Here is a 144,179-nt window from a genome sequence, read left to right on the forward strand (position 1 = left end):
CGTTGATTATTCCAGGCAATAGACGGAATTTTTGCATCGTAGAATTTATAGGCCCATTGTAGCAACCAAAAGCCGGAAAATCTATTATTCTAGTCCCAATTCTAGTCTACTTAATGAAATAATTAGTTACCTGTAAAAAATGAAATACATATGGCCATGTATGGCCGTATATAGTTCATATATGGATCATATATGGCTATAATGGGCATACCAGCTTTTTTAATACAGTCATGCATGGCTATATATGAATCATATAAGGCAATACATGGTTTTGTATGACTATGTATGACCATGTATGCCCGTGATCAATTAAACATATATGACCGTATATAGTCTATGTGTGGGCATATATGGTCATACATGGTATTGTATGACTATGTATGCCCGTAATTAATTAAACATATATGGCCGTATATGACCGTACATAGTCCATGTATGGACATGTATGACTATACATAGTTGTATTGTTAAGTAATATTCCGGACAGTAGTGGATACAGTCTAGAGAGCATACAGTACTGTCTGAAATTTTTCTTCTACAGAAAGTACTCAGCATTATTCCAGAGAGTTACCATTACTGTATTACCTTTTTCCGTGTATGATATACATTTTTTAAGATGGGATTCCGTTAAACTATGTTGAATATAATTTATACTATATTTTTATCCCGTGCAAAATGAAACATATATGGCTATGCATGGCCATATGTAGTTAATAGATGAATCATATATGGCCATACATGGTTATGTATGGTTATATATGATCATGTATGTTCATAATTAATGAATTATTTATGGCCGTGTATAGTTTATACGTGGACATGTATGAACTATACATAAAAATTTTGTTTAAATGTGTTGCGTAAAACTAATGAATTCTGAATTTTAGGTGATTTTATGCCAAATATAATTAAGGCCAACCTTTCAAGCTCTGTAAATCAAGTATTATTGATCGTACCACTTGGCTCTCATAAACTTTTTTGTAGCGAATCTCATGCCCTACAAAAACTTTATACTGCCTCTTTTCAAAAAAATTTTTTTACCACTAAAAAATTAAGTTGAAACCTGAAAAAAAATTTTCCCATGTTAATAATAATTTTAAAAATGCCATCTGCCAGCCAGAATGGAAGGTAGATTTTTCAAAAAATTTCAGTACCTCTCTGACTTGTCGGTAAATCGCGCTTAGATTGAAAAGGAGGCGGTTCTTGTACTTTTTTACTAAGGTTGAAGCCGATTATTGGAAGTCAATTTTCAATCCGAGATTTTTAATCTGCGCTTTAAACATTGTTAGCATTCTTATATATTTATATATAAATGTACGAGCATTACCAATTTGATCGCATATTATTAAAATCTCGGATTAACAAACTAGTTTCGAGTAAACGGGGTTAGAAACGAAAATATACATATGTAACAAAATATGTATTGACGAAAACTTGCATAATTCATCGAAAATTCAAGATTCATAAATTCATTAAAATTATCAATAAAAACGGCGCTAACCAATATTTAGATATTTAGAAGTGGAAAATTAAATATTAAGCTCAAAGATTTTTCATGGAATTGGGGATTCTATTCATGATAGATTAATAAACAAATAGGTAAATACCAGTTATAATTTATATTTATCTCTAACTTTCTAATACTCAGCTGCGATTTATGATATCGCCGCGGTTTTAGTCGCAACTTGCAGGGCATTTGGTATTCTTCGAAAGTACTCATAGTTACTTAATTGTAATTCCAGCTGTTTCACTTGTGTCCGTTGCAGAAGTCATTTTTCCTATGAAATTGACCTTCATTGGCTTGCAGAACGTAAACCAATGAAAGTACACTGAAAATTTTACAGGAAATTTCGTAAGAAATTTTATTCCCTGTAAAAAAAAGTCCTATGAGTCAAGTCGTAAAGTCCATAGCAGAGGTCGGCAAAAATAAAAATTGCATTTTTCATTTTTAATTATTCATGATTACTTTATTTTATTCGACTACGATTATGAATTTTTTGTTTATTATCAATTATTCCAAATCAAAATTTGGATTTTCAAAAAAATCAATAATTAGTCAAAAATGGATTAGTAATTTTGGAAAAAATAAGTACTTTCCAATAATGGAAATTGCAATTTTTAAAAAAATCAGTAATTGACATAAAATATAATAACCGTTTTCAAAAAAATCAGTAATAAGTTAAAAATGGATTAGTAATTTTCGAACAAATGAATAATATTCAATAATGGAAAGTACAATTTTTAAAAAAATCAGTAATTGATACAAAATATAATAACGATTTTTTTAAAAATCAGTAATAAGTTAAAAATGGATTAGTGATTTTCAAAAAAATGAATAATTTTCAATAATGGAAATTGCAATTTTTGAAAAAATTAGTAATAAGTTCGAAATACATTGGTAGTTTTCGAAAATATAAGTATTTTTAAATAATTAAAATTGCCATTTAAAAAAATCTCAGTAATAGATTCAAAATTAATAACTCAATAACTTTCCAAAAAGTAAGTTTTTTTCGAAAATTGACATTCTCCTTAAACCAACCAAAAATTGGTAGTTTAAAATAAAAAGAGAATGTTCTCGATAGTACGTGTAACTTTTTATAAGTAAAATTCCATTTTCTTAAAAGGTCAATTTTTGCTTCGTAATATAAAAATTAAGTAAATCAAGTAAAAATCAGAAATACTGGGATGAACATCTCGATGATTTAAAATTCGCGTACAATACCTCAGTACACACTGCTTTGGGTGTATCTCCATTCTATTTAAGCCACGGACGTGACGCACGACTGATTAATGACACTGATCCTCTTGAAAATCTAGACGTATCTGACGTTACCGTTTGGCAAGCCCGAATGGACCTTGCAGTTGAACTGAGACATTTCGTTGAGCAAAATATGTTGAAAGCTCGGGAACGCACGTGTAAACAACACGAACAAAAATTTTCTGATATTCCTATAGATTTTAAAATCGGTGATCCAGTTTATTATTTAAATAAAAAACTAAGCAAAAAAGTTGATGGTTACAGTGCTAAATTAGCACCAAAATATTCGGGACCCGCGATTGTCTCTAAAATTTTAAGTCCTTTAGTAGTTGAACTACAAGATAATGCCGGTAACGATATTGGCACATATTATTACAACGACTTAAAAATTCCTAGACGGTCTCGAAGACGTGACTGATTATTTTCGATATATTGCAGATCATTCATCATGAAAGTTAAATTGTTTAGCTACTCAGATACTGAAGCCTTACTTCATGAGTCTGGGGATGAGGTATTTGATCTTGAAATACCGTCAACTCATTCTACTACACCACCATCTGCTCCATTATCATCCTCATTAAACACCATGTCAGAATTACCAAATGCTACTGAGACAATACCGTCAACTTCGTCACCGGCTATACCGGTCATTACAACAACAGCTGCAGCATCACCAACGTGGTCTACTGGGTCGGCATCATTAGCTGGGTCCTGAACTTCGTTGCCGCCATGGCAAACTACCCCTGGCATAGAATTTGGTCGGCCATCATCTGTATTATATGCACCAAGTACAACAACACCCACATCAGTAATGTTCGAGCCACTTACTAAATTTATGAAAGACGAATTTAGTAAGCTGCATGCTCGAATTGATCGTGCTATCAGCCAACGTCTTACGGCGATGTCATCGGCATCGGGGGTCTCAAAATTCGATACCCAGTGGATGGACCGTATTGATGAGAGACTTGAGGATCTACAAATAGTGGTACAAATCAACACCGATCAGGTCGCGGAGCTGAAAACACAACTTGATTCTTTAAGATCACCGTCAACTGCCCAAGAACCAGGTACTACTGCTCTCCTCACGGCTTAACTTCAACAGTTATCGGAACAAGTCCAGCGAAGCCAGCAGATGATATCCGAAATTAAGCTGCCAACTCCGGAGGTATTCATGCAAAAGTTTCAGGCCGTTATCTTAAAAATACCATCCAGCACTACTACAGTTACTTGTCAGGTGACACAAACATCAGTTATAACGTCTACCCCAGTCAAGGTAGAATATGATATTGGCATTACTCCGAATGATAAATCGGTGCTTCCGTTACTGGCTCAGCAATCGTCAGCTTGCGGTCCAAATCCTGGATTCAAGATTCGTGATGGCGCCTATCAACGCTCATCGTCAAAAGATGCCTGATTTCCACCTTCATCACTGCTTGCGAGACGAATGGCCCGTCAAGAGTTAACTGAGAAGGAAGTGACAACACTACGAGCTTCGGGTGCCTTTCCTAAAGATATTAAAACGAAGATCCAGATGGTAACGTTCGCCAATTCGTTACCGTACTCACAGACAACCCCAGCTCCAAAATATGATGTCCCACTGCAACCTAAAGAATCATATAAACAATTTCTGTCTGGTATAACTTCTGTTGCAACATCAACTTCTACAGCAGCCGCCACGGATATATCACAACAGGTCGTCGTCCACAACGGTCTCCATTTTATGGACTATGTCACCTTCTGCAAGGCTGTTGAGAAGATCTGCGTCACCGTCAAGCCTCGGGTATGTCATACCGAGCTCAGAGAGTCCTGGACACAAACGGTAACGACTCAAGCTCAGTCGTTGTACATTACCAACGCTTGTCAAAACTGCCGGCAACGCGATCATAAAATTGCCGAATGTAGATTACCATGGCGGCCTGACATGTGTCATGTCTGTTATCAGGACCAAGTCACTACGGCAACGTGTTTCCGTCCTCACGACAAACAGTACAAGGACTATCTTCGGGGACGTTGTCAAGGCTGTGGCATTCCAAGCCAATTATTTGACCCACACTGCAACTCTTGTAACCGCAGATATCCGGGTTACAAAGACTGGATCGCGACGAAATACAGTCCAGAAGAAGTGGAGCAGTTTCACCGTAGTCACCTGCGCGCTATCAAGAAACTGGAATGAAATTTTTGTTTTGTCTACCTTACGTCACCGATTTAGATCGTAAATCTAAATAAACACATACATTTAATCTCATGCTCATCTCATTGATTCATTTTATTATTGTTGCCAATTGTAATAATTTTCAATTACAGCTTCGACTCCTCTAGTAGTTGGTAGCAGAAAAATTATTATTCTTTCTTTCCAGCCCAGAGGCTGTGGGAAACAAATATTTAAAATTGGAATTTGAGTCACAATACTCCTAACGGCTTGCGATCGTTTTCAAGATTTTTTTTACTAGCAATCTACTTGCACAGCTGGCGATTGACTCGCACTTTAAAAATTCAAATTTATACTGGCAATTGTCTTGCACTACTGGTGATTGAATCGCAAAATTTTGAAAACTTGCTATCTGGCAAGAATTTTTCAATTGAAAATCTTTTTTTTATGCTGGCAAGTAATTTGCAATTTTGGGCAATTTATTCGCACCGCTGTGAATAATTTAATGTACATATTTTTTTTTTTTTGTATATAATATTGTATAATTATCACCGTCGGACAACCTAGACGGAAATCTAAAAAGGTAACCTTGGCTTGGTGGGGGAGATTGAGACAAGACGAATTGTCTTCGTCGTCCTCAGCCTTGCGGTTTCCTCTTTTATCCGTCTCGTTGCCGTTTGAATTTTTGTATGTCATAGTGCCGTGGTCACATGACAAGTTTTCACGTCGACGCATGACCGTGGGGTAAGTGGGGGCAGAGCAAGTTCACGGCCGAGGACCCTGCGGCATCGATAGACACTTCGATCTTGGATCTAGTAGCGTTTAGATGTACCTCAATGTTCTGCATTAATTAGTGTTAGCTGGCAATTTTACTTGCGCCATATCAGTTTGTTACTATTCAGTTTTATTACTGTACTTTATATTTAACTGGCAACGTAGCTTGCAATTTCATTGTTTATCACATATTATTTAATTAGTATAAAATACGTTTAATTCATTAAGTTTATTATTACGTTACCGCTGATACACCTGTAGTATCAGTACTATTAATTATAAAGAATAAAATCAGTGCAATAATCAACGCTGTCCACGTGGCCATCGATTATTATTCGGACCACATCTATTGTAATCTTCGGAAACGTTTATTGTCAGTAATTGAAGTTATTATAATTAGCAAATGAATTTGCATATTTTCCTTATAAACTCCCTATTCTATCTATTACCTTTTATTCATATTTTAATATACTGGTAAAATTATTTAATGAGATACAACATTTATGAATTAAGATATATAAGATAATTGAATTAACTATAAGAAATGATTTATAAATAATAAGCCGTGAGGTAAGTTAATGAATTTTTATATACGTTGCCGAGTTTGAATAAGTGTGGGTCCTTGCTTTGCAAGAACCTTAGCCCATTGCTCTGTCCAAATAAAATAAAATTTGTTAGAGGCCAGCCTGAGCCAGGGTTCAACCCGCGAATTCTGGTGGCTGCTGGTAAAAATCGCGAAAACGAAAAGCGGTTTGTCTCAGTATATATATAAATATATATTGGTTATATATATATATATATTGGTTATATATATATATAACCAATTTTGTCATCACGATTACGCCTACAATTCCTATCGGATCCTAATTAAATTTTCTACACTTATTCTATATGTAATTACCACAATCAAGTTGGAAGATGGGCTGAATCGGTCAAAGAGTTTAGAAGTTATGGCTATTTGATATTTTAACGATTTTTCGAAAAAATCAGTTTTTAATCACTCATACAGTCCATATAACTTTAAAACTAAAACTCATAAATATTTTCTGTAAAAAGTATTTCAAAGCTTGACTAATAAGCTTTAATTTATGACCTTAAGCTTTATATTTTGATTATATGTTGAAAATATCGTTTTCATTCCACATAACTTATGATTAGAGCCAGGAAGTTTGCCCTGCTAAAAATAGCGCTAAAAAAATTTTCATAACGACAATTTTGATTGGCTCATTTAATTCTTAAATTAAATCGAATTCGAAAGAAAACAAAAGAACGATCTACAATAAAAACAATTTTAAATATTAGTGAAATATTCATAAGAGATAACTTAAAATTCTTTCTGTCAAATATAAAATATAAGAAAAACCAATTTATTTTTTATAGAAAGAAAACTAGAAAAATTACGATAGAATATAAATATCGGCAAGGAATAAAAATCGAAGAACAGGATTTTTTTAAATAAAAAAAAAACTGACTAGGTCTAAGTTTTAAAGCTCGAGCTCTTAGTACTGTTTGAAAAAAAAACATCGTCTTGGTTTAAGTTTGACGGCTTTACTACTTGGTACTCCATCTTGTTTGATCAACTACTCCGATTTCTTTTACATTAAAAAGAAAAAAACCAGTTGACTTGGTTTCAGTTTGACAGCTTGACATCTTAGTAGTCCAGCTTGTTTGTTAAACTTCTCCAATTCGTTTTTACTGTTTTTTTTTATAAAAAAAAACAGCTGCCTCGGTCCAAGTTTAAAAGCTCGACCAGTTGGTACTACAGCTTGTTCGTCCAACTACTCCAATTTTTTTTTCATGCTTCAAAAAAAAAAAAAACATCGTCTCGGTTCAAGCTTGCATTTACATTAAAAAAAAAAAAACAGTTGACTCAGTCTAAGTTCGATAGCATAACCTCTTGGTACTCCGGCTTGCTCGATAAACAACTCCAATTTTTTTTGCTGTTAAAAAAAAAAAGAGCTGATTTCGTTCGAGTCTGATTCCTCGGCTTCGTGGTACTCCAGTTTCTTCGTTACTCTACTCCAATTGTTTTGCCTTAAAAAAAAAAAAAAAAAAAAAAAAAAAAAAAAAAAAAAAACAGCAGCTGACTCGGCTCAAGCTTAGGAGCTCGACTTCTTAGTACTAGAGCTTTCTCGATCAACTACACCAATTTTTTTTTGCTTTTTAAAAAAAAATCAAACCAGTTGACTCGGTCTAAGTTTGACCGCTTGACATCTTGGTAGTCTAGCTTGTTTGTTAAACTGCTCCATTTTTTTTGCTATTTTTTGTTATAAAAAAAAAAAAAGCTGACTCGGTCCAAGTTTAAAAGCTCGACCTCTTGGTACTACAGCTTGTTCTTCCAACTACTCCAATTTTTTTTATTTATTTTATAGGAAAAACCAGTGGACTCGATCCAAGTATGACAGTTCAACCTCTTGGTACTCCAGCTTGTACGATCAAATACTCCAATTTTTTTTGCTTTAAAAAAAAAAAAAACCAATCGACTCAGTATAAGTCAGATAGCTCGACCTCTTAGTACTCCAGCTTGTTCGACCAACTACTCCAATATTTTTTACTTTTTTAAAAAAAAAAAAAAAAAAGCTTAAAATATCGAACTATTCGAATGACCAACCGTGAGTGCCAAGTGCTTGAGCTGTCTCACGTGGACCAAGTTAGCTTTTTTTTATTCAAAGAAAAAAAAAACAAAAACAATTGGAGTAATTTAATGACCAAGCTGGAGTACTTAGTGTTCAACATTTTCGAGTTTGACAACTAAATCTTTTTAGTATCAAAAGAATTTGTTGTTTAATAGAAATAAAATAATTTTGTACATCTTGGAGTATTCAGTACTTCAACTTGAGTTACGCCTTTTCTTCTAATTTATTTTATTATTATTTAGGATAAAAAACTTGACTTCTCCATCCTAGACAACTAGATGACAGTGATCTTGTTTAGATTATTCAATTACTCCTATTTTTATTGTTTTTCTTTTTTTCCGTAAAAAAATAACTGGCCCTGCTTATCTTAGTCAGCTAGAGTACTTGGTATTTTAGCCTTGATGGCCAAATGACCAGGAATTTTTTCAGCTCCCTTTTTTTAAATTTAAATTTCAAAAATAACAATATAAATTGTAGTCATTTAAAAAATTTTAGCATTCAATTAATCAGTGCAATTAAAAAAAAAAAAAAGTTAACAAATGAACGATTATCTCATTAAAATATTTTTGTTTGTCACTTATTTCATTCAGTAAGTTATTGAAAAATTCTTAAAATCAAGTACATTACAAATAATTTTGTTCAATCAGCTCTGATTTTAATTTAATAACTAAACTGTCTCGTCAGATTTGATTAGTGTTCGTCACTGTTCGCTAATAAGTTTTATCTATTCAAATAATGCCCAGATTGCTGCCAACGTTTCAACAAAAATGGCAACGCATCTTTCAAAAACTGCAATTGCCACCTGGAGTGTATGAACCTAGTGATAATAGCATTTATTGTACTTTCTGTAAAGTTAACATAACATTCGTTACGAAGCGTGACATTGATCGTCATCATGAAAATAGCAGGCATGTGAGTAATGCAAATCTTCGTACTGAACCTCCGCACGCAGACCAAGATGCAGTTGAAGCATGCCCTGTTCGTAAGAGCACTTTTAATTACGAGCTAAGCGAAGCACTCATGGCTGCTGATATACCACCAGAAAAACTCAATAATACGCTGTTCCGGGAATTTCTGCAAAAGTATACGCTGCAAATGATACCTGATCCATCAACGTTGCGTAAAACGTATGTCAACACCGTATATGAAATGCGTTTGGAAAATATTCGAGAAGAAATTGCAGATCATCCGATTTATATATCTGTTGATGAAACAACTGACTCACAGGGACGTTTCATCGCACACGCGATAATTGCTCCATTGATTGCTGGTAACATAAGTACGCCAAGATTAATTAAATGCAGCGAAATACCGAGAGCTGATGCTGACAACATTGTGTTATTTATCGGATGCTCTTTGTATAAATTATGGCCTGGTGGAAACCAGAATAATCATGTTCTTCTGTTCCTTTCTGATGGAGCTCCGTACATGGTTGCTGCAGGAAACCTACTTCGAAGAAATTACGAAAAAATGATTCACATCACTTACCTCGCCCACGGTTTTCACAGAGTTGCTGAGGAAATTCGGAATTCCTACGAAGACGTTAATCGCGTTATCACCAATACAAAATTGGTTTTTTTAACGTCACCAGAAAGAAAAAGATTATTTAAAGAGATGCTGCCTCATATTCCGCTTCCTCCACAACCAATAATCACTCGCTGGGGCGAGTGGCTAAAAGCCGCCTCATATTATAGTGAAAATTTCCATTAAATCCAACGAGTAATGAATGCAGTAATTCCTGAATCTGCTGTTGTGCGTTGTGTTCAATCTCTTTGGAAAAGACGTAACCTTTATCGAGATTTTGATTTTATCCATCGAAAATTTTCAATTATCCATCACGTGATCACTAGATTAGAGACCAGAGGTATGGAACTAGAAGAATCAATCAATATTGTAGTGAATGCAGCTAGACAAATTATGATTGACATCGAAATTCCTGACTTTGTATGCCAAAAAATGGAAAATGTTTTAGTTAGAAATAATGGTTTCACTCAGACTTTATTGAATATTTTCCTATGGATGAAAGGTGACCAACGATCAGTTATTCCTGCGACATGGAATGATAATGATGTGCAGTGTATGAGTCATGCTCCTATTACAACATGTGATACGGAAAGATCATTCTCGGACTTTAAAACTGTTTTTGAAGTCAAGCGTCATGGGTTTACACTCGATAACTTGGAAAAACACATGTTTATTTATTTTAATAGCAGATAGAAAAATAATTGATTACTTTTTCCTATAAGTTCAATTAAATTCATGTAGAAATTGCAGCTGAGAAATAGGTTTTTTCAAATTTATTAATGTTAATAATGTAACAATAATAAAGAATGTTAACATGAATTTTTCGGTTTTTAATTAGCAAATTGGTCTCACTAAGTTATCGTTATCTGAGTTACGGTATGGCTAACGCTCTTTAATCTGTTTCATATGATCCAGCGAACTATTTCTTTGATTTTTCATCTACTCAATCCATAAAAAATTCTTGAGTTAATCTATCAAACCCACCTGGATTTCGTTCGTTAAACTGTCACCACTATAGTTCTTCTATCCAACCTTTCAAGTTCTACTCTGCTAAACATCCTGTTTACCGACATAGATATCATTTATAAGACTACTCTTTTCATTGTCTTCCTATATGACCTTCCAATTATTCTACGCTCTATCCCACGAACTAGTCTGAATATTATCACATGAATAATACTTCCTACTTCTTTTTATTAGAGCTCGAAAGTATCCTATTCTTTATCCTACTAACTTGGCTCAATGTTGTCCTTTTGCTTAACGTCAAAAATATTATACCATAAATCCCAGTCATTAGCCTTGACATTGTCCTTCAAATTGTCTTTCCAAATGTTCTTTCAGTTGAGCTTTAAGATATTTATAAGGTCAAGTAAAAGGACTATTTAAAGAATAACAGCGAGACGAGCTAACAGGATAAACAATAGAATAATTTTAAGGTCAACTGAAATAAACTGGAAAAAAAAAATTCCTTTTGCTCATACTGCTAACGAGTCTGAATATTTGCGTTCAGATAGTCCTTCCTATTGTCCTTTAATCCAACGGGAAAACTTATAACCGGGCAGCGTTGGTACGACGTGAGAGTGTGGCTCTCTCGCTGTCCTTGTTGGTTTTGGTCTTTCTCTCTCTCTCTCGTTACAGTCCGATTGCTGAGTTCGGCTGAGTTAGGTGCTAGACCACAGGGGATGATCTCGCGCAGCAGGTGACCCTAAATTGGTCCTTTGCGCATAATTAGGTAGGGGTCATCAGAGGTTGGGACCTAAGGGGATTCGAATTGAATCGACACTCAAGTGGAAGCGCTGACACCGACAGCAGCATCATTAGCTATTCGATTCACTCATTGAAAATTTTCTAGTTTAAAATATCTTTGTTCTTTTGTATAAACTGGTTAATAAAAACCAAAAATTTAAGTGATAAGTGAGAGTGTCCAGCATCAAGTTCCAGTCCGATAGCAGTATCAAGTCTCATATCAACAGTCAGGATCCAGAAGAGGAGGTCCACGATGCAGCGGCGTCCAGTTCCGTCGGTACGTCGAACACAATAAACCAGATAAGATTTATGATAAAATTATTATTTTATATCTCTCTCTTCAACGTAATATTTTACGCTAAATAATTGCTGATTTTATTACCCCGTGTCCATTAAATAATTTCGTATAAATATATTTATTTGTTGTCGCTGGACATTTATTATTTTATAAGTAAAGGGGAAATTTTGTACATATCTGGGGATTTGGTTAAATAAAATTAATTGTATATAATAATTAAATTAAGTCTGAAAGAAATTACTTTTCATCACCAGTGTCTTTAGAATAAGTTAAATTTCAGCCGCGTGTCCGGTCAAGACGAGTCGACCCATCCCTGAGATCTATTTCCCGCGTTCAGAACCAGCAATATAATAATTAAAATTCATATTTATAATTAATAATTAATTATTTAATCGGGGAATTTTGTAACTGTGGTTCGTGGCTACTGGACACGAAGTAGCCAAAGGTCACCGTTATATTTGGCGCCCAACTCGGTTTCCTCGTTTTGGAAAATTCTAGACCTGGTGATAAAGAAAAATTAAATTTGGAAATTTTGGAAAATTAAATTAATTAAATATTTTACCGTTGAAGAGAGAAATACTGGTATTATAAATCGTAAATTGGATTGATACTCTGATAAATTATACATATATTGGTTGCCCAAAATTATTTAAACTGAATTTTTTATAAAATAATTATAACATTAAATCATAACTGGCTAAATAGCGCGTAAAATTCTAAAATTTTAAAATATAAAATATCGAGTGAAAAATAAAATTAAAATTGAAATCGTGGTAGTGAAAAAATCGATAAATTCCGGTGGTCTCGTGAAGACCAAGACAAGGTCATCGTCTTACGCGTTGGTCGTACACGTTACTCGTAGTATATACAATAGGTACGACACGAAGCTTAGAGAAATAAACACAATAAAATCACTTGTTGTTTCTTTGTAAATTTTCTCTGGAAAAGAAACTAAAATAAGCTAAGTAAAATAAAATAAATTAGTAAATAAAATTTATACACTTTCAAGACTAACAGTGACAGTAAAATTTTTGTTATAATAAAATTAATTGAATTAAAATCGTGAAAGAAAATTCATTAGTAAAATCACAAGTTAAATTTTCAATAAAACAAAGACAAATAATTTTAATTACTTTGGTTTAAAATAAACCACTGTTTGAATTATTAAAATAAGTTTAAGTAAAATTCATTAAGTGAATGAGTCATTGCAATATAATTGTTTGATAAAAATAATATTATATTCAAATTTTAAAATAATTTACTCACTAGACTTAAGTCTAAGTAAATCTTTCAATCAAATAAATTAAACTAAATAGCTAAAATCCTTATCGTTTAAAATAGAATTCAGGGCTTAAAGTTTTAAGCGTCGGAAAAATTATCAGTTAATAAATAAAATAAAATAGTAGCTTAAAATTTTAGCCATTGTCTAAAAATTTTCTTTATAATAATTTTAAACAAATTAAAATTTAATAGATTTGGGGTTTATTACTTAAACTATTATAATTAATTTGGATAAAGAAAAGTTAATTTACAAAGACTGTCATTGTTAGGGATTACTGAGTCATAACTGTCGTCACCTTGTAATTAAAATAAATTCTTAATGCAGTAACAAATATTAAATTTTAATTTTAATAAGTGACAAAAGAAATATTTAACTTATTTGGATTTACTACCGGTAATTAAATTTTATCTTTAAGTATTATTGGGGCTCGTAAGCTGCTTGTCTTACCTGCCAATATAAATCAAAATTAAGTCCCAATATTCATATTATGAATAACACTCGACCACTGACGCATCAAAATTCAAAGCGTTCGGTCCAACAATCGGGTAGGCGGGAAAGTGAAGAGATAATCTTCGAAGGAATTAGTTCCTCAAACGGCAGGAATCAGAACAGGGTAGTGCATTCACCACCCTCGACTACCTGTACGATAACGTCAAGCACTACGGTTTTGTCAGCGAACTCGACGATGTCAAATCCTAGTTCATTACCCGTCATACCAAATCTGACCGTGACTGCAGACACCCCACAACAGGTTAGACCGCCAGTAAGGCGCAGCTTGGGGAACACGGTAGCAACTTCTACGTCTATGGTCACGACAATGACCACCACTATACCAATCACTACCGCGACTCTACCCAGTACCGTCGTTACTACACCTATTACTGTTACAACTTCGTCTGGGTCAATTCAAACGAGCGACCCACAGGCCGTTAATACAAATGAACAATCAAATTTTAATTCGACAAATATTAATGATAATTTACGGGCGTCTTTGGGTGAAGTACCCATAGAAAACCCCCCACCGGTACTTTCTCAACAAATTCAGCCTAATACGGGATCCGTTTTTCTTCCTGGCACCGTTCCAGTTCCCGGACAGGCTGATCAAGCGACAACTCAAGCTGTCCTGGCTCAGATTTTAAATTGTCTACAAAATCTGACCTTAGCTATGAACGCGCAACCGGTGAACAATCCGCAAGTGCCTGTACAGACAATTACACAAACTGTTCGCGAGATAACTCACAGTTTTGGCGACGGGGAGTGTAGTACAGGTCACTTGAATCATGAAAATAGGGCTGCTACGACCTCAGCCCTCCCGGTAAATTTACAATCAAGTACCAGTGGAATAAATAATGTTTACAACAATACGGCCGGTCTCAGTAATAATAATTATAATAATAATTTAAATAATAATTTAAACAATAATAGTAATAATTACTCCATTATTAATCCTAGCGTAATTCAAAATAATAATTTAAGTAATAATCCACCAATAAATAATTACAACAATAATTCTGAAATATTACGGGATAATTTATTCGCTGGAAATACTAATAATTTCAATGGGAATTACGCCGGATATCGGAATAATAATGGCCAAGAAAATCTCCAAGAATATTATGAGCAACCTGGAGCAAATAATTTGGTAATACCTAATGCTGCGGCGGTTTCGCTACGTAAATGGCGCGACATCAGGGAAATTGTCAGAGCGTGGCCAGTACGTTATCCACAGGGCAATTTATCAGCCAATAGTTTCTTGGCTTCATTTGAAGCCATGGCGTTTCGCGAGGGTTGGCTTATAACGGATTATGTAAAAATTCTTGGATATATTTTTACTGGAAAAGTTACTAAGTGGTACGACGTGTACAGCAGACATTGGTCTGATTATGAACATTTTAAACGGGAATTTTTAAGAGCATTCGGCTCACAAAAGACGGACACTCAGTTGTTGATGGAACTTGGTCAGTTACGACCAGAATCCGGTGAATCATCAATAGATTTTACATTTAGAGTTCAACAAAAATATAGTGAGATGCGTAATCCACCTCCTGAATCAGAACAGGTTACGTGTATTCGTAATCACTTGCCTAGGAATCTTTCCACCTTAATATTCTCTAGGTCAGTAAATACTTATGATGACCTCTTATCGGTATTACATGAGGCCACCGCGCTACTAGAAGAAAATAAACGCGCGTCTGAGCCATCCGATAAGTCGCATGCCAAAACAAAAGAAAAATCGCGATTCTCAGCAGTGCATTCGTTCCCGCGTACTCCAATTTTGGTTGATATGATGAATGATAAACAACCACTCGTTATCGAGGAAATTAGAGAAGGTGATGACGGCAAATTAATTGTTTGTGCATCGACAGCTACTGTCCAAACTCCTGAAAATAATTTCTCATCAGATAGATCTCCAAATAATCGAGTACGTTATTTTTATAACGCGAATAATAATGGCAACTCGAATGTCATATCGCGTACGTTTAGTGAAGTTACTGCTAGTCGTAATTTCGACCAATACTTTTGTTTTAACTGCGGGCAAAATGGTCATACATTTGAACAGTGCATTAATAACAGAGTAGATGTCTGTAATTTCTGTTTTAAAATAGGACATGTCAGACAAAATTGTTTTAGAGTCATGCAGTCAAATAAGAATTCGAATAATAATAATTTTAATAATAATAATAATAATTATAACTTGAATCGTGGGCAACCAAATGTAAATAATTTTAATAGGGGAAACCCGAACCCAATTGTAAATAATTTTAAAAGAAATGATAATCGAAATAATCGTGGTAACCGTTCGAATCGTTTTGTTCGTAATAATAACGTTAATAATAATTATGATAATGTCAATAATGTAAACAATCCAAATTGCGTCGAAATACAACCGACCAGTGCTGGCAATATTAGTCGTACTGATCGTTCAAAAAACTAGCTTCGCCCTCCTATTCCCCGAGGAAAAAGGGCGCGAAAGCTAGAGAATCGTTAAAACAAATAAGAAGGGGAAATCGGAGCCCTAGTAGCTATCGTTCACATCAGTCCTGGTTAAATAAACCAAATAAATTAAAAATAATTAAGCTAAATAATGTAACAAATAATAACTCGGAACCAGACGGCGGCTTAGAGCGTACTGTCGGTCCAGTTGTAAATATCAATGTTGAAAATTTAAAAAATTTAAGTTCGGAACCAGACGGCGGCTTGGTGCGTACTGTCGGTCAGAACGAACAATTCAATTCAGTTAAGGTAATAAATTTTAATTCGGTACCTGACGGCGGCTTAGAGCGTACTGTCGGTCCGGTGGACCAAATCATTAATGAAGGTCTAGTAGATAGAGGTTTAATAGTGAGACCTGACGGCGGCTTAGAGCGTACTGTCGGTCCAGATGAAGAATCGGATTATGAAATTAGAAAAGATTTATTTTCGAGACCTGATGGCGGCTCAGAGCGTACTATCGGTCCAGTCGTGTTAACCAGTGGTGAACGAATAGGTGACGTTATATTAGAGAATCAAGTATTAAACTTGACTAGCTCCGTTTTAAATAATAATGATAATAAATTTGAGACTGAGGTCAATTTATTTGACCTATGCAGTCCAGTTATAGAGAAAAATAATTTATCTCACGTCGTAGAAAATGAAATTTGGTATGATGCTATCGATGAAATTAGTAGTGGTAGTAATTTAGAAAATTTGGATGTCGAAGAAAATCCATTCGCGCAGTTTTGCGATTTATATGATAATGTGAACGGTTTATCAATATTTAATAATTTATCTGTTTTAAATAATAACGTATCTAGTTTTAATAATTTATTGGTTTTAAATAATAATTTATCGGTTTTAAAAAATGACAAAATTAATCCATCCATTTTAAATTCTGACGAAATTAATCACTGGGAAGGCTTGAGGGAAGAAGCACCGCCCATGGTTAATTTACCAATGTCTAATAATTTATTTGAAGAAATTTGTGCCGGTCTTGATCGTTCTGTTCTTTCGGTTGAAAATGATCCGAACGGAATACATCAAAAAATCTTAGCGACTTTAGAGGCTAGCGATTGTATTGTGTCAATTGGTTCAGACGAATCGGAAGAACCAAGTTCCGTAGACGTCCCCGGTATGCCATACCTATGTGGTCTGGAGCCACTTGAGAGTGATGAGGAGACTGAAGAAGAGTGGGAGGAAGAATTTGACCCAGGACTAGAACCTGAAGGTCCAGCTGTTAGTCATAGCTCTCCATCACCGTGTTCTTCGCCTTCGCGCGCGTCGTATCTTCCTGAGATACTCAGAGATAAAACATTACCCTCACGTATCACCAATCGTATTGCATCTCGGACCAAATTTTACACGGGTACTGGTCCTGTTCCACCAATGATTACAGCTCGTATACCGGTGTCCATCTGGATATTCGGGGTGCAAGTGAACGGTATTATTGATACGGGAAGTGAGAGGTCCTACATCAATCGGCGAGTGTATGACCAAATACGTGGGCTTAGCTCTGGTCAATTACAACAGGATGATACGAACCGTCGGGGAGTTCTTCTCGCGAATCATACCCAATGTAAAACTATTGGGGGAGCTCCATTCATCATTCAAATCGGTACAATAGCAGGAGAGCAGTATTTGAGTGTCCTCGAGGACCTGAGCTATTCAGTAGTCCTAGGTATGGCTTTGCTCTTTAGTTTGGGATATTAATCGATTGCGCTACGAAAACTTGGCAATTTAAAGACACTAACGAAAATCATCCATTTGAATTAATAAATTGTCGCGATAAACGAACTAGTTGTCAAACGTTGACTTCGGATCAACAAAAAGATTTTGATGTATTTTTAGAATCGGAAATGTCTAAATTCGCGGAGTTACCGAACCAAGGCCTAACTGACCTCGTGCAGCATACGATCGTCTTACAACCGGGAATTAAACCCATTTAAATCCGTCCGTATCGGCGTAGTCCTGTTATTGCGGTGGAATTAAATAAACAAATAGACGAACTGCTCGAGAAAGGCTATATTAGGCCTAGTAACAGTTTCTGGTCGTGTTCTCCGGTAATGGTGACCAAAGCCTCGGTTGGTTGGCGTTTTTGCGTCGACTATCGACCAATCAACAAATATACTATTTTACCTGCGCACCCCCTTCCTAATATGCTACGTATTTTAAGTGCTCTTCATAACGCGAAGTATATTACCACCATGGATCTCAAGGAAGCGTTTCATCAGGTTTTAATGGCACCAGAGTCCATTCCTTACACTGCCTTCTCTGTCGAAGGTAGGGGGCAATTTGAATGGATTCGCATGCCTTATGGTCTCGCGGGAGCACCATCAACGTTTCAAAAGGCCATGGATAAGCTTCGCGAAAGGTTTATCGAGCGAATACATAAGAGAAACCTACCGAGTTCTTGGACTGAAAAAGTCTTCGCGTACCTGGACGATTGGGTAATTATAAGTGAGAATTACGATGAGCATAAAGCCATTTTGTCTCTTGTTTTTGAAATCTTTCGTGAGACTGGATTATTAATTAATCCAAGTAAATGCAAATTCGCGCGATCTGAGGTAAAATTTCTTGGCTTCATTGTAGATAGCGAGGGTCTACGACCTGACCCTGAGAAAATAGCACCCATCGCGAATTTCCCTCGTCCAACGTCTCGTAAGCAAGTACGCAGTTTCTGCGGGCTTGTAAACTGGTACCATAGGCATTTACAAAATGTCGCGAAGGTCCAAGGACCCCTGAATAAATTGTGTAGCGTTAATACTGAATGAAAATGGGGAGATGAGGAAGAGAAGGCTTTCCAGGATCTTAAACAAGCTCTGGTCAACGCTAAGCCTTTGGCTGTACCACAGCCAGATCTTCCGTACTATCTATATACTGACGCGAGTGATACAGGGTTAGGCGCATTCTTGGTTCAAAAAGAACCACATACCGGAAAAGAGTTCCTTATAATATGCTTAAGTAGACCGTTACGAGGTGCCGAAACACGATATACTACGACCGAGAAAGAGTGTTTGGCGGTTGTATGGGCCGTAAGAAAATTAAGATGTTATCTGGAAGGGTTACCGTTTGTTGTAGTTACCGATCATGCTTCATTGAAATGGCTCCATACTTTAAAGAATCCGAACGGTAGGCTCGCCCGCTGGGCCATGGAACTCTTGGCCCACCAAATTACGATCGAACATCGTCGTGGAACCGAGAATGAAGGCCCGGATGCCTTATCGCGCTTATACGAGGACCAGGAGCCGGTAGAGTGGTCCGAAGTCCTCGATGAAATTAAGAATAAGGGTGTAGATCTAGTACATATTCAAGTTCGCTCATGGTACGATATAAAGGAAGCTAACGTTATAAAATATCCTGAGAATTTTGTTGATTGGCGTATAAATAGTGAAGATAAACTAGAGTATTATAAACCTGATTACTTAAAAGAGTATATTGACGATCAAGACGCATGGAAATTGGTTTTAACAGAGAATGAGATCCCCGATATTTTAAAGAAAAACCACGATGTACCGGATGCGGGTCATTTGGGTCGCGATAAGATGTATCATCGGATACGCACACGCTACTACTGGCCTGGTATGTATCGCGATGTCGGCGAGTATGTTGAGATCTGTGAAACTTGTAAAAAGGTCAAATATAAACAGACCTCGTCTCAAGCGCCGATGCGCACGCGACAGCCTATCGAACCTTGGGCCATAGTCGCGGCCGATGTGACTGGCCCATTTCCGCGATCTAAAGCCGGTTATCAATACCTTTTAATTGTACAAGACCTATACACGCGCTTCATTGAGGTCTTTAGACTTCGTAAGCAGACGGGATTAAATGTTAAAGAGAGTTTACGTCGTGTTTTCTCACGCTGGGGATACCCTCTGTTTTTAATCACAGATAACAGCAAAGAATTTATTAACCAAGAGATTAAAGATTACTTAAAAGAAACGGGAGTAAAGTCAGTACCAACCGCGATCGCGCATCCTCAGAGTAACCCGGTTGAAAGAATTAACCGTACTCTTAAACCAATGATTCGAGCATTTATTTCGAAAGACCAGACGTCGTGGGATGAGCACTTAGGCGAATTCCAACTTGCTTATAATAGTAGTTATCATGCCTCACTGCACATGTCGCCATACTACTTGGTTCATGGCAAAGAACCACGGCTGTCGGGTAAAATTACTGAACTCGAAATAGATGATTTGGATATCGATGACACTGCATGGCGTACTCGGGTTAATCGCCTTGATCAATTACGGCATAAAATTGAAGAAGTAATGAGAAAAGAAAGTGAAAAACAAGCCGTATATCACGATAAGGGACTTAAAGAGCCACCCAAACTGCAAGTGGGTGATCCAGTATATTACCCAAATCGAAAATTGAGTAAGAAAGCCGACCAATATTCGTCTAGTTTGGCTAGTAAATTCTTAGGACCAGCCATTGTTAACAAAATCTTTAGTCCTTTGGTCGTTGAGTTAAAATCAGAGACTGGGAAAATTTTGGGCAATCATTATGTACCCGATTTAAAATTGCCTAGGCGCAGCCAAAGGCTGATGAAGACCGTTTAACTTTCCTTCAGCTTCCGAGCCCCAATCTCAAGTCTGGCGACGGGGAGTATAACCGGGCAGCGTTGGTTTACGACGTGAGAGTGCGGCTCTCTCGCTGTCTCAGTCTTGATTTGGTCTTTCTCTATCTTTCTCATCGCAGCCTGATTGCCGAGTTTGGCTGAGCTAGGCGTTAGACCACAAGGGATGATTCCACGCAGCAGGTGACCGTAAATCGGTCATGTGCGCATAATTAGGTAGGGGTCATCGGAGGTTGGGGCCTAAGACGACTAGATAAAAGAGACGATTCAAGTGCAGGCGAGGAATTCAATTCAAGCGACACTCAAGTTCAAGTGTTCGGCTAGATAGATCGACACTCAAGTCGAAGCGCTGACACCGACAGCCTCATCGTTAGTTAGTCGATTAGTTCGTTGGAAGAATCCTTTTTTATATTTGTTCTTTCATATAAACTGGTTTATAAAACCAAATTTAAGTGAAGTGATTTGCCACAGTGTCAAGCACCAAGTCCATCAACAGCCCAGGAACTGGAAAGGAAGTCACACTAGGATTCGCCATGCAGCGACGCCCGATTCCTGCAGTACGTCCTACTCAATAAAATCCAGATAAGATTTATAATAAATTTATTACTATTTATCTCTCTTCAACGCGATCTAGCGTAAATAATTATTAGATTTTATTTTTCCCGTGTTCATTAAGCTTGGTGCGTTAAATAAATTTATTTCATTGTCGCTGAACACTTATTTATTTCTAAAGGAATTAAATTAATAAGCAAAGGGAAATTTTGTATATATTGGGAATTTGGTTAAATAAAATTTGTTATATAATAATTGAATTAAGCCTAAAAATTACTTTCATCACCAGTGTCTTTAGAATAAGTTAAATTTCAGCCGCGTGTCCGGTCAAGACGAGTCGACCCATCTCTGAGATCTATTTCCCGTATTTCAGAACCAGCGATATAATAATTATAATTTATATTTATAATTAATAATCAATTATTTAATCGGGAAATTATTTAACTGTGGTTCATGGCTACTGGACACGAAGTAGCCAAGGTCACCGTTATAATATATATATATATATATATATATATATATATATATATATATATATATATATATATATCGGTGAGGGTCGGGCAATGCGGGGTACCCCCGAAATTTTATAAAAAAAAAAATTTTGTCCTAAATGCTCTTTAAATATTCAAAAATCACTTTTGTAAATGTAACTGAGCATTATTTTCAATTTTTTTCGTTAACATTACTAAAAAATCTAGTGTCAATTGAAAAATGTTAATGATTCTTGTTTCATGATGAAAACTATGAAAATTTTCTTTATTTCTTTGTATCGAATAATCATGTCAAATATTATTTTTCTTCATATTAATGACTTCCAAAATCCATAAATTTTTTGTTCTTACAGGGGATACCCCATTTTGCCCGTTGACATGGAAATTTTTTTTTTCAATGGTAATCGACAATTTTTGCTATTTACTTTGATTATCATTAGAAAAAAAATACATTTAGCGTATTAGAGTCCTTGAAAACTTAGTATGTCCTTAAGTACTCCGTTTTGCTCGGCTCTTCCCTAGATATATGCTTTTCATCAGACAAGCATACATACGTAAAGCATTTCTATACATTCTTCAACTCTTATATTTGTCTACGTATAGTTGAATATTATTAAAAATTTCTCCACAATCCATAATTAAATTAAAAATATATACCTCATCGACATACATTTTACATCCATGTTCACTTATATATTTAAATATATATCGACATACATATTCGTATGTATGTTGACCTGTATGTTTTCATCTAGGTTGACATATATGCAGATTGGGGTGCGTCATTTCGGAACGAGATTTTTTTTCTCAATCTTATCAGAAAAAAATCATAGTTCACTACAAAAAAAAAAAAAAAAAATTTTCGGAAGAAAAAAAAACCCATGTTGATTACAGACCTAGGTCATTAAAAAATTCAATTTCTCATTTATATAACACAGGAAAAATTTTTTTTAAGCTTTGACTATATTCAACTCGTTAGCAGATCAATAGATCTAATAAACTAATGCATATTTTTGTAGTCAATTCAACTCTGTACAAAAAAGGTCTCGTATTATTTTTTGGTAAATTCATATGTTCAAATTTATTAAAGCTCGAACTAAAGTTATCGCCTTTTATCGACTTTTCAAAAAATGTTGAACAATATTTTTTCTTGACAATTTTATTCTCTACAAGTTATTTTCAGTCAAGTTTTTTCAAATCCTGTATTGTTATCTAGTTATTTTCATTTTAATGTGAAGTTTTTAATAAAGTAGTATTCCGATGGATTTCAAAAGCTTGACATCAAAATAAAAATAACTAGAAAACTACATGGAATTCGAAAAAACTTGATGAGAAAAAATTTGTAGGGAATAACATCGGCAAAAATAAAATCCAACGACTGTTTGTGATAGGTCTAAAAAATTCGCTCGAAAAGTAGAAACCCGACCAGAACTTTTGATAAGGACCTGACGAGACCCTTATCAGGTTAACCTTATTTCAAATAAGATCCCAATTAGGATATCCTGAAGAAGAACTAATGTAAATGTAACGCTTAAGACTCATGAGATCCTTATCCGAATCTTCTCATTGAATCCTCACCAGCATTACCTTATCAGATCCTTACCAGGATATCTTCATCAAATCCTTATCAGGGTTGCCTTATTTGTAATTATTCAAAAAAAATATTAAATTGCGAAAAAAAAAATATGAAAATTTTGATTCGATCGGGAATGTTATATATTGTATTGAGAGCATTAACGAGAGGAAGTAAACATGTTTTTTATTGATGAAAAAATCCCGCTGACTGCTGGAGCTCGAACCTGCGTTCTTCCGATTCAAAGTTCTTGATGCTATCCACTGCGCTGACATACATATGTGATCTTGCAAATATAAATGTATCCATTATGATGTTAAAGAATAACTGATGAAGTAGTAAAAAATCCGTGCTGCAATGATTGACGTGATTTTCATATAATATTCTTTTGTATTTTGTTTCATTTTTAGCCACTAAATTAAACATTTAAAGAAATTGGGTAATTTTTTGAAATGTATCGAACAGAATTTACAAGATGCATTTTAATTTTGACAAAGCAATAGATTGAAAAATTTAAATTTCTTGGATAAAAAATTTAAATTGAAAAAAAATTTCTTCCCTAATTATATTAAGAATTATAAATAATGATTAAAAAAAAAAAATTATTTCTCAATAAATAATTTAAATGGTGGATAAATGAAAAAAAAAACAATTATAAAAAATTAAAAAACTCTTTTGAGAACAATTTTTTTTTAAATTATTATTTTACTGAAACAATAAATGACGAAAAAAATTTTTGAAAATTATTCAATCTGTCTATTTGTTTATAACTACACGGAAAGAAAATTATGGGAAGTATTCCTATGTATTATGTGAATGGTTCCCATAATGGTATAGGAATTGTACCCATACTAGTATGGGGATGGTTCCTATATATTATGGGAACCATCCCTATGATAGTATGGGAAAAGTTCCTATACCACTCTGGGAACCATTTCCATAATGGTATGGGAATAGTTCCTATACCATTATGGAAACCATTGCTATTATTTCATAAATTGTTTTTTTTTCGCAAAATAGTGTAGAAATTTCCCTCCTGGTATGGAAAGATTCAAATGAAGCTTTTTTGAAAGTTCGAGATTTTTTCCAAATTTGAGATTTTATCGAAATTTAAATTTTTATTTCCAAAATTTAATTTTCTTGAATATTCTGTAGAGGAGAGTGGGGTCAATTGAACCACGGGGCAATTGAACCAGTAAGCTTAAAAAATCGAAAAAAATATCAAAATAAGTCGTCCTCATGGAATTATATTTCAATACACTAAACCTCAGTCTGACCAAAATTTTGAACCAATATGATGATTTACTTTTAAAAAATTCAAGTTTTTGTGTTTTTAGGCATCTGAACTTTGTTTTTCAGCTCTTGACAAATTGTTTAATAATTTTTTAATTTTCAAATGTAATCTTAAAAACTTTTTTGTGATAGCTTCTTACATATATTAGTCATAAATTTCAAACTTTACTTCTTGTAAAATAGTTCTTGAATATTTTTTTTTTAAACTAATTATTTCAATAAAATCATATGGGGTCAATTGAACCAGTACTCTCGGGGACGTTTGAACCACACGAATCACACTGTGAGCATCAGACATGCGCGCGCATCTTGACAGAATGTGAAAACAAGCTAAACTAACCAAGAAAAAAAATAATTATATTGACAGAAGTTTTTAAAGTGATTGTTTTAACATATAATGTTATATAAAATAATAAATATTATTAGAAGTGTTGTAATTTTAGTTTTAAGCTGTAATGAATAGTAAATTATTCATTAAAGTCATTCGTTTGTGGTTCTAATACTCTTGGTTCAATTGTCTCCGACTAGTGGTTCAATTGCCCCCGCAAAGGGGACGATTGAACCATTTGATGCAGTTGTACAATTTCGTATTTATTGAAAATTTTTATCATTTGTCAAGTTATGTGCTTACGAGAAATGATAGTCTATATAATGAATTTTAATTTCGTCGAAAAAAAAATATCTTTTTGCTTTTATTCATATAAAAAAAATATGTCAAAGTATTTTTGGTTCAATTGACCCCACTCTCCCCTACTGACAAAAAATTTCTGTTAAAAATTTTAACGTTTTTGGCCAAATACGAATTTTTTTTCCTTCTTTGAATTTTCGTTTTTATGTTTAATAATATTTCTGTGTCGTGTAGAAGTGATTTCCACACTTTTGTTTCAATTAATATTTTCAGAATAGTATAGGAACCATTCCCATAATATTATAAGAACCATTTCCATAATGGTATGGGTATTATTTCCATAATTGTAGGAACTATTCCAATAATTATGGCTAACATTCCTAGAATTATAAGAACTGCTCCCATAATTTATGGTCGACATTCCTAAACTGGTATAGGATGAAATTCCACAAAATTATGGGAACCATTCCCATAATTTTCTTTCCGTTTAATTTTTAAACAATGAATGAAAAAATTTTTTTAGCCAAGCTACTGAACGCAATATATTAATACAAAAGCAACCAAAATTTAAGATTCAACAAAAAAAAACTTTTTTGTAACATTTGCTGGATATTTCAATTTTTGATTACTTTGAAAATTCATTATAAACAAATGAAAATACTTTTATAAGCTTTTAGAACGGAATCTTGTTCATTATTTATATGACAAGAGCTCCACAAAAGAAAAAAAATTTATAGACACATTTTTAACCCTTTTCAAAAGATTTTTCAAAAACTCGTCTCCAAAAAATTTCTTTATTAACAATTAAATAACTTAAACAGTAAATAAGAAAAATTTTTTCGACATTTTAAGAGTTATTTTATCACTTTCATTCAATGGTATAAATATTCAGTCAAGACAACTGAAAATTAAGCTGTAAAACTTTCATTAACTGCCGTCATTTTTAAACAAAAGATACTAAATAAATAGTAAACAAAACATAATTGATTCAGTAACTTAATATTTTTTTTATGAATATTGCCCATAAATAAAACTTTTATACGTCCATGATTTAATGTACTTTTGTTCTTGCAAATTTTTAAAACTAAAAATTTTTTAAGTTCAAGAATTAATCTAATTTGGTCTGCCTGTAACACAATTGTTTTTTAGAATAACAAATCGTAAACAGCTTAAAATTTTTGTAAAAGATCAAAAATAGATCAAATATTCCAATTAGACTAAGTCAGATCAAATTTTCCAGTCCGGGTAGATCAAAAACAGATTAAAATTTTTATAGAAGTTTAATAACAGACCAAGTAGTCCAAATACAGTCCATCAGTTAGACCAAAATCTGATCAAATTTTTCGACCCGAGTAGTTGCTGTCTTGCGATCGTCATCATTACAAATTTGTATTGCAAGTATTATCATCCCTAATGAAAATGATCATAAAGTTCAAAAACTCAAAAATATTCGACTAAGATAAAAAAAAAATTTCTCCATCTTGTGAAGATTAGAAATTATTTGGATATATGTATTAGGGTGTCCGTTATTTACCAAATTAGATTTTTTTACTTGGCCATGATATAAACCATTTATTTGTGATTAAAAAATAATAATAAAAAAAAAAAAGTTTATTCTAATGCCGTTTAACCCTGCCTAAGTAATGATACATTCTCATATTAGTACAATGAGAAAAATTTTATTACTTGCTTCAAAATAAGTGCACAGCAATGACTAATACATCTTTTATAGGAAATTTCCCGCTCTTCAGAAAAGGGTTCGTATATTTTTTTTGTGAATCTAACTGTTTAAGAGATATTGAAGGTCAAAGTTTGATTTGTTAAAAAAAATTAGCGTTTTTGTTTAAAATTTAATAATTCTCCAACACCTAGACATAAAATTAAGCGCTATAAATTTTTTTGTAGGAAATTTATCGCTCTTCAAAAAAGGTCTCCTACACTTTTCTTGTAAGTCCAAAAATTTAAATGACATCGAAGCTCAAAGTTGATAGATTTAAAGAATAATGTTTTTCGATTAAAATTCTATAACTCTTCAGCAAACGGATATTTACTCGGATTCTTGACAATTATTTGTCGGAAATTTGCCGCTCTACAAAAAAGGAGTCTTTGATTTTTTTGATGAACTGAACCGTTTAAAAGATATTTAAACCTTAAGTTAAAGGCATTTTTTTATCATCAGAGCAAAATTTTGAGTAAGTTTGTAAAACTTTTCTTTCAACTTAAAGTTTAAATATCTATTAAACGGTTGAGTTCACCAAAAAAATCAAAGAGACTTTTTTTGTAGAACAGTCAACTTCCAATAAAAAACCGTTGAAAGCCTGAGTAAATATCTATCAGCTGAAGAGTTATAGAATTTTAATCGAAAAACATTATTTTTTAAATTTATCGACTTTGAGCTTCGATACTACTTAAATGGTTGGATTTGCAAAAAAAGTGTAGGAACTCTTTTTTGAAGAGCAATAAATTTCCTACAAGAAAATTTCTAGCGCTCAATTACATGTCAAGGATTTAGAGAGTTATCGAATTTCGAACATAAACGCCAATTTTTTTAAACAAATCAAACTTTGATCTTCAATATCTCTTAAACAGTTTGATTCACGAAAAACACATATGAGTCCTTTTTTTAAGAGCGGGAACTTTCCTACAGAATTATGCATTAGCTGTGCATTTATTTTTAAGCAAGTAATAAAATTTTTCTAATTGTACTAAAGTGAGAATGCATCATTACTAAGGAAGGGTTAAACGGCATTAAAATAAACTTTTTTATTTTCTTTTATTATTTTTGGATCATAAATAAATGATTTATATCATGGACAAGTAAAAAAATCTAATTTGGTAAATAATGAACACTAAACTGTTTCAAATTAGGGGTCTATTTTTATTTTTTTGATAAACATTGAAAAATCGAAAGGGTATGTTAAAATATGGAGACAGTTAAAATTTGAGCTCTTAATATTGATATTTAGAGGTGGCTATTGATAATTTTCTATTTTTCATTTAGTAACATGGTAAAAAATACATAACTTCTGAAAAAATCAAGATACAAAAAACCTCTCCTTAAACATTCTGTAGCGAATTTACTGATTTACAAAAAAAATCTTTTATGATTTTTGCATAAATTCAACCATTCACAAGATATCCGACGTCAAAGTTTGATAGAATTCAAAGAACTTGTTTTTGCTCGTTTTGAATTTTATATCATGTCAACTAATGAGAAATCAGAAATTCTCGATATTTTTTTTTTATAGGAAATTGAATGCTCTACAAAAAAAGCTTCTTATCATTTTTTTATAAATCCATCTGTTCAAAAATTATTGGAGCTTGAAGTCAAGTTAGAGTAAATTTCGAGATCTTTTTACTCTTCCGGTGAAACTATCGGACTAATCATAAAATCATTGAATCTTTTTTGTAGGCAATTTTATTTCCTACAAATTACCTCTTACAAATTTTTTTTAAAATTTGGCATTCTCTTCTAGTTATTTCCGTTTTAATATCGAGCTCTTAAAATCGATCAGAACACTTTTTTTAGGAGCTTGGCATTAAAATGGAAATAACTAGAAGAGAATACAGAATGTAAAAAAAATTTATCAGAAGTAATTTGTAAGAAATAAAATTGCCGACAAAAAAGATTCTATGACATTTTATGATTAGTCCGATAGTTTGACCGGAAAAGTAAAAATATCTCCAACTTTACTTCGAGCTCTAATAACTTTCGAACAGATGGATTCATCAAAAAATGATAAAAGACTTTTCTTGTAGAGCATTCAATTTCCTATAAAAAAACTATATCGGAAATTACTGAATTCTCATTAGTTGATATGGTATAAAATTCAGAACGAGCAAAAACAAGTTCTTTGAATTTTATTAAACTTTGACGTCGGATATCTTGTGAATGGTTGAATTTATGCAAAAATCATAAAAGACCTTTTTTGTAGATCAGTAAATTTGCTAGAAAAAGTTTTAGAAAAGATTTTTTGTATCTTGATTTTTTCGGAAGTTATGTATTTTTTACCATGTTACTAAATGAAAAATCGAAAATTATCAATAGCCACCGCTAAGTATTAATATTAAGAGCTCAAATTTTAACTGTCATCATATTTTAACATACCCTTTCGATTTTTCAATGCTTATCAAAAAAATAAAAGTAGTCCCCTAATTTGAAACATTCTAATGAGCACCCTAATATATATATGGAAATATATATAAAAGGGGGGGAGCAAAATGGGCCCCCCAAAATTTTTAGCATGAAAAGTGTTTGGGATGAGGGGAGGAGCAAAATGGGACATAGAGGCAAAATAGTCCTCTCTAAGTTTTTAACATAAACAGTGATGGGGGGGGGGGGAATAGGCTGGCTAGACTTAAAAAACTACGAATATTTTTAGCCAAACAAATTCCTAAATTTTTTGAATTAATTGAATAGTAATTCAACAGAAAAGTTTAAATTAAGTTATTCCATGGTCCAAATCTTCACTTTCAACTTTTTTATCCTAACCACATAGCAAAGAGTTTTTAACCATAAAACGAGCGAGAAACATTAATAGAGTTTTGTTGGGGGTCCGTTTTACCTAACTTCTCAGGATTTTTTAACTTTGATAGACACAGCAAATTAACACCAAAAACTCAGCAGAAGGAAAAAAAACATGCTAAAAATTTCACATTATAGAAATTTCTTGGGGGGGGGGGGATCATTTTGCCCCACATTTTTGAATTTTTTTTTTTAATAAAAAAGTAAAACGAGTAAAGAAAACGGATTTGAAAATTTTTTTCTTAAGGCGCCCATTTACCCCCCCCCCCCCCACCCTTACTCCTACGTATTTATATATTTATATATATTAGGGTAATACAAAAAATAAGAAACTTTTATTGTTTTCTCGCAAATATATTTAAAAGTTTCATTTAGCCAAGTAAAGACGCCTATGAAAATTAGAGCTCTTAATATTAATATTAGAAAATCCGCATTGCACTTTTCTATTTTCATGAAAATAACATGGAAAAAATTTTTTTTGAGTCTTCTGATTTTTGTAAGTAGCTAACAATGAGTCATAGGAATAATCGGCAGGCATACTTTTGTAAGTAATTAAATGCTCTATGAAAATAGTTTTTATCATTTTTTGATAAATATATTTTGTCAAAAGTTATTTAAAGTTGAACACGAACTAAAGGGTAATAAAAATATTACTGTGCTGCATAGGCATACTTACTTGACCTTTCTCTCCGTGTATTTTGAATTGATCAAAAAATATAATTTTTTATATAATTCAGATATTAACTTTAACACAAAACGATATATGTTGGAATATATATTTCATATACGTAGCACATATTTTTATATTTGTGGGACATATAATTCATAGATGTTTGCATATATTTTGCGCATATAAATACTTCGATGCATGTAAGCAAACCAAGTTTTAAGGCGATGCCACAATGAGAAGTACCTAGATCCCTATTTCAAGCCTGGCCACCCTTCGGAAATGTACTGGACAGTATAAGGAAGTGGCACACCGAGTCTCAAGGCGATCCTACGGAGGCAAGGACCTAGACCCATTTTTCAAGTCCGGCCACTCTAGGGCAATCTAGTAGACCCTAAAAGGGATAGGCACACCAAGTTTCAAAGCGATCCTACGGAAGCAAGGACCTAGACCCCTTTTTCAAGCCCAGCCACTCAAGGGCAATGTAGTAGACCTTAAGGGGGGTACGCATACCGAGTTTCGAGGCAATCCTACGGAGGCAAGGATCTAGACCCATTTTTCAAGCTCGGTCACTCAAGGGCAATGTAGTAGACCCTAAGGGGGGGAGGAACACCAAATTTCAAGGCGATCCTACAGAGGCACGTTTGTTAATGATCTTCCTTATTCACTAGTAAATCAAATTATATAATTAATTTCCGATCGCAGCGCCATCTCTTTATTAGAACATTTTTTATCCTCCAGGCAATACAGTTTTTATTTTTTTTAGTTATTTTTTTCCTCGCTAGATTGCCCTGCCGTCAAATTATTGAAGACGACATTTTTTAACCGGGACAATGAACCACCGGGATTTTGCCACACCGGGACTTTGGCATACATCCAATTATTCGTTCAAAATCTTTCAATGTATTTTTATAAATATAAGCTGTCCACTATGTTGATGACATATGATAATGTAGAAATTTTTTTTTTACATTCCGATATCGATGATTGGAAATTTTTACATTTAACATCCCTAATAGCCAGACATTGCTCTACAAGTGTTGTAGAGCAACACTTTCAGCTAACTTAAGGAGAAAGTTTCTGGCAAACCTTGGCTGTATAATATTTTCCTTTAAGTTGGCTTCAGAATACGGCAGTAGCTTGAATGTAACGCCAGAAAAACTTGCTGTCAATTTGAAGTGAAACTTTCAATCAACTTAACGTCATTGTCTGACGTTAATACTGATAATCAAATTAAATAGAAAGTTGCAGACAATTTACTGTCTACTTAAAGGTAACTGCCTGCTCTCTAACACTTACCTTTAAAATACGGCAGTAGCTTGTAGTTAACTTATGGTTAGGGTGGCTATCAGGGATCGATGTATCGAATTCCTAGTGCATCGATAGTTCAAGCATCGATAAATATTATGTATCCCTAGCGAGTATAGATTGACATGCACCATGGCTTCAATTATAATCAGAAAATTAAGTCATTACTGCGCTTGCGCGTTAGTGTAAATTCATAGACTTTATCATCAGTGATGCCAGAACGTGGGATTTTTTCCCCCCTCCTGCCATTACACTCCATACTATTCCACCACAGGAAGGGGTAAAAAAATCCCACGTTCTTGCATCACTGTTCACCATAGCCAAGTAGTAATAGATCATTTTTTTGTGGAGTTAACTTCATTAATACATCCAATTATTTTTTTAAATAATATTGTTGGAAATAAAAATTTATATTCAAAGATTTAAAAAAAAATAGTTACTTGTGGCTTAATAAATAAGCAGGGAAACATTTTTAAGTAGGTAAGCAATACTTTATTTTTGTAAAGGTTAGATTGTTTTGCAACCTATACATACCCGCTTGGCATGATTGTCAGAAAGTCATTTTATTGGTATCATAAAGTTATCTAGAAAATTACGTTATGATTCTGATATTAAAAAGATATCTTTCTGACATTAATGCCGAGCGGGTATACAATTATTAGTTGAATCGACCATCGATATAGTTGCTACGGAAATACGTATTGCTGCATTAACATTACATACTGTTATTTAAAATCCGGATTGCTAAGTTACCTATTTAGATTGCTATGAGAATAGACTGCGAAATTGCTATAATAGCAGTCTGTAAAGAAATCGTTAAAACAGCAATACTAAGTATGGGAAATATTACGAAATAGTATGGCTATATTAACAATACTTTTGTTGGCAATCCCTCGCGGACTTGGAATTACTGTAAAATCACAGTGAATTCACTTTCACCGTAATTTTACGGTGTATTTACGGTGATTTCATCGTGAATTCACAGTGATTTTGTGCCATTTTGTCATTGTGATTTAGTAGTGATTTCACTGTGATTTTACTGTGAGTTAACAGTAAATTAATGGTGATTTCACCATGATTCCACGGTCAATTAATGGTGATTTTACCATGATTCCACAGTAAATTAATGGTGATTTTATAGACCCTGATTAAACAAAACGATTTGTGACGATTAAAAACGATTAAAAATTAAATCATCATTAATCGTCATGGATTTTCAGATTTAATCGTCCCAAATCATCAAAAGACGATTTATTATTTTACTATTAAAAACGAGTAATGACGATTAAAATTTCAAATCGTCTTTAATCTTCATTCGAAAAATTTAATCGTTTTTAATCATCAATTGACGATTTATGATGATTTAAAACGATTAAAACAGTTTTAATCGTCACAAATCGTTTTGTTTAATCAGGGGAATTAGATATAATCATATATAACGCTGAGAAAAAATCACAGATGATTATATAAAATTATATATAGTTATATACAATTATATATACTTATATCTAGTTATATATAATCATATACACTACTGGAAAAAATTAAAGGATAAAAAAAAAATTCCAAATTTTTGGGTGATTTTCAACAGGCCGTAACTTTGAGAGAAATGGTCATACAAGAAATAAAAAAAAAGGAAATTGTACCTCTAAATGTCTACTTTTTGGATTAGAACTTTAAAATTTTGCAGCGTCAGCGGTTTTTGAGGAGACAGTTGAACCAAGCAATTTAATCATGATACAAAAAATTTTTTTTAAAGATTCAGAAAATTAAAATTTTCTTGCACCTAGTAAATAATTATCTTAAATCAAAATTATTTTTTCCTCAAGTCAGCAAATTTTTATACCTAATTAAAAAAAATTTGTACTCCTTTAAAGAGTTTTTTTTTTAAATATGAGAGATGTTTTTTTTAAGAAACATGGGTTAGTTTTTTAAAGCAATATTACATTTGTTTATTACATTATGAGGAAAATCGATCAGTACGTGTTTTTTTTTAAATCGACAATATGTACTCAAAAGTTTAAATTTCAATAGAAGCGTGGTTCAAAAAAATTTTTAAATATTTTTTACTCTGAAAAGATATCTGAAAATGAACATTTTTTGTCTCTATGAAAATTTTATTTAAATCACTTTTCGCGAAGTTACAGGCGTTTGAAAAAAAAAAATATACATTTTTCCAAATTCGATATTTCGAAAACGGTTGGGGGAAAAAATTTGACAAAAATCATGAAGACCTCTTTCAACCTATGCTAAAAGATAAAAAAGTTACAAAGAAATCCGAGGTTCAAAAGCTAAATGTTGTCCGATTTGGCGTGGAACGCCCTATATGTATGTAGGAGAGGGAAATCACCGGTGCTATAAGCAGTAGTGGAAGTAATTCAGTGTTCGCTACGAGATCGCGCCCATCATTTGTAGTGTCCCTGGTAAGAAACTTATTTCAGAACTCTTAAATTCTAAACTTGAGAATATTCTGGCCCGGGTACTCTTCCGTTATTTGACAGAGTGATAAGTACCTTTTTTGATGATAATATAGTACATCCTATATTACAAAATGACAAAAATATTTAGGTTCAATGTTTCCATGAATAATTTTTCTTAGAAAATAAACTTGGACTTTCAAAAAAAAATGAGTTAAATAAAAAGTATTGAGTCTCTACTGTACAAAAATTCACAATATATTTAATTGATTGCATAGGAATTTAATTGTATATAGTTCTATATAATTATATATAGTTATATATAATTATGTAGGGCCATTTTTTATATGTAATTATACATAAGATGCCCGATGAAAAATAATTTTGTCTCATTATATATGACTATATATAATCAGATCTGAAAATTGGCCAGATCTGATCATCTACAATCTTATATAAGTATATATAAGTATAGATATCATTCATGAACAAATATAGCTATTTATAAAATCTCAATTAAAATATAAATTATTAATTAAATAATTTAATTGAGATTTATTGTTTTTATTATTATAATACTTGGTAATATTTAAATAAGAAACAAATACATAAATTATTGATTGAACCGCTATTTTACTAAAAGTCACCCACTCAATTTATATCCCACGTCGATGCTGCTTAGCTTTGGTTATTGCTGGATTATAGTCTGATCCTCTAGCCTGCTATCTACTTAAAAATATGAAAAATTCATGGCATTACTTAACTAAAATGATCAAATTGTTATATCCTACGTAAATAATGCATCTAATAATAAATTTGGTTTCGAACATAAATTACAATACAATCCATTACATAGACATTACGGTGCGTCATTTTGGAGCAACATTTTTTTTTTAAGTGCATGTGGAAAAAAGTCGTTGTTAGACACAAAAACGGATTTGTCGCGCAAGAAAAAAAATTCTATGTAAATTACAGTTCTAGCTCATCGAAAAATTCGATTTTCCATTTAAATAACACGGGATAATTTTTAACTTCCTGCTAAGTAAATTGAAAATTTTAGAAAATTCGGGAAGTTATTGGTTTCGGCTAAATTTTTCGAAAATGTAATTTCTATCAGATCTTGACGTTTTGAGGTTCTAGGAAGCTATTTTGATTAATTTCAAGATGATGTCCGAGTGTATGTATGTGTGTGTGTACGTATGTACGTACGTATGTAAATATTCTGTAACTTTTGAACGGACCAACCGATTTTGATCTCCACGGTGGTATTCAGCGCAGCATATTAATTCCTACTAACTGTGAAAAATTGAGCTTGATCGGTAGGGCTCATTTTGAGATATTCCAAAAATAAAATTTATTTAAAAATGTTTTTTTTTGGATAACTTTTAATGTGCTCGTGGGTTGATTCCAAAATCTTATCAACTCTAAAACTTTATAAGCAACGCCGAATGCCACCCCAACCATCAAAATTGGTTCATTCGTTAAGAGAAACCATTAACGGAAAGCAAGAAAAAACATTTCTTTTTGGTTTTCTTGAAATATCTCAACATGACTAGATAAATCAATTTCAAAATCTTATCAGCTTCAGAACACAATAAAACGCGTCGATTACCACTTCAACCGTCTTGATTGGTTAATTCGTTCAAGAGATGTCGTTGATGAAAGAAATAGTAAAAAAGTTTTTTTTTTCGGAAACAACGGCATACAAATGTATTTTCCAGCTCGAAGATATATTCACAACAACTTTTTCGAGCTCAAGGAACTTGAAAACAGCGGGGTTTTCGAGCTGGCCCACAGAGTCAACCGATGGACCGATTTTTTTTAAGATTTGTGTATTTTAACTCGTTAACACATCAATCGATCGAATAGACTAATACACATTTTTTTTTTAAATTGAACATTCTACAAAAAAGTTTTTTAATCATTTTTTAATAAATCTATCTGTTCAAAAGTTATTAAAGCTCGAAGTCAAGTTATGGTAAATTTCGAGATCTTTTTATTTTTCCGGTGAAGCTATCAGACTTATTGCAAAATGTTATAGAATCTTTTTTGTTGATAATTTTATTTTCTAAAAATTATTACGAGTAAAGTTTATTTAAGTTCTGCATTGTTTTCTAGCTATTTTCATTTTAACTTCAAGCTCTTAATAAAGGAGTGATCTGATTAATTTAAAAAAATCGACATTAAAATGAAAATAATTAGAAAACAATGCGAAATTTAAAATACCTTTACTGAAAATAATTTGTACAGAATAAAATTGTCAACAAAAAAAGACCCTATAACATTTTGTGACAAGTCTGATAGTTTCGCCGGAAAAGTAAAAAAGATATGGAAATTTGCTATAACTTGAATTTGAGCTCTAATAACTTTTGAACAGATGGATTTATCAAAAAATAATAAGAAACCTTATATTTAGAGCGTTAAATCCCAGGTGAAAATATTTAGCCAAAAAAGGGCCGAAACAGCTTAATTTGAGCAAACTCACGCCGTTACTATAAAATTATATTGAAAGAGGCCGAAAGTTGGCCGAAAACACGCCGAAAAATTTATTTTTCCCTCCGTTTTCTTATCTTGTGGTATTATTAAAAAAATTGCGGCTTAAAAATTTGAATTTGTATAAAAGTTACAATGACGTTTGTAAGATGTCACCACGATTGTGACGTTCCGTCATTTTGCAGTCTGGTGGTAATATGGAACGAACCTTAAAGGGCAATGAATAATATTTGCCTGTTAAAAATCAATTTATTTGCTCATCGTAGGATCCGAACCAAGCTTGGTGAGTATTTGAATTCAAGGACGAAAGTGTTATCCACTCGACTACAGGCACTGGTTAAATTTTATATTATTTGACTGCCTAAAATTCTAAAGAATCTTAAATTAGGAATAGTCATTAAGTGAAAACTGTATTTTTGGAGGGATGATGATTTTTTTGTAGTCTCGGAGACTAAAAATCTCACCTATGAAAAAAATTTCAGACTGATAAAAACATTAATATTTGAAATTCTAGGATATCCTTTGGTAGATGTGACCATTAATAGTAGTTTCGTTACTTATCGGAGGGTGGTAATTTTTTGTTGACTCTACAATCGAGGAGAATCTTAATACTCTTGCAGTATTTTTTTTTTCTTTTAAACTAAAAGTCATAGACCATTTCTGTAAAAGATATCTTAAAGCTTGTTTGATGAGCTTCAATTTTTTAACTTAAACTTTATGTTTCGACTATTTCTTCCAATTATTTGATAGTCTTGAAAGTTTGGATAGAATAAAAAAATTAGGAAGAAATGGTTTTCATTCCGAATAACTCATGTATTTTCCATTATAATCTAGCTCTGTCAGTTATATTTCGTTGTAAAAGATATAATCTGTGATCCTTATAAATATTTTATATTTTCAAAGTCTATATATATACATATACATCAGTATCATATACCTCTTTAACCTTTCTCGTATTTTAACTTATTAATTAGAGAAAAATATCAATTATAACTGGTATTTACCTATTTGTTTATTAATCTATCATGAACACAATCACCAATTTTATGAAAAATCTTTGAGTTCAATATTTAATCCTTCATTTCTAAATATCTAAATATTAGTTAGCGCCGTTTTTGATAAACTTAATGAATTTATAAATCTTGATTTTTTAAAGAATTATGTAAGTTTTCATCAATACATATTTTGTTACATCTGTATATTTTCATTTCTAACCCTGTTTACTTGAAACTAGTTTGTCAATCCGAGATCGTAGAAATACGCGATTAAATTAGTATTGCTCGTACATTTATATCCAAATATATAAAAATACTAACAATATTTAAAGTGCAGATTGAAAATCTCGGATTGAAAAATTGACCTCTAAAAAATGGCTTCAACCATAGCAAAAAAGTACAAGGGCCGCCTTCGTTTTAAACAAAGCGCGAGCTACCGAAAAGTCAGAGAGGTGCTGAAAATTTTCGAAAAATCTACCTTCCATTCTGGCTGCCAGATGGCATTTTTTTTACTTGTGGAATAGTTGTAGTAGTTACTTATATGTTAGTAGTTACTTATATGCCGAAAAAAAAAATTATCGGATTCCATACGTGGTTTCAGTTGATTTTCTATATAGTAACTGTAACCAAATTTTTAGTACTGTTTTTTTTCCGTATAAAATTTGTTAATGGCCCTCACTGTTCGGATTGATCAACTTGCCCTATTTTTTTTTCTCTTCAAACAGTAACTAAAAATTTTCAAACAAAAAAAATTTTTTTTTGGTCCTCATTCCCACGTATAGAATAATAAGTAGTTCAAATTATACTATTATAAAAAGATTAGAAGATTTTCTATTTATTGTTCAGCTCGATGAGTGCCATTTTAAATTTCGATATAAATCAATTTTAAAAGTAAAAGGGGTTTCTCACCAGGCTATACTATGCACACAGTCACATTATCTATCCCTCTCGTTACACACACCCAGCAATGTACACGGACGGAACGTAATGGTTTAGAAAATCAAGTTCTTGTAGGTCGTCGATAATTCCATCCCATATTCAGTATTCCTAGCTCCCTTATATCTCTACCTCAAACTACCATTCATCCTTGATTTTTTCTGACCTCTTTACCTTCAATCCCTCCCAAGATTTTATCATTAACTGATTATTTTTTTTTTTTCTACTCAGTTGAAAACTAATTTTCATTAGTTAATTTTACAAATATTTATGTACTTAATTATAGCTATTATAATTATTAGATTAACAACCATTAAATATCGTCACTGGCTGGAAGTAAGAACTATCATTATCACCTTTGACTTGGAATTATCTTACGTAAACAGACTTACTCATACAGAGTAGTGTCTTGTGAATTCAAGATAAAGTCACATCTTATCACAATCCCAGGTTTCTGGAGCTTATATACTTTACTATATATATATATATTCAATTTTAGCTTCAATTCATTTAACATGCTTTTTTGTATTATCATTTCTGAGACATTAAGCATATTGGTTCTTGACAAGGCTTCAACATCAAAGTCACTTTATATTTACATCTTTCGTTCTAATTGTCAGACATACAATTTATAGGTACTCAGAAAGAAAAAGTAACTTCCCGTGAAAAATGATTCATACATGGCCATTTATGGCCGTATATGGCTCATAAATGGGCATATATGACAATGTATAGACATTCAGATTTTATATAAAAAATTTGAGCTGACTATTACAATTACTTATAAACAGGATGTTGTAGTGTAAAAAAAATAGGAAATTTTTTTGACATCAATAAAAGCATACTGATGATTATATTTTGCTTTTTCGAAAGTGATTACATTCTTTCAATCTTACGTAGCACAACTAAACTTCATTGTAACTGTCGGTTGCATAGCCTAGTCGTCAAAGTGTCAGTCTCTTGTACGGACGGTCCCGGGTTCGAATCCTAGTGAAGCGGGTGCGGTCATTAGTAAGTCTAGCGTTTTTCTCTGAATTAAAAATTTTCAATTCGATTAGGAATTCAATTATTCGCATATCTGATAATCTCTGCGTCGCCGGATTGAAAAAAAAAAAAATAATTTTTTTTAATTTAGTTAAAATTTCTATACATAGTCATATCAAGTCACATATAGCCGTATCAAGCTATGTATGGTCATACATGGCCATATTTGGCCAATTTACATGCATGATCATGTATGGTCATTTATGGCCATGTCTGGCCAATTTTAATACATGACAATGTATGATTCATTTTTCACGGGTTGGTTCAAGTAAATTATTTTCTTCAAAATATTAATCTTGTTTCAAAACATCGAATCTATTCAATTAAAAAAAAAATTCAATCTTGAATAAATAAATTATTACTCTTCAATGGAGAATAAAAATTTTTTTATTAAAAATTTTAATCTTGAAAGAAGCGGTTTTTGTTTTCAAACAAAATGTATATTTATTTCTCCCAAGAATTTTTTTCTCTTGGTTTGAGGACGATAATATTGACTCAGGATAATACTGACTTAGTTTGAGTATGGCGAATTTTTGAAATCAGGATATTCTTTACTCATTCAGAAATATACAAATATATTTTTTAAAATGATTAATCAGTTTATTACTACAATATATATTATAACGCAAAAATTGTACACACTATACGCTAAATTTTGCGCTACAACTTCGTTCTCTATTGTAACAGGGTAATTTTCAACCTTGCCAAATTTGGCCCCTTTATTAATTGATCTTAATAAGGGCGCCACTGGAAGATAAGACTCGGCCTTCCAGAACCGGAGATGTTAAATTTAGAAAATTCAGGGTCGTTGAATTTTACAAGAGTGAGAAAGGATGAGGAATTAAATTTATTACACAATATTTTCATTAATATAATTAGCAATTTTATTTATCACAAAACAATTTTACCCACCGGATTTTACTTCACTTATAATTATTTTATTAACTAACGGAGTCGACCGGACTTTATTACATTGATTAATATGTCCCCTGGACTTTATGAATTAAAATATTTAATTGGCCACCGGCCTGATCCCCTGGATCTATTTAACACTGAGTCCCCTGGACTTATACAATTTTGGCAACCTGCTTGATCCCCTGGATCTATTTAACACTGAGTCCCCGGGACTTATTTATAATGGCCACCGGCCTGATCCCCTGGATCAATATTAAAACAAAATCGGCAACTTACCAGATCCCCTGGATCTAATTATTTCAAAATAATTGATTAAAAATTCCCTTGGAATCATTTTTTATCGCACACACACACACACACGCGCGTTAATTAATCTATTTACTGTCCACTGGATTTAACTCACACACACACAATTTAATTTTCTTCTAAAACTTTCCTTAAAATTTAATTTTAGTTATTCCTTAATCTTCTCTTTTGTATAACCGTTTACTTTAATTCATAAAAATTTTCCAGTATTAATTTTCCATCAAGTGATAGACTTTACTGACTCGAGCGACCGACGCTATCTCTCTCTGCTTCGCGCGTCTCAGTCTATCTCTCTCTATTTCGTGTCTTTCTTTCTTCGCATTCAATTTTAATTTCCTTTAACAATTTACGGACATCAACTTATTACTCGCAATTTTAATTAATTACAATCTCAATCTTTATCCCGATTTTTCAGCACTTGATTTTCAGTCTTATAAATTTTATCTTACTAAATTACCGATTAATTTATCATATAACAATGACTTAATAACTATTATAATTTCTGGCCTCTTGCTGAGAAATTTTACTCCTTAATTTATAATTAATGATTAATAAATTCTGGCCTCGCTGCCGAGAATTACTTTACCAAACACGTGGTTAATTATTATTTTATTTCTTTACAATAAATTCTGGCTTCCCCCACCGAGAATTTATTCTATCGGAGACGCTGGTTTATTAATACTTCCGATGGTTTTATACTTGATATTAATTAGTTTATTAATTCTGGCTTACCTGCCGAGAATTGATTTACGTACAGCACTACGATATTAACACTCAACTTTGCATTTGTTTACCGGATGATACCATTGGCGTCTATCTAGCTTCCCTTGGTCTTTCCTTGGTTTCCGGCCTTCTGGATAAGGCTCACGGCAGATGGACGTCCGTTAGGCTTGTCGGCTCGACCGACTCTCCCCGATTTTGCTGCTGTCCTGTTGTTATATCTTTTCAGCTCGGCCATTTCGGAAACTTTCTGAAAATGGTCTCCCCACTTAATTTTGGGACAGAAGTCCGAGCTTCTTCAAATAGCGCATCCGGCGACAAGTCGAAAAACTCAAACGAGTACTTATTTGGGGTTTCGGCTCGGGTATCTGACGAGCCGTGGGAAACCACGATTTTCCTTGATGATAAATTAAATTTTACCCCGTTACACTATCTTTAACCTCCAGTCTCAATACTATGAGGGCGCCAGATAATTTTTTATCACTGGAACCACCAAACCAGTAAATCATGATAATTAGATAAATTTTTGATCTGTGGAATTATCTCAAAACCACGTATGAATAAAACCGGAAAATTTCTGATCAGTAGAATTATCACCAAAACCACGCATACATAAGACTAAAGCTAAAACTTAACAAAATGCTCAGAACTTATAAGCAAAAACAAAACGGAGACTGGAAACTAAAAACAGAGTTACGGTATGCCATGCTGTCGCGCAGTGTGTAGGTTTATGGTGAGAGGGAGTGGTCCGGGTTATATCATTCCAAATTCATGTAGATTATTAGAAGATTTGCAATTTTTATTTAACAACTAATCCCAAAATCTCTATTTAACAATTAACAAAATACTGTAGCATCATACAAATAATTTTACTTTATAACAAAATACCGAATCCAAATATAATAATAAAATTAATCTTAACAGAAGTAAATTGACATCTCAGCGATGTGTTTCGAGACCTTAATAATAAATAAATAAATTAAATTAAGTAACTGGAGCCAGCTGATACTTGATTAGTATTCAGTGAACTAGACCAATAATGGAGGATCCGATACTCTAGAACATTTTCTTTAATAAAATCGAAAAACTAACATACATGGGTCTCATATTGATATTAATTAGGTAATAATTAGTTTAATAACTGAACATATTTCTTATAATTATTTTTATAAAATCATATTAACAATAAATCGTGAACTTGACTCTAGACTGTAACAATATTCTCAAAATTCTCTTAGATCTTACAACTTTTCTTTAATTAAAACGGTAGCATAATACCTCAAGACTCGGACTCAAACTCAATTAATTATTAATAATTACAATAATTAGTTCATACCTGATTACTGATGGATAAAATATCAAGCAACGTCTTACACTATTTTAAATAATACTTCTGTAACAATAATCTGAATCGGTAGCTTTCCGCAATGCCATGAACTGTAACGTCATTTCTAGACACGTCTGCTCCCATCCCTACTCCCCAAACTAAAACATTATCGCCATTTTTACCAACTCTATACTTCACTCCATAACTCCAACTCATTATGAAAGACTCAACAGGCAATAATTAAGGCGCATTTTATTGAGCATGGATATCCTAATGTAGTTGCTCTCCTGGACTTGGCTTCGGTTGAGATCGCAGACCAGATTCCTAAATTTAAATGACCAGCGGTTACCCTCAGCAGCACACTGGTCAAAACTGTCCACTGAGGCCTACCAACTAAACCCAAAACTCCAACCAAACTCTAATCTCAAGCCATATCCCATAATAATTTTCCATAAATCTGATCCTAATTCTTTACTCTAATTTTTCCTATCAACAGCTGTATCTGTAGCCAGACGTTACTCTATATTTCATTCTCAAACTATAACTTAAATCAAAAATCTGTATCAAAATCGTTAATTACTGCAAACTAAACTATAAGTCTTGAGTTACCATGCTCGAAAATACAATATAATCAATTGGTGCTTGTGACGTTAACCTTAATTCAAGCCTCGTACCAAAAAATAACGTCACAATATATATATATATATATATATATATATATACCGGCCTTACTGGTAAAAAATCTTAAAGCCAATTTTCTCTCAAATTTCATGGTTTTTTTTTATTTTACTCGCAAACCACTAACTATAGTACGAAATTGTACAATACTTTTTTATAGAGAATTTTATTTCCACCAAAAAAGGTTATTTAGTCCATTACCGTAGAGCTAGTAATTTCCGAGATAAATTTAATTAAATATCTCAAAATTTGAGATATCGCTATTTTATCCGTAATTTTAGTACTTTTTTATAAAACTATGTAATAAGTTGAAGTGAGTGAAGTTGTTTTCTGGTTAAACTCATTTATAAAATTGCCATGATCGAAATAATAGAGTCATTGTAATATTTGTAAATTTCACAGTCAAGTCAGTAAAATTTATACAGTCACGTACGTCGAGTCAGTTTCATTAGCCATTTTATTTATTGTTCATATTCATTTCATTAATTGTCAAAGCGACTTCGTTTAAATAAATGCCATGGTTATTAACGTACTATATCATATTAATTAATTGTCTAGCCTTATAAACCTTCCTCATAAGTTTAGTATAAGATCTCTCTCTTAATTTTAATACTGCGTGGTTCAGAACGGGGTTACTTTCGTCCTGAGATTCACTGAACATAGCTGGACAGGTACGTAAGACACCTTTAAGTTTTACACCTGTGTTGGCCCTTATTTTATCAAGACCACAATCAATTGATAAAATAAGTGGACCCATTACAATAAAATTTTGTGCTTTAATTAGATGAACAATTTCATTGAGAATTCATCACGAGTTTTAGATTTTGGACATAAATTGTGTTTGTAAGTTTATTTGTTGATTTGCAATACTAAATGCCCATAAAAAGGGTGATTCAAAAGTATTCAAAAGCATTCAAAAGTGTTTGGGGCATTCCACGCCAAATCGTACAGTTTTAAATTTTAGTTTTTAATTTTCATAATTTTTTGATATATTTCAGTACACATCAAAAAACTCATCATTCCAAATTTTAAGATTTTTTGGATCATAGGTTCAAAAAATACAGAATTTTCAAAAAAAAAAAAAAAAAACACTTTTCTCATGGTTTTCTGCTTATAACTTTTTGAAAAATGGTTTAAATAAAAAGACTCAAAGATTAAAAAAGTTTCGTTTTTCCGTGTACTTTCAGATAAATAAACCAATAATTTTTCGGAAAAGTTTTTCCGCGCTTTTTTCGAGTTTTACAACTTAAAGTCATTTTCTAAAAATCATGCATATTTGGAATTTCCCAAAATTTGTGACAACAAACTACTGTCTATTTCACAACTTTTCGGGTCGTTCTGGTCGTGGGACTTCCGTGTCTACTATTTTTTGTTTGATTTTTAAAAATTAAAAAAATTTTTTTTTCCTATCAAAAATCATTAATTGCTATTTTTGTCATTATATATTATTTTTTACACCGTTTTTCAGTATGTTCTTAGAATTCTATGCAATCAAAAGATTTTTTAAATAGCTAGTTAAATTTGTTTACTTTTAAAATCGTATTTTTTAGCAAACAAAATTTACCCTTGCAACCTTCAACCCACTATGGAAAAAATCTGGAATCATAGTCAGAATGTAAACATTCTAGATCAAGTATGTTTCCAGATTGGTTTTGTGCCCTTTCCCCAGAGTGAAATCAAAGTGATTTCAAACTTGATACAGAGTAGATCAAAGTGTTTTCAGAATAAACCTAAAGTGAATCCAGAATGAAATCAAAGTGTTTCCAAAATGGGCTCAAAATGAGTGCAGGATAAAATGAGAGTGTTTTCAGAAATGGTCCAGAGTCAACGAAATTTAATTATTAAGGAATGAAAAAAATTTCGTACGTTCTGAACACATGAATGAATAATAATCTACAGAAAAAAACTTTTTACCCTAATTTTTTAAATAACTATGCGTTGGTGGTTAGTTAATTGTTTCTTGTTGAAAGTTTACATAAAAACCTTGATTATTACTAAACTAAAAATCCCGGATTTTTTTTACTTCTTGGATCTATTCTTAAAAGAGTCTAGAAAAGATAACCGTTAGAAAAATTAAAAAATTTCGATTTTCTACTTCTTTATTAAAAATCTAAAGTATTGAAAAATAAAAACCGTAAGTAAAGCAATCAAAAAAATTTAATTTCTTTATTTTTCTGATCATTTTGTTTTTTTATTGCTAAAAGCTACATAACAATAATTTTAAAAAAATTTTGACTTGCATTGTTTGAATAATTGTTATAAACAAATGCATTGTTAATAAGAATTTAATTAAATTTTTTTTTGGGAACAAATGCTTAATGAAATAATGATTTTCAAAAAAAAAATCGTTTCTTAAAAAAATTTTCTTATTGCTAAACAGCGCATTTGCTAATTAACAATTTTTTTTTTTACTCAATATTAATATTAAGGAACCATAATTTTTTTTTAAATCATCATTTATCATGTTATCTTATACAGAAAAAAAAATTTTTTATTAATTTATTATTGGTTTTTTAAGCAAACAATTTTTAATGAACAAATAAATTTTTATTCAATAATGCCAATAATAACAATTAATTGTTTTACAATATGAAAAAAAAAAAAAAATGTTTTTCATTTTCAAAAATTAAAAAAAAAAAATAGCCATAGAGGCCCCACGACCGGAATCACCTGAAGAGATGTGGAATAGTTAGTAGTTTGTTGTTGCAAAGTTTCACAAAATCAAAATATGCATGATTTTCAGAAAACGACTTTAGAGTTTCAAAACTCGAAAATAACGTGGAAAAATTTTTCCAAAAAATTATTCGTATTTTTTTTTTTCTAAAAGTACATGGAAAAATGAAATTTTTTTATTATTTGATTTTTTTCATTTCAACCATTTTTTAAAAAGTTCTAAGTAAAAACCATGAAAATAGCGGTTTTTTTGAAAGTTTATAACGTATACCGTGCTAAAATTCCTCGACGGAGACGCGGAACAGTCCGATATCGTATGTGGCTACCCACGTGATAAATAAATGATAAGAAAAATAATAATAAATGATGATAAATACTGAGATCAAATTATAATAAAATAATAAATTTAAATAATTGTTAAATTATAACTAATAAATAATTAGTGTACCTGAACCAGCTCCTCAGGCTGGGTTAGTGCACGCAGGCGCCAGACCGTTTATCCAAAACGGACAAAAATTATTCAGGGGGAAGTGACGAGGGAAAATCCAAGCAAGCGGTTGGAACAAAGCGAATAAACACTCGAGACACCCAATAGAAATTAAATAAATAATAGAAAAATTGTAAATAAATAATAGATAATTACAAACAAATAATAAATATGAGGAAAAATAAGATGAACCAGTAGGAAAAGATCAAGAGGAAAATAAATATTAAATTTTCCCCGACAGCTGTTGGTTTTCAGAGTTTTAATAATTTAAACAACAGTAAAATAATAATTTTTCACAATACTTAATTTTGTTAAATCATTAACAACAATACTTGGCTATATTGCCAAAAATACACTTTACAATCGTTGTAGTTTTACCACTGGGGGTTAATTCATCAGACAATAATCGCAGTATCAAAACCAAGTATTCATACTCAACTCAAGAAATAATACTATAACAAAAAAAAAAACTATTTATACCCAATTTAATAAAAACTTATATAATTTGATTTTATTGATACTATCAATTTTAATATTAAATAAAATCATTTATTATTCCAGTTGAATTTTTCCTTAAATCATAAATAATAATAATATTTTTATTTTATTTCAATTTATCTCTCAACACTTGTGAGAGAGAGAAAGATACATAATTTTTTTTCTCACTCACACAAAAATAATATATTTTTCTCTGTTAAAATAATTGATAATCTTAATAAAAATTCAATAATAAGTTTGACCGCTGGGGTACATAAATAAATCAAAAGAAAAAAAAATAAAATTACTTGATTGTTTTAAATAATAATAAATATAAATAATACCGAATAATATCTCACAGATATTCTGAGTAAATAATAATTTCAATGAGTTGGGAATTTTTCACCCAAGCGATGATGTCAGTACTTGAGGAATTTGCTCAAGTACTGTATGTGCACTAGAGATATATATATCTATAGATATATGTATACCTATCAGCAACGTTTAGCAAACGTTGTATATAGATAGTTATATGTATATAACTATCTAGGAATTTGCAACCATATAAAAAAAAAGGAAATATCCAATGATAATTAACAATAATTATTCATAATATATATCATGCGGCGACCAACAACTACCGGGGGAGGTTATCACGTGAAAATATAAACGGTGAAAGAAATCCAAAGTACTTACTCGTAAATATCTCCAAATGATTAGATCCAAAATGATATCGGTTATTCACCCAGTGAATAATTACTGCGATTATCAACAACTTTAATTTTTATCAAAAAAATAATAAAACGCAATTATACACAATTTTACTCGGAGGACCACGTCCGTGCACAATAACTGCCCGTATCATTCTGCCTTAATTACTCGATCCTCCACCTGTTAGTCGTCGTCCACGTGGCGTGCTCGTCGCCCTTATTTATTATTGTGATTATTTTTCCTGGCCCTGGGCCTAGTTTCAAATTAGAATATAAATTATAAAGATAATTTTTCGACACCTGAATGATATATGAATAATTATTTATCTGTATGAACTATTTATTCATACTATATGCATATTTTTATTTTATCTAATAAATTAAATAATAATTATTTTTAAATCATAAAATTCATGTCGAGAATATAGCCTAGGTATCGATTTTTCCCCTACCCGGCGGTCAATATTTTTCCCAAAACATCACTCTTCATTCTAAACTAGAAATTGCAATATTATTTTACGATTAGAGACGATTCATGACGATTAAAAATTTCGAATCGTCATAAATAGTCTTGAATCTTCATTTGAAACCAGAAATTGCAAAATTAGCTTACGATTTAAGACGATTCATGACGATTAAAAGTTTCAAATCGTCATGAATCGTCTTTAATCTTCATTTGGAACCGGTAATTGCAATATTATTCTACGATTAAAGACGATTCATGACGATTAAAAATTTCAAATCATCATGAATCAGTAGTTAATCGGGGAGGGTTCATTCCCTGATATAACAATACTTTTTCTTCCCGATGACTGTTCGTGGAACTAGTCTTTATTTGAAATGAGGATTTGGGTCTTAATCTACCTTACCGACCATCAGTAATGTGCCACATCTGCGGTCGGTAACTAGTCAATTTGTGATCCCAAGTCCTCATTTGAAATGAGGATTTGGGTGTAGGAACTATTTGAAGTCCTCAGTAGCAGTCGGTAACCTATACATTCGTGATCCCCATTCCTGCAGTAGAAGCAGATTTATCAACACGTTATTTTAAAGGGCCAATACAAGACTACATTAAAAGGTTTGTACGTGATATTCATCTTCTACAAACTAATTTGAATATCATTAGAACGTGACGTGATAAATAAGCGTGTCCATATTGATGTGCATTTAAAGAATCTCTAAAAAAAACTGCATCAAGTGATCGAACGTTTGGAAAAACTAGAAGAACGTATCGACAAAAAATAAGAGACAATGGAATTCATCATAGATTTCATAGGGTTTGTCATGCCTGATGACACCTTAGTAGTGAAAGAGCTATGTGTAGTTGATATATATGAAAATTGCTCATTCTATAAATGTAAACATTTTATCTTTCAACCGCCATTGGAGTATGATGGAACAATTGTGCAAAAAACTTTTGATGAGATTGGGTGCGACCATGGTATCCAGTGGGACTCAGGTGAAACACCATACGCCAAACTCAAACAAGTTATTAATAATTTAGTGAGCAAAGCAAGTTATATTTACGTCGATGGGAAGCAAAAAAAAAATGGTTGACGATCATGACCGATTACTCAGCACAAATAATCGACATCCAACTAATGAGACATTATTTATTTGAAAACTTGGATCGCTACAATAAGGAAAAATGTCCTCTGAGGCAGTTTCATCGCCGAAGAACACATGCATGTGTTTTAAAAATATTCAATAATTAAAACATTGGTTCCTGGACTTCTGGGGTAACAAACCATCGTACGGAAAATCGGCGCAAATATATTATCAACTGTCTGATTTGAAAAAAAATGCATAAACGTGATATCACCTGCCTTGATTATCACTTTCTTCTACGTTTTGCGAGGACCCAAATACGTTATGTTTATGATACGCTACCATTGGAATTACAGAATAATGATAAAATAAGAGATTACTCATTTTGTGTGGACCACTACCCAGCGACTGGTGGTGATTGGGATGTCTGTAGAATATGGCTTTATCCATACCGAAAAGATTGCCCAAAATTCATAAATAATAGTAATTCTTTAAAATAATAATTCATAGAACAAATTAAAAAAAAATAAACAATTTAATTAAACTTATGATATCTTATGTTATTGGAATCTATTAGGTTAGGATTAAAAATAACAATAAAACAAATTAATTCATCCGAAAAAAATTTTTATTCATTTATTAATGTATTTTTTTTAATCAATATAGGTTCTATATTATAGCTTGATTTTTCTATCCTACGTTTAAACCTTTCTCGGTCTCGCGCCATTTGCTCCCATTCACCTCGTCTAGCAGTTTTGTATGCATATAATGTACAGTTAGTGTCAGATCAAATTGCACAACCATGTTTCAAGTCAATTTTCGTACAGTTCTGCTGACGGGGTTATACTCAACTATACGATCGTGAATGGTTAAACAATAAGCTGTTGTGTTTTGTGAAAATTGATTTGTGGATTCAAACTTCAATCGAATGTCTACTGGCCTAGATTTAATAGCCTCGTTCTGTTTAGAACAGTCTATAACACAAAGTGGGGCTTCTTGCAAAAATTTCTGATTTGTTAACAGTGGCTCAGCCTCTTTATTATAGTATGAAGATTGAAAATCAGTGTACATATTATACAATAAAGCACACTGACTGTCGTTTATGTTCAAATTCAGATCCCCGTACGAATAACTCTGTGAGTTCAGAAATAACTTTACGGTGCGAAGCGTACAATGACGAAATTGACTTGCATTCTTCCTTGCGTCAATTTTTCTTGCTATCTGAAATCCGAGGATGACGTAACGTGGTTTCTCCAGTTGTGTTGATGTTTTGACAGCCCAAATATGCTTTGATGTTGCTGGTAACAGCGGATACTTATACAATTCCGGGTTCGAAAACTAATTGAGATAGCTGGATCACTGGTAATATAATTTAATGCTTGAATTTTTTCTTTGTCTGATAGGGCGACATATGACACAATTCCTTTGATTTTTTGCAAAGTTAACCTTACTTCCTTAGCGCCCGCTGCTTGTTGTATGTAAGCATTAATGTCACTGTTTAAAATCGTAAGTGCTATCTCTAGCTGAACATTCATAAGAACTTTTTGATAATCTTCAGCAAAACCACTGAAAATATTCAGTGGAATCAATAAATCGAAGTTTCCTGCAGCGTTCGCCAATTTAACATCATCTTCCATCACCCAGCCAGCATTCTCCAGAGCACTCAACTGATTTGGACTAAATGACACAGAACCTTTCATCAGGCTTGTAATACCAACGTTACTACTTCGATCAACTCCGACATTATTCATAAGTAAGCGGAATTCTTTAATCATGTGACCAATCCCCATATTAACCAAGTTGGCGGTGACGGCGGTATTATCATTCTTAGTAAACTTTCCGAGAATATGGAGTCACTTTTGCAAGGAAGTATGCACAAAGTTTGTTTCCGGATGGTGATACGAACTTCATCATCGTTGTTCAAAGTTGACGATGCATACGGTTGATGAGCATGCAGTTCATAGTGAGCAATTGACTCATCGAATATAATTGGTCGTTGGATATCCAATATATTATCCATTATTTTTTATATCCTCAGTCACCTACTGCACCGTATTTATTGGCTTTCTTGTAACCGCTGTATGCTGTACTACCTTTTATGCTTGGTGCCGAATATTTATCTTTGCTATTTTTAAAATCTGTGCCGTATTTACCTTGTTGGCTCTCTAAATACTTTCTTAAGTTCTTTGAAGCTTCGTTATTGGACATTATACTCAACAGTTTACCACCTAAGTCTTTCTACACGGGATTATGCAGCAGAAATTAAATTTTATTTTGTGAATCTCCCACGTAAACGTAGTCCGAGACTTTTTTGGAACAGCTTGTTCTGATGTGTTAACGCTTTGTGAGGTGTTCTTCGACTGATCGTGCTTAGCCATGTTGATAGCTTTTCATAGCCTGCACCACTCTTTGTATCATATACAATACCTATTCATATCGGTGTCACATGTAATCCTATGGTTATAGTTTCACCCCTCAAATTTGCTAATTTTCCATCCTGATTCACTATACGTGGTCTTACATTATATATAGCATCTGCGGTGATTGGAAGGTAAATGACGTGTGATGGCAACTCAACGATCTTATATCCTGGTGGTACGCTCGGAAAAAACTCATGAATTGTGTGCACTTTGCGTTCATTGATGTAAACACCTGTGGTAATATTACACTCAAACCTTAAAGAATTGAGCTTTAGTATAGCCACAGGTAATTCCGATGAGTGAGTTTTGTTTGGTTGAAGCAGGCGATTCTTGAAACCTAAGAGCCGACCAATAGAATCGTTAGGTATAAAATTTATAACCTGATCACATTTAATTTCACTTTGTAGTTCATTATTATTTGCTTTTATACTGATGCTAAGTCTCGGCAATGACTTTTGTATGTATTTCTCAATATCTCTAATTTCATAACTACCGGTTGGTATTTTAATTACTCTTTATTTAACGGGACCAATTCTTTTAGGGATAGTTTTCTTCGGAATATCGTTTTCAGGCTGCACATCAATCTCTGGAGCTAATGAAACATCGTCACTTCTCGTCACTATAGTCACATCTCATTTTTTTCTATTTGCACCAGGTTTATCGACATTTCCAACGTCATTATCTTCAATGGCATTCGTATTTTCTTGTTCTTCTTTACCCGGAGGATAAGTTACATAAAATTTATTAGTGCCAATGTCTATATTGGGTATTGAATTAAATGTCAGCAATTCTACGAGACCCAAGACATAATTTTTTTCCTCTGACAGTTTGATTGGTCGAAAATAATTCGCGTCTAAGACAGAGCACGATCCTGTCAGCGTTAAAGTGAAAGACTCAGCCATGACTAATGCCCTGAGTAACTAGTCATGCCAATTTAAAGTTGTCCGGAAAGAAATTTTAGACACAAATGTCCACATATAATCGTGTCAAAGTCTTGATATCTTTTATGATTATATTTCACGCTACCAACATCTAGATATTTTATAAGATCTTCCGGTGGTTGTAAATCACCAAAACTATCGAAATAAATTACTTCATCACGACTTTTCTTGTACGCAACCTAATGAGTTCCAGGTTCGAATCTGTCATCAAGTTTGGCAATAGCCGATTCGAATTATTTAGGTCCAGATTTTGGCAGACCGTTTCTCATGAAAACACCTCGGAAATTAGGTATCTTTAATGCCTTGGCGTATTTCATCAAGTCGATGTTTGTAAGTGCTCGACGTGGTAGCTCTACTTGTTTTTTGACTTACATCCTCTACCAACCAATGGATATGGCCACAAATATAGTCCCATACCACGTCTGTACGGCTTTAAGTATAAGCCTTAACCTATAGCTATTTCTTCCATTTTAGAATTATGTTTCTTGTTCTCCTCTAACCTTCTCCTCGAGCCTTCGGAACCACCTCAGCGCCACCAGCGAGAGCACCGATTGCTGAAAGTCTTGCAAATAGGGGTACCAAAAACGGAAGTACACCACCGATTTTAGATGGAACTAACAGAACACGCGGCTGTGGGACATTTTTCTTCCCACCAGATTTTTTTACCTCTTGTCGAGACCCTTTGAGTGCCGATTTAATTGGATCACCACCTGCTTGCATGGCTTGCTTAGCAGCCGTCATAATTTTCCTTAGCGCCACCTTGGATCGTCTGCTCGTACTTTTTTTGTTACCACTCATTTTCTTCTTCTCACCACCCATTCTCTTTTTCTTTATTCCTATTCCAAAGCGATTTTTTACCTTCATGATTTTGTTTACACTCCAAGCAGCAGCTTTTTCTCCAATAGAAGCGTCTTTCACCTGAAAACGTTCCCACGCTTTGTCTGCTAATATTTCATCTGTCTCGTGACGTACCGCCAAATTTTCTCGATTTTTCGAGTGAGCAATGTCGTGAATCTTACACGCTGCATCCAAAAGATTGATGCCAGGATCACCACTCAGCCAATCTCTTCTCTAACTTTGTTCCTGGTCCGCAATACTGATCACCAGGTATATGAAGTCGAAAAGGTAGCTTGTTAATAATACTGTTGACAATACCTTTTCCACTAATACGTCCGCACTCCATCACAGCGACATAGTAACTGATAATAAATCGTTATAAGTGATCATACTTAGAGTCATAGAAAAAAGTTGTCCCTCTAACAGTGAACCGTAAACATGGAGCTCAAAAAACACCATGCTAAATTACCTGTGATCAATTTCGATCAAAATTTTCAAGGTACAGGAGTGAAAAGGATCAAAAGACATAGATCTCTACTACCGAACAGTGTGCGGGCAGTGTTTTGTGGCCCATCAAACTGTGGCAAAACAAATGCCTTATTATCATTTATTATACATCCCAATGGTCTGAGATTCAACAACATTTACCTTTACTCAAAATCTCTCAATCAGCCGAAATACAAGCTCTTAGAAGCGTTGCTGAAGCCCATAGAGGGTGTAGGATTTTATCCAATCAATGAGCATGAGGTTAAACTTGAGGACGCAAAACCCAATTCACTGATGATATTTGACGATGTTGCTTGTAAAAAACAAGATCACATTAGAGGTTACTTTTGTATGGGTCGACACAAAGACGTAGACAGCTTTTATTTGTGTCAAACTTATATACGTATTCCTAAGCATTTAATGAATTTTTTGGTTCTGTTCCGTCAAGATAAAACTAATTTAAAACATGTATATGACGATCATGTGAATACAGACATGTCATACAATTCATTCAAAGAACTATGCTCTGCATGTTGGAATTGTGGCAAATATGCTTTTGTGGTAATTGATAATGTTCAGTTACGAGCTTGATTAATTTAAATCAAGCTTCGTGCATTTCCGCTCGGTTCGGGAGAAGCCGAGCTCGCTACTGACTGAAGGTCAGAATAGTGCCGGGTCACTCGCTATTTGGGCCCGGCACATACAATTTCTAACTCAGGATCGTGTCAAGACGTCCTGAGAACCCGCTACAAGCTGACCAATCACAAAATTCGTTTTATATTGGTCAGCCTATGAGAGAGCTCGCTATCAACTGCTACCTTTTGGCGCGCTTTTAAGCCAATAGGAAAATTCGTTATATGCAGCAAGGCTGCCACGTCGACACCAAGCTTCTCGACGACTCAACGACGCTACCATCTTTTTTCATTCTACAACTATCTGTCTAACCGCTTCGCTCAGAGTTTCTACAACGTGTCTTTGCTACGTGCAACCTCGTGCTTGAACCGCTTCGCTTATTAACTTGTGTGAAACTAAATCAAATCGCTACGCTAAATTATCCTCAATACTTAGACAGTACATCAAGGCTGCTATTTATTGAGAATAAATAAATTGTTCTTGTGACGATAATTAATTGTTAATTAATTATCATTGAAGTAACCGCTACTGACCACGTGTCAATTTTTATACGTGAATAAAATAACTGAGTTGCATTCGCTATCGCGTATAAATTTATCTAGTCGCATTCGCTATTGTATATATTTCTCATAATTTTAAGGTGTAAATCAGTGTAAATAAATCTATAATTTATTTTATGATGAAATCTGTGTAATTTTTTAATTGTTTAGCAAAACTCGCCTAAACCAGATCCATTAGTTTATTCGCTCATTTTACAGATAAAGATAGTGAGTTCTACAATGGACGATACAGAAAGGGATTCGACTGCTTTATTAGTATGAATTAAAGTGTAACTGTTAATATAAATCATATATCTAGTGAGCTCTAATATATCAACATGAAGCCTGAAGAGATTTCGAAACAAAAAGATGTGCTGCGTCAGATATCTGAAGTAAGTGACGTAATCAGACGAAAGCATAAAATGTTAACGTTAGGTAAAGATAGCGCTGAAAAAGCTATGGTTGAAATGTTCAAACTCATAGTTACACCATTGCAAAGCCTAGTTGAAACAAAAAATTAAGCAAGAAGTCAAGGAGGAAATTAAAGAAGAAGAGATTACACAAAAGGACAATTCAACACTCAACAATAAAACAGAATTCGATGATACAAGTCATTACGATAGCTTTATTTCTGATGACGATGGGAGTAGTAGAACTCTTAATGAGACCCAAATAAATCCCTCTGCTTTAAGTACTCCTGATAAACCAAGCAGTTTAGTGAAATCCTATTTAGCCAAAGTATATAGAAAAAGTAAAGAAATAGATTTGAGATATGGCGTTCGTCGGTGGTACAATGATTTTTACATTGGTACTTCAGCAATAAATTTTGAGGAAAATACTTTTTATGTTACAGATCAGGAATACCCAATAACTCCTGGTTCATTGGAACTGTTGTTTAAAAATCATCCGATGATGCAAGTGTTACACAAGATGATAAAAATAAATACCTTGAGATCATTAAAAACACAAACACTTATAGAAAAAATTACGAATCAGATGGTAGTATTTATGAAGACTCATCAATAAAGTTTAATAATATTATATTGCTGATTTCCTTACAAAAACACCTAAGGGAAAAGGGTTGCCTAAATATAAGATTGTAAAAAAGAAGAAAACACATATGGATTACGTTTATTGGGATGATCCAAACGAACTGGTTGATCGTCTACGTTTACTCATGTCATCTCAAGTAGCCAGTAATCTAAGTCACACAAATAAAATTATATCAATAATCGAAGAGTTTCGAGAAGCTGGAATTATATATTAACAATATTTTTTGAACTGTTTCGACCAGTTTTCTGCTGTTCATAGAAGAGTACAGAACAAAAAAATAATGAGTATTGACATATTTGAACGTTCGTTAATGACAGCTGCAGTTATTAGTGGACCACCTGGACCACCTGGAGTTGGTTTTAAGTTGACTCCTGGTGGAGATTATGATTTGGAGCGTAAAAGATTGTGTCGTGTTGGTAATCCTACAGATTATAATCATGCAGCAACATTGAAATTTACGCGTGATCTTGTCCATAAAGAATTGATTTTAATGTATTGTTATGTCCGAAATTGACATAAATGAATATTGTATAGGTATTTGGCCCAAGCCGAAGCCTATAGACCGGGAACCCCAGAGACCTTAATTTAAGGAGAATAGGTTTATTTTTAAATTAATAACACGATGTTAAAATGTTTGATCTTAATTATATTGCCAACTTAATTACAAAATTTTGAGGTTTGAAGATTGTGTTTTTTTTTCTTTTTTCTATACAATGTTGGATTTAACCCCTAATCGTAACAACTACAATTCAGATATCTTTTAATATATTCCGAAGATCACGGTTAACGGATTAAAACTAGAGAATAAAAAGTAATCACGATTCTAAATTGCAGTTTCAAATTAAATTGTAACTTAATTAGCGCAAGATGATTTTTAAAATAATCTATTAATATGGCGAAACTATTTAAAACACCTTTGGAAAAACAATTTGAAGTAAATCGGAGACGAGGTATATTATCAATTGATTTGAGTTTATATAATTAAAAATCGTACCTGGATTTTCTTTTTATGTAGTACGCTGGTTTACTTATCTAGTTTTCACTCACGTTTTTTTTTTCTTTTTCTGCTCGACACTTATTCTTTTCTATTGCTGAACTTTACACTAGGCTGGTCAGGACACGAGAGAGCGAGTACATGTGAAATCTCCCTAGATATAGCGGTTTTTTCGGGTGGACCCAATTCCGTAAGTTTGGGGGAATTTCCACGCCTACGCTCTGCCGTGTCCATCCAACTTTTTCCACCTCCTTCCGAAAACCCATTGTTTCGGGGCCGCACTATCCCTTTCACATTGTTTTTCCCGCTGACGTAGTTGCTTCGGACCCCCCTCTACATGGGTCCTCCACAACCCGCCCTTTAGCCTTATTGGATAAATTTTTTTTTTTTTATATTGTTATATTATTGTTGAATTATACCATCTTGTAAATCTTATAACTATATTATTTATAAATGATAATTTTATAGACTATATTATTTATAAATGATAATTTTATAAACTACATTATGTTCATAAGCTATATCATTCTGTGGGTTTTATAAACTATATTATTTATAAATGATAATTTTATAAACTACATTATGTTTTCTAAACTATACTATTTTATCGTTTGTAATTTATCTCATTCTATAAACGGCATTTTGTCAAGAATAGTATTACTTATAAATTACACCATTTTAAGAATCGTGTAAATCGTATTGGTCGTGAGCTGCATCATTTTATAAACAATATAAGTTTTACCACTTACAATTTATATCACTCTTATAGAATATATAATTTGTGGATTAATTTCCTCTCTATTAATTAATTGATTAATATTATTACCTATGGTCATTTTATATTTTTATTATTTTTATGTTTTTACTCATTCTGGTTACTTAATAAATTTTGTTTGAATGTTTATTATTTAGATTTTAAATTTTATTCTATTATTATTTTTGTCTACGTCGCTTTCTCTTTTAAATGGTTTTATTATCTTAATGGAAACCTTGTTGCTTGTTTGTTTAACTATTCACTTGTTCAAACACCATAATTTATTTTTAAATGTTTTTTCAATTTGGAAAACATTCAAAAATTCATTACAGATATGTATTATTTAGTTTAGGTCTTATTTAGAGTGTGCTGGCGATAAGAAAGTGCGTCAGCAGCCACTCTGACCCTGGGTGAGGATTAAAATTCCTTTTCACCCAATATAATATTGAAATATAGATTAGGTGTTTGAACAAGTTTCCTAATGTCAGCCAAAATGTTAAGTAAAACATAAAATGTAAGATTTAAATAAAATAAAATAAGATGAAATAATATATAAACAAACGAAAATAGTCTGGACGTAACAGTATGATAGTATGAAAGATGATCTGTCCGAGATCTTTTTACTTTTGCATGCCAAAGTGGTTACACTAGAATTTTAAGTGGTTTCATTAAAGAAAGAGGTTCAAAAACTAAAACTAAGGTTCAAAAAGCAGATAACAATAAAAGAATCATTTGATGACAATACCCGGCGTATAAAAAAATTAGAAGCTAAAACTTATAATAATACTAAAGATCGGACAATTAAAATGAAACCTGTTGATATAACTGCTGCTCATAAAAAAGGACTGTTTAAAAATATATACAAACCACTTTAAAAGCAGCAGTGAGTACGAAAATCTAAGTTTAAAGTTGGAGATAAAGTTCGCATTAGCAAACACAAACATGTGTTTGAGAAAGGTTACACCACTAACTGAACAACAGAGATTTTCACTGTAAAATCTATACAAAATACGGTACCTACGACCTACAGACTTGTAGACTATCAGAATCAGCCAATAGAAGGTGGATTCTACGATGAAGAACTCAGCAAAGTTAAATATCCGGATGTTTACCTGGTAGAAAAAGTTATAAAATCACGTGAAAATAAATTATGTGGAAAGTGGCCCCGGCTTTGATAACTCTCGGTATAGTCATAATATCATCTCTTGATACTTCGAAACCCCATCGTACAGTATCAGTACTGTTTAACAGAAGCTGGCGTTTGTCATCTTCCCAACATAAAGCTATCTTATTCTATACTATTATACTAACACTATGCTTGTTACTTTTAATTACATATTGTTCCTTACTTAAATTTACATGATCTTCTAAACATCGTTTGAAATCTTCAAAAGTGATAGTTCGCAAAGTCGGACGTTAACATCTTTGGCTCATTTTTTTACCTGATCTTCATTATAAATTTTAAAAGCTAACAACTTTGCTCTAAGTCCAGTGAATCCGGTCATAATTTTACCATTATTCTCATTCTTCATCAGACGTATAACTTTTTTATTAACTAATGATATATTGTAAACATTATGAGGTGGATAATCATAGGTGTCAAATTTGGCGGTATCACGTTTGATGATCTCATAGATGTCTGGTACAATAAAATGGTAAATAAGACTATCAGTGTCAATGTACATTAGTTTCGATTCATCGTTTGCAAAATTTTGTTTCACATAATTATAATGAAAGTCATAAATGTAAGTTTAAGATAGATCTAATATACAAAAACCAACATACATTGGTTTGTCAGAGCGTACTTTTGTCGTCTTCAATTCAATAATTATCATATTCTCGTCAAAAATAGTAAGACTATGGAAGTTAGGCTTACAAATATAGTCAGCAGCGCCACATCTACCCACCCATCTTGTTACTATATGAATCTCTTTGTATTTTCTTACATTTTCCATAATCTTACCAAAAACAGCATTATTCATAAGTTTATAAAAGTTCTTTTCGAACTCATTTTTAGCACCTTTTCTGCAATCTGTATTTTTATCGATATATCAGTTGAGCCAGAGTGACTGTTCAAACTTAAAAACTGTGAATTTTCGTTAATTTTAATCCTAAATTCAAACATTGTCGTAAATTCTTATAATGTATAACATAATTTTTTTCATCATATAAAATTGTCGATAATTTAGTATACTTGCTACCAGGTGGTGAAAAGTGTTCAGGACATAGTGGTAATTCTTTATGGAGAGCATGCAATTCCTGAGGATAATGTAGTTCAACTTCTAATACATAGCCAACGCTATCGATGTCGTTTACAAATTGATCTACGTTATTGACGTCAAAAGATAGATCTTCAGGCGGGTGCATCCATTCAAATGAACCTTTTAGTAGCGGCATGCTCATAGCAGCACTATTCAAATTATTTATATCATAATACATTAAATAGGATTCAGCTTTATTAGAATCAGAGCTGGATCCCATGTAGCGATTATTTGCCGCTGCATACCTATTTATACGCTGAGAAACCCCACCCCTAATACCTTTTACAATAAATAGCATCATTTCAGGATCAGTAAATAACTCGAGTTCAACATTTGTATCTTTTAACATCGCATCGAAAGCTAGCCCCGGTGTCGTGTAGTAATGTAAAGGATCTAAGCTATAGGTAGCCATACAACTATGTCTGAAATTTTGAAATATGTCAGCTAAAAGAAGGACATCTGTTTTTAAATATAAATCTGAATATTCCCCTAAGGTTTTGATGTCAAATTTATTCCAAACTAGTTGAACGAGGGCGTAATCATTATCAGATACACCATCGTTCGATAATTTAGAGTAAAATAAGCTCTGATCGGGCAACTGTTTGTCATTAAGTTTGTCAATACTAGTTATGTACTCATATGGGAATATACCCTTTCGAGTAACTAATTTAAATTTTTCCGGATCACTGTAATGTTGTTGAGTAATCTTATAACGTATACCGTGATTAATTTCCGCGACGGAGACGCGGATCAACCGGTAAACCGTATGCGGTCACCCACGTGTTAAAATAATAATAATAAATAATAATAAATATTGCTGATAAATGATTTTAAATGTTTCCTTCAAATTAAAATAAATAATAAGTTATAAATAATAATAGAATTATAAATATTAAACTCTTGGAGTGCCTGAACCAGCTCCTCAGGCTGGGTTAGTGCACGCAGGCGCCAGACCGTTTATCCTAAAACGGACAAAATTCAATTCAGGGGGAAATCTGCGAGGGAAAATCCGAGCAAGTGATTCACGACAAAGCGGACAAACAATTGAGAAAAATAAAATAAAATGAATAATAATAAGAAAAAGAAAAATAGTAAATATATAATAAATAATTATATTACAAATAATAAGTAATATAAGAAAAATGAAATAAGCAGTAGGAAAAAGATCCAGGAAAATAAATATTAAATTTTCCCCGACAGCTGTTGGTTTCCGTATTTTAATTTTAAACAATAAACAATATAATTAATAATATTTTACAATAATCAGTTTTTGCTAAATTAACCACAATAATGACACTCGGTGGTTATAAAAAAAAAATAATAACGTTATATAAATTCAACTCAAGGTAGATATAACTTAATTAAATTAACACTGTTAATTTTAATATTAAATAAAAGAAACCAATTATTTTACTTAAATTTTTCCAGACAGTAAAAAAAGAATAACAATAATAATTTTACTTTATTTTATCTCTCGACACGCTTGAGAGAGAGAAAGACACGGAATTTTTCCTCACTCACACTCAAAAAGATAAATTCCTCGGTATTACCAATTTATAAATGTATAACATATAAAGTTAAATTATAATTTTAGCATAAAAATCTCATTAATAATTTTTACCGCTGGGGTACATAAATCCAAAATAATAAACTATTTACTTTCTTTAAATATTATAAAATAAAACAATAATACTACTAGACAATGGTAATAATTTACGATAATAATAATTTTAGTGAGAACCCAAAAAAAATATTTCAAATACTTCGAATAAATGATTAAATCATGAGATCAGACTTGAGGAATTCTCACGTACTGCATGTGTTGTATAGCTATATATACTACCAATATATATATATACACATATATATATATATATATATATATATATATATATATATATATGTGTACCGGCAACGTTTTACGACGTTGCGTACGCTTTATCAATATATATATATATATATATATATATATATATATATATATATATATATATATATATATATATATATATATATATATATATATATATATATATATATTTAATTACCAAATATTTTCACCAACATACGAAATAATATTTAATGATAATTCATAACAATTATCTCATGTATCATTCAATAAATAAATAATAAATACAAATAAATAATTTTCTCCGCGGCGACCAACAACTACCGGGGGAGATTACCAAATGAAAAATATTATCCAGCGAACAGAAATACAAAGTACTTACTCAAAAGCAGCAAGAATCAGCAAAATAATAATAAATATTATAATAACGAAACAATATTATCAATTATTTGAAGTAATTCACCCGGTGAACTTTACTTATTTTCCAAAAAAAAAACTTTACTACAACAAAAGAAATGCAACGTAATAGCAGCACAAAGTTTTCCGTCTATCCACGATGCTCGTCCGTATCTTTCTGAATTAATTGTCTAAACCTCCACCTGTTGGTCGTCGCACACATGGCACTACCGTCGCCCTTAAGTTTTATTTTAATCACTTTTGTCAGCCCTGGGCCTTACTAAAATTAAAAATATAAAATATAAAACATAAATCCTCAGACATCTGAATGATACATAATTAATTAATTAAATATATGATCTGTTTAGCTATATCTTTCGTATCGGATAATAAATAAAATAATAATAGCCCAAATATTAAACAGCACTTGACGTCCTCAGTTGGATGACAAGTTTAAACAAAGTAATATGTTGACAATTTTTGGGGCATAAAATAACGCTGTATTATGCATCCCAACTAATTCAAAATTATAAATAAATACTTAAAATAAACAAAAGTCACGCGTTTGTGTTTCAAATCATAAATTACAAAAATAAAATCAAATCACACATGTGCTCTCTCATACCCCTCGCGCATGCGCGAGCACCGTGTACGGACTGCCGTCTCATCGGCGAAATGGCGGAATGCCCGCGTAACGTTTCAAATTCAAATATATAATTACAATAATTAACTTAGAACTAAATAAAATCAAATAATTTGAATCGTTACGTGACAATCTGTTTATCACAATCATTAAGATTAGATGCTAATTTGTCAAGACTAGATGCCATAAACCTAAATAAATCCATAAAACGTATTCAAACTGATGTATTTTTAACATATTCCGTAAAAGATGTATAACGTTCTTTGTTAATTCATAATAATGTAACTATACCCTTAAAAACTGTTGCTAAAGATTTTATTTTAAAATGGGAATCGTAACCAAATAAATTATGAAATACTATTGATATAGTGTGAGATTTTCTATAATTAATTTTACAAGATAAGTGAGCTGGACCGCGATAATTACCAGTAAAATTACAGTTATCGTAGCATTTATCTGTAGCAGAAGTAATAGATCTTTCACAAATATGACAAACAGTTGCTTGCTCATGACTCTCTTTTTGATGTCTTGAGAGAGGTTTCATAGCAACAGGATTTTTCGAGTATGATTCGACTTCTAATGCTAAACATTCTAATTTTTTTACAAACCACTCGATGCAGGTTTGTGATCGATTAAGTCCAAATTTAGATAAATTGTTATAATAACTGCAAAAGCGATAACATGCTATGCTATGTGAAATATGCTTATCAAAATTATCATTTTCTTGGGGCTCAAGTGTAAATTCTAAGTCTGGGTAGATAACAAACGGTACAGTATCTTTATACTGATAATTTTTAAACTTTAAAATTTTATTTTTTTCAGTCTGAAATGTCATGTGGACTTTATTCAATACGAAACAGTCTTTTTTATGGTCTCCAAGCGATTCTAGCACTGCACTATAATAAAGATACACTGATATTCTCTCAGGATGTCCAGTGTTGGGAAGATGAATCGCAGCAACGATGCACCATAGAAAACAGTACTCATCAAAGTTTTCTATGTTGAGCACAGCCCGTTTCATCTGGATGTGTCGAGGAAGCCTCACAAATGTTGAAATCCCTCCTTGCAGAGGCCTGTATTTTGACATGGTTATGACCAGATTGGTGATCTCCGTCAAACTCTATCCTGAATCCTTTCGATCGAATTCTTTCACTTTGTTTAACAATTTATCGTACACAAAGTCTGTATACCACTAAGCTAAAGATGTATCAGGTAAAATCGCTTGACTGTTGGTGTTGAATGATTTGACTTCTTCTTCTTCGACCGATGTATTTTTTTTAAATTTGCAAAATAGTTCAACATTCACTTTAACAATTGCAATGTTTTCAGCATTTCTTGGATTTTATCCAAGACAATGTCTCTAGACACATTTAAAAAATCTTTCAAGTCAGTGTGAAAGATGTTAATTATGGATTCTGTTTTAATGTTACTGGAGAAAGCGTTCTTGAGATCTAGCTATTTGATAGATTGATTATTTGCACTTAAATCACTACCTGGCAGGTGCCAGCAGCCCACTCAGTTGCAGAAACTGTTTACTGTACCAACAAAGAACTGGTATATTTGCTTACAAACTTCGTCGGACTTGAACGGTGGTATTAGGATCTGCCAAGATTGTATTGAAGTAGTCTATTGTGTCATTACAAACACTATGACACCTTTGGCATTGCTCTTCATTCACCACCTCCGATTTCAGTCATTATATGATTGTGCTACCGTATTTACTAAATCATGGAGAGCTTTAATTAAGCCTCTTTGGGGTATCTTTTAATTGTTTGATAAACACTGTGTATTAAAATTTTGGATCACCAACACTTATGGGTCAGGAATAATTATTTTATGTAAAACTTAAGATGTGTTCACATAAAGATTTACACTTCAACTACAAATTAAGTACATTCTTACAAGCTATTTAAGCGTTCAACTATAGGTATAAGTATAATGTTATCACATTAAGCAGCGTTATAAAAATGATTTACTTGGTTAGCCCCGCCACAACTGCCCAACAAACTGAGAATTTGAAAGACTGATGAGCGCAAGTCCTCACTACAGCTCTTTAAAATTCGACTACTCTTTACCGAACTAGTGAAATTTGTTCCTGCGCTCCTCCCCACCACTACTACTTTAATGTTGACCTACAATACTTGACTATACATCGACGGGTACACATTTGTAATATAGCGTACGTATACCTACGTTTGAGAGTTTAAAACGTACAGGACATATCGGTATAATATGAATGTATTATAACCCTTATGTACAAGAAATTTTGAACATTTTTGTCATCTTCGTCGTAGGCTGTGAGATTGCTAAATATTTTAAAAGCTTGATTGCAGCATATGTCATATTATTTGATTAAAAATTTAAATATAAATTATTAAATATTGATGATGATTTAAATGAATATTTAAATATATATTTACATTTTAAATATGGTTCGATAGCAAGATGAATTTGTAGATATGAAAGTTCTCTCTCGTGCGTTTAAAGGCCTCCTGTATGTCGTTTGGCATATAGAAATTGAGGTATTGATAATTCAAAATTTTTGATATCATTCTATCAACGTCAGTAATAAAAAATTATTAGTGTGATTATTATGTTTATTTATTATTCTGATCTAAACAATGAAATTGAATGTTGATAACATTTTCTATTATTTTTTAATGTATTGTCTACAGTGATGGGTTGTTTGAATTAATTTTTAATCAGAACATGACTTTAGGCTAGCTTGGATGGCACGGAAAAAAGATAATTCTCTGAGGCTCGCTTCAGCCAGCCTCGTATTTTTGTACCCTCGGTATGTAAGAGTTCAACAGAGGATTTGAAACATTCGTGATCCCAAGTCCTTACCGCAGTCATTTAAATTCATCTAATTTGATTTCTCAAAATAATTCGGTAGATTAAGTTCTCATACATTTTCTTATGAACTCCTGGCTCTCGTAAACGTTCTGGTGCACAGACGTTTTTGATCGTTTAAATTTTTTATGTAGAAATAGAATTTCTTACTTACTTACCCTAAGATGTTGAATGTTTTACGGGTGGTAACTTAGTTTATCTATTACTATATTGAATTCTATCTTAAGTGTATGATGGTGAGCTTAACTTAAGATAAAAGAAATTTTAAACGCTGATTTAGGAGATTTAAATAATAGAATTTTCTTCCTGTGTTTATTATGTTCAGAATGGTTATTAAAGATATTTATAATAAATATGCATGAAATTTATGTTGAAAGTATTGATATCAGAATCTATACTGAAACTGGTGATTGTTCAGACACAAATTCAAATTTGTTGCACTGGGTTCCAAGGAATTTAAGATAAAGCGAGCCTTCAGTTGCCATTCCACTCAGGCTTCTTAACTTGCCTTCGTCGCCGAGGAATTCGATGTTTGTCTGGGTTGGAAAATAGATGGTGAATTCATTATTTATATGTGCAATTACTTTGTTTCGACAAAATGTTTAATAAAACCGTTGATTTAATTGATAGCTGAGAGGTCGAATTTCGACACTAAAAAATAGATGAAGGAAAAAATATAATTTTACAAATTATATGTAGGAAGTATTGGTGTATGCTCGAGCAATGAGAAACAGTACTTACTTGTGAGATAGTTTTGGTGATACACTGAAAGACTTAAAAATAACTGCACTTTTGTGAGAACAGTAGTAGTTTTGGGATCAAAAGACTTTCGCAGACTGATCCATATGGCTGCGAGAGTCACCCACTTAAATCTTTATTCCCTCGCTCAGCTGCACAAAAACAAGTTCGAACTTGTTGGATGACGTAAAAAGATGCAATTGCGCAGGTTCATATTCCCCCACTTGGTCTGAAATATGAGCTTAGTAACGACGCAGAAGGTGATGTCATCATCAAAGCATTTGCGCAGCTTCATTACCCCCCCCCCCCCCCCCAACTTGACCTCATGTAAAAAAAACGAGTTCGGACACGTTCGATGACCTTATCCTCTAAATAAGGGGTGGGAAAGAAGAACTATGCCGCAAGATGGCAGGGTCATTAAGGCTTCTCGAAAGTGCTAGTCCTACACCCTGTTTGAATGTATAAAACATCCAAATCCTCATTTCAAATGAGTACTCGAGATCACGAATGTACAGGTTACCGGCTGCTACTGAGGACTTCAAATATTTCCTACACTGAAATCCTCATTTCAAATGAGGACTTGGGGTCACGAATGTACGGGTTACCGACCGCAACTGAGGACTTCAAAGTTAAAAAATTTTTTAACTTTGGAATTTTACAACTCATTTTGGAATTAACATGTCGGGGTGAGAGAAACATATGTATCTCTCACCCCGACATGTTAATTCCAAAATGAGTTGAAAAATTTTAAAGTTACAAAATTTTTTTTTCCATGTTATTTAAACGTAACATAGAAATTTACGATGAGTGACCGTTCAAAATTGATATTGAGAGCTCCTGTTTTCACAGGCTTCTTTTTTCATGACGGAACATATTTCAATGCGGGTTTTGAAACAAAAAGAATAGTCGATTTTTTTAAACCAGTCTAATATATACTAGGGTGATTCATTTCCGCACAAGTTTTTTTTTAAGTGCTCAAGCAAAGTCTTAATCTACATCGAAAAAAAAAAATTCTCATCAGATATGAGCTCTTCATTCTAATGCTAAGTACTTTCCATTTGATTTCAAAGATTTCCCATTTAAAATACACGTAAATTAAATTACTTTTTTGTTAACTTTCTAATACTCAGCTGCGTTTCATGATATCAATGCGGTTTCGGTCGCAAATTGTAGGGCATTTTGTGTTCTTCAGAAGTCCCCGTAGTTACTTAGTTATTATTCCAGCTCTTTCACTTGTATCCGTTGCGGAACTCATTTTTCCTATGAAGTTGATCTTTGTTGGCTTGCAGAATGTAAACCGATGAAAGTGCATTGAAAACATTAATAGAAATTTTGTAGGAAATTTTATTCCCTTCAAAAAAAGTCTTTTGAGTCAAGTCGCTAACGTCCATAGTTTCCGAGTTGTAGTGATTCTAATAATTTAAAAAATAAAACATCAATTGTAATCTTTTTTTTTTTTTTATATTATATTTTTCAAATTATTAAAATGACTATAGCTCGAAAACTATAGACTTCAGCGACTTCACTCATAGGACATTTTTTGGAGGAAATAAAATTTCTTATAAAATTCTTACTAGCATTTTTAGTGTACTTACATTGGTTTACGTTCTGCAAGTTGATAAACGTCAATTTCATAGAAAACATGAGTTCCGCAACGGACACAAGTAAAACAGCTGAAAAAACAACTAAGTGACTACGGGCACTTTTGAAGGACACTAAATGCCCTACAATTTGCGACCAAAACTGCGTTGATATCATGAAACGCAGCTGAGTATTAGGAAGTTAAAAAAAAAAGTAATTTTATTTACGTGTATTTTAAATGGGAAAAAATCAAATTGAAATAGTAAGTACTTAGTATTGGAATTAAGAGCTCATATTTGGTGAAAACTTTTTTTTTTCGATGTAGATTGAGACGTTGCTTGAGCACTTAAAAAAATAACTTTTGCGGAAATAAATCACCATAATATATACATATATATATATATATATATATATATATGTATATATATATATATATATATATACATATACATATATATATATATATTAGGGTGTGTCAAAAAAATCGACTAATCATTTTTTTTCGGAATGGCCGTGGAATTCTGTCAGAGGACGTCAAAATATTGTTCCTCTGAAAATATGAGCTCTTTATATTGAAATTTAGAGGTTGCGAGTCATTATTTTCTATTTTCCATTCAAATAACATCGGAAAAAAAAGTTTTAAGCTTGAAATTTTATACCTCGGCAATGGCTCATTGTACAGATAAGCTCAGGATATATTTTTGTAGGGAGTTGAACGCTCTACAAAAAAAGTCTCGTGTCATTTTTTGATAAATTCATCTGTTAAAAAGTTATTCGAGCTTGAAGTCAAATTTATAGTAAATATCGAGATCTTTTTACTTTTTCGGCAAAACTATCAAACTTATCACAAAGTGTCATTCAATATTTTTTGTAAAAAATTGTATTCTCTACAAATTATTTCTGATAAACTTATTTTAAAGTCCGCAAAACTTTCTAGTTGTTTCCATTTAAATGTCAAGCTTTTAAAAAAATAGTGTTTTGATCGATTTTAAGAGCTTGAAATTAAAATGTAAATAACTAGCAAGTTATGCGAAATTTGAAAAAAACTTTATTCGAGATAATTTGTCGGGAATAAAATTTTCTACAAAAAAGATTGAATGACACTTTGTGATAAGTTTTATAGTTTTGCCGAAAAAGTAAAAAGATCTCGATATTTACTGTAAATTTGACTTCAAGCTCGAATAACTTTTCAACAGACGGATTTATCAAATAATAATAAGAGACTTTTTTTGTAGAACGTTTTATTCTCTACAAAATATATTTTGAGCTCATCTGTACAATGAACCATTGCCGAGGTATAAAATACCAAGCTTAGAATTTTTTTCCCCATGTTATTTAAATGAAAAATAGAAAATTATAATTCGCGACCTTTAAATATCAATATTAAGAGCTTATATTTTTACAGGATCATTAGTCGTTTTTTTTGACACACCTTAATATATGATATATATATTTATACATTGTAACGGGTATTTCACTACCGGAGATCTACTGGAGTGAAGTCCGAGTATTCTTACGATTTGGCAACTTTGTTCAAAATATTCAAAGTCGGGCGCCATGTGATTTTATAATCACCAATAAACAATTATTAGAATCGTCTCAGGGTGGTGGATCAGGAAAAGGTTAGGCACTTAAAATTACGATTAAATAATTGATGAGAATTAAACGCAATAATTAGTCGTATATTGAACAAACAAAATAAATTAATTGGTCTCACACGAATAATCGGTTACAACAAAATATAAATTGCCGCTGTCGGCTTGTGTTAAAATAATTAATAACTAATTAATTATAATGATGAGAGGATGAGAGGATCTGGTGTGTGTGAATTGATCGGGAAAATATAATTTTTTTTAATATGCTATTTTAGTAATCAATCACAATAAATATTTTATTGAAACTATGTACATTTGATGAGAATTATTTATGATGAAAATTGCACTAATTTATTGTTTTCAGTATTTTATTTAAGTTATTAATACTCGCGTGCAACACGCGGCCAAGATGGCGTCGAAGCGCGAATAATGCCGGTACACGCGGTGATAACTAATTACGCTGAGATTATTAAGATTTTTATTCTTAAAGCAAAAAAATGAGAATCAATAATTACTTTAATTAATTACAAGCAAAAATTCACTATGAGTTTAATGAGAGCACACTTGATTAATTAATACACGAGAGATTTCAATAAAGCACGAGGCCTCTGCAATAAGGACTTTTAGCTATAAGAAAGAGATAGAGCGTAGAAAAAGAGAGAGAGACGGAGCTTCCATCTTCTTCATCCCCACTCAAGCGGTCTTCGTGGTGAGAATGCGACTAGCAAAGCGGCCTATAATCGATTGCTGATCGACTCTACTGTCGATCACGTATCCGCAGTGAAAAGATGTAATGAGAGCGCGGGAGATTTGAACAGCTTGACTCGACATAAACAAAAATCGTGTGTGAAAGTCGTATTTGATCGCAACACACAATCAGTTCGTAATCAAAAAAATAGTTGAATGACGAAATAAAATAAACTTATTGTATTTTTTACCCATACAGATAACGTACGTATTAACGGAATACTTGACGAGTGAAGTCAGAGTATAGTTACACAGGGAAGCTACTAGACTGCCATTGCGAATGAGAGACCGATAATCCGTAATTCTCAGAATTGCTCGAATGAAATAAAGTAAACTATAAAATAATATTTTATTTCGGTAACGCGTTCAAATTTCACTACAATGTAATTATTACTCGTAATTAATTAATTAATTCTATTCTTATCACACAAGACGCAATTCACTTATTTAATACAGAAAAAACAGTCATACACGTATCAGTTTTGCGCCGATGCTTTAGCTTGTTCACTTGTTTACAAAACTCGGATATTTGTTAACAAAATGATCGGGTTATTATTCACGTAAAGATTACTCGCGATTTAATTGTTCTTCGGTTTTAATCCATGCGTTGGATTGATTGCTCGGTCGAAGTCAAAACTTTCGATTCTAGATGTCACTAAAATTAACTCATCAGGTAACTATTTATTATATTCAATAATTTTGAACTACGAGTCGATGTCGAATTTTTTCATCATGTTACAATATATATATATATATTAGGGTGGTCCTTAGCAGGGATTTTTTCGAATTTCTTTGCTCCCAGGGGCTCCAATGCTTCCAAATGGATAAAAAAAAATTCCCTCAAAATTTGAGCTCTTAATATTAACTCTAAAATAGTCCGTATTCCAACCAAAGTTTCTTATGGAAATAACATGGGAAAACTTTCTTTCGTTCTTCAAAATTTTATAACTTGGGGACAGCTAATTCTAAAATAATGAAACATACATATTTTCACAGAGAATTTACCGCTCTACAAATAAGATTTCTAATGATTTCTCGCTAAGTTTATTGGTTCAAAAGTTATTCGAGCTTAAAGTTTAATTTTGATATAATTGTCAATATTATTAAGCATTTTTATGAGATATCTACTTGTGCTATAAAATTTATGACATTTTTTTTTTAGTTATTTTATTTATGATCAATTCGTGTTAATACAATTTTTAACTTCCCGTTAAGAAAATTGTAAATTTTCAAAAATTTCAGGAAGTTATTGTTTTCACCCCGAATTTCGAAAATCGAGTTCTCATCAGATGTTGACGTTTTGAGGCCCTAGGAAACTATTCTGACTTTTCAGAATGGTGTCCGAGTGTGTGGGTGTGTATTTGTGTGTGTGTGTGTGTGTGGGTGGGTGTGTATTTGTGTGTGTAAACTCTCAGTAACTTCTTAACTAATGAATCGATGTGGATGGTTAAGGCGGCAATCGACACATTTTATCAAATTCTAGAGCTGATTAGATTTTGAAGTCGATCATTCAAGTCGTTTCTGAGAAATCACTAAGAAATTAAAAAAAAAATAGTTTTTTTCGTAATTCGCCAATATTTTCGAGTCTACATGATCTAATGATCTGAAATTTTCAGGAAAGTTGATCACCTACAAGTGATGAACAAAAAGTTTGTGTTACTTTTGGTAGTGATCACACACACACACGGACATCATTCTGAAAGTAGTTAGAATAGCTTCCTAGGGCCTTAAAACGTCAACATCTGATGAAAACTCGATTTTCGAAAATCGGGGTGAAAACAATAAATTCCTGAAATTATTGAAAATTTACAATTTTCTTAGCGGGAAGTTGAAAATCATATTAACACGAATTGATCATAAATAAAATAACTTAAAAAAAATGTCATAAATTTTATAGCACAAGTAGATATCTCATAAAAATACTTAATAATATTGACAATTATATCAAAATTAAACTTTGAGCTTCAATAACTTTTGAACTAATACACTTAGCGAGAAATCATTAGAGATTTTTTTGTAAAGCGGTAAATTTTCTGGGAAAATATGTATGTTTAATTATTTTAGAATTAGCTGTCCCCAAGTTATAAAATTTTGAAGAACGAAAGAAATTTTTCCCATGTTATTTCCATAAGAAACTTTGGTTGGAATGCGGACTATCTTAGAGTTAATATTAAGAGTTCAAATTTTGAGGGATTTTTTTTTATTCATTTAGAAACGTTCGAGCCCCTGAGTGCAAAGAAACTCGAAAACATCCCTGCTAAGGACCACCCTTATATATATAAGTGTCTTAACATTTTTTGCTATATTCATTTCTTCGCGAGTTAATCCGGTTATTTAAGTCGTTATGATTCAACTACAATCTTCAACAACTTTTGGAGGTGTGAATATAGCAAAAAATATTAAGAAACCTTTTTTGTAGAGCATTAAATTTCCTTCGAAGATATGTACCTTGACTAGAAAAAATTTTATTATTTCTAGTAGTTACAAAAATCCAAAATACAAACAAAGAATTTGAAAAACAAGTCAATATCTACGGCACAGTTACCAGAAAACGACTTATAACAGGGCTATGCTGTTACTCTGGTCGTCCTTAATTTACCTTCTTAAGGACGCCACTGGAAGTGATAACGGCCTCCCAGAACCGGATCTTAAATCGTCAGGGTCGGTGTAATTTATTCAATTGTAATAGAAGAATGAGGAAGGATAATTTATAAATAATTTACTTCTCCGATTAACAATTTAAACCTTTTTATTTATTCAATACCTTTAACCTTTGACCTTACAACTTTTATAACCTTATGACTTTATTACCTAATAATCTCATAACTTTCTGGACCTTATACACTTATAAACCTTATAACCTTATACCGTTTATAAACCTTATAACATTATACCTTATAACTTTATTACATTATACCTTTATTAAAACCTTATTCTATTAACCCGCAATATTTCACTTGAACCTAAATTAATTAATTGACCCGCAATAAATTCTTTATTAAAATTGGCCAACTACCTTTGGCATTTCCACACACTCACGCGCACAATAATTTTTAAACATCGCTTAACCTTCACGATACTTAATTACTAAATTTTCCATTAAAATCTCTATCTATTTCACTCCCACACTCACTCACACAATAATTTTAAAAATCGCTTAACTTTCGCGATACTTCATTGCTAAATTTTCCATTAAAATCGTTATCTATTCCACTCACACACTCACTCTATCCTCTGGATTTTATTTACACACTGAGTTTAAAATAATTTTCCCGCAATGAATGAATTAATTAATTTGGAAAATTATATAATTATTAATTAATCTATTAATTGATTTTACTCTTCCTTTATTTATTGTTATTCCTTTTATCAATTTTATCACCAATAACTTTTACTTCAATAACACAACGACTTTTTCTCAGTCATTTCATCGCGACGTTACCAACTTATTCGAACTTAAGTTCCGCCATTATAATTTATCCACTTTTATCACATGTTTCTTTTCAGGTACTTGTTCATCGCAGTAATTATTCTTATTTTGAATTCCTGAGTCTCCTTAATTATTTCTTTTCCTTAGTTGATTAATTTTCCATTTATTTAATTTTTCTCAGTAACTATGACCACGGACCTTTTTATAATTTTTCCCGAGACAATTTCTTATTAATTTTATTTATTTTTATTATTTTTATTTACTTATAATTAATTAATTTTCCGACTAGCGACTATGACGAGATTCGACAGTTTCCGGTGCGTGGGTTACCCGACCTACCTGGAAACTTCTAGAATATTTCTGGCTACCTGCCTGGAAATATTTGACTACGTAATCGCTCCGGCTACCTGCCTGGAGTTTATTAATTGATTATTTTAAATATTTTACTTCTGGGTTAAATTATTACGAACGAACTGACGCGACGCTACCAGACGTATGACGATATGTTAATTACAATTTTCCGGCTTTCTGCCTGGAAAAATTTTAAACAAATACCTTTACAACAACTTAACTCTCTGGTTCCTTCCTCGTCGTTGTGTTTGTCTTGGTCTCGTCCTGGTCTGGTCTGGTAATTATAATTTTCTGTCTCGTTCCAGTATTTGTCCCTTGTCTCTCCTCTCCTTCTATCTCTAAACTCTCCTCTACCCGTACTCTCCTTCAACCTGCTTAATCAGACGCAATCAGTAATATTCATAAGAGATACCGGCTAACCGCCTGGTATCTGATAAAAGATTTGAATAATTTATCGCTTGGTTCCACAGTAAAACACAAGCTCTCAATTAAATAATTTTACCTAATATAAACTCGCAGCGTCTTAATATCGGCGGTTATAATGGAGTCTTATCGTAGCGTCTCCTCAGCTGTTGAACTTTTTCTCTCGCCTCGACAAGGTCCGTTCGGTCTGGTCGTTCCGGTCACTAATGCCCGATTCTCGTTCTGGTCCCTGTTTATAATTGCTCGCTCACTTCTTGACTTTGGTTGTCTTTTCTCTCCTACTTAATTCTAAGTGCGGTTGACGGTCGAGCAAGTGAAGTTTCCACTTCCGGACGACTAGTCACTACCTACCCGGAATACCCTGGGTGGTAATGTCACATGACCGACAGTACACATAATAGATTTTATTTTGACTTACTTGAACGTGGTAAATTTAAATTTACCTCGTTACAGACTCGTTTTACATCAATTTACTAAAAGAGATTCTTTGTAGGGGAGTCAATTTCCTTCAAGAATATACATCGCTTAAATTTTTCAGATAGATGATTGAGGAGTTTCGGGTAAAAAATGAAATTCTGTCAAAAAGCGAATAGTCGTAACGATACACCTCTTGATATCATTATTAAGGGCTCAAACTTGCACAATAATTTTTTTCGGTCTTAAGGAATAATATTTCCACAGTATCGAAAGAAAAAAAAATAGTCAATTTTTTTGGCCCAGTTTAATATATATATATATATATATATATATATATATATATATATATATATATATATATATATATATATATATATATATATATATATATATATTCTAACGTAATATTTTTTATATTTGATACAACTCTACAAAATTACACATAAATTTTTACTAAATACAATTACTCACGTACACGTAAATTAAAACCTAAAACCCAAAGCTTTTGAAATGAGAGACGTGAGCGGTTGTAGCAGCATGTCCTGGTGCACTCAGTATCCTATGTTGTGGAGAGAGGGTCGTGATTTTTATACTGCGAATGCTGCCGCTTAATAACATTGAAACTAGAACAAAATAAAGGAAACAAACCAAATGAAATATCGTAAAAATGACGCGGGAATGACCTTGAGGGCCTAAAAAGCCGGTGGCCTAGTACTCTCAGTCCGTCGGACTAATAAATACCTGGATATAACATCGGGAACCTTCCGAGGACGACCGCAACTCTAAAAAAAAAAAAAGTAATTTTGCCTTAAAGGTGGAGTATGGATCGACTAAACACACGATATTGAATCCTGAGGTTGCGATACTCAACGACACATAACGTCGAGGTATAGCCCGTTGGACCTAACGTTCCCCGGGAACAGTTACCAACCCGGCTTTTACTAATATCGGGAGATGGGTGAGGTTGAAATAAACACAAGTTATATCGAAGACATAAGAGTTTTATCGCAACTTTTCCCTTCACGGTACTCTCCAGTCGGCCTTACTCCGACTTCAGCGTGGCCGCTGTCACTCATTTTTTGGGACGCAGCGTCCCACCCGTTTATCGTAGAGGCCTCGTCAAGTTCACCTTACGCAACACTCCGGGCAGTCAGCCAGAGCGTTCTTCGTCCTCCCAAATCCTTAGCAGAACTCGCCACATGGTTTGGAACATTCAGCTTAGAGATGCTCTTCTCCCTCAAAATTCCAGCACACAGGATGTAGATGGGGTGAAATGGGCATCTTACATTGTCCGTCGTCTTTTCTCTGTGACGATCTGGGGAGTGGGCGCTTCGCGATATACTCGTCCCACCTCTTCACGGATGATGCTCGAGGTCGCCTACTGCAGCTCTCGATGGTGGTAGTTTAGACGGCACTATTGGACGGCACGGCTCCATCCGGTTCAGCCACAGGATTGGCCCTGGGCTGCGTTTAACGTGGGTGGTGGCTCAACCACCTCCATCGACTCCGCTGATGTATTCTACACTGCTGCGAAGCGGGCGGCAGCTCGACGACGTCGTTCTCGATGTTTTCGCGCAGGTGGTATAAGTGCAGTCCCAGGCTCTACGGAGTTTTCCAGAAGCGTGATTGGGCTCAAGGGCGAATGTCACCGCTCTGGCTCAGCCACACTACGTGTCCAGTCCACAGGAGGGGAATTTCCGGCAGTTTTACCGTGGCCCTCGACCGAATTGCTCACCCCCATGAGCTCATCGCGGGGTGCTGGTGGAGTTCTCATCGACAGAATGTCGATAATTCGTCCATGAGTCAAGTAGACAATGCTTTCCAACACACATCCATGCTTTCCCTGTGTCCCATGTTAACTGGGATCACCATGATCGCCTGTAGGAAGTCTGGGCGATACTGCTCCAGCTGCTCTAAATACTGTAACGAATGTGAAACTGATGTTTTAAAATATTTGAATAACTAGAAAACAAATGCCTTCTTCTCTTGTTTTATAGATGCGCGATTAAAGTCAGCCAGTCTTATATTGACAACAAAAAGCAAACATCTGTTTTCAATAAACTATATCTCTCTCTTGCTTTCTTTTACTGCTGTTAATTGTGGTGTTGTTATTTCTAATATAAGTGTGTTATTATTGTAGTGTATATAAATAGTAAAGTGATATTAATTTTAAGCTTGATATGATATGCTTGATATGCATGATATCATATTTATGATATGATTTTAAGATACCAGTCACTACAATACGATAGATGGGGCCGGACCGGGTCCCATACAGAGTGATCCTTCTCCGGTGGGATGTAGATCCCTGGCTGTGGGTGGAGGCTCCAGGAGGTCGATGAGCTCCTCCGGTGTCGAAGGTCTCAAGTCTTCGATGGTAATGACCGAGATCCCGTCAGACTCCATTGCTGCGCCCTCCTCGTCGGCAACTACCATCACGCGTGCTAACTCCTGCAAATCTTCGAGACTCATTAACATCTGTAACAAAAAATGGATTAGTATGTGGTAGTGGCTAGGTTAGCCAAGCTATCACTGTGATTAATAATCGAACCATTTTCTTTCACACGATTCACGCGATTTTAAAACGCAATACTAGGCATCTCGTAACCTATTACACGGGAGTGTGATACGGTCTGAGATCCTGGACAAAAATCTTCTTGAGACTCCGTCCAAGCTCTCCAACTTGTATACGGTATCAGAAATACGACGAGAAACAACGAAAGGTCCATGAAACGGTACGGAAACGTCAGCACGTGTTGTCCTCAGCCGCGAAGAGATTCACGGTTAAGATGATGAACCCAAGTCACCAACCTGATATTGCCGGTATCGTCAGCGCATATTATAGTAGTGCGCCGGACGTTTAAACGCGGTCTCCAACTATGCACAATGAGCTCTTTCCACTTGTTTAGACGTGCCATGCGGGCGACCCATTCCTGGTGTGGACGTGGAACAATCTCGGTGACTTCCTCCACCTCTCGCTGGAGCGAGATAGTCGTTTCGGGCTCACTACCAAAATTGGCAAAGGCTCGCTTCCACTGAACTGTGAAATGAGGTATTATACGCAAATCGGAACTCATGCAGATGCAGGACCCATTCACGGTGATCAACACCCATAAAAGCACGTATCATTGTACCTAGGACTCTGTTGACTCTCTCCACCGGATTCGCTTGGGCGTAGAAGGATAGAGTGGTCACGTGCTTATACCCAACTCTCGCTGCCAGAGCGTGTGAGTTTCTGTTAACGATCTCGGTACCATTATCAGTAAGTAAAACTTTCGGTACTCCCCAGTGACATATTATGAGGTCTTCCAAGGCACACCCGATCTTCGCTCTAGTTGTTCGCTTAAGTGGATACAATTCTACCCACTTGGTATATAAATCCTGGATCACCAGAATAGCTATGTGACCAGATTTACTCGGAGTACCAGCACAGGTAACACCAGTTTCCAGGAGTCGAGATCTTTGAATTCGTAGTTGACAGAATGATTTAGCCCGTGGTGATACATTCTATCTCCTTCCACGCGCCAGTCGGGAAATCGAGCGGAAGCCCACGTGATGCCCCGGCTTTTCCGCAGGTACCATAAGTCTCGCACCTCCTCGAGTAAGCTCTGCAGTTCCACTTCACCCTACGGTATTCGAGACAAGGCATCCGGCACATGATGACAAGCTCCATGCCGGTGAACGATAACGAACGTGTGCTCCATCATCTCCAGAGCCCATCTAGCAAGACGGATCGTAGAATTCTTTAGATTATTTAACCAGCGTAGACTGCTGTGATCGGTGATCACTGTAAATTCATACCCTTCTAAATAACGTCGAAACTTCCTGATCGACCAGATGACGGCGAGACATTCTTGCTTGGTCGTGGTGTATTTCCTTTCAGCCTCAGTGAGTGCACGACTCACATAGGCAATCACCCGCTCTTGGCCATCAACTATTTGCGTCAATACCACTCCTAACTGCTTGCGTTGGTCTGGAGAATCAACGGCACTGAAAAATCGGGACAGACTAGAGTTAGAGCTGATGTCATCCTAGTCTTTAAAATCTTGAAAGCTTTTTGCTGCTCTTCTGCCAAGTGCCATGAAATATTTTTCTTCGTCAGCATGGTGAGAGGTTCAGCAACAGTAGCAAACTCTCGTATAAATCGTCGGTATCAAGATGCCATACCAAGAAATCTTCTCGCCTGTTTGAGGTTTCTTGATATCGGGAATTCACGAGCTGCAGAGGTCTTTTCCGGGTCCACCTGAACTCCTTCGGAGTTACTAAGAAGCTCTAGTACCAGACTTTAGCACAACAAAAGACACTCTTTTCCCTATTGATAGTCAGTCCAGCCATCTTTATCCTTTCTAACTTCTTCTCCAGCCAATACAGGTGTTTTTCGAAGGTTTCAGTGACGATAATAATAACGTCCATGTATACGGAGACATGAGGACTCATTTTAGGACCAATAAGACTATTCAACAACCATTGTAAGGTCATTGGAGCGTTGGTATGTCCGTATGGCATCTACTTGAACTGAAATAATCCTCGACCTGGTACAGTAAATGCAGTAACCTCTTGACTATCTTCTGCTAGCGATATCTGGAAATACGCTTGGCTGAGGTTGAGAGTAGTTAGATTATTTGCCTGCCTCAATTGATTTGACCCTTTAGAGTCAGAAATTCTTGAAACGTCTACGTGTGAGACTAGTGAAGCGAGTGCGAATCGTAGAGCCCCGTGAACATGTATGAGTGACATGTGAGAGTAGTAGTGTGTCTGTGAGTACCCTTCCACTTGTTTGAATCTCGCGCTGCGTTCACCGAAAGTGCAGTAGTTAGTATTGTTGACGTGAGAAAATAGTCTCCGAAAGTAAGGTTAAAAAATTTTAAAACTTTCATACATTGTTATGTAGTTGCATTATTGCTTAACTATATCTATAATAAAACCAAATGTTGTTTTTACTTTAAATTTAAGTCCTTTGATATTTATTATTTAATAAATTAAAAATAAAAAACAAAATAATTTTTTATTTCTTGACCAGATGAAACTCTTTCTCTTATAATACGGCCCTGCCATGTTTGCTTCGCGCTCTTTCTAATTCTATCGGGCTCCGCCAGACCGAAGAGTGAAGTTTCAAAGTCAGACTATAAAGGGTTAAAATGGCGCCACATAATCAAACCACCACGCAAATACAAAGCCTCCAAAGAAGGTATTCCCTTCTGCTCAATATCGTTGTGATTTGTGCAAGGGAGATTACTTTATTGTAAGCCGTACTCAATTCTTGGGACTCAATAACGCTCAAAGTACTCAATTCGTTGGTGGCAAGCGGCTTTGCAAGAATTGTTTTGGCCATCATCTACCTAATGCTTTAAACTCATTGTTCAAGTGTGTGTCACCAGAAACACCACACAATGATAGACTCAGGACTCAACAGTGCTCAGAAAACATCAAGCTCAGCCACTAAACGCACTCAATAAAACCATCTGCTTCCACATGACGACTCGAGCGACGCTCAACGAAATTCATCTGCACTCAACACGTCTGGCACTCGTCCTACTTGCACTCATCGCCCAGCAATCTTATTCACAATTTGCCTAGTGGACTTGATCGTCAAGTTAAGTACTCATCCAGTACGCATCTTGCTAGACCTAGGTTCTGAATTATCGTTTGTTTCAGATTCCTTGGTGAATTCACTTTAACTTAAACGCACTCATTCATCTATCCAAATCATTAGTATCGGTGTATCCAATGCTGGTAGAACTAAAGGTCAAGTCGCACTCAAACTCTCATCTACACATTCAAACGACTCAGTCATCATCAGTGCTCACATACTAGGTGGTCTCACTACTCAATTGCCATCAATTCAGAATGGTACATAGTCCGTCTGCCAGTCAAATCGTCACCTCAACAACTGGAAACCTTGTACACCAGCATATCGTTGTCTTATTCATCTCGAACGTCATCTAGACCATGACGATCGTCTGAAAGCACTCTACCTTGATTTTCTGAAAGAGTACAAGGAACACAAGCACATAGTGGAATCAACTCAATCAACAACAAGTAATCCAGCCTACTATCTCCCTCATCATAAAGTCTTACGGAAGAGTAGCATCACAACGAAGCTGTGAGTAGTCTTCAATAGTTCAAAACCTACGAGCCCAAGTGTTTCACTCAATGATGTACTTCACACCGGTCCAAAACTGCAACTAGACATCTTTGACGTGCTCCGAGGAGTTCAAACTCATAAACTCATCTTCATAACATACATAACGAAAATGTTTAGACAGATTTTGGTCGATGAACGTGATCAAACACTTCAACAAATACTCTGGTTCAACAAACAAGGCTAAATCACTCCATACAAACTCACCACGTTCATCTACGGTACTAGACCAGCTCCATATTTGCCTGTTCATGCCTTACTTCAACTGGTTAAAGACAAAGGACGTCGATTTCCTCTTGCGAAAATTTCACTCACTCACGGAAGATATGTTGATGATATCTTCTGTGAAGCTGATGACTTGAACTCAATACAAAAAGTTGCTGACCAACTTGAAGCACTTTGCAAGTTGGGTGGATTCCCTCTTGCTAAATGGGCAAGCAATCATCCAAAATTACAACAACTCAATCATTTGGAAGCGATCAAGATTCATAAATTCGTGGATACAGACTCCAGCACCAAGATTTTGGTCAATAACTCATGGGTCGGCTACCAGTATCAAGAGTCACTCCATCATCTCTATTTAAACACACTGGAGTTGACTATGCTGGTTCAATATCACTCAAAAATTGAAGACGCAGAGGTGCAAAAACGTACAAAGGCTGGATTTGTGTTTTTGTCTGTCTTTCACAGCACACTACAGCGATTGTAGAACGACGTTAGAAGGCGCTAAAAATGATCTCAACCGTCTGTTTACTCAAAGAATTCAAGAAGCAAGAGAAATACTGAATCACATTACTGTGAACAATTTTACCTGGTATTTTAATCCACCAGAAGCCCCACATATGGGTGGAAAGTGTGAAGTTGCTGTTAAAGCACTCAAACACCACCTCATTTGAACAGTAAGAGAATCTTCATTCACGTTTGAAGAATTTACGACTCTTCTTACGCAGATTGAAGCTATCCTGAATTCAAGACCATCGGAGCTTATGACGGAAGATCCAGATGACATTGATGCACTCACTCCTGGTCTTTTTTTAATTGGACGAGTACTCAACATGATTCCTGAACCTGCACTCATCAATACAAACAGTTCTAGATTGTCTAGATGGAAATTTTTACAATAACGTGTTTAACAGTTCTGGAATCATTGGTCTACAAGTTATCTGCAACGACAGCTGGCAATCACCAAGTGGCAACGTCAAACTCATCAAATTCAAGTTGGGTCATTTGTACTACTCATTGACAAAAGATTTCCACTAACCAGGTGGCCTCTCGCTCGTGTCATTACACTCCACCCTGGAAAAGATGGGTTGACCAGGGCTGCCCCACTCAAAACAGTGAACTCTACCCTCACTCGTCTAATCATGAAGCTCGCACTCATACCGGTCGAACCAGAATCTCAAGAAGATGATAACAAATAACTCATTTGGTTCATTAGCATGCTCAACGAAAGATCAAGTACTCAAGAACTCATCAATCATCAACTCTGTTGCTAATGGCGGGCGGACGGTGCGTAATTGCACTGTATTTAAATTCAAATGTAGTTGCACTTCTAGCAGTTGGAGGCAGCACCTACTGGGGCTTAGAAGCTTCAATATTTAAATTTGATCATGTGCAGTGTGATGCATGCGCACTGCCTGTTTCCTGCCTCGTGCTGAGAAGGCTGATGCCATTATATTTCGCAACATACTGTTATGTCAGAAATTGACATAAACGAATGTTTTGTAGGTATTTGGCCCAAGCCGAAGCCTATAGACCGGGAACCCCAGAGATCTTTTATTGAGGAGGATAAGTTTATTTTTAAATTAATGAAACGGTATTTAAATTTTAATTTCTAGCTATATTGTCAACTCAATTACAAAATTGTTGAGGATTGGAGATTATGTTCCTAATTCTAAAATTTTATTTAAATTCTAAAATATAGTATTTCATTGTATTAAATTTAAATTATAAATCTTTTTAATTATCACGTTCTGGCTTTAATTAAATTTAAATAAAAATTTTAGAATTTTTTTTTTTGAAGTCTTGAATTATTTATTCGCCACAGTGGGCGAATAAACGGTTCGACACTTCTTAGAATCATAAATAAATAATAAATTAATAAATCGTTACTTTGTTGGCGATATTATTTTTTCACCGCCAACAATGTAACGGAAATCTCTTGCGATAAGAGAATCGCCGTGACTCGTGAATAATCCAAACTCATGACGATAAAAACCTGAATTTTCCAGTATGTAACATAATGTTTTATTTTATTAAGCTTAAATTCTAATATTTTGATACTTGATTCTATTTACTTTAAATTTTTAATATTTTGGTATCTCATTTCATTAAATTAAAATTCTAATATTTTTATGTTTTAATCATACTAAATTTAAAACCTAACATTTTAATATTTTACTTCATTCAATATTTTATTATTTTATTTAATTTAACTTTAATTCTAATATTGTAGTATTTAAAATTGTTAGATTTTATCTTTTAGCTAAAAACCTTTTACTTTTTATTTATTTAAACAATCATTTGTCTAGACACCATAATTTACTTTCAAATGTTTTCTATTTAGAAAACATATTAGAAACTCATTATAGATGTACTATTTACTGTAGTTCTCATTTAGAGTGCTCTAACGATAAGAAAGTGCGTCAGCAGCCACTCTGACCCTGGGTGAGGATTAAAATTCCTTTTCACCTAAAATAATATTCGAAGATAAATTATGTGTTCAAACAAATTTTCTAATGTTGAAAATAAGATAATAGAAAATAATAAAAAATAATATAAAATAGTATATAAAACAAAAAAAAAAGAAAAAAAGAAAAAAATAGTCTGGACGTAACAACACTTATCGAGTGGTAACACGAGTTGTAATTAATCAAATCATTCTGTATTCTTCAAGGAATAATTAATTAAAATATTTAAATTTAATTAAATCGAGCAATCATCAAGCTCAATAGCAGCATAATTATTTTTATAATTTTGGGCACCAGAGCTCATAAGTAAATCTATCAAGAACTCAAGAATTCCAGCGATGATCGACCACGTTTTTTAAAAGGTTATTGATACGAAAACATTACATGTGCTTATTTATTCAATAAATAATTATTACAAGTACTCGGAAAAATAACAGACTCAATTTCATTATTATTTTGATTAACATTATGCTCAATATTTTAATTAAACTTAAAATCAACTCCCGCTCGGTAGTCTCTGCAATCAAGCTACCACATGTTCAACAAATAAATTCAATTCAGTGTAATTTATTACGAGCTCATTGGTATCAATTAGACTAAGTGATCATAATTACCAGAACTCAATCAACTAAATATTATGCGTTTGGTGCTATTAAAATAGTCATTTGTCCTGGCTTAAGGTTACTTATAATTAACTTAAATTAATTTATTTTGTGAGCTGGGTGCGTGTGGGGAGGGGGAGGTTTACCTCGTTCTTTTGAAATGTGCGCTTATTAATTATGAAAGGAAAGGAGCTGGTGGCATATTAAGTAGAAGATTTTGTTTAACATCACCAAAAGGATATATTATATTTATTTAACTGAATACCCATTCTTACAATATGGAAGTTTCTTCAATGGAATTCATTTTATGAATTTAAATCAATTAAGTATTAACTGAATTTTACGCGCGAGGAGACCAAGTATAATTTTAATTGGGGGAAAACGGAGTCCCACTTATGGTGTACCTTATTGCGTGTTTCATCCCTGTAGTTGTAGGTAGATCCCTCAAGAAGCGTCGGCAGCAACGATATATAGTATATATAGTAGGCCCTATAAAGTAGTGTACATAGGGCATTCCACGCCAAATCGACCACTTTTGAACCCGATTCCTTTCGATTTGGCTGAAAATTTTTTCTCTTTTTCTACCCCATTAAAAATGTTTCTCATAATTGTGTCAAATTTTTCTCTCAACCAAAAAAAAAGTTATAAATTTTTCAAAAAAATGGCTTTTTTTATTTTAAATAGCCATAACTTTTCCAAAATTCGACTGATTGGGACGATTTTTTTTTCTTTCAAAATTTTTGTTTTTAAATTTACTTTTTGAAAAAAAAAGTACAAAAAAATTATTGCAACTTATCTTCCTTGTTTTTTTGTAGATTTTTGGAAAAAAATTTAATTATTTTATTTTTATCATCATTATTATTATTGTTTTCATCAATCAGTCAGGACAGATGGTTCTATGGATCGATCTTATAATTTACAGAGCTTTTGGAAGTAATTTAAGATGTCGAGTCGCGTGGCAACATTAACGTTTTCATGAATATTTGCAAAGTAGTGGTTGATTAACTAAAAAACCATAAATAGTATATTACTACCCTAGGCCAGAAAATTGGATTTTCTGAGGCATGGAATATAGATGCTGACATGAACTCGAGGCTTCTATATCCCATGTATCAGGGTATCCAAAATTCTGGCCGTGTATACTATTTTTCTTGATCTCCAACCGAAAGCACGGAAATTCGGACAAAGGTGGGGTGAAGGGGTTGACCCGCCCGACTTTTGCAAAACCGAGGCGAAGCCGAGGTTTAGCTGGCCGGGGCGGGCTAAAAAAAAATATCTGAAAAATAGTTGATACTGCAGACCATCCCTGGAGCTCAGACAATTCCCCCCACTATTTAAATAATTTCAATGGCTTACAACTCTCATAACCGTATTAAAATTATATTAATTGATTAGAAAAAATTAAAACTTTAATTAGTGATTTTTAGAAGGCTGTAACTTTGTGAAAAATAATCGTATCGAGAGTTAATAAAAAAAGCATCTTATAGCTCGAAATCTCTAGTTTCAGTGCATTTTTATTAAAAATATTTTAAGAGCTCAGGCTGTTGCGCAAACATGAGAAATACCGCGAGACAAAAAATTTCTAAATTTTTTTTTATCCCGAAGAGCCCACGGAATGATCCTTTTGACTTTGACCATCGATATCTCAGGTACCAATGATCGCACAGTAAATTTAAGGGTGGTGTTAAAAACTTTAATAAACCTACTAAAAGACCCTTTCATCATTTTTCTAAAAGAAAAAAAAATTTTTTAATTTTTAACATTCATTAGAAGTAAGTACAAAAAAAGGACTTCCAAAAAAGGACATCAACCACTACTCTGTAAATATTGATGAAAAGACTAATGTTGCCAGGAACTCTTTTAACTTAATGTTCCCCCAATAACCCTGTCAATTTCCAAATTGTACTATCAAACCATTGTTTTGGGAATGATCGATCATATTTTTTGTTATTTGCTAAACAATTAAAGGCACAAGTTTTGTTCTTTTAATTGTGTAATCATAATCAAAATGAAAAAATAATTTTTTTTCGACTTTTTCAAATTTTCGCGAAGGTTACTTAGCAAATGCAAGAAAAATTAGAAAAAAAAATTCCAAAATATTAAAAAAAAATTGAAACTTTTTTTATTGTGTTCGAAATTTAGTTTTTGAGATTTTTTTTTTTTTTTGTTATTTCCTTGCATTCAGAAATTTTTTGTCTCGCGGTATTTCTCATGTTTATGCGATAGCCTGTGCTCTTAAAAAATTTTGATATAAATGCTTCGAAACTAAAGATATCAAGCTATAAAATGCTTTTTTTTAAATCTCGATATGATTATTATTTACAAAGTTACAGCCTTCCAAACATCACAAAAAAATTTATAAAACTTTTCTGTTCCTTTAATTTCTTGCGTAAGTATATAAGTTCATACATGCCCATATATGATTATTTATGATCTTATGTGGACTGAACATAGAGGAAAAATACTTCATGTTGTATCATATATGACCATACATGACCATATATAATCTTATATGATTTGTGTATAAGTCAGTAGAAATTTCTCTGCCTTTATGTATGGTCACATATGAACATGTTTGACTCATATATAAACATATATGATTTATATATGATCATATATAATTCATATATGATCTTATATGTTCATATCTAATTATATATAGCCAGATATGAACTTTTTTTTCCCGGGTTTTCATATGGTTATAACAGTTGAAACCAATAGAAATTTTTTAAAAAGCGGGGTTACTGTCTGAGAAGGCTCTTAATATCACTCAGTACTAATAACTCTTAAAAATTATAGTAATTATCACGATTTAAGGTAGTTGTCCTACTACAATATTGTCAAAAAGTTATAAGCTATATGCGTGATAAGAGTAGGTTAGGTTGTAGTTAAAATGAGGCATTACTTTTATTTGATACTGTATCTGTGAGAAGGTTACCTACACACTACTCATATATACGTATACACAAATACTGTTGAACATTTTCTTAAATTATAATTTGATGTCGCAAATGCTTTACTAGCTGCTGTATAGTGTACTGAGTATCTGTTTGAATTTACCGCTCTAATGGTCAATGCATACTCTCGTACAGCGTTGTCAGATTCTTTCTGCCCAATGCATCGACAAGTATATTTTTTATTTATTGTTGAACTTTGAGTTGCTATATCTCAACAATGAGATGGTGAATCCTTCCTTTTTTTTTTTTTTTTTTTTTTTAATAAAGTCATAACGAATTCATTAATTTTCTGGTAGTTTTTCAAGAATTTCTGACTGTTAGTTTTTTTATTAGAATCACGAACGCGACTTAAAACATATACTCCTCATTGCTCGCAATGTTAATTGTCCAAACTTTGATTATAAATATCTCGAGTTAGAGATGGTCAATCGATTTCAAATTTTAATGATAATTGTATCTTAATACCCTTAATAAGTATAAAAAATTTTAGAACTTTCTGACACTAAGTTCATCACCCGACAACTACCACAAAATGATATGTGTTGGTTATGTTGTTAGTTTGTTGAGCTGACAGTACGCCAACACTGTGTACTATACACTTTATAGTGTAAAACTCATGTGTGAGTGTACTAAACAAGCGCGTTTGTGAATATAGTTTCACGACTGAGCAAGAATAAAAACGTAGTCCACCAGAGCGCGCTGTAATTTGTGTAAGCCACAAAAATTGTTCTTTCTGGAGCAAAAAGCAGCCAGGAAATCCGTACTTTCGGGTCGGGGATCAAGAAAAAGTCATTTCTTGTACGTTTTTCAAATTGGTGTGAAGGATAAAAACAAAAAATTGTTTCAAAAATCGAGACTCATGCTTGTAGAGAATTTATTCGAGTTTTCAAAGCTGCCCTCAAAATTACTGCATGATCATTTAAAGACCTATACCCCAGTAACAAATTATGGCATAGAGACGACAAAAAAAGCAAATTGTAGCTTAATAAATTTCCTAACCGAGCTATGCATTGATTGTCTAGAAAAAAATTTTCACGGACCCGCGACCCAAAAAACAAAAGCAAAAAATTTAGAAAATTTTTGTCTCGAGGTATTTCTTATGATTAGACAATAACCGTGACTCAAAATAATTTTTGCTAAAAGATCTTTAACCTAGAGATATTAAACTCGAAATTGCATTTTTAATTTTTCGATGTGACTATTTTTCACGAAAATATATCCTTCCAAAAATAACTAAAAAATTTCTAAAGTCTTTTTGTTCCTTTAATGTTTTGGATAAATGTATATTGGATAATCAATTTAACTAAGCATTTTGTCCAGTTTACTCATGCAGTATACTTATTGGTATACTCAAGAAATAATTTAAAAAATTACTAAATATAAATTAAAATTTGGTACCGAAATTTTACTTCCCAATTGCGTTTTAACATTACAATATGAATTTAGTAATTTTAACTTATATTTTAAAATACATTTTCCTATGTTTTTTCCTCCATGTTTAATAAGTGAAATTTTCTTAGTTGCATTCGAAAAATTTGTAACAACAAAGAAACAAAGTTTTAAAATTCAACATTCAATTTTTTCATCTCTTAGATTTAAAACTTTATAGTTTTAATGATACTCTTTATTGTCAATAATTATTTATATTTGAACTACAAAGAAACAAATAAATTTATGGTTTAGATTAAAACAACAAAAAATGATCAGACAAGAACATATAGTATGTGGACCACCAAGGTTTGATATACCAAACATATCATATGGACAATATATACTAAACCAATTACGTCAAGCCCCACTCCGTGTTGTTCAGGTTAATTTTTTAATTTTATTTCCATAATCATATTTACTAAAGTAATTAATTTGTTATTTCGAAGGTTGACGCAAAAACAGGGCAAGTATTGACAAATTATGAATTACTTGAAAAAAGTATTTTACTATCAAAATACTTAGAAGAAAAAGGCGTCAAAGTTTGTGATACGATTGCAATATCAAGTGAAAATATTCTGAATTATTTTATAGCAGTATGTGCAACTATTTATCGAGGTGCCACTGTCACACTAGTGAATCCTGATTATGTTGAAGGTGATTTGAAATTTTTGTATACGGAAAAAATGAGGCTTGAAATTTTATTAGTTTGTAGTAGATATTTTACTTCAAATTACTATTTATATACGGAGAAAAAAAATTTTCTTAGCACAAGAAATTTTTATTTGCTGACAGCCTCGCAGTTTTAGAAATGCCGAAACAATACCACAATTATGCGGTATAAATACCGCATAATTAAGGTATAACCAGCTACTTTGGCCAGTTTTTTTGTTGAACTATTACCAAAAGTTTACAAAATAAATTCAGAATATATACGGTAAGAAAGCAGAAAAATCACGGTATTTTAACAACATTAAAACCGTAATTATACAGCATATTTGCGGCAATAGTGCAGCATCAAACCATTTTACCCGGGAAAAAAATGTATTTATAATCATATAAATTTTGATATAGTTATTTATGTAATTGTATATAACTTTAAAAAGTTACATACACGATAACTATTATAAAATGAAAAAAATCCCGCCAATTCGTGGGCTCGATCTCGAGTTCTACTGCTGGCTAAAAATTGACCCTAAGCCTTGAGCAGATCTTGAGCAAGCCATGCGTAAGTACCTGCTATAAGTGTACTGGTGCAAAAAATGCATCAGATACTTTTTATTGCACCATATCCAAAATATTTTTAATATTTTTGTGTATGATACCATGAGCAAGATATACACAAATTTTGACATCGGTTTCTTGATACTCGATTTTGCGAAAGACATATACGTAGAAAGACACTAGTAACTAGAGATCTTGCTCAAGATACTTACTCCAGAATCTTTCTCAAACACGTGTTACTAGGGATCAATTAGTCCAAATTTATTTTACTAATTATTTAATAATTTTAATCACGTTGCCGAAAAATCAGTCTTTTATAATAATTTATTCGATGATTGCATGCACACTTGTAACTTATGATAATTATTTTATTAGTAAATTTTAACTACTGATTTAAATTAACAATAATTTCTGGCTTTCTTGCCGAGAAATTGATTGACTGAGCCGTTATGTTATAAAAATTTCTGGCTTTCTTGCCGAGATATTAAACTTGTAAGAACGTGATAATCAATTATAAATTCTGGCTTTCATGCCGAGAATTTGTTTTATAAAATATCGTAAGGAAATGAACGTCTACTATATATAGTAGTCAAATCACCAAGCAATGCCGAGAATTTACACGGATTTACCAATTGATTGATTAATTAATTTAAATTTTGGCGTATCTGCCTTGATTAAGCTTAAATAAATTTTACCTCCGAGTTCGGATGTTCCTGACTCTGGCGGTTTCAATTTTCTCGTTGTTATGAATTCCTCCGATTGCTAACGCTCTGCCGATCTCCTTTGACAAACACGTATCTCCCTTGTACTCTTCAATAATTAATAAAATCTGATTTTCTGCACATACACGTCGTTGTCAGTATATTTAGACGCTCGTCCGATTCTGATTGCTTCGCCATTTTCTTGTCCTTGTAAGTAATTAGTTTGCACCTTCTCAGCAATTATAATAAAATTGCCACTCCTACTTAATTTCTAATTGGATCTCGTGGACGAGCCCCTTAAATTAGCGCGTTCGGTGAAAAGTCGTTAAACTAGTCCACGCGAATGGGGTCAGCTCAGGATAACTAACCAACCGCGGGAAATCAGATCAATTTGAATTTGAAATATTAAAATTTCACCCTCTTACAATCTGTTAACCAAATAAACTTAAAAAATTGAAGACATTAATTTTTCCGGGTAGTTATTTTCACTTACATTCTCTTATTTAAATTAGAAACGTGTGAACTAAAAGAACAAAATTATATGATATTTTCGGTATTATTACAAAAAAAAATACGATTCTATTTTTACAAAATTATTATATAATTATATTTTTTATATGGACGTTTTTCGATAAAAGTTCGACGTTTTCATAGTAATTTTACTGATTTCTGGTAACTCTATTGCATAAGTACCGTAAACATACTGCATAACTATAGTAAAAAAAAAAAAATGGCCAACATAACCATAGTAATATCAAACTGTAACGGTGAATTTAAGGCATGCGTAAAAGTGCCGAAAATTTACGGCATTTTTACGGCATTTTCAAAACTGCGAAGGCAAAAAAATTTCCTCCCTCAAGAAAATTTTTGTATTCAACTCATAATGCAAAAAATTTTTTTGGGGCAAATGAAAATTCCATACACAAAAAAATGTTTTGTGTCTGTATAATTATTTTGATTCTATTTAGTCCGCCTCCTCTTTCAGCTCTTATATACTAATGTATAATTTTTTACGGGACACTTACAAATAAATAATTATTTAATTATAAATTTTTTTTAGATGAAATAAAACGCTGTTGTAATATATCACATCCACGCATTATTTTTGTATCACAAAAAACTCAGGATAGAGTTTCACAAGTTATAAAATTATTACCATGGAATATTAAATTAATTCAATTAGAAAATATTATTATAAAGAATAATAACAATATCGAAACAGTCGATAATATAATATCAAATATAAATCCAGATAATAATTGTGATTTTTACCATTATTATGAACCAGAAAAAATATCAGCGCCGAAAGAACAGGAAATCGTTATTCTTTATTCAAGTGGAACTACTGGATTGCCAAAAGGTGTTATGCTATCTCATTACAATGCCCTGACAATTTCATATACTTTTAGGTAAATGAATAACAAAAAATAGGATGTATATATATATATATATATATATATATATATATATATATACATATATATATATATATATATATATATATTATACAAAAATAAAATATGTCTCTTCAGGTCCCGACAATTCCGTGAGCTTCATGATAAATCAATAGATTTGGTATTTTTACCGTTTTACCATGGCTATGGATTCGCAATAATGATGTCAATTTTAACAATGGGTACTACCGCAGTCGTAATGAAATCATTTAGTCCAGAATTATTTTGCGAAGCTATTGACAAATATAAAGTAAATACTTTGCCATTGGTTCCACCAATAATGATATTTTTAGCAAAAAGTCTGATTGTAAGTAAATATAACTTCAGTTCATTAAGAGAAATTATATGTGGCGCTGCTCCATTATCACAGGAAGTAAATAATATATTTTAGAATATGATAATAAATAAGATCAAAGATGAACAAGACGATTTCAGTCGCAGACGTTGATTTTCCTAGTGGGGGCCATCTTTCCTTTGACTTGAATAATCAAAGTACCAGAAAACTTCGGAAATAGTTTGTCGCTCAGGGACGGAACAAGTCAATAATAGCTAGTACACAACTTGAACGCGATATAAATAGAGACGACCCTTTTTATGGTAACAAAGTGATGTCGTGTCTTACCATTTTATCTCGAAGTGACCTGTTGACCAGTACAGAGAACTGGTGCCACGGGTGCCACGAGACCTCTTTGAGGCGGAGGGGGGGGGGGGGGGGGGTAAAGGCTGTCGTGAAAAAAACGCTTTCTTTACGAATTTATGTTAGGCGTATGGATTGAGCTAATTTATTGCAACCTTTTGAACATTATTAAGTATAGATTTAGCAGAATTACCTAATTTTTTTATGCAAAAGTATCCGCAAACAAGCTGGTGACAGAGCTTTTCCCAGAATATCTTTTCAAATAGACGATTTGCGGTGAGCACAGTGTCTCAGCTGGAAATTATTTAAAATAATAAACCACTTAAATTTAGTCAGAGCATTATTAAATCCTTCCCCTCAACGTTCTCTGATTATTTTTTTTTCAATTTTTTAATTATTTGTGGTCATTTAAAGTAAAAACTGCTATTTTCTACGAAAATTTGTGCGATTTTGGGGGTGGAAAACCCCCTTGATGTAAAAAAAATTCTGAAACTCAACGGTGGGGGGAGTCATTTTATACGTAGAAAGTGTGTGCCAAGTTTGAAATAAATCGGTAATGTAGTTTTTAAAAAGCAGTGTTCACGGATTTTGAAAAAGTAGTTTCGAGGAAAATGCGTTTAAAGTTTCAAATGCTAAAAATGAAAAAAAAAAAAAAAAGAAGTTTTTTTTTCAACTGACACAAAAATTTTTTAAAACAGAACAATATAGGTTAGAACGATCACCAAGTGAATACATTGTTTACCTGCACTCACTTTCCGACCGCCGAGAGCTATCGAAGCTACAGTTTTAAAGAAGATCAACTTTTTAATAACTTCGATAGTTTTGCTCTTATCGGCTTTAAATTTGGAGACTATATTCTTAAGATGTAAAAGGAAATAAAAATGTCTACAAAAAAGATTCTATAATATTTTGTGATAAGTCTGATAGTCTCACCGAAAAAGTAAAAAGATCTCAAAATTTAATATAAATTTAACTTCAACCTCAAATAACTTTTGAACAAATGAATTTATCAAAAAATGATAAGAGACTTTTTTTGTAAAACATTCAATTCCCTACAAAAACATGGCTGCTGATTTTTTTTATGATTCGTCGTTAGCTAGTTATAAAAATGAGAATACGCTAAAAAAAAGTTTTCCATGTTGTTCTTATGGAAAATAGAAAAGTGCAATGCGGAACCTCTTAATGTTGATATTAAGAGCTCTAATGTTCACAGGCGTCTTTTTATATCTAAATGAAACTTTTGAACCTGTTTCCAAGAAGAAAAAAAAATTTTTTTATTTTTTTAATCATCTTAATATATATACATTAGGGTGGGTTGAAAAAAAACTGTTTATTTGTTTTTCTTCGCATGGGGGTAGAATTTGTACCTTATGAAAAAAAAAAATTTTTTTTACTTAACATTTTGAGGTAGCCCACTCGTTTTAAAAATAAATAATTGATCAAACGGAGTGGTTCTAACGAAAAAATTTTTTTTTTATTTAAAATCGTGAAAAACATCTAATAATTGACGAATGTGATTGTTTTACTCCACTATCATTTTAATTCAAAAGAAAATGCTCTATATATTTGGATTTGTTACTTGAATCACAAAAATAATAGGTAAAAAGTTTTTTCAACTTCTGGTTTTCAATTAGCTTTCGAGGGGACACCCTACAGATTCTAGAACACCACTTTTATATTTTTTACTACCACCCGTTCTCAAGTTATTCTCAAGTTATTATAAGAAGTTCGTTTTTGTACTTTCAATTTAATGTTGTTGAATTTTTATCATTGTTTATATTGTGTTGATATTGTTCATAAATTAATTTTGTTGTTAGTGATTAGTAATAAATAAAAAAGTATTCTAAACTTTACAATTTTATTTCAAATTTCCATAAAATTATCGATTAAACACTTTAGAGTTTCTAATTCATTTCTCTTATCAATAACTTGAGAACGGGTGGTAGTAAAAAATATAAAAATGGTTTACTAGAATCTCTAGGGTGTCCCCCCGAAAGCTTATTGAGAGTTAGAAGTGTAAAAAAATTTTACCTATTTTTTTTGTGATTCAAGTAAAAGATTCAAAAATATAAAGCATTTTCTTTTGAATCAAAATGAAAGGGGAGTCAAAAAAAATTACATTCGACAATTATTAGATGTTTTCCACGATTTTGGACGAAAAAAAAAATTTTTTCGTTGGAACTACCCCGTTTAATCCATTATTTATTTTAAAAACGAGCGGGCTACCTCAAAATGATGAGTAAAAAAATTTTTCTTTTTTGAAAAAAATTTTTTATTTATAAGGTACTAATTCTACCCCCATGCTAAGAAAAACAAAAAAAAAAGTTTTTTTTCAACCCACCCTAACATACATATCCACATACGCATATGAATTTTTCAACGAATGGTATTTTCGAACTCTACTTACTAATTATAATAGGTTGTGACGAAATTCCTTGAAAAATCGACCATGAGGATACAAAACTAAGATTTTTTAAAAAATCTATCTACAAAAATTACTAATACATAGTGAAGTTAGGCTTTTTATATTTAGCCATTTACATTGACTACGGAATAATTACGAGCCCCCTTCACATATATTCTTAAGAAATAACTATTTAAAATTATAATACGTTAATAATTAAAAATTTTGCTCCTATGAAGTTAAAGAAATCGACTTTTCATTTTTGCTTATTGACATATTTTCACTCAGTCACGAACTGTCATATAACTTACATCAGTGGTACTACGAAAATAAATTTCATCTTGTACCAAAATATAAACTATTCCCATAAAAATTATGTCACTCTAACTTTTAAATAATTAAATGTTTTCACTATGTCTTGTATAAAATTATAACTTAGTAAGTTACTAAAACATTTTACAAAATGAAAAAATAATTTTTCTCAAAATTTTAAAATACATTTTTAAGTTCCTTAAAATTTTTTATATTCTATTTTGAGTTGCATGAAATTTTTTTTTAGTACCATAATTTTATTTGAAAAAAAAAAAGAAAATACTACAGCCGGAATCAGGCCGATTCAACTGTCAGCCAAATTTTGGCCTGTTTTCGGCTAAAAATTATTACTTGCGATAATTTATTGAAAAAAAAATATATTCTGGCTGAAAAAAGGCTGATTCATTTGCTTGCCAAATATCGGCCTCTTTAAGAAGAATAGAAGTTGTGCAGCATGTTTTTGGCCGACTGTCGGCCAAACTTCAGCTTCTTTCAATAAAATTTTATAGTTTCGACGTAATTTCGGCCGAATTGAGCTGTTTCGGCCAAATATTTTCACTTGGGTACTACTATGAGATTACTATAAAATTATTATCAATCGATAGTAAAATTGCTGTAAGATAACTATAGAACGACTGCGATAACATAATAAGATTATTGTGAAACCTCTATCGAATCACTGTGAGATAATCATAAATCCACAGTAACCGAATAGCACAAAATTATGGTGATTCCACCGTAATTTTATCATGGTCTCACGATGTTTTTACTATAATCTCACCGGAATTTTGCCATAATTTCATAACGATTCTAAAACCGTGTGGGGGTCCTCATTCACATTTAAAGCACTACAAATTATTTATAAATTGACATTCTATAAAATTAAATCAAATGTTTAGTGAGCACCACTGAAGTTACTCTACTAATGCTAAATACACGGCTCACAAACTAAGGGTAACCTGCCATCTGCGGGTATTTTAAGAAATTCTGCAGCAAGTCTAAACTAATAGATGTTACGCATGACTCTTAGCCAAATAATGCAACAGATTTCTTTGAGACATTGTACAGTAGTCTCTTGCTTTAGACTTTTCCAAAACTGTTCATGCAGACTTACTTCAGACATATGATACATATTTTCACATAACTTTTTTAAGAATGCCACTAGGAAACATGCATTGAAAATTAGAATCAAAAACTAGACGATTTGGTTACTAGAGAAGAAACTGATCATAATTGATTTCAATCCAATCCGGTTAGGCCTGAAATTGTCTTGTTTTGACTAGTTCTAGCTACTTAGACTTCAACATTCAATATACGTATTGTAAGAAACAATAATTGTCTTTCCTAGGTACGTGAAGCAGTAAGAAACCGATTTCCATCAGCAAAAATACGGACAGGATACGGGATGACTGAGTTATCAGTAGCAATATGTCTTAGTGATCGTGACAGTACGAAATCCGAGACAATTGGTAATCTAACTTCTGGTATATGTTGCAAAGTTATTGATCCAGAGACATCAAAGTCTTTGATGGCGTATGAAACGGGTGAGTTGTGTTTCAAGGGTGATCATGTCATGTTAGGATATAGAGATGATCCTGAGGCAACTAGTCAAACGATTGACCATCATGGCTGGCTACACACTGGTGATTTGGGTTATTTCGACCACGATGGTGATTTATTTATTGTCGGTAGATTGAAAGAATTGATTAAATATAAAGGTTATCAAATAGCTCCAGCTGAAATTGAAAATATACTACTGTCACATCCAGATGTTAATGATGCAGCCGTAATTGGTAGATATGATGGTACCGGTAATCAGATTCCTGTTGCTTACGTTGTTAAAAAATCACACTCTAATATCACATCACAGCAATTACGTCAATTTGTTCATGGTAATTTCATTAATACTAATAATTAATCATCAGTCATTTATATTATTTATTAGTTATCATATTATTATCAATAATTTAAAATTGTTTTGCTGATAGATAAAGTCTCGATTCAAAAACATTTACGTGGTGGTGTTAAATTTATTGATGTGATTCCAAAGAGTTCAGCTGGAAAAATACTTCGTCATCAACTCGAATTGATTTCAAAACTTTAATTACGAAACTGATGTTTTTTTTCAGTTAAAGAAAAAAAAATACAGTAAGTTTTTGATCGTTTGTATCAATAAAAGTACTTTCGATGATTTTACAAAGAATATCGCATTGTTTTAACTTTCCTTTTAACTATTTTCTTGTAAAACATAACTTAAAAAAAAATGTGTTAATCGATAGTGTGAGTTGATTAGTGGATTGTTTAGACGTTCGAAAATAACATGTTTTTAAATATTAAATACATTAGTAATAATTGGGAATAGAAATGGACCTTATGTAAAATACACTAATGAAAAAAATGAAAGGAAAAGAAAAGTTTTAGAAATTTATTAGTGATTTTTTAAAAGCTGTAACTTCGTGAAAAATAAACGTATTGAGATCTAATAAAAAGTTGATTTACTGAAAAACCAAAAAAAGTCATTTTTTGTACTTATTTCCCATGGATGTTAGGGATAAAAAAAAATTTTTCTAAAAAAAAAAAGAAAAGATGAAAGGATCTTGTAAAAAATTTATTAAAGTTTTTAACGCTGACCTCCAATTTAGTGTATGATTGTTGGTAGCTGAGATGTCGATTATCAAAGCCAAAAGGATTCTTTTTCATTCGAGAGCTATTATCTCAACGTCAAAGTGTCGTACTAGGCTCAACAAAAAGCAAATGAAAGCTAAATAAATTTGCTGACTGACTTATGCGTTGGTTTAGCTGAAAAATAATTTTGCCCGACTCGTAGACCCTTTGATAGAGAAAAAAAAATTTAGAAAATTGTTGTTTTCCGTAGAAAAAATAAAAATGAAGCGCTACTCAGCGCCTCGCCAGTTTGCTAGAATAAAACAAGGCACTACAGATTGTCTTAATCCAAAATAGTGGACTTTTAAATGTCATTGACCATTTAAAAGTTTCAGGTTATACGTTAGAATATTCAAAATGATAATTATAACTATAAAGTCAAACTAATAACTTGATAATGATAAATTCACTAGTGCTTAAAATTAATATAAATAAATTTAATAAATCAACTTGAAGAAGTAAATATAAATTTAATAAATTTTAATAAATTAATCAAACTGTATATTTAATAAATAAATCAAACTGCAAACCCGGGTAAAAAAATTATATATAGTTATATATAATTATGTATAATTATATATGAGAAATGGCTCTATATAATTATATAACTATATATAATTATATATGACTATATGTAATTATATAGAACTATATATAATTAAATTTTTATGCAATGTATTAAATAAATTGTGAATTTTTGTATAATAGAGACTATACTTTTTATTTATATAATTTTTTTTTGGAAGTCCAAGTTTAATTTCTAAAAAAAATTATTCGTGGAAACATTGATAATAAATATTTTTGTCACTATGTAATATAGGATGTTGTACGGGTCTGCCTTGGCTTCCTCGTACCAGGAGGTTCGGACAGCCCTTCTGAAAATGCTCGTGTGGACGTTGAGCACCGGGTTCAGTTTATTACAATTAATTGTTCTTTATTTAATAATAAATAATTGAAGTTAAAAGTCTTTGGAAAATAATTTATAAATTTAATAACTACAGAAACTTAACAGAATTCCACTGTGCATGTGCGACACTCTTTCATCAAGTGCCTGAAGACTTCGACTCAGATACCCGCGATTCCAAACCTCAATTTCACTTAGATTTTATTGTTATAAATGACTCTTTTGCATTATTAATGACGGCTTTGAAATTAATTGAAAATTTCTGCATGCACAGTGTTTAAATAGATTAAATAAATGAAATTAGGTATATATGAATAAATTAATTGATGAAAGACGATAAAAGTAGTTTTGGAAATTACCCACGTGGTTGACAAATTGAACGTTATAATTAAATTAATCTCTACATCAAGGAACTTACATCAACTTGTCCCAAGTGCTGAGCCATAATTCAGGTTTCTCTTGGACAAAAGACTGGACTGCGGGAAAAACGACCAAAAATTCACCAATGAACTGACTTAATTAAAAGGCGTCTGCCTGACGATTAAACTTTATTAAACTTGGAGAAGATCACTACTGTGTACTGAGCGACTGCTCGTCTTGGCTTCCAGGTTACGATTATTTTTTTCTGGCGTCCAGATGTGCCTGATCTACCCCCTGCCGTCACGCCGTTAAATTAAACACTTCCGCAAAATAAAAATGGCGCGAAATTTAATTTTTGCTGACCTGGCAATCGAATACCAGGTCACCCCGTCACAATGTACTATATTACTATCAAACAAAGTACTCAACACTGTGAAATAACGGAGGAGTACCCGGGCCCGAATAGTCTCAAGTTTAGAATTTAACAGTTCTGAAATAAGTTTCTTACCAAGGACACTACAAGTGGTGGGCACGATCTTGTAGCGAAGATCGAACTACTTCCGCTACTGTTTATAGCACTGGTGACTTCCCTCTCCTACATACATATATATTAGGGTGTCCCCCAAAAAAAAAAAAAAAAAAAAAAAAAAATATATATTTTTTTTTTAAACTCTGATTGGTTCAAAAGTTACTTTACATTATAAAAAAAAATCTTCACCAAATTTTAGCCAGATATCTTTAAAATTGAGCTATTACAAATCGGGGTCCCTTATTCCATTTAAAATACACGTGAAAATTTTTCATTTCAGTTTTCCGTTATTAAGACTAAAGTGAAAAAAAAATTTTTTTTTAAAATCTGCCTGGTATAATTTCGTAGGAAATTAAATTCTCTACAAAAAAGTGCTGATGCATTATGTACCTCAAGCAAACTCGGAAAAAGTTACAGGGCTTCGAAGATTGACAAAAATTTAGTTTCCTCGGTGTTAAATTATTTTTTGTTATTTTCCATTTTTAATTTATCAAAAATTTTTTTTTTCAAATTTTCACAAGCACTTTCTTGTAGCAAATTTAATTTCCTACAAAAAGTATCCAATATCATATATATGTCAAATGAATGAGAAAAAAGTTACAGGGCTTTAAATGTCAATGAAAGATAAAGTTTAAAAAAGGCCATTAGGCAGCCGAAATGGAAGTAGATTTCTCATCATTTAATGATTTCAACCTTTCAAATAAACATTAATAACAAAATTAATTTTTTTTTTTGTTACCCTTAAATTCTCAAGGTTATAGAGCAAAGATAGATTGGCAAAAAATTTGAAGTTAAACGCAAAAAATTTAAGAATTGAAATTAGAAAATTAAAAAAAAATCTTCGGAATGGTAAGTTAAATAACGAAAATAAAAATTAAAGATAATTAAATTATCTACAAAAGAGTATTCTGTTTCTCTTTACTATAGGATTAATAGTTAATACAAAATTGAATAAAATAATTTGAGTTGAAATTTCAATTATGATAGATCTAAAGGTCATACTTGAAATCAGTCATAATAACTGTCAATAAAACAAAATTGAATTTACACACTTGAATTGAAATATTTAGATTTTATGAATGTTACACAGCAATAATATAAATTCAATCAGTTTCATAAATTTACAAATAAATACAATAGTTAGGATTCTGTGGAATCTATTGAAAGTAGGAGAACCAATGCAATAGCAAAATTTCATTTGATGAGTGGTAAGATAAGAAATTTTATTGTTCTAAACACAAATATAGGAATAAAAATTAAAGCTTATTTGGAGAGCTTTTAGATGAATTTTATACAAAGTCGATAAGTTATGACATTCAAAAAAAAAATTTGGAAAATCCAAAAGTGCACGACTCATAATCCTCATTTATTATGAAATAATAAAATTAAAACATTGTCACGATATTTGAATATCGCGGCAGTCTCGCATCAGGTCGGTGAGCGACAGAGAGCAGTTCACGCTGCTCACACGTCTCATCCGACATTGTTATCATAATTATTGTTTGTTTACATGTAAGATTTTATTTAATTATTGCGTTAATAATACTTTATTGATTTCTTGGGTATAAGTTGTATTTGAATCAGGAGATTTCACGGATTAATTCAAGTATATATTTGGATTTTCGTAGCGCAGGGAAAAATAATTGCGCATTTCATTTATGTGATTATGATTATTTTGATTGGTTGACGCATGCGCGTCAACGCAACAGTTGGCATCCGTAAATTTATTTTTTATAAATAAATTCACTCGTTTATGGATAAATCATTAGTTGATTTATCGGTAAATCATAGTAAGAATTAATTATGAAAGAAACAATTGGTCATTTAGCGTCGGGAACTGGATAAATTACACGGCCCAAGTTATGTATTATGTTGGCGGTACTGTATAAAAATAACATGCGACAGTTGTATATCTCCATTGGTCGAAGTGAGATATACGACAAAATGGCGTCGGCCTCGGTGCCGGCATGAGATTCACGTGCTGGCATGGTCAGACGTGGGATAGTCTCTGTAAGAGTAGCGTGTGTGCTCCTGTTACATTTGTATAATTGTAAATTTGACGCTATTTGATATTTTGAGTAGATAATATAAATCCATTGGCATTTTTTGATTTTTGGTAAAAAGCAGAAAGGAAAATACATTTACCGTATTAACGTGCAACCAAGGGAGTTGAATAATTACGTGAATTGTAAGTACTCTTTGGCTAATACATTGGCGTGTAATTTGGTTCCCGAGTTGGTGATCATTTGTAGTCTCATATGAGTGAGAGTGAGATAGTACATTCTGAGTATTAATATTTTTGCAAGCATATGATGGAATTTGTGATTATATTGTGCCCTATAAATACTAATACAATAAGTGAAATTATTCAGTATTATTTTATCATTACTGTTAGTGGGAAATTAATCCCTTTTTTCTATTGTTTAACTTATTTATTAATTATCTAAATGATCTGAAAATAAAATTGAATTAGTATTCTAGTTTAAGTTAATTTATAAGGAGGATGAATGGGTGAATTGGGTAGTATTAAATAAAAGTCGTGATTGGGTATCAAATTGAAGAATATATTTGGACCCAAAAAGTTAGGGAAAGCACTACGGCATAAAACCCTTTGAAGAAGTTACAATGAACGGTATGAAAATATTGATATCAGAAGGATGATGATAACTCGTTGAACAATTGACACAAAAACAACGTATATGTATGAGTGTATGCGTGTTAGATGTATGTATGAACGTATACAGTTAGATATTACGCGATGCTGGATCGTCGTATTGCGTTGTAAGAATTATATGCAAGATATACACGTCTGTATATAAGCAAGAAATTCCAATTGTCCGCTGGGGAACAATTGGATAGTATTTGGTACTAGAGACCGTTAATTGATGAAAGCTTCGAATATATGTATGCGCAGAGGCGAGATTACCGACGGATCAGATCGGTCTTACGATTCGAATCGCGCAGAATGCTGATAGCTTGCAGTTAGCTTGCAGAAGTTGGAAATTCAATGTTATTGCCGATGGACAATATGATGCGACTAGTCGTTGAATGGAGTGATGTCTAGATCAAATCTATTGAATTAGATTACTTAATTATGTTCGTGACAGAGACGAATATTTACTGCAGTTAATTGAATCTGATCAATTGGAATTGACCGATTATTAGTTGGCGACTAGGCCGTTACTTGAATGTATACTGAACTTAAGTAATTGATCACGGATGAATATTTATTAACAATGATAATAATGACGAACGCGGGAAATTTCACCTCAAGATATACTGAATGTTTAATAATAATGAATGATGTATAATTATTAACTAGTCACTGTTAATTGTATTGTTGTCATCCAATATTAATATTAATATTAATATTAAATGCCGAACACAATTAAATTGACTAATCAATGAAACACGAAAGGAATCCCGGGTTGAATGGGTAGGACCCACGCGTAACAGGTTTCGACTTGTTTTAAATACGACGCAGTAACCACGGGAATTTGAGATTGACGAAAATATGGGTTAATTTTTATGAAATAAGTCCAATTAATACCTGGATGATGTCAAGGAATACTTATCTCTTTACGATGCAGTTAAATTATAACAGATAATTAATTTATTTAATGAAATTAGAATTGTTAGCTTGAGAATTATAGCCAAAATGCTCACAGTGTGTGCGCTCGGTAGTAAGACTCGTAGTCAACTGGTGCAGAAAAACGCGGTGACACCGGTGCGTTGGTTCGACCAAACGGAAAAATCAGACAACCGTGCGACAGAGAGATGCTGAAGGCATAAGTGCGACGATGAGACATAGCGAAACCGAAGCTATAATGAGCGCGCGCGTTTGCGGTGCGACTCGACGTGGTGGTGAATTTAAATTACGTACCGCCAGGTGGTGACTCTTTTAAATGTTTTGGAATTTTACGTTAATAAGATGACAATTAACATCAGACTTCCGTTATCGACGGAACAATTACCAAATATTAATTGTGATAAATATTTGGTTATCTTTATTATTTACTGCTACAATTAGTATTTCTTGTGTTTATTATTATTTTAAACTATCACGTGTGAGTGATACATGCAGTAAATTATTTTTGCGTTTATAGATTTATTGTTTATACGTTATTACTATTTATAATTTGAATATGTATACAAGCATTAATTTTTGTAAATGAACTATTATTATTTTATCTTTGATATTGTTTCTTTGGTTATGCGATACCATTAATTAATTAAGTTATTATTTAAAATATATTTGAAACAAATGGTCATCGACCCGGTAGTTATTTAGATTTTATCTTTTTCTTGCTTTCCTTTTCCTAAAATCTGAAACTACTACCCTGTCATATATTTTTATTTTCATTTCCATTTTTTCTGTTATATTTCATTTTGAATTTGTTCGTGGGGCACACGAACTGGCGCCTCACTAGGATTTATAACCCAGCTTGAGCAGAGATACATATCTAGGGAGATGTGGGATATCTCTAGGCGGAACTTTTGGTTTGCTATTATTTTTATTTTCAGTTTTCCACCAACGGAGAGCCATAACGGCTATTGAGCACCAACCACATTCCGCCATGAGACATGTGAAATAGAGGAGAACGTTATAACATGAAAAATAATAATAAAATAGCGGGAAGCACGAGTAAATTTAAAATATATACAATTTTCTTTCATTAACATTTGTTTTTTTTTTTTTTTAAATTATAATAGTAATTTTATTGTAATTATAAAAAAATTTAATTAAAATATCTCGATTAATGACAAAGAAATATATGTAAATAAAAAAAATAATTGAATTGAAAAAAAGAATTCAGGCTTACCAATTAGCAATAATACAAAAAAAAAAAAAAACAGCTGTATTACGACGGTTATTCGCAAGCGCCTCTGGTGGAATAAATGTACGTATAATGTATAGATATATCGCCATCCATGTTAATTTTACATAGATATATAAAGATATAGTTATACAACCTTTTTTATTCTTTTATTAATTGTAATTAAACGACACTGAGTTACCGAGCCATTTGCAATAGGGAACCTACGAATCTTTCAAAGAATTTTTAAAAAAAAAATTTGATTTAATTACTTGTTTTTTTCGCAAGTTTTCGTATCTACGGGTTTCATATTTGACGGACAGAAAATTGTTTTTTAATATTTTGCTGCTTTTTCCGTTATTATTAAACTAAATAAATTTTTGAAAAGTATGAAATTCATCTCCATTAAATTATCTTCAAAATAGTATGCAACATATCTTAATTCCGTGAACTAACAAAGGGGTAGTAATTGAAATAGTTGCCGAAGTGAGGCGAAAAAAATTTTTCGATCGTAAAACACACTCTGATGCTTCGCATCATGAGTCGTACAATATCGAAGAAAGAATAAGTAAAAATATGAATTTTTGACATTCTGAAAATTTTGGGATGCCATAACTTCTAAACTAATCGACCAATTGAGCTCATTTTTCAACTCGACCAAGGTAGTCACTTACAGAATACGTATACCAAGTTGCAAAGCGATTGGTTTAAGACTGTGGTATTAATCCAAGTGACAACTTTGATAAAATTATTTTTTATAATATTATGTAAATTTCTAAGACCATTTTTCTATCAGAAAAAGTGGTCAAATTAATGAGCTGCATAGTAAAAATTGGAGGCAATCAAGCGAGCTTTCAGATAGATCAAACAAAAATAAGCTATCTCTTTCCATTCAAAAGTTACATCCGGTTGAATCGGTGAACAATTTTTTTTTTTTGAAAATTTTGTAAAATTTCAATTAAGGCTGAGTTTTTTTTACCCCTATGTGGATATAAGAGTAGATATAAAGGTGCATTTACGCCATTTTGCTAGTAGTTAGGTGTGGATATAAGAGTGGACATATGTGGATATGAGTAAATACATGTGGATATAAGAGTGAATGCAGGAACAAATAAATATGGGTATAATAGTGAATATATGTGGATGTAAAAGTGAAACAGATGTGGATATAAGAGTGAATGTAAAACCGAATAAATATGGGTACAATAGTGGATACATTTAGATGTAAGAGTTAAATACATGTGGATTAAAGAGTAAATACATGTGGATAAAAGTGAAAACAAAATTGAATGTAAAAACGGATCAATGTGGGTATAATGGTAAGTACGTGTGGATGTAAGAGTTAAATACATGTGGATGGGTCATTCCATGTCAAATCGACCGATAGTTGGAATCGACTCCTTTCGATTTGGATGAAATTTGGTCAGAAGTTTTCTTTCATCCTATAAGGAAGTTTTACCAACGGAAAAAAGTTTAAAAAATTTTTCTTAATAGTTATGCAAAACTCAAAATCTTATCATTTTTTGAATTTTCCGAAATTATTTTTTCTATACCTCGAAAACTATTAGAATTACAAGAATCGATCTTGGTTCATTTCAAGAGGATACTTAAAGCTGCAAAAAAATTATGCATAAAAAATTTTTAATGTCAAAACGGTAAATTTATAAATATTTGATTATATCTAAAACAAATATTGATATTTTTATATAGTTATACACATTTTTTTGGAGATGAAAATATGCTTCTCTTGAGCTTTGATCTGATCCGATGAATTGTTTTCGTTTCAAAGCAATTTATTTACCCAGTCGGGGTATAGAAATCATTTTTTGTTTATAAAAAATAGCCGCAGGGTTTTCTTTCAGTAACGTCGGATTTTCTTATTTTTTATATCATTTTGATAAACCCCACAAATCAATCTTGAGCTATTTATTTCATTAAGTGACTGCGAAAAAAAAAAAAATTTCTAAATTCAAAAATTCATATTTTCGAAAAAAAACACCTCATTGAAAATTTCAGTGTCTTTTAAAAACAGATAAAGATAGTCTATAGTAAAATTTAAGCCAGAAAAAAAAAAACAAGTTTTTGAATTATTCAATTTTGAACATTTCAAAATTGCGCTATATTTGATTTTTCAAAATTTTATTTTTCAAGCATAATTTTCTTGTAGCTTCAAGTATCCTCTTGAAATGAACCAAGGTCGATTCTTGTAAACCTAATAGTTTTCGAGGTATAGAAAAAATAATTTCGGAAAATTAAAAAAATGATAAGATTTTGAGTTTTGCATAACTATTGAGAAAAATTTTTGAAACTTTTTTCCGTAGGTAAAACTTCCTTATAGGATGAAAGAAAACTTCTGACCATATTTCATCCAAATTGAAAGGGGTCGATTCTAACTATCGGTCGATTTGACATGGAACGACCCGGATATAAAAGTGAATATAAGAATAGATACAAGTGGATAGAGTGGAAGAAAAGATACATGTGGATAGGAGTGGATATAAGAGTGGATTTAAAACCGGATAAATGTGAGTACAATAGTGGATACATGTAGATATAAGAGTAGATACACGTAAAAATAAGTGGATAGATGTGGAAATTAGTCAATGTAAGAGTGAACAACGGAGGATGTAAGAGTTGATACATGTAAACATGAGTGAATATAAGATTGAATACATGCGGGTATGAGTGGAAGTACCCATATAACAGTCTTTTTCAATTCTTGAGCAAGTCTGCTCTCAAGATCAATGGGTGCTAATGTCTTTTTTTACCTGTGTGTCTTGCTGCAGATAGTTGTGACCAGATGTAATTTGCAAGCCTATTGCAAGTCTTGCATAAAAAACTTGCGCCACATTATAACTTAGCTCTGGAGGAAGACTATGGTTAAAAATAGTTGAGCATGGCTTGCTCAAGGTTCAAATTGACCTTAAACCTCGGGCAGATTTTGAGCAAGCCATGCGTAAGTACCTACTGTAAGTTACTGGTGCAAAAAATGAGTCAGACACTGTTTCATTCCACGTCTTCAAGATATCTTTAATGTTCTTGCGTACTATACCATGAGCAAGATATCCCATGCGAAAAAAATCTGTCTATCGGTTCACCCTGCGGGCTAGCCTTAAAACTTCGCGCTGTTTTCTAGCTCTTCGAGCTTGAAAATATTTTTATATGCCATTGTTTTCGTAAAAAACCGTTTTTTAGCATTTTTTTCTTTCACGATATCTCGCGAATGAATGCACAGATTTTGATAGTTAAGGCGGAAATCGACGTATCTTATTGAGTTCTAGAGCTAATAATATTTTGGGTTCGTTTGGTTGAGTTATTTCAAATATATTCGCAAATAACTGTTTTTTAACATTTCTTTCTCGCGCGATATCTCTCGAACAAATTAACTGATTGGGATAGCTAAGGCGGCAATCGATGCGTTTGATTAAGTTCTAGAGCTAATTAGATTTTGTAATAAATCGTTTAAGTCGTTTCTGGGAAATCAATAAAAAACTGCATTAAAAAATTTTTTTTTGTAATTCACCAATATTTTCGCGTCTACTCGATCAAATGATCTAAAATTTTTAGAAAAGTAAATGGCCAACAACTTTTTCTTATATCCATTCTTACCTCTACACACAACATCTCCTTTCTTATATCCATCCACTCTTACCTCCACATACAACATCCCTACAAAGATTAGTGGCGATTTCCTATACATTTTTGAAATTAGTTGGATTACTCTTATATCCACATATACCCACTCTCATGTCCACTCTTACATCTACATACAACTTTTCTTTAACGATCAGAAGCTATATTCTATATATCTTTGAAAGCAGGTTTATTATACGTATATCCGCAAACACCCACTCTTATATCCACTCTTATATCCACTCTTACATCCACATACAACGTTTCCTCAAAGATCAGTGGCGATTTTCTATACATTGTTGATAGTAGTTGATTCCCTCTTATATCCACAGTCAGCGACTCTTCTGTCCACTCTTACCTCCACATACAACATCCTCTTGAAAATCAGTCGCTATTTTCTGTACATTGTTGGAAGTAGTTGAATTACTCTTATATTCAAACACAGCTACTGTTATATCTACTCTTACCTCCACATACAACGTTCCCTTAACTACCAGCAGCTATATTCTATATATCTTTGAAAGTAGGTTCATTATTCTTATATCCACATACAGCCACTCTTCTGTCCACTCTTACCTCCACGTGCAACATCCCCTCAAAGATCAGTAGCTATTATCTATATATTTTTGAAAGTAGATTTATTATTCTTATATCTACATACACCCACTCTCATGTGCACTCTTACATCCACATACAACGTTCCTTTAAGGATCAGCAGCTATATTCTATATATCTTTGAAAGTAGGTTTATTATTCTTATATCCACATACAGCTACTTTTATTTCCACTTTACCTCTACATACAACATCCCCTCAAACATCAGTGGCTATTTTCTATACATTTTTGAAAGTAGTTGATTTACTTTTATATCCACACACAGTCACTCTTATATCCACTCTTACCTCCACATGCAACATCCTCTTGAAAATCCGTGGCTAATCGTTATTCGGTTTTTAAAGTAGTTCATTTGCTCTTATATCCACATACACCCACTCTTATATCCACTCTTAGCTCCACATACACCATCCCCTTAAAGATCAGTGGCTATTTACTATACATTATTGAAAGTAGTTGAATTACTCTTATATCCACTATAACGTATCTTTTTCTTAGATAACTCGATTAAACAACAAAATTACTCATAACTTTTATTCAATAAATTTACTCAATTATTCAAACTCAAATTACACAAAATCGGGCTACGTTACACTTCGCCCACCGATCACTCCTCTCATTTCCTCCAGATCCTGACGGGCGTCAGCCGACTTTTATTTCCCCGGTATCGGCAACCGGTCTAAACGTACACGTAAATTAAAACCTAAGATCTAAATCCTTTGGAAATGAGCGAACTGAACGAGGGTAGCGGCATGTCCTGGTAAGCTCAGTATGGTAGGTTGTGGAGAGAGGGTCGCGGTTCTTTTGACGCAGAAGAAGCCATTTAATTTAATTAAATTAAAATAAACTAAATAAAATATCGAAAAGACGACGCGACAGTGACGCGGAGAGCCCAAAAAGCCTGCGGTAGAGTGCTCTCGGTCCATCAGACAAATTAATACCTGGGTATGACATCGGGGACCTCTCGTGGATGACGAATCACCAAACTTACACACTACTAGATAGTTAATAAAATAAAATAAATAATGCGGTAAACAAGACGACAAATATCCCGACAGAACGGCTCCAAGAACTCAATACGGAGAGCCACAAGCTCCAAAACGACATCAGTCAAGGATGGGGTCGAGGTCTACCTTTGGGGCTCTCCGACTCACAACCACTCGCTCCAAGACTCCAAACTCGACCACTGGGTCGACTCGTACTCGAGCGACTCCAAAATCCCACTCTCTGACACCATTGTCAGTTCTCAACTGCTCTTCTCTCGTTTCCTACTCCATTCATGTCTACACTCTACTACTCCCAGTCACTCTCACATTCTCGCTTCTCCATCCAGTCTTCCCCCACCACATACAAGTCGTGGACTCGCGGGTCTTCCCCATGATTTTCGAAGGTAGCGAATCTTTGGATTCCTCGAGCATCGCAAACGAGGCCTGCCATCCCTAAATAAACGTAAACGTACTCCAGCTAACTCCGAGTATCAACACGAAGGGGTGGCGACATCTCAGACGCTCCTCCGTGATCACCACGTCAACCCCGAGGGCTAAGCCTAGGCCTAGTCATCATCACTGGTCGGGAGGCACGGTATTTTGGCCACTATCCACGACACAGCTACACATCCCTCGTTAAATCCACGCTCAAACACACAGACACTCCAACACAGACAACATACCGTATCCGTACTTGAACTCTCAACACACTGACTTCACCGCACACATACCCCATACTCTCTACTCACTATCTCCTACACTCAACTCGACACACATATTACCTCCATCACTCTCTATCACACAGACACACGCTCACTCCCTCTTCAACTCCATCTCCTCGGCAATGTAACGTCACACCACATACAGCCACTTTTCTGTCCACTCTTACCTCCACATACAACATCCCCTCAAAGATCAGTGGCGATTTTTAGTACATTTTTGAAAGTAGTTGAGTCGTTCTTATATCCACATACACCCACTCTTATATCCACCCTTACCTCCACATACACCATCCCCTTGAAAATCAGTGGCTATTCGGTTTACATTTTTTTAAGTAATTTATTTGCTCTTATATCCACTTAGCCACTCTTATATCCACTCTCACTTCACATATAACATCCCCTCAAAGATCAGAAGCTATTTTTTATACATTCTCAAAGTAGTTAATTTACTCTTATATCCACATGCACTTACTCTTATATCCACTCTTACATCCACATTCAACGTTCTCCTAACGATCAGCAGATATATTGGTTGCGTAACAACATATCCGCGGACAAAATATCCGTGACATAATATCCGCGACAAAATATCCGCAGACAAAATAACTACACGACAAAATAACCACACGACAAAATATCCGCGGAAATAATATCTACAGACAAAATATCCTGACAATGAACATATCAAAGATATGAATTCATCAGATCAAAATTTTTATAGTTAAAATAACAGCAGAAGAAAGTTATTAAAATAATATTTTATTAACATTTATCTTTAATTCATCAAATACTTTATGCGAAAATACATATGATTTATGCATACATAAATAGATGTAAATTATTGTGCTCTTTTTTCACGAATTGTGTGTGTGCAATTACAAAAATATACCCACTTATAAAATTATGTGAACGATTGCGCTTTTTTTTTACGAATTGTTTGTATGTGCAATAAAATATCTACGGACAGAATATCCTGAAAACTGACGTAACAAAGGGATGAATTCATCACATCAAACTTTTCATATTTGAAATAACAGTAAAAGAAAGTTATTAAAATCATATTTTTGAAACATTTATCATTTAATTCATCGAATACTTAATGCAAAATTACATATGATTATAATAATAAGTCATAATAAATGATTGAATTTTTTTAGGGATATTTTGTCTAGAGGTTTTTTGTCCGCAGATATTTTGTCGTGTGGTTATTTTGTCCACGGATATTTAAGCGTGTCACTGATATATTCTATACATTTTTGAAAGTAGGTTTAGTATTCTTATATCCACATACAGCCACTCTTATATCCACTCTTACCTCCCCTCACAGATTTGAATCACGGTGGAAACACCGTGGAGGTGTGAACACCACGAATCCACCGTGGTTACACAGTGGGTTTGTTCCATTTTACCACCGTGTATACACAGTGTATCCACAGTGACTACGCAGTGTATCCACCGTGATTCCACGGTGGCTCTACCACCGTGTATACATCGTGTTTCCACTGTGATTACGCAAAGTATCTACCGTGATTCCACGGTGACTTTGTGCGATGTCACCACCGTGGTTCCACGGTGTATCCACTGCCTAATCACAGTGGAAACACCGTGTACACACGGTGGTAAAGCCGCCGTGGAATCACGATGGATACACCGCGTAATCACAGTGGTAAAATGGAACAAACCCACGGTGTTTCCACCGTGATTCAAATCTGCAAGAGTCCACATGCAACTTTCACTTAACCATCAGCAACTATTTTCTATACCCTCTTGACAGTAGTTTATTTACTTTTAATTCACATACATTCATTCTTATATCCACTTTTACATTCACTCACAATTTTTTCTCTACGATCAGCAGCTATTCTCTGTACCTCTTTGTAGGTATCTTATTTACGCTTATGTCCACTTACATTCACTCTTCATTTTTGTCTACATTCTCTTATTTCCTAATATGCACTTTTTCATCCACATATATCTACTTTCATCCACACAGGGATGCGAATATACACTCCGTTCAATTAACTATATCTACTAAACTTATTGGCCGATTTAACTCATCTTCGAACTCATTCAAGGTAATCGTTCATAGAATAAATGTTTCTATGTCCGGCTATCTATCCTTCTTATATGAACTATATACCCAGGAAAAATTATATACAATAAGATATAATCATATAAAATTATCTAAAATTATATAGAACTTTATGTCATTATATATAAAATTACATATATAATCAAATAAAATTATATATAATTATATATGGCATATCTAATTATTTCAACCTTTTTATGAATAAACATATATAATTATATAAATTTATGCATAGTATTATATAACGATATATACCCGGGAAAAAAAGTTACATATAATTATATAAAATTATTTATAAATCACTATATAAAATTATGTATCAGTTTTGGCCATTTATAATTATGCATAATGTTATGGAATTATACATAATTATATGTAATTATGTATAATTTCATATAATAATTTATATATTTATATATATAACCAACAACTGCCATGAAAAAAAAAAAATAAAAAAAACCTTGCCGAGTTATGGGCTCGAACCCAAGACCTTCACACACTTGGAAAGTTAAATTTATTAAGTTAAAATCTTTTAAACTTAACTAAGACTTTGTCAATTTTATATATCTCAGTTTTTTATAACTTAATTCATTGTTGAAACTCTAAAATTTTTTAGCTGTCATCCCGCTTTGGTTTTGTTATTTTATTTCCAAGAATTAAAAAAATAGTTTTTCTTTATAACATTTATGAATGGGGTAATAAATAGAAAAATTTTTTTGACTTTATTTTATAAACCATTATGCAGTTTTTACAAATAATTCTACGTTGTTTAGTCTATCTAAATTATTTCACAAAATACTATGATTCACACACCCACACAGCTTGATATTCACTCAGAGATCGCCATTCGATAAAATTTTTCAGAACTCCATTGTATAAAATTTTATATAATTATACAAAATTACATAAAATTTTATGTAATTATAGTAAATCATATAAAATTTTATCTAATTGTAATAAATTGTTTCGACCGAATGTGTAAATATGTATGATTATATATAGAATAACATAATTATGTATATTTATCTAAATATATATATATATCAATATATAAATATATGGTTATATATATTTACATATAATGAAATTAGAAAGACTTATAGAATTATATATAAATATATATCGTTATATAAAACTATTTATAAATTTATATAATTATATATGTGTACGTATAAAAGATTTGAATTAATTAGATATGCCATATATAATTATATTTAATTATTCAAAATTATATATAATTTTATATAATTATATCTTATTATATATAATTATTTAACTCTTTCTAATTTCATTATATGTAAATATATATAATCATATATTTATATACATATTTTCATATAAATATACATAATTATGTTAGCTTATATATAATCATACATATTTATACATTCGGTCAAAATAATTTAATATAATTAGATAAAATTTTATATAATTTTATATAATTACATAAAATTTTATGTCATTTTATATAATTGTATAAAATTTTATAAAATGGAGTTCTAAAAAATTTTATCGAATGGCAATTTCTGAGTGAATACCAAGCTGTGTGGTTGTGTGAATCATAGTATTTTGTAAAATAATTCAGATAGACTAAACAACGTAAGATTATTTGTAGAAACTTCATAATGGTTTATAAAATAAAGTCTACAAATTTTTTTAATTTATTACTACATTCATAAATTTTATAAAGAAAAACGTTTTTTTTAATTCTTGGAAATAGACTAACAAAACTAAAGCAAGATGATAGCTGAAAAATTTTGAAGTTTCAACAATGTATTAAGTTATAAAAAACTGAGATATACAAAATTGAAAAAGTCTTAATTAAGTTTAAGAGATTTTAACTTCTCATTTTCTTTTAATTTTCCAAAAGAAGGAATTATTGCCCCACTATTAGTGGGTGTACCGCTATTGGTATCTTTACCCTATAAACAAGAACATAATTGAATACAATACAAATAACAGAATCAATCATTTATTAATGTCTTTAATTTTCTAAAGTTCATTTGTATCCAAACAAAAATGTACAATAAATTCAACTTTCTAAGTGTGTGAAGGTCTTGGGTTTGAGCCGATAACTCGGGAGGGTTTTTTTGATTTTTTTTTTTTTTTTCATGGCAGTTATTGGTGATATATATAAATCATTATGTAAAATTATACATAATTATATATAATTATGTATAAGTCTATGAAATTATACATAATTATATATGGCCAAAACTCATACATAATGTTATATAGTGATTTATATATAATTTTATAAAAGTATACATATTTTTTTTTTCCCGGGTGTGGCCATATATGCTTCATATATTAACTATATATGACCATGTATGGCCATATATGTTTAATTAATTACGGGCGTACATGGTCACACATAGTCATACAAAACCATGTATAGCTATATATTGCCTTATATGATTTATATGTGACCATGCACGACTATTAAAAACGTTGGTATGCCCATGTGTGACCATATATGCTTCATATTCGAACTATATACGGCCGTTCAAGGCTGTACATGTTTCATTTTCCACGGTTTTCGTGAAAAATTATTTAAGTAAACATTAATATTGAATAATAATAACATGATGTATTATAGAACCTACTATAGTACAATCCAAAAAGGTACTTATCACTGTTAAAGGATAGCAGAGTATTCGAACAAATCGTGTTCAAATTTGGAATGTAACAGTTCTAAATTTCTATCTTACCAGGGACCTTCCAAGTGGCTGGGCGCGATTTCACGGCGAGCACCGAACTACTCCCGCTGCTGCTGCCTAGCACCGGCGACTTTTCCCTTCTCCATATCGATCTTTTCTGCCAAGAAAATTTTTTCTCTTGGCTTAAGCAACTTTTGTTTTCTTGGTCGGAGAACACAAAAATAATTGCGTGGAAAGTAACTAATACTTGTTCGAAGAAATTTTATTTTCTTTAAACAAAAAAATGCAGTATTGTTACAAAAAAAATGCATCTGGCCTCAAAAAAATATCTCTTAATTTAAGAAATATAAACTCTTAAAATAAGTGATAATTTTTTGACAAAAATTTCAAAATAAGTGTTTACTTAGCGCAAATAAATTTTCGATTCCCTTATCGATCAAAAAAAATTTATTGAATCAAGAATATTTTTCTTATATCAAGTTTTTTTCTGCATAGTTTATAACTAACTGTTTTTTCTGTATAATTCTCAGGGAGAAGAGCGAGCGTGTAGGCATGATATTAATATTTTAGTACAGTGTGAAAGTAATTACCCTTGTACTTCACTTGAATTGAGAATTAAAAAAAAATAATAATAAATAATTTTTTGTATTTATTATTGTCGAAATAATTGAAGGTGCTAAACTAATGTAATAGCTAAAACCATATATTCTTAATAGTGGCTACTATAATTATATTGTGATGATAATTATATTAAATTAGGGTTGCTAACTATAGAAGTGTGATTGTCATAACAATTTTCTTCTGGGCATGCTGAATAAGAAACTGTTAAATTTACTACTAAATAGTCACCTTAACTATACTTTGCTATTACTGTTAACTAATATCATATTACTTACCCGGGAAAAAAGTTCTTATATGATCATATGTAAATCATATAAAAGTGACTCATATGAAATAATATAAAGTTTTATAATAAAATTGGTCTTATAAAAACTTATATGACTTTATAAAATGTTATGTAATCATATAAAATCTTGTAATATCATATAAAGTCTTATATAATCATATAAAGATATGTATACCCGGAAATAAATGATTTTGTCAAATTACACATGTAATAACCTATATATGATTAGATCTTTAAATTGGCAGGATCTGATGATATGTAATTATATATGATCATTAATGCATGAATTAAAAAAAAAAATTTATAGTATTGGTTAACTGCTATTTTGCTAATGGGTCACCCATCCAACTACTGTACTACCTCAATGCTGTTCAACTTTGAATATCGCGCGTCCGTCGTCTGCTTTACACTTAGAAGTATTTATAATTCATAGCATATTACTTAAATCAAATAATCAAATTGATACATGCTACCTAAATAATGCACTAAATATGATCGAATTTCATCACATTTGTATTGTATATAAAATTATAAGTTGTTTTAAGATAACCTGCTCATAAGACCATAGAAATTTATACATATAAATCATGAAACTATATAAGCTTTTATATAATCATATATGATTTTATATAACCTTATTAAACTCTTTTGTAATTATACAAATTTATTTATAACTATATATAAACTCACATAAATTTTTATGAATTATCTGAATTCTTATAAGAATTTTATAAAGTCATATACGATTTTATATGATCATATATGATCATACATGGTTATGTATAACCATATATGATCATATATGGTTATGTATAACCATATATGATCATGTATGATCATACACGGTTATGTATAACCATCGAAAACGTGCTCTTGTAATTTCATAATGTTATATATAACTTAATATAAAGTTACATGGAATTTTATAAAAATTTTAGAGGATTATGCGAATTCTCATAAGAATTTTATAAAATCATATCGACGTTCTAATTAGCAAAGTGTCTAACTAATTACTTTTCGTAGGTGATTGTGTGCAATTTTCAAATACTAATAGTCTGAGAAAAAATCATTTGAGTAACCTTGACAAAAATACTATACATATACTAGACATAGAATTGATTTTTAAATGAAAAAAATTTTTAACTTCCATTTTTCGCATAAATAGAGAATTTTCTGAAATGGAGTTAGACCATTTGCTAATTAGAACGTCAATATGAGTTTTTATATAATCATGTATAACTTTATATGTGTTATAAAATTTGATCTGGTAATGTTATGACCCATATATAACTTTATAAAAAATCACACCAACTTTTATAAAATTATATGAATTCTTATAAGAATTTTATAAGATCATATGAGCTCTTATATGATCATATATGATTATATGTAAGCATATGATATTTATTTTTGCAATATTATAAATTAATATATAATTTTACATAAAATCACATCAATTTTTATAAAATCCCTATAAGAGTATATGAATCCTTATAAGATTATGTAAGTTTCCATATAATCATATATGATTTTTATATATTTCTTACAGATCATATGTAAATCATACATAAACATAAATGCTTATATATGATTATTAGTGTGTCCGTTATTTACAAAATTAGATTTTTTTACATGGCCATGATAAAAGTAATTTATTTGTAATCGAAAAATATTAAAAAAAATAAAAAAGTTTATTCTAACGCCGTTTAACTCTGCCTAAGTAATGATACATTCTCATTTTAGTACAATGAGAAAAATTCAATTACTTGCTTAAAAAAAAGTGCACAGCAATGACTGATACATGATTTCGTGTGAAATTTCCCGCTCTTCAAAAAAGGTATCTTATGTTTTTTTCGTGAATCCAACTGTTTAAGAGATATTGAAGGTCAAAGTTTGATTTGTTTAAAAAAATTGGCGTTTTTGTTTGAAATTTGATAACTCTCCAACACTCAGACATAAAATTGAGCGCTATAAATTTTCTTGTAGGAAATTTATTGCTCTTAAAAAAAGGTTTCTTACACTTTTTCTGTTAATCCAACCATTTAAGCGATATCGAAGCTCATAGTTGATAGATTTATAAAATAATGTTTTTCGATTAAAATTCTATAACTCTTTAGAAAACGGATATTTACTCAAGCTTTTAGCAGTTTTTTGTCGGAAATTTCCTGCTCTACAAAAAAAGCTTCTTTGATTTTTTGATAAACTCAACCGTTTGAGAGATATTTAAACTCGAAAGAAAATAATTTTTTTATATCATCAGAGCAAAATTTTGAGTTGGTTTGTGAAACTTTTCTTTTAATTTAAAGCTTTAATATCTCTCAAACAGTTGAGTTGATCAAAAAAATCAAAGAGACTTTTTTTGTAGAGCAGGAAAGTTCCAGCAATAAACCGTTGAAAGCATGAGTAAATATCCGTTTTCTAAAGAGTCATAGAATTTTAATCGAAAAACATTATTTTATAAATCTATCAACTATGAGCTTCGATATCACTTAAATGGTTGGATCAACAACAAAAGTGTAGGAAACCTTTTTTTAAGAGCGATAAATTTCCTACAAGAAAATTTATAGCGCTCAATTTTATGTCTGAATGTTGGAGAGTTATCAAATTTCAAACAAAAATGCCAATTTTTTTAAACAAATCAAACTTTGATCTTCAATATCTCTTAAACAGTTGGATTCACAAAAAAAACATAAGAGACCTTTTTTAAAGAGCAATTTCCAACGAAATTATGTATTAGTCATTGCTGTGCACTTTTTTTTAAGCAAGTAATAAAATTTTTCTCATTGTACTAAAATGAGAATGTATCATTACTTAGGCAGGGTTAAACGGCGTTAGAAGACACTTTTCATTTTTCTTTATTATTTTTGGATCACAAATAAATGATTTTTATCATGACCAAGTAAAAAAATCTAATTCGGTAAATAACGGACACCCTAATGATTATATAATAACTTTTTTCCGGGTTTATAAAAAATTACATTCATTTTTATTAAATCCTCATAAAACTATATAAATTCCTATAAGATTTTTCTAAAATCATATAAACTGTTATATGATCATATATGATTTTATATAAGCATTTCAAATTTTATCTAGTAATGTCGTAAAGTTATATACAACTTTATAGAAAATCATATCAATTTTTATAAAGTTTTTATAAAAGTATAGGAATTTTTATAAGAATTTTATAATATCATATAAGCTTTTATGTAATCATATATGATTTTTATATACTTCTTATATGATCATATATAAATTGTATATGAATATTGTCACGATATTTTAATATCGTGGCAGTCTCACATTAGGTCGGTGAGCAACAGATGGCAGCACACGCTGCTCTCACGTCTCTACACTCGTTAATTTTATGATTATTTTGTTATATATATAAGATTTTATATTTATTATTACTCTGCTTGCATTTAATTACTTTATTAGATGAAAGCTGCGCTGGAATTAGCAAAAATTACTGATTATATTGAGTTTATAAGTATAATTTATGAGGCTGGAAGGTAATTATTCAGTTTATTTATATGCTTGTAATTATTGTGGTTGGTCGGCGCATGCGCGGCGACGCAACAGTTGTCAGCAACAAATTTATTAAATTATCAATGAAATTTATAATTATTTTACATACACTATCAATGGGTTTAGATATTTAAATTACTGTTAATTAATAATATACAAAGTAATTGGGCATTTGACGGCGGGAATTGGCAAAGCTACACAATTGACATCGGGTACGTCAGCGTTGGTAGTATTTGAAAGTAACATGCGATAGAGATATTACTCCAATGGGTTAAACTGAGATGCATATATGAAATATGGCCGGTCGAGATGAAAATCACGTGCTGCCATGGTCAGACGTGGATGATCTTTTGTACGAGCAGGGTGTGCTGTTGCGTGCTAAAATTTGTTAAGTGATTTTGCTTTGATCTATATACATATATCTCTGGTCAATTGAGCTATTTTGAGTTACATTAATATTGAAACTGATGATGGAGCCTGTTCGCCACTTGTACTACGACGACGACTGTAAGTACCTTTGGTAAATTCATTGGCGTGTAGCTTTGCATTCCCGCGTTGGTGGCCATTTGCAAGCGTGGGAATCTCACGTATTTGATAAAGTATTATTGTGGTATTATTAAGTTGTGATTACAAGCATACGAATAAAATTAGTAATAATCGAGCCCAGGGGATGATAAAAATTTAATCACGATTATTTATTGTTAATTAAACAGCGAATATTTATTGTGAAGGAATATTTTTGCTATTATTATTATTCTACGCCACGTGATTATCATCATATGCGCCTGAGTCTCGATTGCTTGATATATCTATATATATATATATATATGTATATATTTACCTTACACAGCGCCGAGTTTAATAATTTGGGTTATGAATTATTATTTACCTGAGTATTGTTCAGGATATAATTATTGAGTTGGGTTATGAAATATTAATAAGTTAAATTATAAATTATTATTTAGTTATGTATTAGTTATGAAATATCAGTGGTTTAAGTTTGAAATATTACTAATCTGACTTGAGAATCGAGTACTAATAATTTGAGTTAGAAATTATTAGTAGCTGAGTACTATTATAACTCATCATTGGTTTGAATTTAATTATTAATTATTACTCAGCGGAATATTGCTCAGAAATACTTAGTATGTAACGTATTAATTGAATTATTGATTATTAGTTATCTGACTAGTGATTATGAGTTATTATTAATTTGCGTATTAAGTATTAATAATTTGAGTTATTTATTATTGTTAATTTGAAGTATTATTATATTTATTGTTGAGTTGATTCATCACATAATTATTTATTATTTGCGTGCAAAACAAAAATTATTTTGAAATACCGTAAATTCACCATTGGAATTTACTGGGAAGTGGTATCGGAAAATATTTCACATTCTTATCTAAGTTTGTTTATCTATTGTTTCCTAATTTATATTTGTTTATGTTCACGTGTGAGTAAGACTATTAATCATTAATAACTATATGTATTATAATACAGTTATCGGTTATGCAATAGTAATATTATTTGAATTATAATTTTATATGCGCATACTATTATTATTATTTTTGTAAGTGCTTTATTATTTTTTGAACATTATTTATGTGAGTATGCGTTATATATTGAACTGATTATTTTAATTAACTAATGGACAATTAAAGCAAATGGTCATCAACCCGGTATTTATTTAATTTTATTATTTTAATTACTGCTATCTTTCTTGCTATCCTTTTTCCTAAATCTGAAATCGCTATCCTGTCATTTTATTTTATTTTCATTTTCATTTTCTCCGTTGTGTTATTTCGAGTTAATTTTGTTCGTGGGCACACGAACTGGCGCCCAACTAGGTTTTCTAACCCAGCCTGAGCAGAGCAGCCAGTCCAGGGAGGTTCAAGACATCTCCAGGTGGGATATTTGGTTCTGGGTTTATTTTATTTTCAGTTTTCGACCAACGGAGAGCCATAACGGCTATTGAGCGCCAACTACACTCCGCCGTGGGACGCGCGAAATAGAAGAGAACGTTATATGGCGCCCAACGTGGCGCATGCGCCAACCAATTCAAAACAATCATAATCACATAAATGAAATGCGCAACTATTTTCCCCAGCGCTACAAAATCCAAATATATGCTTAACTTAATCAGTAAAATCTCCTGATTTAAACACAATTCACACCTAAGAAATCAATTAAGTATTATTAATACAATAATTAAATAAAATCTTATAAATGAACAAACAACAATTATAATACAGTGTCGGATGAGACGTGTGAGCAGCGTGTGCTGCCCTCTGTTGCTCACCGACCTGATGCGAGACTGCAGCGATATTAAAATATCGTGACACCCCCCCACCAGGCCGGTCTTAGCCCTCTGCAAGACCCTTGGCCGAGACAACAGCAGTCTTCGCATCCATTGGCGTGTTTATAAATCAAAAGTAACATTCCACTTACCCCCTCTTTCTTGCTAGACGTAAGGTTTAGGAAAAGGTATGAATGTATGAGAAGGATTTATGAAATGATTAAAAACTCCATTGTACAACATTTACGGTTAATTCACGCGGTCATTTGCCCCTCTACGTGAATTCCCTAGCTGCATTTAGTAGGTTGAAAGTTGTACCAACACAAGGACCGTCATTACCTAATGACGATTCGCAGTGGCGTTTTTTGGTTGCACCGACCTCGGTGGACACTGGCAAGTTACTGCAGTTTTGCCCACGGTGCCACATCGAGGACACACATCACGATGGGGTTCACGACAGTCATAGCTCAGGTGTTGCAGTGAACCACAGTTGAAACAGAAGCGTGGACGCCGGAATGATGGCGCACGCGAGTTCAACCGTCCATTGGTACGTGGAGTCGCCGTATTGAGTGGACTGTCACTAACTGGTACCACTGGTGATGCTGGAGGTTGATTCTGTCTTACCATCGGTGCCTTTGATCCAGCTTGGGTATCGGTCCTAGTCGTTATACCCCCTGGCGCCAATTCATGACCCAACACCCGTTTCTTAGTATTTCCTTGCCTCAATTTTCCCACTGGCGGACATTGACGCTCCGTATCCTCGGATTCCTGACTATCCACCGCGTGGAGCAACCCTTGGTGATCCCGATGTTGCTTAGGCCCATACGCATAGGAGCATTCCTTCACGAATGCTTCTTCTCGCGGAGGTGGGGCTCGTCTAGTCATAGCCCGCCATTTTTTCTCCAAACGAGTCGCCTCGTACAATAATGACTGGTAGTTATCAAATTTACCAGCTGGACACTGGTCCCAGTACTCTGGACGCAGACCTTGGCACGCACGACGAACCTGTCGTGACTCCTCTGGTGGATGCCTCAGTCTTGAATACAAACTTTGGAGACAAATCAAATAGTTCCTGGCTGATTCTTTGTCGCCTTGGTTCCGAGCTCCGATATCGGCTTTGATTTCCCGCTGGCGTCTTCCTCCAGTGAACCAGGTTCGAAATTCATCCTTGAATTGTTCCCATCGGGCCCACCGCTCAAAATTGGCTGAACACCATGTTGCAGCCACGCCAGTAAATACCTCTGGAAGCACAGCCAGTCGATCCTCATGTCGAATTCCAGCACTGCGCATCAGCACTGATAACCGACGTAGAAATTCATCTCCCGTCATCGAGCCGTCTCCCGCAAAGGACAACTTCCAATTGCGGGCGATGGCCCCGTAATCACGGTCAAGGCCTCTTGATCTCGATCTTGACCGACGTTCTGCCCTCTGACTGGCATATGAATCGTCAGACGACCATGACTGCGTCCCACTGGAGTCTGAATCATCGTCACGATGCTGTGATCCCCGTTGGCGATGTTGATGTGTCGATCCATAACCCTGGTTTGTCGCTGGTGGCCAATTAACATGCACATTTGACGTGGATGTAGTGCATGCCGGTAGTAATGTGCTCATTTGCGTCCCACACGCATTTACGGTGCGTGTAGCAGCCCCAAGACCTCCCATTGGTCTGGCTGCTGTGTGAATGGTGCTCAAGTGAGAGGGTATAGTAGTCACCGCACAACTCCTGATCGGTGATGATGCTCTGAACGGGTCCACTGGCCGTGTCACATCCGCCATTGTGTGTCCGACGGTCATATTGGCTACCATCGTCGTAATCTTGTTCTCAAAAACCCGTAATACCTCCACGATATCACGGTGAGTCACAAATGCATCCATTGGCCCAGGTTGCGACGACTCTGAGCTCACAACGCCCGCTGGTGCACTTGTTACTGGCACCACTGGAGCCCCTGAAGTTGCAGGTAACCCCACTTGGCTTCCCTGTGGTCGAATCCTCTCCAAAATGGCCACCTCGGCCCGTTCGCGACCTACAGCTGACTCCGGGACCAATTCATCCACCAATGGGTCCCACAAAGCTTCCTTGCCGTCATCCCGGTCCATCAGACGCTTCACCCGGTCCCGGATGACCTCATCAGACCCATGATGGTTTAACCATCGACTACGTAAATATTCCCTCAGAGCTGGCACATCCACATACTCTGGAATAGTGTTGGAATCCGATGGAATCTCGTCAACTGCTGGACTCCATCTCACGTTCAGGGCCCCTAATGCCCTCTGGTGGTATCGATTCAATCGATTTCTCAAAATCTGTGGTGAACCGAATGTGGATAACCCGAAACTGGCCAACAGCATTTTGAGTTTGGACGGTGGTTGGTCCATCAACCACGTGAGCTCTGATGGGGGAACTGTATCATCACCATCGTGGTCATCCCCGTCTTCTAAATCTAGTGTCTCATCTTCTGGACGTCTGTCCGCTGATGCCAGTTCCGCAGCCAATGGGATAGGTACAGGTTGCTGGTCTGCGTTTGGTTGCCCGATTGGGGGCTCATCCCCATTACCACCACGCATTCTCTTGCACGCGTCTAACAATGCGCTGGATTCATCCCAAATTTGACGCCACGAATCCATTTTTATTAAAACAAATTACCGACTTAATAAACGAATACAAAAAAGTCGACCAATTGGTGAAACTATCAAACAAAATATAACCAAGCGATTGTAACAAACAACCCGAAATCTGATCTTGTAACCTAATTCTCCGCACCTAAACCTGAAATTCAAAATAAAATCGACCCGTACGATTTAATGGCTCCCTGGCCTGTACGATTTAATAGCTCCCTGGCCTGTACGATTTAATAGCTCCCTGGCCTGTACGATTTAATAGCTCCCTGGCCCCACGTTGGGCGCCATATAACGTTCTCTTCTATTTTACGCGACCCACGGCGGAGTGTGGGGAACGCTCAATAGCCGTTATGGCTCTCCGTTAGTCGGAAACTGAAAATAAACAAACCCAGAACCAACTGTCCCACCTGGAGATCTCCTGAATCTCCCTGGACTGGCTGCTCTGCTCAGGCTGGGTTAGAAATCCTAATTGGGCGCCAGTTCGTGTGCCCCACGAACAAAATTAACTCGAAAAATAACACAACGGAGAAAAATGAAAATGAAAATAAAATGAATAACAGGATAGCGATTTCAGATTTAGGAAGAAGGATAGCAAGAAAGATAGCAGTAATTAAAATAATAAAATTAAATAAATACCGGGTTGATGACCATTTGCTTTAATTATCCATCAATTAATTAAAATAATCAGTCAATATATAGTGCATACTCACATAAATAATGTTCAAAAATAATAATAAATCACTTACAAAAGAAAATAATAGTAATAGTATGCGCATATAAACTTAATTCAAATAATAATACTATTGCATAAACAATAAACGTATTGTAAAACATATAGCTATTAATAATCAACAGTCTCACTCACACGTGAACATAAACAAATGTAAATTAGGAGACAATAGATAAATAATCTTGGATAAGAATTTGAAGTATTTCCCAATACCACTTCCCAGTAAATTCCAATGGTGAATTTACAGTATTTCAAAATAATTCTGTTTTGAACGCAAATAATAAAATAATTATTTGATGAATCAACTCACAAATAAATATAATAATAATTCAAATTAACAATAATTAATAACTCAATTTAATAATACTTAATACGCAAAGTAATAATAATTCATAATCAATATTCAAATAAATAATAATTAATAATTCAAGTTAGGAATAATCAATACGCTAAATAATACTAATTCGTAAGCAATATTCCGTTGAATAATAATTAATAAATCAAATCAATAATAATTCATAAATAATACTCAAATATTGAATAATTTCACTGACTGTATTTGTGTTCACTGGGTATAATATTCACGCATTCCACTATATGCTTATGACCAGTTACTGATACTCAGAATTCTCTGTCTCTCTTACTCTTATGCTATATACAAATGATCACCAACTCGGGAACCAAAATTACACGCCAATGTATTAGCCAAAAAGTACTTACAGTTTACGTATTATTCAACTCCCTTGGTTGCACGCTAATACGGTAAATGTATTTTCCTTTATGCAATTTAACAAATGCTCAACTAATGCCAATGGGTGTATATTATTTACACGAAATACCAAATGGCGACAAATGTATAATTAATTTAATGTAACAGAGCACACACGCTACTCTTACAGAGACTATCCCACGTCTAACCATGGCAGCACGTGAATCTCACGCCGGCACCTAGGCCGACGCCATTTTGTCGTATATCTCACTTCACCCAATAGAGATATACAACTGTCGCATGTTATTGCTTTACAGTACCACCAACGTACTACATAACTGTGGCCGTGTAGTTTATCAAGTTCCCGACGCTAAATGACCAATTGTATTTTCCCTAATTAATTCTTAATAATATTCACCGATAAATCAACCAATGATTTATTCATAAAACTAGTAGATTTATTTATAATAAATAAATCTACGGATGCCAACTGTTGCGTTGACGCGCATGCGCCAACCAATTCAAAACAATCATAATCACATAAATGAAATGCGCAACTATTTTCCCCAGCGCTACAAAATCCAAATATATGCTTAACTCAATCAGTAAAATCTCCTGATTTAAACACAATTCACACCTAAGAAATCAATTAAGTATTATTAATACAATAATTAAATAAAATCTTATAAATGAACAAACAACAATTATAATACAGTGTCGGATGAGACGTGTGAGCAGCGTGTGCTGCCCTCTGTTGCTCACCGACCTGATGCGAGACTGCAGCGATATTAAAATATCGTGACAATATATATATTTATACATGATCAAATAAAAACTTTTTTTCCCGGGTAATGAAACTGCAGTTAATAGTGGAGGCTTCATTTAACTATGTTTACTATACTTTAGAAAACCATTTTTTAACTTCCCGCTAAGAAAATTATCAATTTTCGAAAATTTGGGAACTTATTGGTTTCACCCCGGTTTTCAAAAGTTGAGTATTCATCAGATGTCGACGTTTCGAGGTCCTAGGATGCTATTCTGACTATTTTCAGAAGGATGTCCGAGTGCCTGTATGTATGTGCGCACGCGCGCGCGCGTGTGTGTGTGTGTGTGTGTGTGGATGTAAACTCTTTATATCTTTTTAATGAACTGACCGATTAAAATGTTTGAGGTCACAATCAAAAGAGTTTGTTGGCCGTAAACTTTTCTGCAAATTTCAAATCGGTCGATCAAATAGGCTCTAAGATATGGAAGTAAAACAAAAAAAAATGGTTTTTTCAGTTTTTTTCAAATTTTTCAGAAATGGCTCGATCGATCAATTTCTAAATCTAATCAGCACAAGAATTCAATAAAATGCGTCGATTCCGCCTCAACCATCTCAATCGGTTTATTCGTTTGAGAGAAATCGATTGAGAAAGAAATGGTGAAAAACGGTTCTTCGATTATTTTTGAAGTGACTTATCCGATCACTTCCAAAATTTGATCAGCTCTAGAACTCAATAAAACGCGTCGATTGCCGCCTCAGCCATCTTCATTGGTTAATTCGAGAAAGAAATTTAAAAAATGGTTTTTTCCGAAAACATTCGACATACAACAGTATTTTCGAGCTCGAAGAGCTAAAAAATGTAATCACAACACTGTTTTTGAGCTCCAGGAGCTCGAAAACTGCGGGAAGTTTTGGGGCTACCCGCAAGGTCAACCGATAGACCGATTTTTTCTATCAGTGTAAAGCCTCAAATTTCTTGTCTCACGAAAGGTTCTTTTATTCCAATAAAACTAACAATCTTTAGTCAAGTAAGGTATTTCTTGAGTTGAGACTGAGGTTTTCTTCAGCTGAAATCAAAATTTGTTGTCCTAAGAAACTTTTCTTGATTCAAGAATTTCAAGTTTCAATTAAAAAATTTTGTTGTTTTAAATTAAGAATTTTCTTTCTAGACTCAATAAAATTACAATCTCCAACCAAGCGGCTGATGCAGCCGTTCGATACGCGTGTGGCTTGGGCAATCACCGAAGTTAAGGAGCATCGAGCAGGATTACTACTTGGCTGGGTGACCGTTTAGCCACGCGTCAGGTTCGAACAGAGGTCTCTTAGGCTGTTAGGTGCGGGATGAAGATCCAGTGATCGGTAAAATGGGAATTTCATCCATCACTGGAACTTCACTCAAACCGAAATTTTTGAAAGTCATTGATTTTCTTAGCGGGAAGTTAAATATGCTAACACGGTTTTATTTAAAACGATATTCAGAAAAACAAAAATTATTTCGGAATGGACTTTAAGATGATCGATAAATACGAAATAAAAATTTTTGAAATTTCTCGAAAACGATTTGATGAATCAACTAAAAAATCTAATCAGCTCTAGAACTCAATAACGCGCATCGATTGATGCACGAACCATCTCCATCAGTTGATTTGTTCGAAAGATAACGCTGGAAAATGAATTAGTATAAAACGTATTTTTCTGTAAATTTCTCGGAAACGACTTGATCCCGACTAGAATTTTTCATAAGGACCTGACGAGGTCCTTATCGGGATTGCCTTATAAGGTTCTTATCAGGATATCCTCATCAAATCCTTATCAGGATTACCTTATTAGTAATTATTTAAAAAAAAATATTAAATTGCAAAAAAAAAATAAGAGAATTTCAATTCGTTCGAGAATATTATCTATTGTATTGAGAGCATTAATTAGAGGAAGTAAACATGGTTTTTATTGATGAGGAAATCCCGATGACTGCTGGACTCGAACCTGTGTCCTTCCGATTCAAAGTCCTCGATGCTCTCCACTGCGCTGACATACATACGTGATCTTGTAAGTGTAATAATCATATTCATTATGATGTCAAAGAATAACTGACGAAGAAGTAAAAAATCCGTGCTGCAATGATTGACGTGATTTTTATATCGTATTCTTTTGTATTTTGTTTAATTTTTAGACTGTAAATAAAATACTTGAAGGAATGGGATAACTTTTTTTTAAATAAGGATATCCTGATGAGGTCCTAACAAGATAGTCGTGAGGTTGACCCCATGGCAAATAACTTTTTTGTGAGTAAAGATATCCTGATGAGGTCCTGATCAAAAACTCGTCAGGTTGACCCGATGACAAATAACTTTTTTTTAATAAAGAAATCCTGACGAGATCCTGATCAAGAACTCTTCAGGTTGACCCGATGGCAAATAACTATTTTTTGAATAAGGATATCCTGATGAGGTCCTAACAAGAAACTTGTCAGGTTTGCCCTAATAAGGCAAACCTTATATTAACCTGATAAGGACCTTATGGTACTTCAGGCAAATCAGGAAGAAATTCTAGTCGGGATATAAATCGATTTCAAAATCAAATTATTTCCAGAACTTGATATAGCACGTCCATTGCTGCAAAAATCATATTAATCGGTTTCTTAGTTCGAGAGATATCGTTTACGAAAGAATTTGAACAATAAAAATTCACCTTATTCTTCTTTGATAGCACACAATGTAATTGACCAATTGATCCTAAAGTTACTGTAAATTTTTGTCTACAAAGTTTCATTTAATCGCCACATAATTCATTATTATCGGTTTGATAGTTTAGGAAATTTTGTCAACAAAACATTAAAAAATTTCTGAATTTTTATTGGATATTTCATATTTCAACCGTATGATTCAATTGGAACCTCTTTTTACTCTTCACTTCAACTACTTCATTTATTTCTGCCCGAATCGATGCATTCAACTAATAATAATTGTAAACAAAAATTTAAGAATTACTTGTTTTTCTCAAGTATTTTTGATTTTTCGTAGTGCGAGGCAAGACACAACTTTTTTCGAACTCAAAGAGCTTTTTTACATTCCATTAAATTAATGTTGTGTACTTTTTCCCTAATTTAAGATAATAAAAATGAATTTCTAATCCAATGAGAGGAAAAATTTCATACAAATGAAATATTCCACGAAAATACTGTCAGTATAACTAACTAAACATTCAGTATGCATATATATATATATATATATATATATATTGATCGTAACACAGAAATGAAAAAAAATAAAACTAAGGAGACGAGACAGCGATATTGGCGATTGAAGCATTTAAATAGCGTTATCTTGACGATGGACATTGTGGAAAAGTCATTGAAATACACACGTTACAGATTAAACGAATTATACGATGCAAACTATGAGATATATGTACAGAACAATCGAATGACATCGGTATATATATATATATATATATATATATATATATATATATATATAACCATCCGCTATCACTATAGAGAAATTTAAATTCAATGGAGTTTCAATGGCTATTCGTGAACTGACATTCAACCCCATCCTCATCGATACACTACAGATATTCTCTTTCTATATACATTCGTCTATACAATGCTCTGTATAGCATATATAGATATATTGCATATATGACCAATACACATTCAACACCTTTTGCTAATCCAATTGAAGTTAGAAACGATCACGTGTCACTTGACAAATCTAATTGCTACTCAAATTTAACCATTATCCAAGCACGAGTATACGAGCACAAGAACCACTACGACCACCACTAATGACTTTTTGAGTTCATTCATCACGGTTACTTGGCTAGGAAAAAAAAGAACAAAAAAAGATTAAGAGTAAAGTAAAGGCAAATTAAAAATTCAAATTTTCATGGGCGAATTAAATGGATAATTGAATTGTAAACAATGACAATTTACACATTTTTACGCTTTATTACTCAATTTTTTTTTTTTTTTTTCATTACTTTCCATTTTTCCTATTTGTGCGAACAGACTATTCTATAGAAAATAAATGTATGATTTTTATTAATAAATCATGAAATTAAAACTTTTGTATTTCTGCGAAAAGTGCGAAACATGTCCCACTTATAATTTATAAGTTGTTGTATTTATTAAAAATCTTTCGTTGGTGCTGTTACGATATTTAAATATCGCGGCAGTCTAGCATCAGGTCAGTGAGCAACAAAGGGCAGCACACGCTGCTCACACGTCTCATCCGACATTATTATTATAATTATTGTTTGTTTACATGTAAGATTTTATTTAGTTATTGCGTTAATAATACTTTATTGATTTCTTAGGTATAAATTGTATTTGAATCAGGAGATTTCACTGATTAATTTGAGCATATACTTGGATTTTTGTAGTGCTGGGAAAAAGAATTGCGCTTCTGATTCATATGCTTATGATTATTTTAAATGATTGCCGCACGCGCGTCAACGCAGCAGTTAGCATCAGTAAATTTATTTATTATAAATAAATCTACTAGTTTGGGGAATAAATCATTGATTGATTTATCTTCAAATCATATTAAGAATTAATTATGAAAGGAACAATTGGTCAGTTAACGTCGGGAACTGGATAAATTACACGGCCAAAGTTATGTATTATGTTGGTAGTATTGTAAAGAAATAACATGCGACAGTTATATATCTCCATTGGGTGAAGTGAAATATATGACAAAATGGCGCCGACCGAGGTGCCAGCATGAGATTCACGTGCTGCCATGGTCAGACGTGGAAGAGTCTCTGTATGAGTAGCGTGTGTGCTCCTGTTACATTCAAATAATTATAAATTTGACGCCATTTGGTAGTTTGAGTAAATACTATAAATCCATTGGCATTATTTGAGTATTTTGGTAAAAAGCATAAAGGAAAATACATATACCGTATTAACGTGCAACCAAGGGAGTTGATTAATGAATTAAACTGTAAGTACTTTTTGGCTAATCCATTGGCGTGTAATTTGGTTCTCGAGTTGGTGATCATTTTTCGATCTCATAAGTGTGAGAGAGATAGTAATTCCTGAGTATTAATATTTTCCATAAGTATATGATGGAATGCGTAACTATTGTGACCAGTAAATACTAATGCAATAAGTGAAAATATTCAGTATTATTTTATCATTACCAAATATTGATTGTGATAAATATTTAGTTATTTTTCATTATTAGTTATACGTAGTAATTATTATTTCATTGTTATAACAAATTATATGCGACTGGGTTTTCAATAATTAAGTATGAAGTAGTGAATTATTTTTGATGATGATTATTATGTGCGATAATAATCATTAGTAATCAGTGATTTTTCTTTTACAAATAATTAATAATTAAATAAGATCAAGCGAAGTTGTTGAGGCAGGAATTCTGCGCAACTGGCGTATTTATGATACATTTTGTTTAATGATTACCAAGTATTTGCTATATTATTTTATTCATTATTATTAATTTTAATGATTATCATTAAATTTGTTATTTGCGATTATTATTTTGTGAATATTGGTTTTCTTATAACATAAACTATAAATATATATATATTTTATCGTTGACCATTGTATTTTTCAAAATACAATTTGCCGGTTATAAATTCGAATATTATGAAGTATAATCGAGACATATATTGTAAAGTATATTAAACGCTCCGAAAATTAATAATGTTCATTATACTTTTCCAATATATTGCGTTATATATTGTATAATATCCCGAGTAGAATTGAAACTTATAGGTGGCCAGCTCGTAGCTAATAGATTTGAGTCATACCTCATCACTGTTTAGTAGAATTGGCCAGCCATAACCTCACTATGTAACGCAATTTTAGCCGATGGCTAACTGATCAGAGCAAGCCAGTGGATAGATTCAAACTTATATCTAATAGCTAGGTTAAAACCATGAGGTAGTGAGTGTGCAATGATAAATAGCTAATCGCTGGCTAAAAAATATGTACTAATGACAAGATATAAAAAGTAACCAGTGGTTAGCTAAAAAACATGAGTTCATGATGACTCGTCAATTTAAAAAAAAAAATTTTTTTTTTTTTTATTTTACACTCGCTTTACTTGTCCGTTTTTCAGTTTACAATTCATACTCAGATTTTTTTTATGAGATATCGATGAGGTGAAATTCATTTTTAAGCAGCTCCATCTATAACTGATAATGACTGGACATTCATTAGATACTGATGAGTTACATTTGTATTATTATGTGGCACCACCTGTAACTATAAGCGATGAGATAACTATGAGATACTGATTAGGTAATTTTTTTTTTTTGTACAGATCTATCTGAAACTAATTTCTGCTAGACAACCATGAGATACTAATGAGTTACAATTATATTTTATGTTGCGCTGTCAATACTTATTCGAGGTTAGGTTGATGTATTGTTTTCGTACAGTTGATGCTTATTACGCTGATTGTAAATTGGTTATTTTAAACAAAAAATATTATCTGTTTAAGAATCAATAACGAGTTAGCAAATTCTTTTTATATAGCATACAGTGAATCATTTTTTGAATTCAAAACTGCGCTGTCTATAAATAATTATTTTGAGCCAGCTGTGAGGTAATGATGAGCCAGCGTTTTATTTTAATACAGTGCGATCTGTAAATAATAAATAATGACCAGCTATTAGCTGGTAGTGAGTCGTCTATTGACTTGAAAAGAACGCCACCTATAAATAATTATACCAAGTCAACTATATAATGTAATAATGAGTCAAGATTTAATTCTTGTATGGCGCCACCTGTAAATAATATATAATGGCCAGCTATTAGGTTATGGTAAGCTATTTTTTTATTTGAAAACAGCGCCGTCTATAACAAATTATTTAGAGCCAACTGTGAGGCAATGGCGAGTCAAGATTTAATTTTTGTACAGCACTATCTGTATGCAATAAATATTATTCACTCACGAGATATTAGTAAGCTAAAAAAATCCTTGAAAAAAAAAAAATAGCCAACGGTGAGCTCGCTATTAGCTAAATCTGCTAGCTAGTAACGCTGAGCTAATCACTGGCTCTAAAATCATCTTCATTAGTAAGAATTCTATTTGGGATACTTAGAAACTTAATATATAAACATTTCTTTAATCGAGAAAATGAATATTCAATATTTAAGTTCACTGAGCACAGAAAATAAGACTACCGATTGATGAAGAAATTTCTAGAAACATCAGTTATCTCAGAATGTATTAAGTAGATTTGATCATATTTGTTTATTAGACTGTGCCAAATGCATTCGATATTTTCATTTTCGGTCCCATACGAAAATTAGGTTGTCTAACACAAAAAAATCGTAAAATTTAAAAATTCGAAAATCGTGATTTTGAAGAAGCAGCAGATTTCAAGATTCTGAATAATTATTTAGAATCCTGCAAAGAAAAACAAAAAAATAGTCATGCTAAAAGCTAAGAAAAGAACCCACCATAAAAAAAAAGTTATTCGAAAATAATAAATTCAAACGATTAAATCACACAAAACAGTTCGATGAAAGAAAATAACTCCACTACGTAGTAAATCAAAATAAAATTCTGTCATCCTAAACGTATAAAAAAAAAGTGTGTTAATTAAATAATAATTATCCCTCACATATTCCCAGACATTTTCCCACTCATTTTTCCAAACATTATCCCACATAAACCACTAAAATTCCCACACGTTATCCCACACATTATCCCACATATTATCCAACACATTTTCCCAGATATTATCCCACAAATTATTCCACACATTTTCCCACATATTCTCACATACATTCAGAAATAGATTATCCCACACATTATCCCAAAAATTATCCCACACATTCAGACATACATTATCCCACACTTTGAGGCATACATCATCCCACACATTATCCCATACATTTTCCCACACATTATCCAACACATTTTCCCACACATTATCCCACAAATTATCCCACACATTCAGACATACATTACATTATCCTACACATTCTGACACACATTTAGACAAACATTCAGCCACACATTTTCCCACATATTATCCCACGCATTCAGAAATACATTATCCCACACGTTCAGACACACCTTATCCCACACATTTTGACACACATTATCCCAGACGTTCAGGCAAATATTCAGCCACACATTTTCTCACATATTATCACGAACATCCAAACATACATTATCCCACACATTCGAACACACCTTATCCCACACTTTATGCCACACATTCAGACATACATTATCCCACACATTTTCCCACACATTCAGCCACATATTATCCCTCACCTTTTCATGCACAAATGTTATTTCACACATGCTAGCACAAATCATCTTACGAATTATTTCTCACATTTAGCCACACATGCTCCCACACTTCGACTCACACACTGACGCATAAATTGATCAACAGATAGTTCCACACATTGTCGCTTCCTTTAAACAACACTTTAACGCAGACATGATCCTACACATTAAGCTATACATTATCAGCCACCATCTTAGACATCGACCGATACAACGACTGACACATTTAATCCTACATGCACACAGTGATCTACACATTGATTTTAATTTTCGGTTTCACATCTTGTATAGTATTTCAAATGAAGTTTATTTATTAATCAACATAAGTAACAATTTATTTATGTTAAATGAAACTTATGATCATTTTTTTTTGTTTTTCATTCGGATGGCAGAGGGTGTTACACATTTGTATAACACAAATTTTAAATTTCTCATGGCTGATTCGTTTTTCTGGCGATGTATGAAGTTTTACGATTTCTGAAATTATTTTTTTTTAAATTATACTATTTTTTTTTTTAATATTGTTATCATCGAGATAATGGCGTAATTATTCATAGTCATTTGATTGAGTTGTGATGGTTAATGAATGTTGCAAAGTTGACACTATTCAGCCTAGGCGAGCAAAGAGAACGATAAAGTTGATTTTGGTGATCAAATGGTTACGAGACGCTATTTAACTCACGAAACTTAGGTTAATGAAGCAAGTATAACGCGAAGTTATTCACCTTCACATGTTTTCAGAATTTCCAGCGGGATAGCTTTGTTAACACCTTTTCCACGACCAGTTATACTCATTACCAGCAGCTCATTTCCGAATATATTTTTCAAAATTACTCTGGCTTGTTTCCTCGGGTTACTTGTTATTTAGATTATTTTTTCATAATCTTCAATAGAAACAAATGCTCGATTTTGAAGCATAATTTCAATTTTATCGGTTTGTGTGTGAGTAATTTTAGTATCAGGATTCTCAGTGTTTTTGAAGTTTGTCTTATTAATATTAGTTTCTTCATCGTCAGTAGTTTTTATGTCAGTATTTTTAAGATCAGTACTAACGTCAGTAATAGTATCATCACGGTGATTTATATCACTTGTATTATTGTTTTGTCATAGTCGCTAGCATTACTATCAGTATTAGTAAAGTAAGTTTCATCATAGTCTGTACTGTCCATATTAGTAAATTATTGAAAGCTTTGCTGCAGCCTACAACTTCATCAGCAATAGTATTCTTTTGAGTTGTATCACAGTCTGCAGTATCAGTTATAGTATTTCTAATTTCAGGGTTAATATTGTCATAAGTTTTGTCATAGCCTACAATGTCAGTGTCGTTATTATTATTGTACGTTTTGTCACAGTCTATAATCTCAGTATTAATGTTTTTTCAATAAGCGTTATTGTTATTGTATGTATCATTGCCGTCTTCAACGTAAGTAGTAGTAGTATCATTGTCCGATTTGTCACAGTTGAAAATGTTGGAATCAGCATTGTTTACATCAGTATCATTGTTTTGAGTTTTGTCGAAGTTTGTAAAATCAGTAACAGTATATGTAATGGCAGTAGTATTCCTTTCCGTATTGTTAGAATCGCTAATGTTATTGTCTAAGTTTTTAATAGCAGAACTGTCCGTCAATTTATGCTATTATTTGCGAGTAAATTTTTATTTGGAGGGGTTAAGACTTGACGAATCCCAACCTCAGTGATGTTAACTTCGAGCGATTTTAACCATTTCTTATTCGCTAAGAGGAAATTATGTTTTTTATATTTTAGTTAGAAAAAAATTTTAATCAAAATTTGAGTATGGATATGAGTATGAGTATGAATAAGCTGAATGAGATAAGTAATAATTCAACTTCCTACTGTAAAAATTGAATATTTTGAATTGAAGAACAAGTTATTTACTTCTGTTTAAATAGTAAAAATCACGCATTAAGCAGATTCTAACGTTTTATATATGTCACAAGTCAATAGGACTTTCTTAACGCTAGACACCTGCATGCGTTTGTACACGTGTACGCTTGATATAGAATTCGATCACCATATCATAAATATTTTATTGGTTTGAGAATCTCAGAAATACACGAGTTACTACATTTGAAGTGTTCAAAGACAGTAGAAAATTTAGAGGACAGATTCAAAAGATCGACGACTCATCAAGAATCATAATATAAATAGCAACAAAAAAAAATACAAAGAAGAATATGTTTAAAATTCAAATACTTACTACGTTGAGCCACTAGTTTACCACGATAAATTTTATTTTTATATTTAAACAGACAATAATTGAATTTCGTATATTCAATAACTTCCTTCAACGGAACAATAGAAAAGGATTTAGTGTGTTGCTGTAATATCAGAGCATGCATTGTATTAAGAGTTTATAAATTTATTAAATTATTTATTAGTTAATGCACTGGTTACTTGATAAATTACTCAAGTAATTGACTGATTGATTTATTAAAAGGTTTACGTTTCGTTCAAATTTATTTTAATCTTTATACGGCGATGTTATATTAGTTCTGACACATCAAATGTCAGAATTTTAGATATAATTATGCAGACAGAAAAAAAACAATTGATAATAGCAAAAGTTGAAATAAAATATTCGAAATATGAACAATTGAACTTACGCTCTTTTGATATAAGAATAATTATACATATTTATACGCAGTGAAAGAAGTAAAAAGTGTGTGCCAAAATGATTTAATCGTCATTTGGAAGATTTTCTCAAATACAGAAGGTTTCCTGTGTGCAACAGTTTTTTTTTTATAAATATTAGAGTTCGAGTGTAAAATAATGTGCAAGGAAATGTGTGTGAGAATGCGTGACTGAATCTGTGGCATGATGTGTGGCTAAATGTGTTGAATAATGTTTGGGATAATGTGTGGAATAATATTTGAGATAATGTCTAGGATAATGTCTCAGATAATATGTGGAAAAATGTGTTGGAAAATGTGGGGGATAATGTATGTCTGAATATGGGGGTTAATGTGTGGGATAATGTGTGTCTGAATGTGTGGGATAATGTCTGAGATAATGTGTGGAAAAATGTGAGGGAAAATATGGGGGACAATGTATGTCTGTATGTGTTGGATGATGTGTAGGTAAGTTTGTGGAAAAATGTGTGAGATAATGCGTGGGAAAAGTGTGTGGGAAAATGTCTAGAATAATGTTTGGGAAAATATCTACGATAATGTGTGGGATAATGTATGTCTAAATGTGTAGGATAGTGTGTGGGAAAATTTGTAGGATAATGTGTGGGATAATGTATGCCTGTATGTGTGGGATAATGTGTGGGTAAGTGTGTGGGAAAATGTGTCGGAAAATGTGTGCGATAATGTGTGAGATAATGTATGTCTGAATGTGTGGGAAAATATGTGGCTGAATGTGTGGGATAATATGTGGGATAATGTGTGGGATAATGTATGTCTGAATGTGTGGGAAAATGTGTAGGATAATGTATGTCTGAATGTGTGAGAAAATGTGTGGGATAATGTCTGGGATAATGTGTGCTCTGATTAGAAAACACGATTGAAAATGTTTTAGTCGTTTTGAATCCTCATGAATCATCAATTTATGATTAAAGATGATGAAAAACGAGTAAATGTCTAATCAATTTATACCATTTTTAATGTTCATGCAGCAACAGAAATCGCAATATAGTATTTTACGATTAAGAACGATTCATGACGATTAAAAATTTCAATTCTTCCCGACTCGTCTCTAAGCGTAAATTAATATTGCGATTTTCGGTCCCGAACGAAGATTATAAACGAGTCATGACGATTTGAAATTTTAATCATCATTAATCGTTTCTAATTGTGATGTAATAAATCCTTTTTAGACGATTAGAGACGATTTAACGTGAAAAACATCAAAACATCGTCAGATTATGACTATTAAAGACGATTAATGACAATTAAATTTTCAGCTCTGTAAACCTGGTAATTGACCCTTGAATTTTTGACCAAAAATTCTTGGGATCGATTGTACTACATAGGTACCAAATCGTCCCACCCATATTTTCGTTTGGACCATAATGACTATTGAGATACAGTGAGCCCTTAAAAGGGCTGAAAAAAAAACAAAAAAAAAACATTTTTTGTTAAAAATGATCGTTTACAATCATTAATTAGTATTTGTACTCGATTGTACCGCTCTCAATTTTATCATAAAATTACAATTATTGAGAACGTTTAAGGGCTGCTGAAAGGATTTCTTGCATTCCATCTAGGTCACTAAAAATTTTCAACATTCCATTATACTATGTTAGTACTCAATTGTACCAGTTGTAAATGCTAACAGGATCCCGTTCTAGAAAGCAAATAACACACGGGTGACTATAGATATTCTATTGCAATTTGACTGAAACTTTGTACTCGCCACCAATCAATTGTGTACTCTATTACAACCCAGTTCTACCACTTTTAATTCCCTTTTGAAGGACTTTTTCATAGGTGAGCGACATAAGGGCCACAGTAAATATTCTATTGTGTTTCATCTGGAACTTTGTACTTGCCACCAATCAATCGTACTCCGTTAGTACTCAATTATATAACTCTCAATTGCGAATGAAAGCCCGTTTAACTATGTAAATAACATTAGGGTCATATTAAAGATTCTACTACTATTCGTCTGGAACCTTGAACTTGCCACTAATCAATTGTACTCCGATAGTACCCAATTGTACCACTTTTAATTGCCTTTTAAAGCACGTTCTCATACATAAACACCATAAGGACCATAGTAAACATTCTACTGCTATTCGTCTGGAACTTTGTACTAGCTACCAATCATTTGTATTCTACTAGTACCCAATTGTACCACTCTTAATCGCGAATAAAAGTACGTTGAACTATCTGAATGGCATGAAGACTATAGTAAGTAGTGCTTTCATTCAAAAGTAAAGGTGGTACAATTGAGAACGTGCTTTAAATGGCAAATAGAAATGTTACAATTGAGTACTAACGGAGTACAATTGAGTGATGACAAGTACAAAATTCCAGACAAATAGTAGTAGAATCTTTACTGTGGCCTTTTTGTCATTTACATAGTTAAACGGGCTTTCATTCGCAATTAAGAGTAATGCAATTGGGTACTAACGGAGTACAATTGATTGGTGGCAAGTACAAAGTTCCAGATGAAACGCAATAGAATACTTACTATGGTCCTTATGTCACTCATCTATGAGAACGTGCTTTAAAAGGCAATCAAAAGTGATAAAATTGGGTTCTAACAGAGTAAAATTAATTGGTGGCGAGTACAAAGCTTCAATCAAATCGCAATAGAATATCTATAGTCACTCTTGTGTTATTTGCTTTTTAGAACGGGATCTCGTTAGAATTTACGACTGGTACAATTGAGTACTAACAAAATATAACGGATTGTTGCAAATTTTAAGTGACCTAGATGAAATGCAAGAAAATCCCTTCAGCAATTCTTAAACTTTCTCAATAATTGTAATTTTATGATAAAATTGAGAGCGGCACAATCGAGTACAAATACTAATTAATGATTGTAAACGATCGTTCTCCAAAAAAAATGTTTTTTTAGCCCTTCTAAGGGCTCACTGTATCTCAATAGTCATTATGGTACAAACGGAAATATGCGTGGTACGATTTGTTACCTATGTGGTACAATCGATCCCAAGAATTTTTAATCAAAAATTCAAGGGTCAATTGCCAGGTTCACAGAGCTCGAATTATTGTAGTTGGAATTGAGTGCATTAGCCGTTGACTGCCACAAGGCAAAACGGTCAGCCGTGAGGGGATTTGCAGCTTGTGAGACAGCAGCCGCTGGAAACACTTCTCTGGGCATCAATGTGCTAGAAATGTAACTATTTGGCAAAGATAGATGATTTCTAGGTTGTATTGCCGTTCCCGAATTCAATGATATTGGTATTGTATTTGGAGGTCGTGAGATTGTACTCGTGAGTGACGATTCTTGGCGCGTGGCTTGCAAGGCTGCAGATTCAATTTTTAGCTAAACTATAGCTTTTGACAAAACTGTTATCGAGCTCGCATTATTTACATATGCAGTTGAAGTATGCCACCCGTAAGATCAAACAAATCGTATATAGCACTAGTTATAGGAATTATTGAACTTGATGCTGAATCAGGCAGAAATTGAAGTAGATTGTGACGAATATTATTATAATTATTACTAGTAGTTGCTGAAAGTTGTCTAGTGATCGGTGTCCTCGGCAACATGATGACTAATTAAGCTATTGAGATTACTAATAAATACAGAAATTTTATTTTAGACTAGAGATTTAACACGCGCATGCGCACGCGCCTAAAGTTTCAAGTAAACAATATGGATAAGATCTATAAATAAATTGTATTTATAATAAAAATAATTTTTGTCCAATATATTATCAAAATTTGGAGATGAAACTCAAGGTATATAAACACACAATTAATGTTTTACCTTTACGAACCGAATGTATATCCCGAGAAAAATTTGTTAATTATTAACTCTGTTCAGACATCTCGCGGAATTCGATAAATTTTCACCAAGGTTTTATACACAGAACTGGTGAGAAAACGATATAATCAAATATACGCTATATACATATCATAACAATGAAAATTTATCATTTTCTTCTTTAAACAGAGGAATAAGCCTTACTATATAAGTTACCCAATCTATGATAATTTAATAATTTTATAACTTATGAAAATAGTAAAATTTATTTGATTGATTGAAATTAATTATCAATTAATTATATAACAACAAATCACTGTTTCAAAGCATCGATAAATAGATAATATTGACTTAATGATATAGCAATTCACACGTCTACAGCAAAGGAACATTCCTGAGTATGAATATCAAGAATTACAATAGTTGTTTTGTAAAGTTAACAGACTAATTTTAATTACTATTATCACCTGAAACTATTACGTCTGCTGTATACATATACAATTTTACCACAAATTTTTGAATGTCATCATATATTTCATTTATTTACAATGTGTAATTATAGTATAAGCATTCAAAAATTTTATCGTACAGTCTAACTTTCAGCCAACGTAATAGGCGGCCCTAAAGATCGAATAAGCAGGCAAATCGTTGGTGCGGATTGATCAGGGTTAAAAAATATTGACGCGGTTTCAATATACCACTTCATTCGCACTTTTTTTTTTATAAGATATTATTTGACTGACTTTCTTTAGTTCCTAGATAACCAATGTCAAAGCTAATTGATATTCTAAAATTAACAAATGCACATTATATTGACTTAAATATTATTGTTTTGTACTTTTCTACATTACGCGACGATTTGTAAGTAGTAAAAATGTTAATTACCAACAGAGTTTTGTATGGTTTATAAGTGAATTGCAATTACTATTGCAACTACTACAACATCTGTCATGTAAATATTCAATTTCCATATACACTCATTTATTTAATTAATTAAAAACTTGGAATCAGCATTTGAATATTATGGAGAACGGTTCAATAGCATAGTCTAACTTTTACTGAATGTAATAGTTGGGAACACAACGATACCACAACTTATATTTTTCTGCAACAAAGTAGACTTTTAAGAATAGATATCTCAAATTATTACAATTTCATTAAATTGTTGAAAACTAAATAGTAATTATGGTTATTAGTTAAACCTGCAAAAACTATTATATAAATATTCAATATTGTACCAGTTTTTAGACGATAAAAATTTATTTAACGAATTTATGATATATTATTAATACCATTATTAATACCATTAATATATTATTAATACCATTATTTTAATAGCATTGGATTTTTTTTTATTATATCATACCAAAAAATCATGTAATTGCGTATTAAATGTAGTAAAAATCTGTTTAACTACTGTTTTACAATTCTTTGTAAACAAAATTTTTAATTAAATTGTCATTTCGTTCATTATTCAAATATATTTTTAATAATTTCCAAGATTTTACCTTAGAAATAGCAACGTAAAACTGACCATGGCTAAAACTGTTTTTACGAAGATATATCCCAATTCCATCAAATGATTGTCCTTGAGATTTGTTTATAGTCATTTCAAACGCTACCCGGACTGGATATTGTCGTCGTTTGAATGCGAAGGCATTAGCATTGTCGTGATAAAGCGTGATTCGATTTAAAAATACTATGTCTCCCGATTTATCACCAGTCAAAATTTTACATTTTAATAAACTATTCCCTAATTCAATAACTAATAATCTTGTCCCGTTACATAATCCTTCATTAATACTTAAATTTCTTGTAAGCATGACTACGCTATATAATCTTAATCTTAATTCATGTGGCGGAAAATTAGGTGGATTTATTGTATTTAAATATTCAGGCAAAATTGAATCATTAATATCGCCATTATTACAATTTTTTACACTATCAATACTTGTAT

General features: G+C 32.6%; 2 protein-coding genes across 6 annotated transcripts in view; one reads left to right on the top strand and one right to left on the bottom strand.

Moving 5' to 3' along the window:
- The first annotated feature begins 32,074 nt into the window (after positions 1 to 32,074).
- Positions 32,075 to 98,437, top strand: LOC103570409 (uncharacterized). 5 transcript variants are annotated; one of them, XM_014443195.2, is made up of 7 exons: positions 32,075 to 32,239; positions 89,501 to 89,630; positions 89,695 to 89,902; positions 92,231 to 92,579; positions 92,703 to 92,997; positions 97,326 to 97,869; positions 97,966 to 98,437. In XM_014443195.2, exons 2-7 carry the CDS (start codon positions 89,517 to 89,519, stop codon positions 98,079 to 98,081), a joined length of 1,626 nt encoding a protein of 541 aa, XP_014298681.1. In that variant the 5' UTR covers positions 32,075 to 32,239; positions 89,501 to 89,516; the 3' UTR covers positions 98,082 to 98,437. The 5 variants fall into 5 exon arrangements, with proteins under 5 accessions (XP_014298681.1, XP_014298682.1, XP_014298680.1 ...); XM_014443196.2 differs by having other exon boundaries at positions 32,075 to 32,235; XM_014443194.2 differs by lacking the exon at positions 32,075 to 32,239 and adding an exon at positions 44,092 to 44,261.
- Positions 98,438 to 141,463: 43,026 nt separating this feature from the next.
- LOC103578407 (uncharacterized) overlaps positions 141,464 to 144,179 on the bottom strand; it is a 3,311-nt gene continuing 595 nt past the window's right edge. The window contains exons 1-2 of the mRNA XM_008559498.1: positions 144,174 to 144,179; positions 141,464 to 141,759 (exon numbers count right to left, since the gene is read on the bottom strand). The exon at positions 144,174 to 144,179 is cut by the window's right edge and continues 595 nt beyond it. Of these exons, the coding sequence (XP_008557720.1) occupies positions 141,464 to 141,759; positions 144,174 to 144,179 (302 nt within the window). The remainder of the gene's footprint in view (positions 141,760 to 144,173) is intronic.

Source organism: Microplitis demolitor, chromosome 6 (assembly GCF_026212275.2).
Source record: "Microplitis demolitor isolate Queensland-Clemson2020A chromosome 6, iyMicDemo2.1a, whole genome shotgun sequence".
Lineage (NCBI taxonomy): Eukaryota > Metazoa > Arthropoda > Insecta > Hymenoptera > Braconidae > Microplitis > Microplitis demolitor.

Excerpts from the sequence above, each read along its gene's own strand:
- LOC103570409 (XM_014443195.2), top strand. The coding sequence starts at position 89,517 with ATGATCAGACAAGAACATATAGTATGTGGACCACCAAGGTTTGATATA. Across the intron at positions 92,998-97,325 it reads CTGCTCCATTATCACAGGAA|GTACGTGAAGCAGTAAGAAA; the intron begins GTAAATAATATA and ends TGTCTTTCCTAG. Across the intron at positions 97,870-97,965 it reads ATTACGTCAATTTGTTCATG|ATAAAGTCTCGATTCAAAAA; the intron begins GTAATTTCATTA and ends TTTTGCTGATAG.